This window comes from Channa argus, chromosome 6 (assembly GCF_033026475.1).
Source record: "Channa argus isolate prfri chromosome 6, Channa argus male v1.0, whole genome shotgun sequence".
NCBI lineage: Eukaryota > Metazoa > Chordata > Actinopteri > Anabantiformes > Channidae > Channa > Channa argus.
The window spans coordinates 24,457,864-24,602,042 of NC_090202.1; the positions used below are offsets into that span (position 1 = coordinate 24,457,864).

The following is a 144,179-nucleotide window of genomic DNA, read 5'->3' on the forward strand; positions in this document are numbered from 1 at the left end:
TGGTCCCATCTCTCGTGGTTGAGCCTTTACCCTTGTCTGAACCTGAGCGGGTGAGCCAGGTTACGCCGACTCTGTAATGGAGAGTCCAGGGAGCTGGAGGCAGAGCAAGCAAAAAGGTCTCCTCAAGCAAGCAGGTTTTAGGTCCACAGATCTCCATTCTATCATTAATTACACTTGAGGCAAATTCATTTGGATTTCTGCCCAGTGAGAGATAAGCTTTTACTGCAGACAAGGCAAGAGAGGAGGCTGAAAGGGAGCAGCGATAGTCTTGGCTCTGCAGTGCTTCTTTTATCACAGGAAGTTTGGTGGCCTGTAATGTCATGTGTGGAATTCAATCAGGCTGTACTTTACATAACGCATGGAGAAAGCTGCTCCAAGTGCAGAGCGGCCTGACAGGCCAATTAAAAGAGCAACATAGAATCAAAGAGTAACAGGGAATTACTTTGGTTTAAATTAATATGTTTTAGGTGCATTACAGCGTCAACGTCTATTAGTTTAGGAATAATTGCTTTGTTTAATATCGTTTACATCATAAGCAAAAAATACTGTGCATAAGATTTTATGTCTCCACCTTAACAGATGTGGGAATTTGATGTTGTTGTGGGGTTTTTTTTTTATGTAATCGAATAACTTTATCTTCACTGTGGAACAAAACAATTTAGCATTTTACTTTAGATTAGACGAAATGGTTAAGAAGTTTATCACAGAATAATGAAGCGGTCAGCTCCACCTGTCCATGTGTCAGTGAAGCCCAAGTTGCTCCTGGTGGTCAGTTCTGCATCTTGCACGGTAGCTGCTGTCATTGTTATGGGACTTCTTGGAAAAGTGCTGATGTGCCAATACTCAAACCAATGATTATTTGGAGCCCTAGCGCATTAGCATAAAATATTTCTTTCCTCAAAGCAAAAAAAATTAAAAACAACAAACATTTTTAAAAATATACATCACATTTATTTGTACTGACACCAAGAGTCCGTACAGTTGTCTTTGTCGCTTGATGTGTCTAGGCACTACAAATCAGTACCTGTGTCCTACGTCCATACATCCAACAGTCAACAAACTGTATCAGCAAGCATTGCTTAATCGCTACCAAAAACAGAGAGTTTGACATAGCTGAAACACACCACTGTTTTTTTTTCTTTTTTCTCTAAAGGTAACACAATGTACAAAAAGCAAGTCTGGAAATAGTAAGATTCTTGGTTCCATAAAAAACTTTTTTTTCTCCTCAATGTGTGAATAAGAAAACAATGCACTTATCTCTACTGAGCTTCTGCTGCATTGCTTGTTAGGCAGCCAAGGGGTAAATTGATGCAGATAAGTAATGAAAAGAAACAGACCGGCTGATCCCTGTATTACTACCACAGCAGCTTTCAAGGAATTGTTCACGCTCTGAAGAGCCCCAGAGCTGTAGGAGCCGTCTGGAAGTGGTTAGATGCCAGTCAACGAGAGGAACACATGATGTTTAAATAAATGATTAAAGAAATCTTTCCACGCAATATACACTACAGTACAACACTATTGTGATGTTGGAAAGAACTGTGCAAATCAAATGTCCGGTGCCTCGAAAGAAACAGAGAAACTAAAAAGAATGAACTCTGAAGAGCTGCATGTTAGCTGGCAGACTCAACCCCCTTTTTGCAGGCCTTGGGGCCCCTCGGGGTGGGTAAGGCCAAAGCAAGCAGGCAGTCAGAGGGAATAAGGGAGCGGAAGACTGTGGGCTCCCTCCGTGAAAATGAGCATGGCACTGAGGCCTCACCAGGAAGCTGAAGGCACCAGGAGAACCAGAAGCAGCAATGTCCATGCTAGGCTCTGCGGCGGGCAGTGCACTGAGCCCTGTTTGCTTTTTGCGCGAACACCTGGGAGAAGAGAAGAAGAGGGTGGAACAGTGAATACTGAAGAAAACAAAGATGCTAGAGAAAGTGCTTGTACTGCATTCATTTTTAATGCTAAATAATTCTATTGAGAATTTTAGCTGAATTGTTATCAAGGAGTCTGGAGCTGTCCATAAATAACCATAATATATTTTTTATTAAAGAAAAAAAACAAAACAAAACAAAAAAACAGGTCAGTGAAGGAAAATTGAGATGAGAAAAGAAAAACGAAAAAAGAAAAGCTGAGAAGCTGGTTGGTCACGTCACACACAGAACTGAAAACCTTGTGTCGTCCTGTTGCTTAGAAGTTAATTGGCTGTGCAAGAGTGGGAAGGTTTGTGTGGGCACGGTAATTAAAACAGTATTAGCCAAAGAAAGCTGGGCTTGCACAACAGCTGTGGGGTCTCAATTAGGTGCAAAACATAAGATGGCAACAAAGAAAAAAAAAAAAAACTGTCGGTGACTAGAAACTGAACTTCAGAAGTCAAGTAATGAAGTGTGGCTGTGAAAAGAGATGACTGACTGGCTCTGAGCTTACCAGAGGAGGTGACAACTCGAACTTGGGAGCTGACCGCTCCGTCTCCCCCTTCACTGAGGGCGCGCACCTCAATGATATATGTGCCTCCCTCTGGCAGTGAGAGCATGGTAGAAGGGTTAATGGTTCTCGTCACCTGGCTGTGGCCTCTCCCCTCCTGCTTCAGTAACACCTGCAGGAAATGTGGGCATAGCCTTAATGTTCACGCTGTACAGTGCCCATAGAAAGTAGAGCGGTCTGAGTTCACAAACATAAAAATAAAAAGGAGTATAAGACCCAGATTTCTACAAAGTAACCCAATGATTTTCAAATCTAACACAGAATATAAATATTGCATTAGTACTGGCATCCTTTAAAGTAACTCTCCTAAATCATCGCGGTGCAGTCAACTGATCAAAGGACTGTAGCGTAAACGCGATGGCATCTGGAAAGTTTCAGTTACTAGAGAATGTAGATCCTGCCTAAAAACTACACCATGAAGAATGAAGAACATGCAACAAGCAACTGGGCGAAAAAGACTGTTGAAAAGCTGAAATCAGGACTTGATATACAAGGACAAGGACAGGAATTATACCTTGGAATACGGGTAAATCCATTTTTAAGAAATGAAGAAACATGGCACCGGAATAAATGTGCCCAGAGCAGGAGGTCCTTAAAAAGTGAGTGACCGTAAAGGAAGGAGACGAGTGAGCAACGCCTCTGAATTGCAGTCTTTGTGGTGTCATTTTTAGCCGGGAATTTGTTTTACCCGTTCATGCACATTAAAAAAAAAAAAAAAGAAAAAAGTGTGTTTGCGCTCCTAATTTAAACATGTTCCCTGCAATCAGGTTTTCGAAGGGGGTGAATACTCTTCATAGGTCTTACATATACAATTCATAGTTGTAGAGTTTTCAAAACCCCATGGAATATTAGCATAAATATCATACATACAGAATCTACTCTACCAAAGCTGAGTTATGTGTCACACAACTTTGCACAGCGCGGAAACCTTGAGTGTAGCAATGGGCATTTACCATGTACCCGATTACATCCGATTCATTTTCCTTTGCCTTCACCGGGTCCCAGCTTAAAGACACGTTGTTACCCTCTTGAATCCACATGAGGTTGCTTGGAGGCTGAGCAGGAGCTAAGATGAAAATGCAACACACACACACACACACACGCCAATTCAAACAGACTTTTAAACTTTAAAGTTTCAAGCAACTAGGTCAATTTTAGAAGAGGATTTAGAGCAGACTTAGCAGGTAGCCTCTATTCCATATATAGTATTACATGATTAGTGTCAGTGCTGTACTCACGGGCTTTCCTGGTCTTGGCTGTGACAGTAGTGCTGGCAGGACCCTGGCCGATGCTGTTAAACCCTTTTACAGTGATGTGATACAGACTGTTGCCTTCCAGTCCTGTCAACACCATGGATGTTTCATTTTTCACCGTTCTTTGTTTTTTTCCTGACTCTTCCTGCTCCATGTCTGTCCAGAAGCTGACCTTTTCAGAGATATTAACAAATTAAAAAAGAAAATACTGTTCTCAAACCCAAGCCGTGCACAATGGTATGCATGTTTTTGGAAAATACAACACTAGTGTGCACAAAAACTGCAAAAACCTCATATCCTCTTGGCCTTCCGGGTTCAAGATTTGGTAGTTTCCAAGTGACCCTAATTTCGGATGACGACACACTGTAAGCTTTGACATCAGATGGTGCCTCCCTCGGCTCTGTGAAAAGCATAAAACAATCACGGAATGTCAAAGAAATTCTGCTCGTGTTTTTTAAAACCCAAGCAACTAAATACATCAACTCACCCCCTTCAGCTGAGTGGATGACGACCACTTTGCTGAACGGTCCATCTCCCTTATTGTTGTACACGCCAACCTTGACTTCAAAGGGGGTAAGAGGTGGGAACGTTTCGTCTCTATATTTGTAAGTAGTGGAATCCGCAGAAGTCACCATCTTCTCCTTCCAGCCCCTGCTTCCGTTGGCACGAAATGCAACAATATACCCAAAGCCCTCACCGTTCTGAAACTCCTCAGATACAGGCTGAAAATAGCAGAAAAAAAAAGAAAAAAAGAAACGACCGCTCGTGAGGACAAACCTGGTTTACCAGCACATACGCTTTGTAACAGAAGGTGGTATTTTGCAAATGTTTTTCATTTGAACGGCCTCTTCAGTGCAAGAAAGGATTTCGCCTGCAAAAACTGCAGGCAACTTTTTCCCCTCTGTGGTAGTCCAGTAATTTGCTACCTGTTTTCTGTACAGTAACCGTCTGCCAGCGTTGATATGATGCAGTCACTCTTTGAGTAACAGAAACAAATCATATCTGGCTCGGTTGTACCAATTATGTGGCCATTTATCTTTCCGTGTCTGACAGGAGCATTTAAAAAGGGACACAGGTTGTGTGTGCTACCTTCAATGTCTAATTGTGGTTTTCCTGAAATGGTGAAACTGGGAGCTGTCTTCCACAGCTGCTCTGTGCTTAATCAAATCAAATGCCAATTTATTAAGTGAGCTAGAATTTAATTAAAATTTGAGCTTCAGGGATTGACTCTTTGGCTAAATTTAATAAATGACAAACACCTGTACACCTGTTTCTGGCAACATGTCTGCTGCACGCTCTGTAATGTGTTGATTTGCATAGGATTCACAGGAATATCGTCCCCTGCAGGCATCACCCAAATTAGCCATCTAGTCTACAGAGGGGGGGAAACGCTGCTGGTGGATGAAGATGAAGTTCACATTTCATTCAACAACGACCAATCACCATGACTGCATAATTACAGGGATGATCAGCGAAAGTGTATTAGCTTCAATTAAAGTTATTACGAGAGCCGGCGGATGCCTTTTAACGAGACGGCGAGTATGGGTCTGTTAGAAACAGTGTGAACCCATTAGTAATCAAGTCTAAAAACACTTGCAGGACCGGAAAGTGAGACAGTCACAGATAAGTGTGGACACAGTGTGAGAGGGCTGATATAACTGAGGTGAGTCCTGCGGACGAAATTGCGAGGCCTGCTGGGCTCAGTGACGGTGACTGTGGGGGCATCACTAATAGCCCTCCCAATGGCTCCTTCAGAAAAAGCAGTCTCTCACCGTCGCCTCTAATGAGACGGCTGAATGAAGCTGCAGAGACTGTTTAGTCATTCATCCTGCCTAATAACCCTGCCCACCATGGCCGTCCAGGCTCTGACAACTCTCCACAGATGATTGCAGAGGCAGAACTGCCATGCGCTCACATGCCTCGACTGCCAAAAAGGGCGAACATTCTTGCTCCGTTTCCATTAATATCTATCTCCATTGATCACTGACGGAGTCTGGATTTATTTCCAAAGGCATTTAACGTGAAAATAGGGCAGAGCTGAAAGCGGCAACGGAGAACACTGCGTCCAACTGGCGTGCGTCCGCATCATCGTGTGGTATTTGAAAACGGATTTATTGACGGGAGGAAATGTTGCCCTCCACAACGGGCAGAGGAAACACACTTTTTAAAGAAGTACTTCAACTTGTCACGACTGCCGCACACTCGGTACTTCAGAAGGCAATCGGCCTCACTGAAAATGTCTCTGAACAAATGAGCGGACTAAATAATGTTCACACTCAGTGTTATGCTCACGCAGTTGCTGAAGAAAATTGTTCCAGCTATGGGGTCTCATCTAAGAAATAACTGGTTTCACTAACAATTGTTTTTTTTGTAATTGGCATGAATGGCTTGAAAGCTATCGGCATTTTACTGCATATCCACCCAAACTCCAATCATTGTTCTGGGTTACTTTAAGTATTCCTGGTTTGTACTCCCAGCACGGGGTCCTGTGTTTATTTATAAGGAAGTCATCGCTGTGTTACGCTAGCCAACTAAATGACACTCCTGAGTTATATATAGGAAATTGTTGACCACCATCCCATCTGGAGTGGACATTATCCCCCATAATGTGCCACTAAGGTGCGCTTCTCCTCGTGTGAAGGTTATCTTCCCAGTGGCAGTTGGGCTCCCATGCTTAATAACTACAAGAATAACTGTCAGTTGCCTTCACATCTGTTCACTGTTCCCCTGTTAATAAATCCTTCAACTGATCTCAATTGCAAATTCCCAGCTTTGCTCATATTAATTCTGTACATGCTGTGTCCCAGACCTGGCTGAAAGCCAAGCTATCCACTTGGAAACAGTCCACACTAATATCCTCTTTACTTGTTGAGTTTATTACATTTTCTATTGTCAAGATTGAGATTACAAACAGGTTTTCATAAACATCTGCGGCTTTATTGGGAACGGCTCTGAGATTCAAGGTTAATCATCATTGTGCGTCTCTGATGGGAGCAAATTTAAAATTCACTACATCTTAATCACTCGCCCGGCTGATGCAGCTCTGTGTAATACATGGCCCAGCTGGCCTTGAGCTTTGTCAGCGAATTCTGCTGCGGTGACCAAGTTGTGCCCTCAAACTTTGAGACCCATGATGGTTAAACGACTTCTAACGCAATCACAATAAAGTGGGAACTTGTTTAAAATGCAATGAGCTATAAAATAGAGCTCATTATTAATGATAAGGAGGGTTTGACCCCCTCTTCACAGCTAAGACTGGTCCCACATAAGCTCCATAAATCTGACAAGGGAGCCACAGAATTGTCTTGGTAACAAGTTGACAAACTCTAGTTGTGTTTATTTGAACCGCCTCTTCCTCTGGGGCCTGGTCAATTTTAATATTTTCATCTCATGCAGGTGCCTCAATTTCACAATAAATCCACTTCAAGCCTTGGTCTAATGGAAAAACGTCTGCCCCAGCGAACTGAAGCACTTTCCTCTTTAGTTTGTTCCTTCGCGGCAACAGGTGAAGCCAGCACACAACCTGCTAAAACCCTCTAACGCGGAGTTGAAATTCAGTAAAAGCAAGCCAGACAAAATTGCGCAGAAAAGTGCAGCAGATGGGTCCACCATGTGTCCCCTCAGAAATGGAAAAAGGTCACTCCGACCTCATGATGGGTGCTTCACCTGAGCCCTCTCACAACTCAAACCCTCTCTCCTAAAGTACAGAGAGCAGCGAGGCACCACAGCCCTTACCTTTGTGCTCCTGCACCAGATATAATGTGCCCATCTCTCGCCTTTTGCTACCAGAAGGGTCACGGCTTCCTGGAAGTTCTGTGCAACTTCTCCTGGGTTATTTTACTTTTGACTCCACAGCTGTAGTGCTAAGCAGTTTGTTTTGCTGAAAAAAAAAAAGGGATTCTACAAGCTATAGTGTCAGAGATTGTGTATTCTTAGCCAAATACTCGAACTGGTGATCAAGGAAGTGCCAACACACCTGTCAGGCTGAGAACAATCATTCAGCAGCATATTAAGACTTGCAAGGGACTGTCGACTGAAGCCAAATTCAATCACAGCACACTCCAACTACTTTAATTAGACTGAAGCTTGTATCAAACACCAAGCCTCAGAAAATGCAACAATTTAGAAAGTTTTATTTAGAATTTAGAGCCGTTTTCTTGTCCTTATAAATTTTATGGACTCTTACTGATATAAATACAAACACTTTTTTGACCCATGATGCTGAAATCCAAGTTTCATCTTTGCCCACACAAACATTCACCCATCCATTAGCTTAACTGCTTATTCTGTTGCTGGACAGATGCACTGTTCCCGAAAATGTGTCATTAGTCGTTTCTATTTTCAGTTTCAATGCAAATACTTGTCAAGAAATATGAATTGACAAATAATTTACCAGACTGTTTTTAATTGGGCTGCAAACCTACAAACGAAGCGATGACACTTGAGATCAACATTTCTGCTGACATTTAAGATTTCTGCCTCTGCCCATTAAAAATAAACCATCCGCTCACCTGTTGTTCTACAGGGTTCCCCTTCTCAAACACCTAGTCTGTGTTCATCAAAGTAAAGAAACATTTCAATAGGGCAAAAGTTGCCCGTGCTCGGATGATGCCGACCTCCTCTGCTACTCGTTTAGCAAATCCCTCAATAGGTCTTTCTTACCCAATTTTAAGAACATCTCAAGACCCTTTTCATCATTTTCTCACATGAGCTGCTGAAACATTCCTCTATGCTTTAATTAGATCCTACTTTGATGGTTTTGGGAATAGGATGGCAAGCAAACGCCGGTCCCCTGCCCACACTGAGTGAAACTGCAGCTACTCATCATATCTCACCTCAAGTGAATGCAACCGACTGTAAACTAATGCAATTATTTGTATATCTTAAAATCATTAGACCATTTCCTTGAAGCTTAGGAACCACGGGGGCTAGCATAGTTTCTCAACCATGCTTTATCCCCCTTAATAATGTCTGACAGGTATTCCCAGGCAACAAAAAGTGAAGGATTTTAATGAATGGCACATGCAGTAGCAACCTCTACATGATTATTAAGTCACATTCACATGCAGGATTTATTACTTAGTGACAGTTTGAATCCCAAGGGGCCGATGCTGAAGCTGTAGTACCAGTACACATGTTTAAAGTGAACTTTGTTTCAGTGAGCTTGTTTTCAGCCTTACAATAGGTAATAATATTCTCAGCCCCGGGTTCAGAAATGTTCTTAGCAGTGGGTAGGTTATGATAAATTCCCTTAACGTACAGATTTATTATCACATTTTTAATCACGGCGAAAAAAATACTTTCTCAAGCGAAATGATTAATATTTATGCCGTATAGGTTTCGTCTCATATTTAATCATGTAAAATATTCTTCAGTACTGCAGGCACTGCTTTGTTTCCGAGGCTCACAAGTAAGAAAGGTTAGGAAATATGGGCTTATCCAATCAAAATGTCATTTTTATTTTTTCTTAAACCATGAATCACATAATGAATGATTAGCTTTAATGGTTATTATGTTGTTGGAATTATATTTATTATTGCGATTAGAAGAATATCTCAACTTGTTCCGTCTTCAATTTGGCCCTAAGGACGTCAGCAGTGATACTACAGATTATAGTAAATCTGCTTTATGGTGGGATTATATATATTTTAGATTTTTGGGGATCAGTGCTCAGCTTTTCCACAAAATATTACTTAAAAAAAGAAAGAAAAAAAAACATTTCAGCCTCTACTATGTGACTTTATATTTTCTATAATAAAGATGAAGACATTTCCATTTTCTTGTTTGTCATTACCCAGTGATTATTTAAAAGTAGTTTATATCTGAGCATCTCATTGGAAAATCTGCAGCATATGCAGCCTTTAGCATTGCAAAATGTTGAGCTAATTGACTGTGCTGACTGAAATCATATTGATGTTTGCATTTTAATCAGGGTACAGATGATAAAGTTGCACATTGTTGCAAACTTTAACTAACAATTACAGTTGGAATTAGAATTTTACAGTAGCAGAAATAACGAATGACCTGTGGCAATTTCGGTCTCAGTTTATTTAGACAGCAAGAGAATGTTCTGTAAAATATCTTAAAGGCCTCTCAAGTACAGTATGCATTGTACTGTATCATTAGCACTTAACAGTCTGAATGTCGCTAGCATTCCTAGATACAAGGAAAGTTCAGTGATTATTTTTAGACATGAGTAGACTAAATAAAAGCTTCCACTGAACCCAGTTTATTCAGCGGAAATCGGACTTTGCTTAACTGAAACACCAGACCCACTGTGACATTTGTGTTTTTGCACATGCGTCGTCATGCTTGTGCTACAGAGGGAGTCTGGCGGAGCACCTACCTCCCACGAGATGACCAGTTCATGCCTGCGGCCATTCCCACCACTGACGTTGGCTGGTGCCACTGATGGGACTGTGTGAAACAGAAAAGGTTAACGCTGCATCACTGAGCCAACGTTACACACTCACTTCAGCATGTTTTTGAAAAAGTGAAGTAGAAAAATATAAAACTACAGAATACTTTAAGTCCCAATTCTCATTTTAACTACATAAATATGGTTTAAATTTAGATTAATGACCAAGTTTATCATAATGATTCAAGAACCATTTTGCACGTCGACAGGTCACAACCGCAAACAAAACACTTTTTAAATGATGCTTTTAAAACATGACAGAATTACTGCATATTGGTTTTTAACAGCATCGGGAACCGTTACAACTGTTTGTGATTGTTACATGCATAAACAAACCTGTCAATCAATCTGAGCGTAATAATGGGTTTTAATGCTGTGTTTAGAATTTTGAACTCTTTTGTCGACGTTCAGTTCACAGATCCGAACATTAAGGATGGATTACCACAAACTGTGCATGGATACAGTAATTAGTCTGGTAATTATTCTGAAGCGATGGGGCAGATTAAATAAGCCACTTTCGAGTGACCACTGACCATTGTAATTATTACATTTTATAGACGAGAAACGAGCAGCTAGTGAAGCGGCACACTCATTTCAGACTGTCCAAGAGAATTTTGTGCTTGCCATAAACAGTGTATTCTGCTGTGTCTTTGCCTCGGGGCATTAGAGGACTGGTGGCTTTAGCGGAGACACTGAAGTCGTTGAAATTCATGTAAGCAGCTTATTTTCAGCTTCTTGCACAATTAAAATTGCGTATATTGACAATGGGAATATAACATGGTCATGTAGTGGCGTGTGGGGGCACCAGCTAAGCTCTCTGGTGACAATAAATCATGAGCTGGAATTTGCACTTAGTTTATTATATAATAACTTCCTGGACTCTGGATGATTACTCGCATACAGTACAATACCTGCTTCTTTAGTCCTAACTGCTCTCGAAGGGGCGCTGGGATCTCCGGTGCCGATCGCATTGCTGGCCACCACCCTAAACTCATACTCCACCCAGGGGTTAAGCTCCACAGCAATGGCTGACTCCATGTCCCCTGTCACTGGGTCTGGATCTGCACACAGGTGTTTAACAGCGCTTAGATTTATACTGAGCAAGCCGAGCAGGAGTCTTAGACCTTTATACGCAAACCCTCTCCAAAGAGAAATGCAAAAGTAAATGATGCTTAACACACAATTCAAAGTTCTTTGCTGCTCAGGGAAATCATCTGATGTCAATCAAATAACCAAGCAAGCGTTTCACTGCTAAAGATCAATCTAAAGCAGACGAGAAGTGGTGACAGCCCAAACAAAGGGCTGGCAAAGAAGCACCAAGGTGATAAAATATGATTTCATTTATACTGAATCAAAACATGATTAATCTTGCAACAATATGTTTACACCTGTGTGTAAAGGCCGAGTTCTCACTTCCCTCATAGCCATTGTAAAATAACAGTATGCATCAATCTGTCCATCTGTCTGTGTGTTTATCTTCCTTTACACCAAGTGTTGGCAGTGCAACTTATGTCACAGAAGGAGTCGGATTTAAATCTGTTTTTTAGTGCATCTACAGAAATCCTGCAGATTAATGTAATTGCACTCTGCGAGTGAGAAAGTATTTTTAGCAGTATTACAAGCAGGTAACAGAATTAATTTTGTTTCCTTAGGGCTATCATAATCAACCTTTGTCAATATTGATTGTGCAACATCAAACAAACATTGACTGAAAGCATATCTTTGTCACAAATGAAGCAAGAGGTCCCTCCACAGCAACATTCGGTGAAGCAGTGGAGCTTACGTTCTTATCATCCATTGCAGCTCACAATGAGGACACTGTCAAGCAAGCTGCTCTTCAAACATGAGCTGATAATTCTGTTTGCGAGGAGTGGGAGCTAATAGCCCAGTCGCCTTTATGCTAATCTTAACAAGTTCAACACTGACAATACATCACAGAGTACTAATTGTGCTTTATCGAATTAAATGTGGTTGAACAGACATGATGTGAGAGGTGTGTATGCAAAATATGATTTATATATCTATGGGGATGGATCATTATCACACCTTAAACTCTGCTTTTATTATGACACGGCATATTAAGATGGATTACACACAATGCCTAGCAAGCCTTCATCCTTTAATTCTCAGAGATAATAATTGATAGTTTTTCTCTCAAGGTGCAGAATAAAAGAAGCTAATTCACTTTAAGCAGTGAACATGCATAAGTCTTTTACTTCACACCCAAAAGGTCAATTTCCAACTAACTGCTGATATGATACAGGATAAAATTTAAACCAGTGACATTTGATACCGACTCAAATGACTTTTCCCCTACGCTCCTCTGAACAACAGCCAAGTTCCGACTTTAAATTACATGAGAATTTCCAAACTTCCAAAATTGGCATGTAAGAAAAAACACTTGGTTAAGACACTTCATCTTTAAAGTTATGGATGAGGCCTCTAAGTCTGATTGCGCTAATACAGGAAGTAAATTACCACGAGATTTTTTAAATGTTGTCTCTTTAACATTAGCCCTCTCTAGTTGGGGTGATTCACCATGTCGGTGTGTGACTTTGGGCAGGATTAAGGCCTTTGTATATGGCGGCGCGTTAACCTTTTAGATTTAGAGGCGGTGATTTGCTCCTTATTGATTACCTGTTTTGACAGTTTGCCAGCCTAATGAAAAGGGGCTGCGGGCCTGTACATTGTAGGTGCTGATAGGGCTGTGGTTGTCCAGGCCACGAGTCCAAGACAGGGTGGCTGTTGTATCAGTGATCTCCTCCACTATCACCACTCCGGGGGGTCCAGGCGGACCTTGTTCGACAGAAGGTTACAGACAGATTAAATTACAGGCCTGAATGCATGGACCGCCAGTGCTTCAACAACATCAAGACAAAACACTCTCTGATGTTTTAATCAATTCTAAGCCGATCCATTATGCCACGTCTCCATCATGCACTGTCGCTATCACATACAATACTGGATACAACGACATTGACAAGCATGTGCTGCCACGTGCGAAAGGTGCACATACGACATCAATTCCCCGTTGTAATCTTTGCACAAATGAACGACAGACGAGAACACGGCACACTAAACAGAACCAGGATTCAAACTGACATAGATCTGCCACTAAGAATTTCATGCTGATTAAGGAATACGGAAGCTTTCTTTTTCAGGGTTTCGTAGGCAGTTTGCGAGTTTTGCTGAGCATGACTGTGTGGCAGACCTTCCTGTGTTGTAATACAGCTGAACATATGTTTACCTCAGTGTTCAGAAGTAAATGTAATCTGCAAGTGTTGCAAATGTCTAAGGACTCTAGGGGGAACAGCTGTAAATGAAAAGCTGGCAGCTGGTAGGCTCAATGAAAACCATCGTTCTGTGCCCCCAAAAAAGTGCCCATTAGAATGTTGCACTAAATGATGCATTTGCATTTTGAGAAGTAAAGATGCATTATTTTTTTTTTCATTTTTTATGTTTTGGTCACAGCAGGAACGTCGTCCTCAGCACCATCACAGCCTCTGTATTGCTGCTTAATATTAAATGACAATCATTAAATACCATAGTGATGGGGAATGGGGCCAAAGTCGCTGTCACAATATTATGTACAAACATTGTCTCATGTCTCTCTCTCTCCGTTTCTGTCTCTCTCTCTCTCAAAATCACATTAAATTACACCAACCCCATATCTACCCATTTTACATATGTTCACAGAATAATATTGCTCAACTACAGTTTATATAATCATTAAGCAAAACCAAGTTCAATTCAATTTGGTTGGATGGCTATTCATCAAATATTTTTTCCTGACATCTTAGAAAAACCTCTCCTCAGGTTATAGGGAATGGATAGTGTCTCACAGTCTAAATGAGGGAATCACAGCCTTACAAGAGATAAAAAATGAAATGGTCCTTGGATGATAATTGTTGCATTAGATTATCAGCAACATTCCAAAACTGCCACAGAATCTGATCGCCACACATTTCATCCAGTCTGTTTAACAGTGCATATTAAACGTGTTCATGCAGACAGACCGTCTGTCCAGCAGCACTCACAGTGACCATAAAAACATTAGGCAAGATGGTCAAAAGGGGGCAATAATGTGAAAATAGTCAATGCCTAATTGCCTTTACCAGGAGCAAATTTCTAATGAGTGATCTAATTAACCAGCTTCCCAGATCTGCGGCCCTGGTAACAAATTGGGGAATCATTTTTTTTGTAACTCCTCAACGTCTTTTCGCAGCATTTTGAGACAGAAGATTCTGCCTTAAGGCAATACTGATGTGTCCATATGTACATTGAGGCCATTCTGGCTTTTTGAATGATCACTCCCAGTCACCCCGAAACCGTCCCTCGTAGCATCCTGGACTACACTTTCTAAGAATAACCTGATATGAGAAAACATCAATTTTTCAGCAAGACACTACTGGTGCACCGACAAATACAAATCTTACCTCGCACAAGAAGTTCAGCCTCTGCAAATACCGTGTCGGCACTGGTCTGAGCCCGGCACCCATACTTCCCAGCATGCTTTAACAAAATGCTCCTGATCATCAGATCCACCGTTGATGACTGCTGCAATTGCAAAGGGGGAAAAAATAAAAAGGTTGGGTATTAAGCAAGCCTAAATGCACTTGACATGGAAAGGGCTGCTTGCTTTATGTCTTGTAGAGGCTCATGTGGCTTGAGAGATTTGTGTTTAATTCAGGTGCTTGCATGCTACATTCTTCAGCTGGCCGTATTTTTTCTATGTTAAAATGAGAAATGCCTAAGGCTAGTCTGGGAATAATTCAAGGTCTACAGGCAGCTGTTTAGCACAGAACCTGATTAAAATTACACACCATGCATCAGCCAGGAATCTGTTGTGCCCGTAAAGGATTGTCACTGCAAATACTTTTTTTCTCCAGAGCACGTGTAGTAGCAGAGAACACATTGGGATAGATGTGATTTTAACATCCACTGTTGATAAGGAAAAGGTGATATAAAGAGGACACTCTTGTCCTTTTTTAAAATGGTTTCCGTCTTAATGTTATGTCTCTGTTTGTTTTGTTTTTTTTAAAGTACATATCGATTTACATGCATATTAAATCCCACGTGGAAATTTCTGATCATCTGTTTACCTTAGACAAGTCCTATGAAACAGCTAATGTGGCATATCCCTAATCAAGGAGCACAATGCAGAATGAAGACTGCATTATTTTTATATTGTGCTAAGAACATAATTCCCAATACACCCACTACGGTTAAGCAGGGAAACAAAATGCAACTTGTAATGCATAAAAAAATAGAATAAAACGTTTTTGTTTTGAAAACTGTTGTTTGCAAAACAATAGGGTCACAATAATGGATTTGTGACCCTGTTTTAACAAAAGCCAGAATCTGAAGAGAAAGATGTTACATGTCAACAAATGCAATAACAGAATAAATCCCATTCATTATGTCACGATTGAATATTCTGTATTTTGTCTATTGTTTCCTTCCTATTTCACATTCTAAATTATTGCTGACCCTGATTAAACCATTATTAGCTTTCACAGTCAGTGTGAGTCAGTCTCTATTTGTTTTCATTTTCACTAAAGGATAGATTTTTAAAAATGCCATTCAAAACAACAGAGTTTAGTTTTATATTTATAATTGTGAATGTGCGATTCAATGCATGACACGTGGGAGTGTCTGACCTTAACTGGAACATTCTTACTACAGATAGATTCAAACATAACTACGTTTTTGATTGCTCTTACTCTTGCTCTTACTGTTTGGATGTATTCAAAGTGGCCGCCATCCTGCTGAAAGTTGATTGGCTTCTGGTTGAAGAACCACTGGAAAGCCACGTCCAGCGACGTGTCGTGTGTCGCCTTGCAGCTCAGCACCACGCTCTCCCCCACAGTCACCTCCACTCTTGCCGGGCTAAGCTCCACACGCATGGCCTCTGGAAGCACAAAGCTGCTACAATGTCACCTCAGGCTAACCCGAAACTAGTGTCAAGCACATGCATCTGACTGTGACATCACCGCTTGAGCAGTCATGAGAACCAAGCCCTAACTCACCTTTTCAAATAAATATCCTGCTTAGCTATAATATGGACTGTGTTCATCCCATCTACTGTATGACACAGAGGTCTCTGGATTGTTTAGTGTCTCTTTGTACTGTAATATGATTCTTGAATGTGAGATCCCTTGGTTCAAGGTTAAGCAAGCACAATAAATTTCCTGGCACCCGAGCAAAGGCGGGGGGAGGAAAATGACGTTGAGGACTGTTTACTGGTGGCCGACTCGGGCTAATTTGGCAGAAAATAAAGGCCCCCAGGGCATCACTTACCTTTTACCCACAGCATAGCAGTCAGTTCTGCTGAGCCCAACTGATTCTCTGCCCGGCACACATAGTTCCCCTCATCCGCTCGACTGGAGTTAACAATTCTCAGAGTGTTGTTCCGTAACAACATAATTCTGTGAGAAAAAAAAAAAAATCAATATGGGTATGAGAAAAAAAATTCATGTATGACTGGTTGGACTGCAAGTTCAAGCATAAGGTTATATGTTTGTGGTTGTATGTTGTTACAGGAATAGCAATATTCACATGGGGTGAGAAGAGAAAAGTTAAAACAAACTGCTCAAATCCACCAGAAATAAACATCCACTACAACTCCTGGCATGTACAATTATAAGTTATCGCCACAGGAGCTAAAGGTTTTATAGCAGGTTGTGCTAAAAAAAAAAAAAGGTTCATAGAACTGAGGGACGAGAGGTCGAGAGGTCGGCGCTTAAATGCGTTGCGAAACATTCAACAAAGAAACGTGTAAATGAATCCTTTCCAGTGAAGATCAATCAACAATCTAAATGTGTTAATGAATCTGTTTTGCAGATACCACTAAGTAGCCCTATCTTGAACAGGATTAAAACACTGATGCCATTAAAGATACAGATTAAGGTAACGGGGACTTTTCACAACAAGAAAAAAAGGTGACATCAAAGTACTGATGTGAAGAACAAAGAAACACAGCATCTCTTTCCATCTATGTGCGATGATGCACTATATCTAATTTCGTGTCTTTGAAAGAACATAATAGGCTGTTGAGTCGACTTAAGCACAGTATCATTTGAAATTCATTAAAGGAGAGTTTGAAAACCAAAGCTGCGGAGAAAATTACACAGCAAGATATTATTATGGTTTGTTCCTCTCCATCAATATTTCCCTGTGTCAAAAGTAAATGGTGGATGCATCGTATGCAGATTGTATCCACCTGACAAAACCTACAGTAAATATTGCCGCATTCATTGAATGTAAAGCAAAAGCTGCCAAGATGTGCATCAGTGAGCTGTCCTCCTGGGAAACACAAGTGTAACACAGAGAAAAAAAACAACACCACGTGTCCATTGAAAAGCAGCCCCTTATCCATCTGAAGGACACTAGCAATATGGAATTAACATTTCACTCTGACTTGTAAATAACAGCTGGAGAATTACAGTAAGGGCTTTGATATCATGTAGTGTAGGATGTAGCTGTTTCCAACAACATCCTAAGCAGGTGTGTGAGCATATGCCCACGGAGCTGGACTCATGTAAATGTATAGAATGTTGGAATATGTTGACGCACTGCCCTCCACTGAGTGTCCAGCCAAAACTAATTTGATTAAATTATAATAACATTAATCAAAACGGGGGCCAGCAGCACGGTGGTAGATCGGTTAGTGCTGCTGCCTCGTAGCTATGAGGTCCCCGGTTCAAATCCACCAGCCAGCTGCGTCCTTCTTGTGGGGAGTTTGAAAGTTTTCCCCGCACTTGTGCCGGTTTCCTCCCACAGTCCAAAGACATGCGTGTTAGGTTAAATTGCCCACAGGTGTGGATATTGGAGACCTGCTCAGGGTGTACCCCACCTCTCGCCCCAATGACAGCTGCCATAGGCTCCAGCCCTCCCCCCCCCTGCCACCCTGAACAGGATAAGTGGTTACAGGTGATGGTTGGATGATCAAGGTGGTCAAGATACAGTACAGGGGTGGGGAGGGGCATTTACATAGTAACGTTTATTAGAAAATCTATTTTATTCCAAAATCAAACAATCAAATGACTGGTAGAGGGGGGATATTCTTCGCTTTGAACTGAATTCATATTATTTGGCATCTATTTTTACAGCACTAAGCTGTTTCATTACGGGCAAGGTGATGGAAATTGGTGAAGAGGAACTCATGAAGGCATGACAAAATCTTGCCACACAGACATTTCAGGAGCAATCTGAAGCCAGGAGACATTTTTCAAATTAAGGAGGAAATTCACATCCGACAAGGACACTGAGGCAGAAAGGACAAGATAGGAAGTGTTGGGTATACAGAATATGCAAATCTGGGCAACCTTAGGAAATATAAAGAAAACAGAGGATCGCAGTAAACATGTATCATCTGGAAATGCAGATTATTTTCAACGTGAAAAAAATTTTTCGATGTGAAATTAAATAGAATGCTAAAAAGTGCTCAATATCAACATACTGTATAAAATCAGTGACCCAAACACTAATTCAAAACCTCTCAAAATGTTTAGAAAAAGAGAAACTGTGCCCCTACAGTGCTGTCTTAAAAATTTTAAAAAACAAAAAACTCTGTGTTTCACTCGAGTCTGCTACGTACTTTTGAACTAATGGGATTAATACCTTCTATTTAAGAGACAAAGGCCCTAAACATTAGCGGAAATCCATGTTAATTATAAACCTTCATTAAGTCAGCACAGCTGTCAATGCCAGATAAACGTGAAGCTCATTCGATTCCTCCCCTGTTCTTCCAAGAACAGACCGTCTCTCCATCTGTAAACTCTTTACTCTGCTATAGGTAAAGTGCAGAAAATCCTTTCAGGAGTCGTCACCCTGGCCCGGACCTGAAAGTGTACGGCTCCTCTTGTTTATTTCGACTTTTTGCCAGATAGGAATCACCCTTCCACAAGGTTGATCCCCGGCTAAGAAGTGACCCCATCCTACATGCAGTGTTATCCCGTTTATTAATTCACTACAGAACCGTTAGGCTGCAACTAAACTGCCTTGAAAACACACAAGATTAAGAAGGTTAAGAAGAAAATGAACCACATACTCTACATACAACACACTGTACAACGCCAGCACTTAGCAGTGAATGATAAAACACTCTGGGGGAGATTAAGTAACTGCTCTGCCAATATTTTTGTGAACAATTTTCTGCTCTCTTAAGACATGACTCTATCTGAAGTCAGATAAAAACTACATCAAGGTGTTCAAAAACATATGAATCTCCCTGTGGTATAGGACAACAACACTGAAAAATAGATTTTCAAGGGTTTGACAAATACCTCAAAGGCTTTATCAGATCTCGACTAGTCAGGGTCATTAATCACCATTTTAGGGCAACACGCACACTAACTTATCCCCATCCATCAGTTCCACTGAGCCAGCTCTTTCACAGAAAGCAGACAGCCCCAATTACCTATGAGGACCATTTTTCTTTTAATGGAAAATGAAATATTTTGCACATTTGCACCAACCTCCGAAATTACCATGTTAAACTAATTCCTGAATACACTGCTTCCATTCACCTGTTAGAGACGTGAAGGTTTGTTGCTGCCTGTTTGAAGGAGCGACACACTGAGGATCCGATTATCAACTGGCTGCCCTTGCTGCGAGGCTGTCGAACAGACTGCTGAATCTTGGCTGATAAACAAAGGTCCCATTCTCCCACTCAAAACTTAGGATGCTCAGCAGTGACTGATAATTTCAGTTGTGTCGCTCAGTTTGATTGATGGACCTTCACCCTGCTCAGCACCCTCTAGGTGCAACACAGAGACATTTCTCATAAAAGATGATGCATCAAACTGCATGCGAATTCCAAATGCAATTGTACAGTCTAAATTGTCAGCATCCCTGAGAAGGGGGTGGGGTTGAGGACGAGTCTCCGGAGCTTTTCCAGTACCTAAGGTGTTTCATTTTAGCAGTGACACTTAATTTCAGTTACAGTAATGAAACTGTGATTTGCTACAACAAGACATGTATACAGTTCCTCAAAGGCCTGAGGTGAGATGATAGCACTGGAATCTATGGCATGAAACTATGAAAAACAATACAGAGATACTGAGGGAGACAAACTTTTCATGACTTCATACATATTTTACAGGCCAATTAACTTTCTCTCATAATATTTAATTTTCTGAACTGTGCTGGGGAACAATCTGACACCATTTATGACAAAGAGCCCCAGTAAATCTGCCACAGTCTTCAAAGAAAATGTACATGATATATCCCAAACAATAAAAGCAAATGTAAACCTTGTTCAAAGTCTAAAATTTGGGGGATTTATTTTAAACGCTGAAAAATACCCACCAACAAATTGCTATGTCAGTTGCCCAATAAAGGTCTCAAGACAGATCAATGATACTTCATGGCAAAAATAGATCCTGTTTTTTTTGTTTTGTTTTGTTTTTTTAAGGACAGATTTCTTGCTTTAAAAAAAAAATTTAAAAAAAATTATATATATATCTATATACATATAGCCAGGGCCAGGAATCAAACCACTGACCCTGTGGTCCATGGACAACTGCCTTTCCCTACTGAGCTACAGCCGCCCCACCAAGTAATTATATCTGGGTACATCTGCGTATTTTATGTGCAAATATTCTTTCATTGGAACTGTGTCACAATGTGTAGCACAACTAGTTATTAAAAGGTTAAAAAAAGAAAATGGCTGGACCAAGTTTTGACGTGATGACCTTAGCATTTGGACCAAGGAACCTTTGTATAGCAAACACCTGTGTGGGTAAAGTGCCCTTGAGCAGATCACTGTATCCCTGTCAGCTTTAGTGCGTTTGCAAGCTGCATATAAATTATACTTACAAAATGAGATATCCAGTATTTAAAAACCTAATTGTACTTGAGATTGAAACATCACACTTCTTTGGAGCTACTGTACCTTTTATTTGGCTGTATCCTCCTGTCACCTCTCTTCCATGTTATCCGGGGCTTGGGTGATGCTCTGGGTTTGCATTCCAGCGATACATCTTTTCCAAGTGTGGCAATGACCCGTATGGGATTAGGAATAAACACGGGGGCAGATGCTGTGCATGACAGACACGAGAACATTTTAGTTCATTTTAGTGCAGTTAGGTCAACACACTGTACTGTAGGCAAATGTAGTAACCTTGCTAACTGTACTCTAAGCCTCCTACTGAAGAAAAAATTGTTTAATTTGTTTAGGAAACTTTCTGCCCACTAAAGATCAAAAAAAAAAAAAAACACCTTAATACCATTTTTATTACCTGTATGCTTGGTAAAATGTAATGTAATTATAGACATAATGATTCAGGCACTTCAGGCGTGACATTTGAGTGTAGTTATTATGTAAAAAAAATGCAAGAGAGTTTAGATTGATACATGCTGATTTTAAACACTGCATGATCAAACTACTAAGTTCTTTTAAAAAGAAGGGACTGGATTTTTGCTTTAGTGTGTATATTAAATAATGCACCCTACTTTGACTTTTCTTTGCTTATTCAGTATGCACCATGATCACATAAATATGCACTTAGTTGGTTTTTGCTAATTACTAAATATCTGTCATCAGAATAATAATAATAATGAAATTGCTGGATAATTTGCATTTTTATGGAAATTATTTTAAATTATTTTTAACTAGGCCTGCCCGAGTGAAGAGTAAATACATGATACAAACGCTGTTAACAATTACGGCTCGCCCAAGAGAGCAAATTAAGCAGTTCTACTCTAAATAAGGCTTTAGCCACTTAAGTCGATGTGGTACGGGTTTAGAATTGTATTACACATCAAGGCCATCTACAGGCTGCGAGGCTTTGTCAAGAGCGATTATTCAAATTCTGAATGATGTTTTATAGGTGACATTATACACAATGACAATTCAATCCCATCTGTAGCTGCAGGCTGACCCCTCTCCCTGTAACACTTGTGTCTTTGAGCCTGAGTAGTTGTCTGAATGGCAGAGGTCCCTCTAGACAGCAAAACAGGCAGAAAACAGAACAGTTGCTGTGTGTATTTGTTTTAATCAAAATAAGAGCAGGCCTGCAGCTGGTGGCAGCACTACCCTTATTGCTTCACCCGCTACCCTCCCAGAAGAGCTGGATCTGGGACAAGATCACAAGCACGAGGGCAGTCGCTGCCCCATGCAGCCTCCAGTGATCGCTCATCTGCAGGCTGTTGTTAGCCATGTAATCTGTCCTGATAGTGTTTGCTTGTGGACATCTCTACAGAGCACAGGTCACTGGGAAGAGACGCCTAGGGGGTATAGTTATGAAAACATTCATCACCAGCTCCCGAATATCATCACTGTAACGGTGACTCTAAGGAAGGGAACAGCACCTCTTCGTCAGTGCAGATAAAGCTTATTAAAATGTGAACCTTCGGACGCTTGGAGACAACACCGTGAATTTAAATCAGCTAAGCAGTGGTGGGCTCACACTCAATTTTAAGATTATGGTTTAGAGGAAAACCCATTAGCTAGTGCAAAAGGACCAAAAAAAAAACAAAAAACTTTGCAATATGATTTTCAAAATGCCAGAGATTCCCCTTCAAAAAAGGGCACGCCACGCAGACAGTAAATCAAACTGTCCCTCGAGGAAACACAAAAGGGGAATGGGTGTCACCAGATGTGTCCCAGTATAGAAGATGACAAGGAGAAAATAGTGCATCAACACAGAACAGTGGACAGGCATTCAGTATGACTGCTATGTTTAGAGCCTGAAGCCTTTGGGGCTGAAGAACTGTTTCCTTGGCTTTTTAATGTCCTTCATTTCCGAGTACATTGTATGCTGGTCTTGCAGGGACACATATACTATTAGTTGTACAACAATTATTGATAACCATAACTAAATATTAAATAATAATAGCAAAGCATGACTAACAAATAGCTGATAAGGTGAGGCCACGTCCGAAGTAACGCTCTGGTTTTTCTGAGTAATGAGCATTGTGATGTAGCCCGTGTTTTAATGACAAACGGTAGAACAGAATTAAGGAGCTAATGGAGTCATTTAACTCCATCAAAGAAACCACTAATGTCTTTCTTCAAGTGTTTGCTCCCATCAGTGTAAATCTATAAGTACAAGTCATTGCTTTCCATCTTTCTCAGAATAACTCAAGAATGACTTCAAGACTCCTCTCAACTTGATGCTCGCAGAAACCTCAGAGAATACAGCCGTAAGGGTCTTTCTTTTATTTGTGCCGTCCACTCCCTGGGTTAAATCAGGGGCCGTTGATTGGCAATCAGCATATCTCACAGTTCAGCGTCCCCCGCCTGCATTTCCATCTCTCTTACCCATCATCCGGTACCTTATTCAGATGCCAATACTTGGTCTGCAATTTCAGTCTTTGCAGCCCGTCAAAGAATAGGCTTGGGGGGGGGGGGGGGGGGGGGGGGGGGGGGGGGGGGGGGGGGGGGGGGGGGTACACATATAAGCAACCTTTTAATTAAAAAAAAAACGCATGAGTAACTACCTAAAATCTTCAATTCAGCATTAGAGTAGATGGCTCCATATTTATTTTCTGCAACACACTGGTACATTCCTGAGTCAGTCTGCTGCACTTTGTGATTGGTCAGTTCTCCATTCACTATTTCAACTCGACCCTGTAACAAAATGAAAAAAAAAAAAAAAAAAATACAAAAGTAAAAGGGCAAATCAGAGCTGCTATACATCATAATGCTGCAAATAGCAAGTGTAGTTGCATTGGAATAATTCATACGTTTCCTGGTACAGCCAGCAAAAGAAGAAGGTACTGTGTGGAAAGATAGGTACCTGGGAGGTCAAGGGCAAACCATTACGAAGCCAGCGATAGGTGGGCCGGGGTCTCCCTGTGGCTTTGCACTCCCATTGGAGTTTCTCTCCACTATCCATCTGAGTATCATTAATCATTCTGACCCACTGAGGAAGGGCTTGAAGATAAAAAAAAAATAATGATTTAAGAATGAGTAATATACCCTTGAAAGACCCATAAGGCACAAGTTACTTTACTTTCACACAGTATGTAATAGGACATCTTCCTTTTTAATTTATCTGGAATTGAAAGAAAACATATCTTTTCTAATGAGATGCCTAGAACTCCTCTCTAGGACCACAGTATTTGTAGACCAAAGTAGTTGTTTCCTATCATAGAAATGGCTGAGAGTTCATGATTTGGACTTGAATTAAATGAACTAGTTTCATGAAACAATATTCAGAGTTAAGGTCAGAAACTAAATGAATGAGTTCACAGTGTTTCCCTTGAGGTCTACAACCAGCATGTCTTTAGTCAAGCGTAACAAGAACCCGCAGTGAAACACATACTTAGTGACATAACCAAACCTTAAAAAAAAGATGAAGACACAATCTGGGATGGTGGAGACTGCTGTGCAAAAAGAGGAGGCATCCTCTCCTCCCCAAACATGGATCCCATTCATGTTTATCGTGGTTACAAGCTTTATTCTCCTTCCACTATATAGTGGAAGGAGAATAAAGCTTGTCCATGGAGCGTGGTAACATAGACAACTGCCTTTCCTGGGAGCACCATAAGTTCTTTTTTTTTTTTTTTTTTTAAATCCTCCTTGGTTGTTTTTATAAAGCTGCATCCATAGTTCCTGTTCAACTGCAAAACAACTCAACACTGTACTGCCTCTGTGTACAATCTTTCCATCTCATACTCTCCATCTACAGGCTTATACACTATGACTCTGCATTTATTAGCTCTTGTAAATGTACAGAATGCACTTTTTATTGCATCTGAATTATTTCGTCAGTGATATAATTAGTATTTTAAATCTCCTTTATTTGTGTTTTGTTGCTGCAACAGGCCTTCAGGCTCAAATACTTGTAAATGCTAATGGTGATAGGAGTAAATTTGTAAATAACAATTTCAAAAAATGAAGGAAAAATAAAAACAAGTAATTAACAAAAAATGTCATCCATTGTTGTCTATGATACACTCTGCCATTTTTTGTACAGTCTGTGCAGAAAGGAAGCAACATCACCACTAAGCTGCTTTCTTTCAGCTACATGCCAAACACGTCCTTTGCTATTCTTTGCATATGGCGCCTTCACTAGAATACCTTTTTTGCGTGGTTTGATTGAATGATTATGGTCAGAGAGGTCTTCCTCACAATAAAAGTTCAAACTAGCAGCTGACCTGTGTAAATTACGTTTAGCGTGAGGCTGCTACAAATTAGGCTCCCTATTCTCCTTGTGATGTCAACAGAATGGAGGCTGCCAAGAAGGGCAGAGCCTTGAAAGCGTGTCTTACCAAGGCTGAGGCAGTCCATTATCTGGTCTCTGGTCCCGTGCACACGACACAGACAGAGAGGAATGGGGGACATGTACCCTCGTGGATAAGTTTATGATCGTGGGCAAGGGCAGTAATTAAACAAGCTTACTAACACAGGTTAGAAAACTGAACAATGTCCTTGACCGTGGTCCATCCTGAACCTGATATGTTATCACTGCACATAATGAAAACGCAGATTTAATAGTTATTGATTTACATAACAATTGCCTTTTGTTTTTCTGGGTTGCTCTTTTGGGTATAAGACTACATTTGGTAAAACAAGCAATTACAGCATGTACCTGCATCAAAAGTGAGCTGAGAACATTCAAATGTCTGTAATATAAGCTTTGGCCCTAATTACTGCCTGTATGTTTAAATGAATGGGCTATTTCATTTGAAAATATCATCACAATCTGTTAACTGAGAATTATATTTTAAAAGCGACAAAAATAATCGCATATAGGTGCCCAAAGCCACGAATATGTAAAAACCACTGAAAAAAGAACCAAAGAACAAACATATGTTGTAAAGTTAAACTTGCACTAAGCAGACAAATAGCTGCCTGAAGCAACACACACCTGACAGTTAAATTATCCTGAGACACAAACTTCTCTCACCAACAGATCATTTGTTGAGGTGATGAACAGTTGTTCTTACCTGCCTGGAATCCTATCTTGACATACAACACATCAATACATGTGCACTACTTGTACTGCAAAATGTATGATGGCTGCACAAAAGTAAAATATTAAAAGGCAGCTGGACAAAGAAGAGGTTCTGACTCACTGTAGACCTGCAGATGTCCTTTGAAAGCAGTGCCCCCCCTTGGATTCTCAGCTTTACATTCATAAGTCCCTGAGTCCTCCAGCTGAATGTTGGGAATCTCCAACACTGCCTGGGACTTGCGAAGTCTTGCCTTCTTGGGGATGTTGCCATTTATCTTCCTCCATGTGATTGTTGGCACTGGACTGCAAACACAGAAGAGTAGAATCACAGTGCACAGGACGGAAAAGAAGGCAGTATTTACAGTATACGGCCTGGTCCAAGGAGGCACAAACCATAAACTGCTACATAATTTGTGCACGAGGACACTGAAGGCTCATTCTTAATGCTCCATGAATTTATTAATTAACGAAGCTACCTGAGTTTTGGACCATCAGAAAAAAAACAAAAAAACAGGCCATTTGTGATGTATTGGCAATGATTTTCTTCAACCTTTTCGTTACAAGATTAATTATAAAATATTTACTTATAAACATTATAATATATGTAATAATATTTTAAATATGCTAATTAATTATGACTCAATATAGGAAATGCACACAAACGAGCTTACAGATCCCCTAAATAAGTCAATTGCAATTATGTACTGACACGCCTTGATGTGTACCTAATAATCAATGACATGAATAGTTGACCTATTGATCATTTAAGACGACCCACCGATTACACACTGTGTTTCAGAGGAACAGGGACAATATTCAAAACGGCAAAGGGATTTTTATGATTAGTGTACGAGCAGTCTCCTCTATCCCTGTTTATTCATGGGTTGCTCTATAGATCTTTAAGACAGATGACTTGCACATGCAGCGAGAGAATGTCTTGCTATGCAGTCAGTATCAGTGGTGCTCTAGTATGACAACTAGATTTGACAGGTCTCTGAAAGATGGAAATGTGACACCATACAAACCTCCAGTGAACCCATCAATCATTTAACCAAGATGGAAATGTTACATCCCTGAGCTTTTTTATCTGCTATAAATTCACAAGGACACTGAAGTGCTCTCGGCTGCAACGGACTCAAATTAGAATTCAGAACATGTTTTGTATTAAATAAAGCTTTATTTCGCAGTGTCTTTTTTTTTCTATTTTTGGACTTTTTGTATCCCGTGTTTTGTAGACTATTGGTTTAAATATTGTCCTTAACTTTGTAAGTTGGAGCTGCTAACTCACTACCAAAATTAGTCCTGAGCAAAGGTTAAAAATATCTTAACATTAATTAATATTACACCTTAGACATAATCATACAACATATGATAATGTATAATACGCACACAGTCATCGATAGTCACAGTATTTATACTTTATAATTCAGGTCCAGTCAATGGAGAATTGAGTTATGTTAAGTTGTCAAAGTGATGTACACAAAATAAACCGAAAAATACTGCATAGTGTAATAGTTTGTTAAATATGAACACCACAGGCAAAATCTGGGGCCTGACATGGAAAAAAAAAAAAAAGTTTTGTGTCTCAGAGGCCCAAACATATTTGTTAACATTAATACATTATGTTAATACTTGGCAGTTACATTGCAATGCAGTGTGTTTCTCCAACCCTGAACACACACTAACAACAGACACAAAAATCCTATCAATACTCATTAATGGTATGTAGTTGCTAAGAAGCACTTCATACCGAGCACCTCATGCAGTATTATGAACGGAGAATTTTGCTAGAGACCTAAAATCTCAACAAGCTGGATATCAGAACAAATCTATAGAGACCTTGAGGAGCTAGAACATGAGAGTGAATCTTCCGTCCATAGCAGGATTCCTGTTTGGAGGCTGAATAATGAGCACCAAGCTTGTCATGTTCACAGGGCCGGGGGCGGGCAGAGGGAGAGGCTCACTCAGTTTAGCAACAAGAACCTCGGGACTGTCAATGTCTGTATGAGACTGTTGGCGTAAACTCCTGAACTCTGAAGCACAGGTCATTCTTTTTTCCCTTTCATCAAAGCGTTCGAACGGGCTATTTTATGTCCTCACATTGGGAATGTGTTGTACACTGGAATTTATGCAAGTTATTACAGTTTTCAATTTAAGAAAGTGCCCATAGGCATGCTCTGTAGATTACATCTTAATTAGAATTCCACACAATTGCTGTGCCCTCATCTGGACTTATGCCACAATAAAGGTTCCAAATTAAATCTAATATCTAAATACATAGTGGCAAAATAGTTTGCTTTAGATCATTAAGCTCCCGATATGATGCTACCATTTCGCTCATTTGCTGAGCTCTATATTTCTTGGTTGCTTTTAGGAAAATTTCACAGTATTTAAAAAAAAAAAGGGAAAAATGTACCTGCAACACATTTTAGCAGTTTGATCTGAGCAAAATAGCCATCTTTCAAAAGCATTAACCAAAGCACCAAGAGCATAAAATGTGTTGTCACTAAGAGGCACTTTCCGTTGCTGCTGGCAATCTGGTCCTTATGGTCCCGAGTAGCTCAATGAGAAAAGTAACTGCAAGGGTTTCAAGAGTTTGGGTCCCTATGAGGTCTCTGAAACTAAAAGTATATCAACTACTCTGAGGCAATTTGGATGAAAGGATCCATCACATGCCACATATTATATTTTAAGTGGAAATGAGTGGGAGAATGTGTCACCAATCAAATGTACAAGGCATTTTGAACTACAATGAACTTCAAGCTCCAATATCCCTTCAAATGAACGCTACTAATAGCACTGCTCTATTTGAGATTCTTATAAATCATAATACTGTCTCTGTATAAATGTGATCATACATCGAGTCGGTGACCAGAACAACCACAAACGTTTGATTTCATTATGCTATACGGCCAAACGGTTTTTAAATATCAACTGTTAGAAACTGCAAATGTTTTCTACAGGTTTTCCATTTACTGGAAGCCAGACAAACTGGCAAAGTAGTGGCTCCTATGATGACAGTGACCAGTGCCACATTTTGTTTTGAACTCAATGGGATATTTGGTTTGCAAATGCAGTGGCAGAAAGAACACACTAATTGCTTCTAAAGTAACTTCGGTCCAGGTCTATTGACAGGCTCTCGTGCTGTATCCATGAAAATGCTGCTACCGGTGAGCCTTGTTGTGCCACACGTAATTAGTTTGAATACAAGTCATGTTCGCCTAAAAGGGCTGATGCATCCTCTAGAAAAGTGCTAATGATGCCCTTTTACAAGCCAAAGTTGTACTTGATACAATTTATCTTTTTATGCATGCATATGTTTATGTATATGAGAAAAAAAAAATCTTCACAAATCAGCAGCACAGTGCTAATCCACAATAGTGAAAAGTTATCATCTGACAAAGAATCTACTTACTTAAAAATACAGGTTACAAACTCATAATAACCAGTCTTGGAGACATTGGTTAAAAATAGCATTGCAATGTGATTAGAATGCAAATTTCTTTTACGTTAAGAAGGACGGCGTTGTTATTGTTCTCTCTTTCGTATTTATTGTCTCATTGTTCTCTTTGCCCTTGACTGTGGCCCACAAAGTACTGTCACTGGCAAATATCACAACAGACAATTACATCAAGGAGCTTTGGCATTCACATACAAAGAGCTTTTCTGTCCCATCTTAGCTAGTGGTGCCATCATACATATTGATCAACAGGAGAACAAAACCCATTTTAACTCCATTTTCAGTGCTATATAAAGACTGGCATTTCTTAATAGGGTGCATTGATAAATCATTCATCTCTACGTAAAAGGGTAAGTCACTGGGATCACTGTCTGACTGAAAGCCATCGTGCACAAATTACTTCAATGAGGGAAGCACAGGGCAAGGACTCAAGCTGTTTGTCTGTTCTGCAAGCATCCAAAAAAAAAAAAGGAAAGGTAAAACAAAGGCATACGAGACTAATGCAGTCTCTATATATTTTGGAAAAAGATTTGAATTAGTTCCTCAGTAAAGTGCTCACTTGGCAATTAATAATTCATGCTGAATAACTATAAACACAACGGTGTAAAGATGATAAAATATTACTATTAAATATTAAAGTTGTGATTTACGATTAAAATTTTGCAAATAAAGGTGAGTTGCTTTTTGGTTTAGCCTATCTGCAGTTTAGTCATCAGAACTACTTTAAATTAAAAAGGCAATAGTTTCATAAAAGATGAAAGAAACATGAAAGCCACATTAGTAGCTGTGGAGAGTGGTTTGGATTATATTCTCTCTGGACAAAAGTGGGTTTTCCTTCTGGCAGACAACTATTACCAATTTCATCTTTTCATACACATAGCCTTGGCATGCTACATTTGTAAGAGACCCTGAAAGCACCCAGGAAACATAGATACATTAGGGCTCTCAATTATGAGAACACATGGCTCCCAAGGGCTGAATTCCCTATTCACTCTTCCCCCCATGCACCAACATGCCATCTAACAGCCCAGCTACGATGCTGCACTTCTCTACACTCACTTAACATCCTGCCTGAAGACAAGATATGCCTGGTTCCCATTCAGGTAATGGAATAATGTAATTTAAAGGAGAGAGAAAAACACAAAGAGTATCATGGAGAGCATCTCTCAGTAACTGAGCGCTGATAGGCTGCAGTTTATTGTTCCCGGTGATTAATATGATATTGCTGTAATAAACAACTACCTATATTTGTGCAATATGTTCTTGTTTACTTACTTGCCCAAAGCAAAGCACTCCAGCCTGACAGTGACTCCTCTGGCAGCCAGAACAGATGTAGGGAAATGCACTTCAATTTTGGGCTCATATTCACCCATGACACCTGGAAAATGTTAAGAAAGAGGAATTACAGACATTAGAAACGAGACGGCTGAAACGGCCACTTAACCCCTCCCCATCATCATCATCCTTTCTCGCAGTGTGCCGTTGGACTGGACATTGGGATTTAAAAATAATGGGGATGCCACCTTCCTCTTGCCCCAGAACATGTTTTACGAGTGCGTAAGCAGCAACTTAAGAAAAAAAAAAAAAAAAATGTAGCAGCAAATCTAACTTCCCTGAAGATGCTTGATGTTAAGCCGTCTGAAAACACACAGAGCGCATTAAATCACAGCGTACAGGTGTGGGGCTGCATATTATGCACACCATCTGGTGCATCTTTCAACTATCCACCTTCATTTTATTCACTGTTTATTAATAGGCCTACTGATCATTACATTTTTTTAACGCCACTAAAAACGGTGGACAGCACATACAGGACTGGCTGTGTTTAATACACGGTATTTTGCTTTTTAATACATTTGTATTGCTCGTACTGTATGGAGTCAAAGTCAAGTAGGAATTTAAGCGAAATTCTGCAGAGGAAAAGCTCCAAAGTCATGATGCCACAACAACAAGCCATTAAGACGATAAGAATAAACGTTCTCCATTGAAAACAAAGGAAAATGGGTGCAGTGTCCTCAAGAATTAGTAATCCAGTCTATAATTTGAAAAGAGGTTGCAAGAAAACGCAAGCGATAACATGCTATCAGTCCTGCTAAGTGCCACTATGACAAACCCCCTGAGTCATAGCCAGAGGACAAGTTTGCTGTGTTTATTCATCTATATGTTAAAGTGACCATTTATATCCATTTGACAAAACAATGTGTGCGATGACATTGAGCAAATTTCGAACAACAAAGAAAAACGCATTCACCCGGGATCAAATTACTGTTATCCATCGTGTTAAATGGGACTTTGCCACAAAAAACAAGTGTTCTACTTCTTCTAGAAGACTGTTAAATGCACACACCGCCACTGAATATGAACACCTCTGATGGACTCATTGCTAATCTCAGCACCTGCCTGAAATTAATAGAAAACATACCGGACCATATGCAGTGCTGCGCCAGGTGCACCTGCAATATACAAGATCTGAAAGACAAATGACCGGCGTGACATTTAAGAAACCATAATTACACCTCCTACGTGTTCCTGACACTTTTTACGTTATAAAATGAATGTCGCAAAGAAGGAGTGGGGGTTATTGAATTGTGGCCCACTATGTATGGAAAAGGAGTTTTATGGTATTTGTTCCAAAGGATTTTTCAATTTCAATCTCATTCTCAACATTTATAGCTCCAAAGCAGCCCTTCACATATAATGAATTTGCAATATTTCATTGGCTCATGCCATAGTATATTCAATACAATATTCAGCCTCTGTGCCTGACTTGATGGAATTGAAAGGAATAACGTCTGAAGGCATGGTGTGCTAAAACATTACCGACCTTCATTTGTAGTGTAGCTTTGTGTTTTATGTCCCAATTCCATTTACTAATCACATGAAAATTACATTTCTCTTTTCTGCTTTGTTCTCCCATGAACCAATTTTAAGGTATGATACCTTTCCTAAAATCTACTGAAATTCAGGCTAACGGCATTAAAACACTGTCCCTCTCAAGCACTAATGCAAGACAACGTGTGAAATTCAGAAAAAAAAAAGGTAGATAATATAAAAATAAAAAAACAGTTTCGTTAGGACGACTTTAGGATGTATATGAACGGAGTTGTTTTGATCTGTATGCCACTAAAAATATGTTGGTTAGTAAAAATCATGCTGACATCCAATATGACTGTGGGCCTATGGTCTTCAATAATAATAATAATAATGTGGAGATGACATGTGCCCACAAACATTAGGTTTCACTGATATTGATTGATAATAATACCGTCAGTATGGAGAGAGAGAAAATGTCTTATGGCAATAATAACACGAGTGCTGCAGAGCAGCTGAGAGCTTATCTGTAAGCAACAACAATAGTCCAATAAGTAATTTTGATAGCATACATTTGATGTATATTCTCCCATGTATAAATCATATTCTCACATGCAGAAGTCTTATTTATAGAATATATTATATTTAATGTGGGTCTTCATAACGCGCTATATTTTACTAACAACTCTAACTTTGTTGTCACTGTATGTAATGACTGACCTTTCGGCCAGTTAAATTAAAATACTTTTAAAAATTATCAACAATGTCAAAACTAAAAATAATGCTTTCTACTGAAACACAAAGATGGGCCATTTGACAATGATCTGCATTCAAGATAACTTGCATAAAAGAGCCACGTCTCACATACAGAATGTGTGCATGGCAAACCAGGATAAAGGGTGTGAAATCTTATCTAAGCCTTGTGTGCATCACTTGGCAAATGACCTAGCAGGTCATGTAAAATATCCGAATTTAATATTTCTAAAAGACATTTCCCAGTGGTGTTCCCTTTTATTATCAAAAATATGCCTTAAAATGTGCTCAGATCCAGAACCATGCCGCAGTCCTGTTCTGCACTTGTTTCTATTTACCGTACACCAAAGACATGAATCAAAGATATTTTTTTTTCTGAGATGAACTGTAAATCGGTTTGAAACTGTTTAAAAACAGTGCATTAGTGCAGAGTTCAGTGCTTAGCCTTGCTCTGCTCAAGGTGGATTGCCAATTCGCGATCAATGGCTTCCAGCAGGGTATAATGGAGCCCAGATGCTTGTTTTGATTAAGGGAGTCCGGGTTGGAGCTGACAGTGGTGAGCCGCACACAAATCCAGCCTGAACTGTCTACTGTGTAATAATCACTCACTTTTACGGAGACACAGATTGCAGTGTCTGATTGGTCAGACTCCAATGACTGAGGGTGCACACAGCATGGGAGCATTTGGGTGTCTGCTGTGAGGTGTGCCAAAGTAATTTTCAGCATTTTAGTCTCATATTCAGAATATAGAAGGTTGCTAAACATCATGAGATTTGCAGAGCAAGAGATGCCAAGACATTCTCTGGCATAATGGACCTACAGCTGTAGAGATTTAATTTGGCCGTGTTCTGTTGTAGGTAAGAGAGCCGTCCTTCAGAGCATGTATCATATCCACATATCACAATATGCATGTTGAAAATGTTATTTTTCTTGTGTCCCTCATTACTGAAAAAAATAACAATGCAATCTCTTGTTCCATGAAGCAGATTGACCAAATTCACTTCTGTCTGGGTTTTGCATCTTGGTAAATGACACACACAAACCATTTTAGCGTGGCTATGCATTATGTATGTCTCTGAGGACAATTTCATAGAAGGTTAACCAAATACAGAGTGAGAATCTTGCTGGAAGTGATGTAATCCCAAAGAGGCAAATTTGTGTCACAACATTTGGAACAAACCCGGTTCTGAGGCACCGAGGCCCTTTCACAGCCTCACTGGGGACATAATCTCCGTGGCTCTTTGAAACCTTGACAATGACAGGCACCTGTGTGAAGTGATGGACGTTTCTCCGTGTAGTCCGACGTAAAAAGCCCGTAGGTGAAATCCAAACCTGAATCCAACAAACAGCTTCACAGCACGGCTCCTGAGAGGCTTTTTTTAAAAGAGCGAAATCCCTTTCCACAGCAAGAGCCATTGATTCAGTTAATTTTATGCTGGAAAATGATTTCCCTGATGGCCAGTTTTACCAAAGCACACTACGAAGGAAGGCTCCCCACACTAATGTTAAAGCAACGCTCACTATCTATTTATGGTGTGTATGGAATTCATAATGCCCTCAACTGACATGAGGCTCAGTGGAAAGCAGAACACCGCCACACCTTTATTAACCTATCTGATTTGGAAGTTTTCGCCAAACGTAGCTTGATACAAGAAATGCACCATCAGAATATTAAATGTGCTTCAAGGTTTTCGTCTGTGCCAGAAGCCGTGTGCAAGGAAGCACTGTAACAAATCTTAAAAAATAAAAAAAATGAAATCTTAAAATGTGTATGTTGAGCTTATAGGAAAGCTTAGACTCTGTGACACATTCTCTGTGGTTTACCTAATGAGATCCATTAGATTTGTCTGACTAGGCCATTCATACCAATCGGGGCCTATCATGTGTTAGACTAGCTATAAACCTGAGAGGCTCACCATCAGTTTTCAGCGTTAGGGGTGTTGGGGGGCTCAGAACCCTTGCATTCGTCACTGTGTTTTTCACCAGACAGATGTAACTTCCCACATCGGAGGGTTGCACCTTTGAGATGTACAAGTTCCCTGTGTCCTGGGAGATGAACCGCCGACTGTCCTCAGCCACGAATGAGGGGAACTCATTAAACACCCAGCTGTAGATGATATCTGGAAAAGCAAAGGGAAACCAAGCAGATTTTTAAAAAAACTGTTCCCATTGTGACCTGATACTTAGGCATGTAGTATTTGTCTCTGTACCCCTATGCTTTAAAAAAAAAACATGGAGTGTTTCTGTGGATCTACATTTGTAATTATCATGAAAAAGCCCCTTTTTTCATAAAAACAGTGGGTTTCTTTAATGTGTGGTCTCAGGCTCTAATTGTTACCCTATTAGCTGAATTACTACAGTGTGTTTGTGCCAATGCACGTCAAACCTTGCCTAAGAAATGTTAGTCTGGTCTCACTGAATGAAAGGGTGAGGGGCTTCAGTGTGATCTGATCTGACAAGTTCACTATTGTTTTTCTTGATCTAGGTAGAGTTCGCCACATACTGTATTATCAGTGCCAAGCCGGATATAACGCTTCAACGTGTCGAAGAACACGCGCAACGTTCAAGCACCGATAATTCAGCACAGCATTAATGATGTGCAATGATGCCGCTGTTAATCTGCTCAATACCTAAAAAAAAACATAACCATTTTAAGAAGTAATGAATATAGGATTTTTACAGCTACAGATGCTCAGCTGGCTCATGAATATACAATGACTGTACGATGTGTAGAAAATAATACTGGGGGCGCTAAAGAGGATAAAATGACATTTAAGCAGGGCCTTACTGAGCATGGTATTTGCAGTGAGGTGATCTTAATTAATTGGTGTAAGGTAAACCTGCTGTACGATAACTTATTATTCTCAGGTGGACTGATTCCACTGTGCTTGGTTGCGTGTGGAGACCCACAAACTGACAAAAGCAGTGTTATCTCCACTGGTGTACAGTCCAAACACGACACTGCACAGTACATGACTTACTGCTCTTTGCGTGACTGTGTAGTGCCTAAAGTCCGGATCCCTGGCAGACTTGAGCATCTTCACAATGCATATTGATAAATAAAGAAAACTGTAATGACATAGTGGCTTAGAATAAAATTTGGAGCAAAAAAAGTCATTCCAGTGACCCTGAACAGGAATGTGTGGGTAATAAAGTGAACTGATGGAAGGAGCCACTGCCACTATGATGAACATAGTAGACTTTGACAGCATGCTGTTTGCTTTCTCCGTTGAGGATAGTTTGCATGGCAGGATCTATCACTGGTTTAAAACAAATGGACTGTGAGAGCCGGAGACAAAATTCATCTTCAATATTGCCAAACAATATGTTACTTCTCTTTGATTGTGCATCCTTAATCTGTCTGCTCAGGAGAAAAAAGACAACTATTTTCGTTACGCTATCAGAGTCCTCTAAATAATGACTAATAGCTTTTTGAAAAATGCCCACATCTGAAAAGACTCAATTTAAGACTGGATGTGAATTCAAAGTTAATGGCTTCAATAAGTCAGAAAATGATCAGACTGATTTGCAAAGTCAGCATGGTTCGTTTAATCTACTGAGAGGGCTACTTCATAAGGAGAAGGACAGATGTAACACAAGCCCCACACACTTTTAACTTAATCGACATATATTGGTTCTTTAAAATATAAATACAGCATAAATAAAAGTAATCCTCTCTACAAATGCCATGTGACGGATAGCAAACTTCCAACAGGTTTAACTCGAAGGTCATTATACTTTAGCCTCATAAAAGTAAAACTCTATTTACCAAAGACACATAAAAACTGATCACAAGTGCTCAAAGCCATGAAATGGAAAATAAAAAACTTTCCACATCTCAGTGATTCCCAATTATTTTCACTCATAAGACCCATCTAATTTAAGTGGCATTTTAATGTCTCTGAATCCTCCCACAACCTATTTAACCCAAACACTGCACTCCCTATACAATATGAATTCCAATTGTGACATGCTCTGAGTCACAAAAGTATTCATCACACTGGCAAATGTTAAGGCTGCGGCATTTAAAAAAAATATATATATAAATTTTTTTTTTTTTTTTTTTTTTTGTCATTGTCTTAGATCATTTTTCATTTCATGCCAGGAGCCTTAAAGAAATCACTCACATTGTGTATTTGAACATAAGCCGCAAACATTGCCATGCCATTTACCAATATGTAAGAAGAAAATATTATAAAAGTGATATCATTTATTCATGGTCTTGGAAAACGTTAGCTTTCTCATGTAGTATGGCTACTATAGGACAACTGCTTGTATAGATACACGAACCCTAATGCAAAATTTAAGCAGCAAAAGCTAACGTTTTCGTTTAGTTTTTGTTGAGGGACCTTGTAAAATACAAATATATTTATGTTTATAGTATTAACCAATCTAAACCTGCTGGCAGCAACTGCTTCAAAGTTGCAATTTTATTTATTACATTCATCATTGATTTATGATGATCACTGATTAATGACATTAATATTCAACCGACTTCAGTGATTATCCGTGGAAAGTGGCATTCGTGTCACTTTGTGGATCAAATCTTTGATGTCATTTTGTGTGGTTCATAAATGCTGATTTTGGAACATCTGTCACAAAAATTCACACAAAAGCCAGAATGCAAATTATTAAAATGACTCACTGAGGTGTTTGACCACACAATACTTTTTGCCATTTGATGATAATTTGTTGTAAAATCCAATTTGTTTTGATTAAGTAATTATAAACATATTTTGCGTGTGGGTCTTTGAGTGGACCTCAATGACAGAAACCTGGGTCAGTTTTACAGCTGATAGTAGCAAGACTGTAACAAACCTAAGGAGACAGGAAATCACCGTTTCCATTATGCTGATCTCACTCCATAAAATCATCTCCAGACTTCCATTCTAATTTGATGTCAGTCACCTTTTGTTAAGCGAAAACCCTTCGTTAGGCTGAGAAAATAAAATCATTCTTGAAGGGCGGTTTGACACGTTAAAAATGCCGAGTGGGTTCTATGCACCTCCAGTAACGTGAGAGCAACACCTGTGTGTCAATGAAGAACTTTCAGCATGAGAATTGTCTCAACTAGATTTAGTCCGTCAATCATCGAGCATCAATAGTCGTTCATTCAGTCTTTTTTTCCCTAATCCCTCCCACGGTCACTGGCTCTCTGGCTGCTATCTTGTCATGTAAAATGGCACCCAGAAATGGGATCGGTTGCTAAAGAACACTTGGCAAACATTCCCACGGGTGCAGTGCAGCAGTAATGACAGAACTGATGCAAACAGAAAGCCTGCGTGATTCATGGCTCACATAACGGCTTACATTAGAGGACAACTGCAGGAATGAATATGTAATATGTGCCATTAAAGGTGGTGTCTATGCTCTGCCTAAGTGAAATAATTGGCTGTGTAACATTTCTTTTTATTTCTAATGTTCCAGCAAATTTGATCTCACTGGATGTCAGCATAGTGTTACTTATCATACTCATCATTTGAACAGCGTGGATGGACGGATGAATGGAGGGACAGGAGAATAACCATCAAAATGCAATGCAATAAATAAATAAATCAAAGGGAGAATAATCTTTCACCTTGGCACGCTAATAACATTACTTGTTGTCACTGGAATCATGCCAAGTAGAGAGGAGTTTATGGACAATCCCAGAGGCGGCGAGGAGAAGAAAATATGCCAGAGACCGAAGATCCAAAGTCTTACCTGGTGAATGAGGAGGAGGAGTACACATGAGTACAACACCTTGGCCTTCACGCACAGAAACTGCACCTCTGGCCTTCCCACTGAAAGCGCCAAGATCTGCAACAACACATACAGTCCGACAAAAGAAGCTCAGTAAGACGCGATTGGAAGGTGCGACACTGTAAAGTTTATTTTGTAGTTGACGTAAAGAAAATTAAGACACTCGGCTTTAACTGTGGTCTGTAGCCTCTACAGCATAAAAACTTTAGATGGTAATCAACCTCTCTTTTTATTTGGTTGTTTTTGGCTGGAAGTAGTTGCATCTAAAAGTCCCTGAACTGCTGTCTTTTTGGAATCTAATGCTGCCTGTTTAACTTCTAGCTGGAGCAAAGCCAAAGTGTGGAAATCAGACGGCAAGCTGCTGACCCAGGGCTTGTTTCTGTGTCTCCAGCACTTTCGTTGCATCACTTTGCGGGGCAGTGTTTACTCTTAGTCATAATTATCCGACGCTCAGACTAAGAGTGACTTGTGAAACCAGCATTTCCTACAAATGTCTGGCACATTTAGTGATAATGGTCCATGGCCCTCATTTTAAAATGTAGCACACATTTGTATTTCTTTATTTTTCCAAACATTTGTGCGTCCTATTATCACGTCTCTCATCTACAAAGCAGTTGCATTTGTCGCCACACTAGAAGCTAAAGGACAAAAGGGAAATATGTACAAAGGAAAAGGTTAATTTGAACCATTCTAAGCAACAGACAGAAGAAATAGCCCAACCATTTCAAAAAGGCAAAAAAGAAATATTCCATGTGGTATTCTGCACCTTCTCAGTAGCATCAACCAGGAGAGTGGGCTGTCATAAGACCTGGACTTCACACTGTGGGCTGCTGGCTTGTTTCAATGCTGGACCCGGACATGCCTTTTTATTATCACAGTTGTGTTGGACTTCAGTCCTGGACGTACTCGATCTCATCATCTTGGCCCATTTGTTTTGTGTGACTGCTGTGGATTTATTTGTGTTAACAATGCCACCACCAGAGTGTAGAGAGGGAGAGCCACTGATTGTCACCATCTTTACTATTGATTCACGGCAGCCGCCCTGTTTTTTTTTTTTTCTTGGTCAATGTAGCTTCATTCTACCTCTGTCATGTTTTCTTCAAACATAAATCACGAGCTGTTGATGATCAATCTCCTGTACTGTAGCTACACAGAGTTTTCATCTAGTGATAAACAGGATTAGATATTAGAGGAATATAACAGAAAAAGGTAAACAACAAAACACAAAAACAGAAACATGTAATGTGTGAGGACTACTGATGAAGGTTTTTCCATTCTACAGATGCAGTATGACATTAAATACTGACGTTTCAGTGTTGTAATTCCACCAATCAGCATTAATACCACGGTTTGATGCTGTGGTGGACAGGTGACGTTCTCCAGCTACACTGCTGCAAACACAGCGAGTTGCGAAGTATGGTGCACGGCTGTAATCATGGTCAGCATTAAACGTTTCAATAATTAATTGTATTTTCACTTTGCTACTCTACCAGCTGCCACAGGAAACAGTTCAGTTCAACCTACAGTGTAGAATATCACAACAAAAGACCCAGTAATAGTACAGTTTTCTGTGGTAAAACACATTCAAGACACATGTGTTTATACATCTTGCGTTTACTGAGAAAAAAAAATTAAGAAATAAAATTAAAGAAGCACCGACATAAGCTCACGGTGTAGTTTGATTGCAAAATGAGATAGAAGCACCATCGCGATCACCGGTTAAAGTAGTAATACAGGTGTAATACAGATCTTTCACTTCGCTTTGCAAACTACCGTTATATAAGGAAATTAATATTAATGACTTTTTAATAATGTACGGCATGGTCATTACAGCATCCTCAAAAATTACAAGTCAACATATGTTCGTATAAATTTTTTACGGCCAGAAATGCAGTGATGAAACTTTCAGCAAAGGAGCAGGTGCTCAATGCTAATGACTTATTTCAAGATCAGTATGAATTCAATCAATGGGCATTAAACACTAATCATTTCAGATTTAAGGTATTTTGTGTGTGTGTGTGTGTGTCAGGGGGCGGAGGGGGGTGGCGGTCTTCAAAGCTGAAGTCGAAGCGCTCATTAATTTCATTACTACTGTACTGCTCAGAATGGCTCAATACCTGAGCCTCAGCCAGACTCATGTCTGTAGCGAGAGAAGAACTCTTTGGGGAGAAAGATCAGAGCCATCCTTTCTGCCTGCTGCCTTCGAAGTCACGGCTAAAAAAAAAAAAAATAACAAAAAAGCCCAAGTGTGAGTTCAGGAGCTCAGAATTTCTAAACAAAGAGGGAAGAAAAAAAAAAAAAAACATCCTACCGAAACCTCTTTGGAGCACAGTACACAACCAGTGGATAGAGAGCCTTGACTGAACCTTTCCTCGTGCACTCTGGTTAGTCTATTCTACCTCTCCCCTGATCCCTGCATGAAACAGGTGCCCTGAGCTGTGTTCAGTGTGCCAGCTTTACAGAGCAGCCTTTTGCATTAAAATGTATATGTATAGCGGAGGGCTGCACAGGCATGTTGTTCAGGTTAAAGCTGAAATCTCATCATCAAAAATTTAAATTCAATTCTCTTGAATGCCCACACAGAGACAGCATTTTAAAACTTTCAGTTGCATCTGAAATCCCGGACTTCTGCATGCATGTTGTGGTGAAGGCCCGCTGCCTTGTCCGATTTAGCATCAGTTTTCAAATCGGAGCGTAACATAACAAAAATGGAAACACGAAGAATTTACAGTTTTTCTGCTAGAAATTATAGGTATCATTTCTAAAAAAGCAAAATCCGGTTCCTCATCTAAAAACCGAAAAAGGTCAATGGAGGCAGCGGAGTCTATTTGATGTCTTCATGTACATTCAAGCTTTACCAACGCAGAACCGTCTGTAATTACAGTTTATGAGAAAAAGAACTGCTCATGTATATCCGCACAAGTGAAAGCAGCCTGCATCAGTGCATGAAAATGTGCAGTGCCAACACAAAAAGGGAAGGAAAAGTTGAGAGCTCCACACTGAGTGATAAATACCCGCCATTTGTAATGCTGAAACAGAGAGACAAGGTTCTGCATTCAAATGTGTGCTGTGGGGCTACAGGCTTTGTTTCTATGGCCGAGCTTCTGAAGGGTCACATTTTTTAAAAACTGCTAAATTAACGTAGAGGATATACTACATGTGCAGCATGAAGCTGCAGGAACGCTCGCATTAATGTGTCACCTCTTATGTAGCCATAGATAATAAACAAACAAATAAATAAATAAATACATTTGGTCATGCAATGAACGCTAGATAGGTTCTCTGAATACAGCTTAGAGAGGTTCAGCTCAGGAGGCAGAAAGCTCTCATGCCACTCAAATAAGGCAGCCTATTTTATTTACATGATAAAATAGCATATGATGTTCTACATTAGTCTATTAAAGTTTTTTCACAGATGTAACAATATGATCTTTTCCGTTTGTGTTCTTAAACTCCAGCGTGACTTTGCTTCACTAATTAATTCTCCCACTTGGACATTTCTGACCACGTCCTCAGATCTCATCACAACAACAGTTGGTGTGATGTGGGATTTGCTGCTGACTCAGTAGTACAACCCGAGATAGCCACACATGTTTGCTCAGCAAAGTAATATTTTTCGGTTGTGGCGTCGAATCTCCAGGCTACTGAAAATTTGCTGCCGCGCTGCAAGGAAATTGTGTGATTTGGCAAAAAGTGGAATAATAATGATATAATTTTATAGGCGATTATATGCTATTTTCGCTGTAATACCTTGAAGCTGGCACAGCCTGCCTGTGCTGCATCTTTCCACATTAGTCCCTGTTACGCCCCCAACAACAGGATACCAACCGGCCTGCCTGTTATTGAAATTAGAGATTCCAATTCTGGGCAAAGGTGGCTTGGGTAAAATGGATGTGTGGCACGCCATCATCCCAGCTGACAGACCTGCCAATCATCTAAACCTTAAGCATACCCTCTGCTAAAACCTCGCTATGCTTTAAGACTTAATTAAAAAATCTGCCTAAGCACACGAGAAGAATTACAGCTTACTACTGAGACTCCATCCTTTTCTCTTCATCAAATGAAACACACTGTAAAGAAGGTGCTGTGCAGAACACCACACTTACTACTTAGAACAAAAATTATGGCAAAAACCTTGCATATTACCACTGAGAATGTGATGGATAATACAGTGTCACAGCTTGAAGCTTCGACTAATAAATGAGTGCCTGGATGTTACATTGCTCATTTTCAGGAGAGTACGCCAGGAAAAAAAAAGAAAAAAAAAAAGGTTTGTGCTCATTTTTTTAACATACTGATTTGACGCTCAAGTGGAGAGAGGAGGAGGAAAAGATCTGGAGATGAGTTGAGAGGACAGAAGGGGGGTACATGTTGAGATGCAGCTTCTGTCCCTCAGAAACTAGCAGCACTATTTTGAAGTGTGTGCGTCTGTGCTTTACCATCTGGGCATTCCAGCTTGCCAATGCAGTCCGGCTTATACTTAATTTAGAACCAGTATTCCTTTGATTTCTGTCCTCTTCTTTGATCATATATGAAATTATAAAAAGCAGAAAAACAGAGTATAAGAGAAACCTGTGGTTGTGTTGGCCTTAGGAAAATATTTCTTTTATGTAGCTGAACTCCATCCCTTTATCCCGTCTACATAGTTTCCGGCTAATCTAACCATTTGTTTCCATAGCAATTCCTGTAACAACTGTAAGTCCCTGTAAAAATACATGAGACCAAGCACTAGACTTTCCAGCAACAGCTCGCTGACTGAGAATGCTAAGCTCCCAGTAGACATGCCAATAAGGATATTATGGTCATTGCTCCTGAGGAAACCGTAGAGAAAAACCAACAATGCATTTTCCTTTGAGGCAGAATGCCCCAAGTCTCGGTGTGTATACTGCCTTAGCCTGTGATGATGTTTTGGAGCTAGGCCAGGGGATTACTGGGGGAAGAAATGTGCTTTTTGCTCTCATTTACCATTGAGACATGGCATTTGAGGGCACATACACTGTAAGTAGTGCAACTCAACAGTATCGGATGAAGCCGGTGGGAACCCGACTGTACACACAACAGTGTTTATTTACCCTTGGAAACATGCAGGTTGATTTGAGGGAGAAGGAACATGAAGCTAATCATCTGCTGTGAGAGAGCTGCTCTCCACACACAACCTTTGTCTGACAGGATAAAACGGGCATTTTTAAATTTACTGACACAGGCATACTGTACAGAGCTACACGGTAGGGCAGACAGTGTATCACACCTATGTAAGCGGAGATGAATGGAAAAAAAAACAAAAAAAAAGTCTACTCACAGGCAAACTGTAATATTCCATCTCGACTTAGGACAGTCCCAAAGCTGTTCTGTGCTTTACACTGGTACTTCCCATAATCAGTAGTTTCACTTGCATTGGTAATAATTAGGTTTCCATCAATTAAGCTGTAGCGGTAATCTGCCTCTGCATCCACTTCCGTCCCATTGATGTACCAACTGAAAAACCGAAGGGGAAGGAAGGAGAGTTTTTGTTTGAATATATATTTGTGAGAAATGACAAGCTAATGAGCTGTAAAAGCATTACTGCAATTAAAAGACAGGCACATATACTGTGTGTCACACCTGTATGTGGGTGGTGGGTTCCCCCGTGCTTCACAGTGAATCACCACTTTCTTCTCATCCGAATCCAAAGGGAAAATAACATCATCTGGCTCTTGCATGAAAACAGGACCAAACTCTTCACTTTCTGTGGGAAAAAAAAAAAAAGAGAGAGAGATAAAGACAATGATGATTGCAATTATCACCACAGGAGAGCCACTCAGTTTTACCATCCAATTACATTTTCTATTATTCCCTAGTTTGGTTTGTGCAATTGCACAGTTTGTACCAACATCCTTTATATGAAACAAGAGAAATGGAAGATGTACACCTCCACAGTGAGATGGAATTATAAACAAAATAGACAATAAAATAACTAGCACTCATTCTGTAGCAGACAACATGCTTTTTGACAGGTAATAACATTATTTTGATACACCGAATGACTGATTGGGTTGTTCAGCACTGGGAAGGCATTCTCATTATCCCCAAAGTGAGACTCCAAATGTGTTATCGGTGACAAACCCTGCAAGCTGTTGTCCTTCTTAAGCAGATATACTGTTACAAATATATAATATAGAAGTGACCCTTTGTGATTATCTTCTTAGCCTAGTTGGATATGACTCATAAGAAAAAAAAATAACATTCACAAATGTCATTATGAGCCAATTACCTATATTTTACTCTTTTGAAATGATTGCTTGGACAACTAAGAGGTAAGATTTTCTTTATCATTTATCATCCATTCTCACACGCCAATACCCATCTTCTCCTTAGAAATGTTTGTTCTTGTTGTCAATAAAAGAAAAATGCTTTTATTTGTCAAGTTGCAACAGTGTTGCCTAGAACATGTATACAACAATGTTACAGCAACACAAGTATGCCAACCTTGTTCAGATGTTAACCAATCCTGGGTAGAAAATTCCTACAAGTAGCTCTTATTGTCAGCATCGATATAGTATTACTCAATTGCAATTGCACCGGTGGATTTGCTGGTATACAACTTGTGTAGCGCCCATTCACACTATGGTCATCTCATGGCACTTTACATAATAAAGTCTGGACAGATATGTAAAAGAAACCCAACAAATTGCCCCTTGAGCAAGTCCTAGGCAACAGTGGAGAACAAACAACCCCTTTAACGGAAGACACCTCCAGCAGAACCAGGCTCAGGGTGGGCGGCCATCTCCCTTGACCGGTTAGGGCGAGTGGGAAGTGGAGGGAGAAAAGCAAAGAGCAACAACAAGCAACAAGAACAAGTTGGGCCTGCAGTTCTGGTGCATGGATGGCAGAGGCTTCAGTCACAGAAACTGGCTTGTGTTCAACGGGCACAGTGACTAAAATGACATCTGCATTTAGATCAAGGGGAAAGCAGTTTTTAATTAGGCTGAGAAACTGTGGTCAACAGGGCATATTTCATAACCATGATAGTCGTACATTAGGACCATGCTTATTTAAAAGAAAAAAAAAAAAAGCAACTCTTTCACAGAACGTGATCTGTTGACAATTACATAGAGATGGAAGTTATTGTAGGACTGCAGTGCAAAAGTCCCTCAATAAAAAGCCAAATGCACATTTGAGAGTTCAGTGGCGCAAAAACCACAAATAGTAATAGTGATATGGTTCGGATGAGTCATCCTTCCCCATATTCTTGTCAAGTAGGCGAGTGCACGTGTGATGTCCACCAGGGGAAAGATACAGGCCTGAATGTTTGATACCTACAATGAGATGATCTGGTGGCTCTGTTCATAGGTGGGGGGTGTTTTGCTGGTATGGTTTCGATACGTTTGTACCCTTAGAGGGGGCTAATCAATCCATGTTGTGTCATTTTGAAGAATGGTCTTCTATTCCTCCAGTAGAGATCCCAACTTGTAGAATCAATGTCAAGTTGCCCGGAGAAAGTGTTTCTTCCATGGGTCCCGCACCATACGCATCAGACTCTTGCCCCATATACATCTTCAGCGGTGACCTCTTCCCCACCACCGCCTACAGTGATTAGACACTTTTATTTATTTTTTCCGCCCTTTGACTTATCCCGAGCAGATCATTAGTCCGCATGTTGACATCTTTCCTGATGCAGCCCTCCCCAATTTCTACTGGGGTTTGGATTGGGATGGGCTTTTGGGGGTTCAGAGTTTTGCCCAGGGAAACTTTGACGTGGCCGTGGACCTCCCACCCTATGGTCTGTTGGTGGCCAATCTACCAACTGAGCCTCTAACAGCGTCTAGACATTATTAGCGGAAATTCTTGTACTTTGTCGTGACAGGGTCTAATCGCCAAAACACTCTTCCACATTACTGTTTTGTGCACAATAGAACCATTCTGGTCTTCCCCTTCTGACTGTGCGTCTCCTGATTGAAATGTGGTTGTTGTCAGGCAGCCCAGCAATGTCACTGGTTAACATAAATAGTCTAATGAGGCAGAAGTTGTTTTTTTAGCCTCAATCCTTTTGGTCATAGTTCAAGCTTAAAGCATATTATCATCCGGTTTAGGCTTTGTTAGGTAATTAACCAGTAGGCACGCTGTGCATTAATCTGAGCAAACAACTGCAAATTACCGTATGTGCTGCAGCAGAAGCATCACAGCCTGCTTATATTATAGTACTGTGCAGGTAATCTGCACAACACCTAACTCATTAACAGCACTATGTCGTCATCAAGTAGATCATATTTGCTCGTGCAAATAGAGAAATGTTTGTGTGTGTCTGGAAGGCAGTGATACACATGATTCATTATCAGGAGTTGATGGCCACAAAAAGGTATTATATTAGGCAAATATTATATTATATTAGGCAAAAAAGCTACATTCTAACTGAGACAGTAGATGAACACAGAGACAGATCTTTATAAATCACTAAGATTAATTTCTTACCTGAACACACACACACAAACCTTAAAAAACAAAACAAAACAATCCTTCTAACTTTAGGATAATATTTGCAAAGCTCTGTTTAATACCTACATGGCTAAGCCTAAGGTTTGCTGTTGTTGAAGTGAGGTGCTCCTGTTAGCGTTATAAGGTAACTCTGCTCCACATATTGATGTATTATTCTGTTTGACAGCCACGGTTGCAATTCCCTTCTTATCCTTCAGAGCATTCCGCTCTCTGATCCGGGCCTTCTGTTAACACAAATGATGCACGTAGTGTAGACTTCGCAAGACCGCCAGATCATGTGTTCTCCGGAAGCAGTGCAGAATGTTGGCCCAGTAAACACATGCTCTTTGTGTCAACATGTGACAAATCATACTGTACACTTTGGATATCCATGCTGTGTGTTTACAACATTAAACTGCATGTTTAGCTGGCATTACATTTAGTCCATAAATAATACAATCCAATGCAACTCACCCAACTGGAGCACGTCTTGCTATTTAGGAATGAACTGATGACAAAACGGGAGTCATGGTTTTGTTCCTAGGCTATAATCTCGCTAACCCTTTGTCAGCAATTTACTGTTCCACAGGGAAATAAAAAGCTTTTGAAATAATAGCCTAATCAGGGGAGGAAAATGAATCAATATTAAGTTGCAAACCTTGCTGCGCATATAAAGCAAAGCAATTCAGCGCTTGTACTGTTGGTGTTAAGAAGTGAATTAAAGTAAGTCTCTACATTCATACACTGAACAATATCAGTAAGCTGCATCAGTCCCCATTTAGCTTGTGGAGAGAGTTATGATAAAATAATTTCTATTTAAAAAAAAAAATAAAAAATGTTTCCGCGAGCAGAGCTTCGTCTAATGAATGCGAGAAGTGGAGTTGGATAACATCAAACCGCAGCAGAGCATCAGGCCCGTGCGTTCTCTCACGGCTGATGGTCACCCACAATAGCTAGTCGCTGACTGAAGGGAATTATATGATTAAATATGATGACTTGAATGAACATTCCCAGTTTGTGTTAAATCCCCAATTAACTCAATTAATTAAAAAAGAGCTTCGATTCCGACTATGTTCATGGTGATGTATACAAACTCAAAGTTGTGATTTGGCACTCGCAAAAAAAAAAAGTGGGGTTGTGCCATTGTCCTTTCTGAGCTACAACCTATATATTGTATATTGTACTGCTGAGAGCCATAAATGTGCCATGTGTTCTGCGTGAGGTGAAACCAACCATCTGTTTTATTGACTTCAAAGTAGTAAATACACGGGCAAGTGAAGTACATCTTCATGATGGTCAGAGGTGCTCTTACATGGGGAAAAAATTCTTGACATATTTATTAGTTATTTTCATATCAGGACACCTAGTTACTGTAATTTAGCCTTTACTTAACCAGGTGGATCCTATTTAGGTTGGTAACAAAAGAGAGACCTGGACAAGATGGTGGCATTAAAAGGCCACGCACTGCAGTCAGGCTTTGAAGCTTCTCTATTCTTGATAGGAATAGAGAAGGTTATGGACAATATTCACATCTGAGAAACATTAAGCACAAAGACGGCTAGAAAATGAATCCAACTCCATAATTTTTACAATAGCCACGATTTCTAGACTGAGATTCCAAAAGACTGCTTGATTACTGGAACAGTGACCACTAAAGCATTAGAGAGTTGATTGAAAAAAATAGGTTTCAGTGCTTTGTGGCATATGGTTTGTGTGAGCGTGTGGGAAAAAATACAAACACATACTGTACACAAGTGAAAGAAGTTGTTAAGAATCACTCAACTTGAAGTGCCACGGCCATCTGTCAGTCACAGAGCCAAAAAAGCAATATCCCCACCAAAGGTGCATTACTTTTTTGGCATCCATTTTACCCGGGGAACAGCAATCCAGAGCAATGCTATAATGCCCTCGTCACCACTGACAACGGAGAAGCATTATTCTCACCTTGGTTCTAAAGATTGGAAGTCGTTTTATGGCTTCATAGTGATAATGCTGTCATAGAATAAAACAGAGAGATATGCAGACAAGGACAAAAAAAAAAAAAAAAGGAAATGGATAAAAGACCTGAAACAAACAGAGTCCGTCATTACTTTCTCCAAAACTACTCAAGTGACCCATGCAGATGCACGATAGCATGTTACCGTGCTGTGTTTGGCTTGTTAAATTTTCCCTTTTGACAGAGATACAGTATCAATCTTATCTATAGGTTCTATACGGTCAGGAACACAGAGAGAGCTAGGTATTGCCAGGATCCCACTTCAATTTCACAAAGGGCAAGACCCCGGTCACTGCAGACCGTGCCCAACAATGATGGATAGGTGAGATTCATTTCCCCATCAAATCTAAACAGGCAGGAGACCTGCACACACAAACAGAAAGCAGAGTGCACAGATAGCAGAGTGCATTCACACCAATCACGTTTGGAGGAGTTTATTCAAACTCAGGAATGTCTGGCCATTTAGATTGGTATATATATAAGGGGGTTGAAAAACAATTTAATCTAAACTCATGTAGCACCTCTGGTTCACACTACGACTAACCTAAAATTCAGCTCTCAGCCTTCCATGTGAATATTGGACAGTTGGTCAGAACTGAGAATGTGATTCAGGACAAATACCAGAAAAAGAAGATGTGACATTTGAGAACTAGCAATTACTCCTAACAAAATAATCAGGAGGCAAACCACTGTTTACGAATAATCACGTTCAGCTTCTCTGCCTGTTGTCTTAACTAATATAATAACAGCGTGCAAAGTGCACAAATATTCCCCCTTCTTGGACACAGTTGCAGATTCAATTTATGCAGGAAGACATGTTTCCAATTAATGAGCTATTTGTTATGCTGCTTCTCTATTATCTACAGTTTGGTTAGATGTGAACTTTAACAAAGCCAAACTTTTATATAGTTATGTTCAGACAAGAGCAAACAAACTGTGGGTTTGAATGCACCATTAGTTTTACCTTCACTTCGGTAATCCTCCTGAGAGCTGGGCTGACTCAGGGCTGACAGGGGGTGACTTGAGAAAGCAGGCCAGTCAGGAGTCACCAGTCCGCCACTGTGTTGCTGTCGAGGTCTGCTCCGCGAGTTGAACGCTGACGAAGAGCTGTCTGGTTTCATTCGTAATACTGCTGCATATGATATTGGGCGCGCTGCAACAGCTCTTGCAAAGTCTGGGAATAACAGAGAAACATCACAAAGAGTTACAACATATACAGCTGTGGCTTTGGGTGAAATTGGTTATAACTACTCGAAGGTGAAAAAATTAATATTTGACATTATCTTCCAATTTACTACACATAATTTGGAAAATACTTGATTGTTTAAAACATGTGAATGTTTGATTACGCACTCTACTGTTGTAACTATTTAAACCTATAGTATTACTACTGTATATGTACTCTCTTCCTCTCTGTAAAACTAATGAGCTCCAGTCAGTGTCCCACGGTCCAACACAAGCAATAATATGCAATAAAGTCGTTTTCTACGAGGCAGAACTCTAGTAGATGGGCAGAATACAGAGCTTTCGAGACACAGCTACAGCTAAGTTTGCAGAGAATACTAGTGCATGTTGAAATACTTGGACACAGTCTCTGCAGACAAATCCACATTTAGGCAACAACATGCACAATTGTAGTTTTGAGGGCTAAACATATTCTGTTTAAGCCTTAATATTCACTTACTGTGACAATAAATGACTAAATCACCACCAAGACGCCTGTTAGAAACAAGTTACGTTACCAATAAATACCATAACAGCTAAACCGGCCATCTCAATTATTAGAACGATGCCGTGAGACTTTCTGTTTCATCTTTTCTTCTGGAACATATGGCACAATGTTAGAGGACTTAGGATGCCTTCAGTAAAAACCAATCTTCCCACAAGGTAACACATATATACACACTACATACTTTGGAGATCACCGTCATCAAATTGTTACCAAACAAGAGAGAAACTGCTGCTTGTAAAGTGAAGGAGTCGACGGAGATTCAGAATCATATCCTCTCTGAAATGTAAACTACACTTGAAGCTGGTTTGGCTGTCACTAGTCATTTCTGTCATTTTATTATTCTACTGCTTATGTTCGAGGAATTGAACCCACTTTAAGTGGGGCAGTGTTCCAATCTGCTGTCTTTAATGATAATAAAACAACTCAAGATTACACACGGTAAGTTCCCACGTGACGGCTGACCATTAATTCATATTGTCCAAAGCAGCACTGATCAATGGTCTACAGAACCTGACGTACATGGTTGTACAGACACATTGCTTAAACTGAGGTGCAACACTATAGGCTTTAAACTGAGCCAGAGTCAGAGTTGTGTTGAGGGGAGCGGGGTGTTTTGCACTACATAATAATGTGCTATGAAAGAAGTGAACCACACTGAGAAATAATTTCGTGCCCTTGGGGACTTGTCAGCTGCAAAAAATACTGCAATCTACAATCGGAGAGTGGGCAATTACTGCATTACAGATTCTGAGGAGAAGCCAGATATGGAACTCCTTTTGAAATTAAAAGGTATTGTGAGTTTAAAAACTGATAAGCACAGGGTAGTTAAATCATTTATCTTACTGACAATCAACTCAAACGAGGCGTAAACTACATTTCTAATGCCGATGTCCGTTAGTTGGTTAAACAATCTTGCTGTCTTTCACCTATTCAGAGAATGTGGCTTTGACAGCAAGAAAAGTGTATTAACCTCAGTGAGCCAAAATGTAAAGCAGTGTGAAAAACAAATACACCCATGTCTCATTTTAGCTCCTCTAAGGGAACTCTATCTATCTAACTAGATCCAATGTCTCTTCATTTTGTCTACTGTTCTTCTTTTGGTTATGTTTTAATGATTTGTCAGGTTGGATTTTCCACATTGTAATTGCTGTCGTCACACACTGTAGCAATGCCTTGTAAAATCTTCCACTGTGTAAAAACTTTCTGTGCATTATAATGAAGGTCCACATTGTTTTTTTTTTGTATGTGTTGTGTTGTTCCATTCAGCCACTTTTGTCTCTTCTGCATATATTAATTTAGGTTTAATGATTTAAAGTAATTTAAGTATTTGGAAACGTCTCCTAGTTTTTTCACTAACAATTCACCAGTGATGTACAAGGGTCCTTCAGAGGAATTCGGACGGCTTACCAAGCATCGACTGCCGACTCACCTGTCGCCGGGGTGAAGTAAATGTTGCAGGGCTAACAAGGTTATTGACTGAGCATAATGAATGCCATGCAGCCAGATCAGGTTTAGTTTATCTGTTTTAAATGCATTGATACTGAAAAGTGAACACAGTCAACTTCCTTTAGATGAAAGCATTAGCCAAGTTCACGGTTTTAATTTACTCTAATCTTGCCAATACACATTGAAACGGTACAATTGTGAACTTTCTAACCTTTTAACCTTTCTGGAACTTGCAGACTTGCATGTACAATTTTGTATTTGATGGAGACCAGGCTGTCAACAGCATACTTTAGTTCGTTGCATACATGTATATTCGGCGTGACTTAAAGCAACCCAGCATCTTCTGATTTACAGCTGTGCTTTGACAGTTGCAGTGTGGCTGAAAAAAAAAAAAAAAAACCCAGTGTGTGATGACAAGAAAACAGCCTGTTATAAAATAAGTTGATCCTGTTAAAAGATGACAGCTGCACTGACTTAACTTAGTCTGTTCAAAATACTGTCAGAACAAATGGCTCATTTGGCCATACGTGCCATATCATGCCAATGCCAGCTGCCACAATATTGTCATGGTAATGAATGATAATGGGGAAAAAAAATGTGCTACTTTATTGACGATTGAGATTTATGACTGTTATTTTGAACGTTGCCATAAAGGGTATCGTAACAAATGGTTAAAGTAACAAAGCAGGTAACAAAGATTTAAATGAGGTGAAGCTACATTACAAATGCTTTGTAGTTAAATCCCAGCACCCGGACACAAAAGGAAAATCATAAGACACATGAGTGATTGCCAGACTTAAGCAAATCTGGAATTCAATAAGACCAGGGGCTCAAACAAAACCAGGGTGGGGATGCGAGTTTTTCTCCCTACAGCATTAAAGCAGCCAGTCACTGCTGATTCAGATCAGGCCGCAGCCATAAATAATCAGGTGTGGAAAGCACAAGACGCTAGCAGAGTAATCAAAGTGCTCGAGCCGCACTATAATGCTCTTTAGAATAAAGATGGCTTTAGGGCAAGGTTGTCACAATGCTGACACGCATAACTGTGCAGTCACAGTGTCAGAGAGGTGCTGACTCAATGGTCATTTTTTTTTTTCAAGCTATATTTGTACAGTTCTGCCTTTTCTATCGCAAAATACTGAGCTGTATTTCTAATACTCTTTCCATCCCCTATTTATATCAGTGGATGTGTAAGGTGTTATGTTGGACCATACTCAATGCAGTGTGGTGTACTAAAATAAACTGGCAAGCCGGTTGCAAATGTTGACTGCAAAGTTGTCTCCAGCCGTGGAAGTTTGGGATGGCTTTTCTTACTCGTTTCATGGAAATTCTGAAAATAAACGACATGAATATGCCGCATGTGTATGGTTTTGCCAGAGCGCACACTCAAAAGCACTTTAGTGTGCAACCAAAAGATGTCACCTTAATTCTTTTTAAAAAAATGTGGAATTGACAAGCCTATTCTTCTAGTAGATCTAGCAGATAAATGTCAAGGATTGTGCACGGTGCAAGAATATTCTGTCAATAAGATCTTAAACATTTCGCATATGTTGTGTGAAGTTTAGGTTAGAATAAAGGTGTCATTCCGTTTTCCCTGGAAAATAACATTCCAGACTGAGGCTAAATCCTGACAAATACATCGCAGGAAAAAAAAAAAGTCTCTTTTGTTTGTCTGAGCGCTGAAGGCGACAGGCACTTGCTCTTGTCAGTTGTCACCTTCATCTGATAAAAGCAATGACCCCAGCAGAACCCACCGATCCCTATCTTTCAGAGGTGCAAAATCAGAAACACTCATTGTTGTTGAATGGGCTGCACCTCCTGCATTTCAGAAGCTCTCGAGCAATAACGTCGGTGATCGTTTCGGGGTCTTAACACCACCTTCACGATAACATCAACAAAGCAGACAATGGCCATTTTATATGTGAACAATGAAGAATGAGACCAACATTCCTGTTACGTTGCCCTCAATAACAGTGTATGTTCGACTAACTGTTTACTTTCATGGAGCTATAGCCGTTGTGCAATTAAACATTTGATAGTTGAAGTTTTAATTGAGTGCAGCCAACTCAGGAAACTTAAGTGGCACAACATGCAAACAAGGAGGTAAAAGTGGAACTAAATTAAATGCTTCAAATAAAAAACAGAGACCTGGAGAAAAAAAAAAAAAACAATAGGCAGAAACTGAAAACCTCGTCTCCCTGTATTAGGTCACTGGGTCGGCACGGCACAGGAAGCAGTGTGATAGTCTTGGGCTTCTCGGCAGACTCTGGACTGCGGTATGAAAAATTAATTAGAATAACATACAGTAAGTAGGTTAGACCCTCATGTGGGCTCAAGTAGACAGACATGATTAGCCATAGCCTGTAAGATTAATGAAGACCTTCACAGGGAGATTATATTGACTGAAGCTGATTATGCTTGAGACCATTTATTCAGTGGAATATCATTACAGATTACAACAATCCATACATCATATGCAGCCTCACCTAACATCCTAGCACAGCGGACTACTTACTAAATCCAGTCTTTTACCTGATCCTTGGCATATTATAGCTATATTTCTTCAACCTTGCCAGAGTAACAACGAAACCACAGCAGTGCTGTAATATGTGTGAAGTCTGTAGGATGCTCCGTTTTCGGATATTCATTTTGGTTCGTTTAAAACCTTACTTGAGATACAACACAGTCCTGCAGAAACAAAAATCAAAGGTTGCGCGTGTGTGTATCTAAAATATTAAGCAAACCAAAGCAAAACTTTCCTAACTGGCTTCAGGCTATGATAGCAACACTCAATTTCACAAACGCTGGCATGAGCACCCAGGATCATTGTATGTACTTGCGTGCTTTGAAATGCCAATTTCAAAATCCCCGGGTACCGATTAGAACGTTGATCACTGCACACACCAATAGGGTTTGACTGCCAAGACTTGAATGTTGTGCCCAACTTCTCATGCTTACAACAATGACATTTGTTTTTCTCCATTTCTTGAGCTCAAGTTGTGAGTATAAGAAAAACTCTGTCACAACCCAGGTTCTCCTGCCAGTTGGAGGATGTCTATCAGTCCCTTATGGTGGGACCCAAAATAGATCCTCAACTTCTTGCTTTCAGAGCAGTTTAGCTTCAGTAAATATCCTGCAGGACTGGGACTAGGGATCATTGTTTCATGTTGGCACCGTCTAGCAGTGAATGCTGTAAGTCGTTTGGGTTGGATATTGGGACACTGGGAAATGCAGCTGACCTCCGTGGCTTGGAGGTAACTTTTAACAAAGCTCCAGATTTTACTGTTTATTTTTCAAGGAATGAAATCACAGAAATATATTCATTGCATGGTCCAGCCCTGTGTAGTGCATGCAAATTTCCATTCATTTCCCAGTATGCAACCATATTTCTAGTGCATGACTCTTTTGCCCTTCATGAAAATGACTTCTTGCATCACTTATACGGCACACTCGTACAGCACCTCACATCTACATTTCCCTGCATCTCACTTTTAATACTGAGATACCTCAGCGTTGGATGAGGAACAGCTGATTACCATTCCACACTTAACACTCCAAGCAACATTGTATTTCAATCAGAGGCGGACTGAGGGGAGGAAAAAAAAATGGCCCCAGACATCGTGCCAACCCGGCCCACTTTTAAACATTAGAGAAATCTAATTGTGCTTCCTTCGCTTCTTCTGCATGATTTAAATATCTATGGAATGAAAGGGGGGCTAGGCAGAGGAGACAGGTACGGTACAAAGGAAAATAAAATGGAACAGAGGCACTACTGTCTTCAAAGTGAGCATTTTCAGAATATTCTGAGAGAACAGTAGGTCAATAATCCATTGCACAAGCCATCATGTCAAAAGTATCATAATAGACAAAGACCACATCACACTCCTGGGAATGACTGCTCCTGGCTCCTGCTGCTGATAATATTGAAAAGCAGTTTGAAGTGTGGCTCTCTTACTAAAATACATATATCTGATAGTTGTGAGTGTTGAAAGCACACTCAGCTTTCACTGCTGCTTTGGCTAAAGTGCAGCACTATTTTTATAGATGTTCTTTGTTACCTATAGTCACACAACGTTGTTAAAGGTTATTGGTAAAACAAACACCTTTTCCTCAAAATCACAAGCCACAGACTGATGATTTAATACATTTAAAAAAAAAAAAAAAAAAACGTATACGCTTTTTATATCACAGTATAACAGTTGATACCCTGACGGCGGCAGCACTGCAAACACACTGTGTAACGCTAATTTGATAAATTTTATTTCAGTGCTCAGCTGCTATGGTTCATGGATGTATGATGACAGCAATCACAAGTTGCTTCAGGAGACCTAATAAAACTCCACTGAGAGTCATCTCTCTAAAATAACTGAACATGAATGAGCTCAGAATATTTCTCTCAAGGCCAAAGAACAGAGAAAGCAAACTAAAGTAAAGACCTGTCATTGCTTGTTATAAGACAAAAATGTGCCTGCAGACAAAACTGATGTATTGCACATATCTGCTTTTCTGGGTTTTATGTAATGTCCTGAATATTTCATTTGTATCCACTGTGTATCACATTCAACACAAATGCAGGATTATAGAGCAAGACATGGACACTCAAACTGTTTAAATGCATGATGTACAGTACTAATGTGCAGGTTACATATAGAGAGTCTGTGTACTTTCTGTATTACTGTTACCGTTTAAAAACAAAACCCCATAAACAGATAAAAACCAAGAATGATTTGCATCTCCTAACCTTAATAGCTGTAACTGCAAACCCTGATTTGGCTTATTCATTTATCATAGTGCTCCATTATTATGGAAAAACTATTGAGTCAAACCACAACAATGTTTCTCTTTTCCAAAAATGTGAGCTCCGCAGCTTAATAACAGCCATCACTTACACAGTCCCTGGAGAGAAGTTCCGGTGAGGCAAAGGTCACCGCATGCCGCGCAAACACAGTTCTGTTTGCACTGTTGTGCTAGATTGTGGTGCTTAGGTTACATATAACACCCTCCTGACTTTAGATTCGAGTTCTTGACATATTTACAATGTCTGGAACAGAGCGTGACATGCAAGAAGAGCTTGTCAGATTAGATGGATTCACAGGACCGTTCTTGTATGAGCTGATGTATTAAGAACAGAAAGGACAACAGAGATGTGCTGAGAAGGAGAAACGGTGTGGATCGACCCACTGTAAGTTACTGAGCACTGCAAATGGAACTAGTACATCAGACTGGTCGAGCAGCTTCAGTCAGTGCTCATGGAGGGACAGAAATGGTCTGTAGTCCCAATCTGTCACCTAAGGACGAAACATGTCACCATGTAATTGTTGTGTTTTTAATCATTTATTTTATTGCATTTTTGTTTTACTCAATCATCCACCAGATGTCTCCATCACATTTCCCTGTCCACAGTCCCTTGCTCACCTTTCTTTAGTTACAGTATTGAAATCGCTCAGTCACCTACCATCACACACCTGTTTCCACTTAGTTCGTGCATCTTTCAGTACCAGTGTGTTTTGCCTTAAGCCTGTTTTACATAGTTCCTTGTGGACTTTTTCCAGCTGACCTGATTCAGTTTGTCTCACCGGCCTGGCTTGTCTTGACTTTTTCCTTGGACTTCAATTAATCTTGTTGTACTTCTGGTTATCACATCCGTCCACCTGCCCATGAAGTGTGGGTACACTTGGTTCCTCTTCCCGGCTGGAGGTTTTGAACCACACGATTTGTAACATATTTATTGTTTGTCTCTTTGTGGGATTTATTAACATTAAATAAAATACAGAACATCACTATTCTTACGAATAAGAATAATGATGACCATGTATTTGATTTAAAAGCGCCTTTCGGCTATTAAAAAGGCCTTGTATATATTTTATTCAATTGTATTTTAAGTACCAAACAAACAGGACCGTCATTTTACATTCCAAGTCATGCCTATAGAGTGTGTTAATTTGCATCTGATAATTAAAACTTTTTTTTTTGCAAAGCTTCTTTCACTAAATTCCTTAATAATTCTTCATTTTAGAGAACACGGCCATTTGTGATCACTAAATGACGGAATATATATTTATATTTGCATGTAAAATAAACAGGAACAGATCTCCCTGTAGCCTTTCATTCTCCACAGTGTCATTCAGCAACATTGTGCCACACAGGAGGTTGATTTAATGAGCTTGTAAGTTTGTCTGAAACGTGGAATATTTTAATCCGTTGTGTTCTGAAGAACTTACATAATTTTCGCCTCTTATGGCTGAAACGGCAACTGGCACGGTCAGGTGTTCCTCTCCACTTGATTGTGTTGCAAATGTAAAGATGGGAAAAATCCAGCCCACAGTAAAGCCCGATAAAGCCTTTGAGAAGGAGCCAAATTATTTCTCTGAAGCAATTATTCAGCAAACCAGTAAGACAACAGGAGTCGATGTAGTAACAGAGAGCCAAGGTTCCTATAATGAACAAGCAGAGCAAATTCTGACAACTATTTGCACCAGAGGTAGCTAAGAACCAAACCCTGAGATCAAAAATCAATGGACAGTATTGACTCAACTGAAACAAATTAACTGCCTAAACTACTAAGTCCCTGTTTATAAACTTGATAAACTAGTACAAGTCTTGATAAAGGGAAAAAAAAACAGCAGCTTTTTATAATTGCTTATTTTCTATATGTAATGTCTCAAGCTACTTGCTAAGGTTACATTTAGTTTGAAATACATTCTTAATACAAATACACACTAAAGTACATTTAGTTTGCAGTGGAACTCTCTAATATGAATTACATACGACGATTGAGTGTTGAGGTTAGACAAAGGAACAGTTATGCAACAGTATGCAACAAAACCAGCGCTAAACTATTCACAGTGTGTTTTCAGCGCTTAACAATGTCAAGGTGCTCACAAGAACATAAATACTTCACAGTATTAAGAGCACTGTAATGTACTCGCCCAGTCCCTTAGTAGACCTTGTAGATTCTCTATCCTGTTTTCCCATTTCCCTCTTCATGAGGCTTGCGACAGCAGCACCTACTGTAGCAGCCATGGCCTTTGCTGTTATCTCACATAAAAACCTAAGACAGATGAGATATTTTCCTGAGAGATTTCTTAAGTGCCTGTGCCCGTCTGAAAAGCTTTCAGTGGGCAATGCACGCTGCAGTTTCACAACACCTGAATGTTTTCTCTGATTGTCTTTGTATCGTTTTAAATTATGCGTCGATATGATCGACTGTGATTGCGCATGATGTGGTCCGAAGCATTTCATCGTTTTCCCCCAAATCAAAATGCTGATTCTCCCATCTCTTTACCCTTGCAACCCCGTGAGGGTGGCAGCCCAGTATGTGACAAGCACATAATGCAGAAGCCTCCAGGTGAATTGTCATTACTGCCACTTACTAAAACATGCCAATATCCACTACACTACCTCTCAAGAAGCAAGACCAGTTTAATTGGTATAAATTTCAACGTTCAATGTTGATTGAGCCAGACAACTCTAGCAATTAAAGGACAAGATAGAGATGGAGCAATGCTGCTAAAGCAATCTTTCATTATTTAGGTTTCACCAGTGACTAGAGGTCTTCTACTGTTCTCCGGTTCCTGCTGAAACTGCTTTGCTATTATGTTTCTATTGCATTGTTGTTTTCTCCAGTGCCTTATTATCCTGTCTATGCCGATATGATTATAACCCAGCAGTGCAAGCTGCAACAGTGTAAAACAAATTAATCAAGTACAGTATATGAATAAAAATACCTCGAGTATTAACAGTGAATGTAAAACACCATATGGAGCACGACCAAAGAACAGATCGACTTCTTTGCCCACAAAACAGTTAATTATTAGCTTTTATAACGCCACTGCTATTTAAATGAATTAGATAAAGATAAATGTGCACAAAATGGCCTACAGAAAAAATGAAATCAACAACCATGATTGCCTTGCCTAGGAATAATACCTTTCAAAGCATTTCTTCAAAAAGCAGAAGTGTGACACGGTCAGATAAACCATAGAACTGGAGTTGTAATAAAAAATAAAAAACGCTCTACTTCATGAGGGTTTTTCTTTTAAATAAACATTAGAATGTATGTGGAGCACGCCCGCTGCTTGGCGTGAGCACAGGAAACCTGTCGCAAGCACAAACAACACGTTTGAAACTCTCCCTCATTAGGTATAGAAAGGTCACCTTGTTAACCCTTCTTGACATGTAGTGCTTATGGCAGTTTGCTTAAAAGCACAGTAGCCAACATATGTATAAAAAAAATAAAAAAACTCGCTCAAAATGTATTCAGTCTAACAGTCTAGTCCAGTGACAAGGCTCAGGGAAAAAAAAAACTGTTGTTTCCATTTAATAGTATGGTTTAACGAGCAGACAAGTGAGGTTAGTGCTGTGTGTCTGACTCCCAGAAACAAAGCTCAGAGAGAGCCACAGAGTGCATGAACCCTCCTCTGGTGGGTTGAAGAAACCATTAAAAGGGCAGAATCCATTAGACCAGCAAACACATGCTATAGACCAAAGAACACACTTAATCTGGAGCTTAAAATTGTGCACAAGTAAAGATGTGTGCCAGACAACAGAAAATCGAGCTTAGTGGATGGAGCAGAGCACTGCCATGTTGAGGTTAAGGTACACTCTTAAAGGAGAAAGACATAAAGGGGATGTTCATGAGGGGTTTAGCTTTTTTCTTATTAATTAGGTAGCAAACCATTTGTAAAGAAATATTTGTGAGGCCAATTAACCGTGCTATTCAAACATGTCAGGCAAATAGTTAGGGTTGTAAAACCACAGTAGAAATGTGGCCTTATCACTGTCTGATGCCTTTTTCTGTTCCCCTGCTGTTTACAGCCAGAAGAGACCTTTACTGAAAAGGTGTGGAAAAACCCTGTCAAATCTCTGAGACTCAAAACCAGAATAGAATGCTCAATGAGCCATGGCTTCTTCACTTTTTCTTAGATTTAAATGCAAAATTCATCATGGATTTCTCCTCTCCCTGGTGTGCAAAGACACAATCCCCCCTCTCACAATCATAAATGACGACTCTTGCAGCCATGTCACATGAGCAAATGCCATGTTATTACGGTAGATTTCAATGCTTCCTATACCATCGCTTTCATCAATGCATATAAATATTCTTCTGTAAATCAGTTTCTTAACGTTGTATCCAAATGCTACCTTCAAATTTTCTTACCTGAAAGGCCACTGATGACAGACAGGAGGAGAAATGGTTTCCATGGTGACCCCATACTTGTTGAAGAGGGTCCCTTCTGCAAGAATGTTAGCAGATCTGCTTCTTCATTAAAGCTGTGCCTACAAACAGAGACAAAAACACCAGTTGGTTGGAGGATGTACAGTAGTTACGGTTATTGCAGATGCACACAGTAGAACTTTACATTTTAAACCCGTCACTGTGCGGATTTTACTGAAAGACAACTTTACCTTGTGATTTATTTGTCATGACAACAATGATCTTCACACCATTCATGAGATGTACACATGGCACGATTACCCCCCACGTGACCACACCATAGGAAAATAGTAGAAGAAATGACACCTTTTCCTTTGCTCTCCCCTGTGCACTGCACATCTTTACAGCATTTTTTGTTACTTCTGCAGTAACTCGTGTGAAAAAAAAAAAAAGATTTCACAAGTCAACAGAGCCTGTGAATGTGTGGTTATGTGTAGAATATACTGTATGTGCTATTAAAATCCTGATCGTCTCGAAATATCCAACACGGGCAATGGTGATGCACAGTATGTCAGTTCATTTCGTTCCTTGGGTTCTCCACACGCTCAATCATAGCTCTTATAACCGCCCCGATTATAAAGCGGCTTCTAGTCTTGTCTAAAATAAAAGTCAAAGCGTTTTTCATAGAATCAATCGGAATCATGACATGCACCCGCAGCACTAACTAGGCTTCTGTGTTTAGGTTAAGCATTTTTCTAAAATTCCAAGCCGAGAAAAGTGGACGCTGTTGTCCATGTTGATATTTGAAGATTTTTCAGATGCGTTCCTGTCGAATATACCCACCTTTTCTAGTGCGCAGTTTACAGAGCGTCAAAGTGAAGCATGCTTGAAGCCTAAGGACTAAACTAAAAAAAAAAATTTAAAAACAAATGCTAATTGTCTTCACTACACTATTTTCTATATGAGGACACTATTGAATATGTAATCATGCTCATAGCACACAGACAGACTGTCTCCAACCCACTGAGTGTGTAGTTTTCTTTCATGACAGAGTTACAGTATTCCAATTGTTGCTTTGCTCACCTGTGTTCCAACTTGCACACTAAAGTATCAGAGTACTGGGTAAACTTTTTTTTCACCCCCCAAGCGATGACCGTCAGTAGGAGGAAATAATACACAGGAGATTCACCTATGCCAAACAGATCGAAGCCGCCTCCGTGTACTGTCCATACACTAACAGCAGCAGTTATTGTTAGCTCAGTGACAAGGGCTTATCTCTTACTCACTTAACGCACAATGGGTCCAGACAGTACTCAGTCTTCTTCACATTCCGCACACATTATTGCATTGCAGGTATAATTCTAAATTAATAAAAATGCCATAACGCTGCCATGGCCATGCTGCTCTGCAGGGATATTAGTCTAATGATGAGCGGTGCAGTGCCAGGTGTTCTCCAGTGCTTGGAGCTCTGCCCAAAAGGCTCAATATTTGTGTCATCATGGTCGCAAGAATTCTTTAAATGTTGCTAAGCAAACTCAAATCGGGAGGATATATGTCTCATATTGTTCAAGTGCGGCTTCCGCTCTACCACTGAACTCTGATGGATGTGGTGCTGCTGAGTTGGTCTTTCAGCAGGCTAAGGGTCTTTGGCCACCTCGCAGATTAAGGCCCCTTGTTTAGTATATCAGCTCAGCCTAACACGTAACCCTGTGAAGAGTCCTGATGGGTCAGAGCTTCTTCTTTTTTTTTTACAACTACTGAGGCAACTGCTTTTCGGAGGAAACTCAGCTTTAAAAGTGGGTTTACGAAAATGGTTTTACATTACACTTTATTCCTATAAATTTAAAAAGCACTAATGTAGGTTTAGCAATAGAACATGACCGCTAATACCTGATACCAGGGACATCAATAACAAACACTGGAGAAAATCTATAAAAAGCTGCACCTCCCCTTATGGATGCATTTCTATTTGCAAACAATGCTAATGGGATACACTGCTGGTGATGTGCAGACTTACTATATAAAAGATATACTGTTCTTAAAATCCTCCCTCTGTGCCATTCATCTCTGCAGAAAAAGAAGCACTTCTACCGATGTCTGATATTTTCAGACTCTCCGTCAACATGTTTGAATGCACACTCTCTCTTGTTTAATGTCTCCGTCTCTCTCTCTTCCTCTCTCATCCCACTAACAGGCTCTCTCATCTTCATTTAAGTTGCCTCTGTCATTTAGATCATTAATGCAGTGGCACAGACAGCTCTGAGGGTTGAGGGAAGCATGTCCAGACCCAGCAGGAGTTGTGTCACATTTATCATTTATGCCTCCTTGTCTTTGCCTCAGCTCATTTGCTCCCTATCCTCCTACAATGCACAATCAGTAATTCTTGTGGGTTTAACAATTAGTGACTCTGCAATTACACTATCTTTTATTTGGAGACGGAAACACAGGAAACAAAGACAGAGAGAGAGTCAGACAGACAGAAAAGAAATGCTTAATTTACCTTACTTTCGCTGTCTTTGCATCTTGTTCATCATACAGCATGTAATGTGCAACTCTACTGCGTAATTTCTGCCTTTTTTCAGCCATATTTTCTAACATAATACAAACGCGTATGGTCATAATACATGGAATAATATTTACACGGACCTAATATTTGTACAACTTGGTCACAGTCCTCTTTAACTTCAGCAGGATGCAACTCCTTTGACAGTGCTAAACACAAGTCAGTGTCTCGATGTCTCTGATACACAGCTGATAAACCAGTCGAGCAGTTATCGTCACAAAGAATGACCACTGGATGGGGTGACAGCAAAATAAAGTGTGGTGGAATCGCACGTCAGCTGCAAAGCATCAGTCATCATTAGAGCGGATGTTGAGACATGAATATTAATATAATACACGCTCTTGAATATTTCAAGAGCGTGTATCATCACGGAAATACTACCTCAGTAACAAGTGAATTATAGTTATTGGGTTGTGAACCTCTCTTCTCTACTGTCAAGTTAAGAACAGGGGTCCCTTGCGTGTATCAAGTAAAGTGGGTCTGCACTCAGACAACCCAGAGTTCACCCCACTTGACTGCTCAATGTTTCACAAAACTCTGCTAGACATGTCATTTATGGACTCTGCTTTCACTTTCCATTCAACCATAAATTGTATTTTGGAGAAGAAATTGGGTGACTTGTTTTCAATTCACAAGAGACAAACCTACAATGATCATATTCCAAGTTTTAGAGTATAACGGCATAAGGGGGCCTGGTGGCTCAGTGGTAGAGCACTGGGAAGGCCGCGGGTGGGAATCCCACCTCATCCGATGTGACACATCGTAAAAACTCTTGCCAAATTACTAAACAATTGAAAGCACTACTTCACACTAACTTTTCCAGGTACATGCTTTATACATTGGGAACACATGAACATGGTTTCCCAGGCATCAACTGATTATTACACAATTCATAAGAGAAGATACATACACTCCAATGTAATTCTAATTTTCTAGTAAACAATTTGACTCTATTATGCATTTTTACGGACACATCGAAACAGATCTAGGCATTTAAGATTTCGCTTCTTCAACAAGGTGTGTTTGCGACACCGTCATGGAGCCATTGTGGTAAAACCCTGTATCAGGCTCAAAATCAAACACGTTTTCCTTTCTGCCACCAGGTGTCGCAAAGTCACTCCCTCTTTCCAACTCAGTGGCAGTGGAAAAACCCGCAGGTTATAAATTGTCTGACCATATTTCAAGTCCCCCAGAAAGTACATCAGATAAATATCTACAGCAAACGATTTTCAATTACTACTTGTTAACAACAGTATCCTGACGCCAAATCCATTTTAATCTATTGCTAAACACCCAAAATAAAAAGATATATATCTCATCAGCCATTTCAGTTCAGCTGTAATAAAACACAATTTTACTGACCCCAGAAAGGGGCAGAACTAAGGTTTAACACCTGTGTAGCCTACTGCGCTAACCCCTTTCTTAATGCCACTTCGTACATGAATAATTGAATAAGGCATTAAATCAATTATATTGTGATTGACTGAATAAAACACTTTCCAGCCAATAAAACAAAATATATAGTTCAAGTAGGAGCTTCACAGTCTGTATAACATTTTGCAACATTTTTAGGATGTGGCATTACAGAAACAGTCCGGTTGGTGTAAACTAAAGGTTTCAGTGATCCCACCAAAGGTGAAAACACTGCACCAATGTTCAACTAGAGGAAAAATGCAATGCAATATTATCTTAAGCAGCACCTGACATCACGCTTGGGGAGGTTATAGTGGGAAAGGTGGTCTCATGGCTCTGACACACTAGCATCTCTCACCTTAGCAACTTCTCTCATAGCAATTTTGCACCATAATGAAAAATTCTTTGAACAATCCTTTTCCAGACAATTCGAGCAAGACTACTGAACAGGTAAAGGGAAGCTAAAATGAGGACAGAAAGAGGTGACTGGGCCACTTGTCAAAGACAAGAACAGGTCTGCAGAAGATGGACTATGATTTAGATGATTCACTATGAGTCAGTCTGTTAACCATGGAGAATTTAATCGAGTGCCAGCATTTCACACCACATATTAATAACTTCTTAGACAAAACCTAAATCTGTTAAGTTACTTTTTATTTCCTAGACACTGAAAATGTTCTCAGATCTTACAGAAACTTGTGAGGAGTCGATTTGTTGGCTGAAAGAAAAAGAAGATTAAGCAAAAAAATTTATTCAAGGATGGAAGCACTGTGAAGAAAGGAGAAATCGGCTAAATGTTTCACAACACATATGTAATAATTGGGTGTGTTTCGTATACTTTCTGTTCTGTCACTTATTCCCTCTTTCCATCTCTCCCATGCAGACCCTGATGGTGAGCGCTCTCAATATAAATGGTGGGAGGGACATGTAGGAGACACTTAGTGGCAGATGTTTTTGGACAGAAGTGTCCAGATGTTCTTTTTCTCCTGTAAAAAGAAACTGGTGTTATTAATAAGGTAGAGTCGGGCATGTGGTGCGATGGTTGGCCCCGTTTTAACCATGGCTATAACCCCTGTGCAGAAGTGACTGTGCTTTCCTCTCCACAGCTCTCAGTGGATATGTTATCTAGTACACAGATAGTGCAGAGGATGCAACACATCAGGGCTCAGCTGTGAGAAGTGTTTTTCTCCTTTGTAAATACTGAATCCATGGAATTGGTGTTTAGGAAAGTGAACAATTTCCTTGCACAGGTTGACAACAATGAATGTGTAGTTTTAAACTGCACTATAGATTTTACTTCCTGAAGAGAGCATACTGACTGGGATAGATCTCAATGACACATGGAGGGCTGAATCATGCACTAGGATGGGCCCCCATGGGTACATGTGCATGATTGTGAAAAATGTTCATTGGGTAACATATTATTAAGAATGACATACAGAATTAAAAATAATTGCCCCATATTTTTTTTTAAGTAGAACAACGTGTAACTGAGTGCTGGCCGGGGCCCTGTAGAGGCCCCCTATTGATCGTAGGGTCAGTGGTGTGCACCCCATACTCCCACAGGCTACATGATGAAGTTTCCCTAGGCAAGACACTCCATAACTGATAATGGAGCTGAATGACATTATTTAGACGTTTGCAAATATGTGAATGGCGGATTAGTGGAAAATTGGTTATATTTGTGTCACTTTGGGTTTCATTAACAAGGACTGAGCAAATGTTGTGCACCTCTAATGCAAATGTAAGAGTGTTCTCAAGTCATTCTGCAAGTCCTGCTTATTAACGGCCGTCAACCCAGATGAGTTTCAAAGCGAGTGTGGGGCATCGTAAACACCCTATATTAAGGAGTCAGGCCAGGTCTTGAATAGATTTACATCAAAGTGCCAGTAACTAGCTGGCTTCAGAAGCAAGCTTTGTGAGTGCAGGCAGGTGACGGTTTGACAAACTCGACTCATGCAGGACTCTGATACACGTAGGTCAATTTAAGGCGTGGACTAGACTGCACCTACTATCATACATTTCTAGTCTCTGACAGTCTGGAAGCCGCACACACCTAATGACGGAGTAAGATGACTGGAAGTTGTGGAGAAAGACACGCAACCGACATTCTCGCATGTTCTAGCAAAAACAATCACGGCAGCAACTGGGAACTTTGAATTTCTAACTATAAAATTGTTCTTAAAAGAACGAATGACCAAAAAGGCAGCAAAATTCCAAAGCAAAGCTGAGGACAATAATGCTGTAGAACAATGCTAACTGTAGGTAAAGCTGTTGTTACTGTAGGTCTGCCTCAGTGGTGATGCGATCAGTCGCCAGTACCGGTCATAAATATTAAACCGTTTTGAAAAAGTCTTTGGGAGATTGATCGGCAGAGACTGAGTCTTTCAACAAGACTCGAGTGTTTACACTGCACACACTGAATTACTGTCTCTGCCAACTCTCAGCGTGGACTGAGCCAGACTGGCACGGACCAGGATCGACCGAGTCCGAGCAGTCGTCACAAATAAAATCCCATTCTTAATTGGTTACACAGCGCCCACCTTTGTGAAACTCATTTCACCAGAGGATTCTCGACCAAACGCTCAAGCAGGTGAGTGCTGGGATTAATCTTCTAAAGGGGCTTTGTTAACTCACTATGACAGTACTCTTGTCCAAGTTGTTTCTGAAATCATTACATATTATGTCATCAATTTGCCTCACTTGATACCACAAGTCCTGTGATGTAAATATTGCGGATGCTCACATCGCAAGGACGATGTTGAAACAAGATACTGTTCAGCCCTAGTACATACAGCCCAGTCTATCACAATATTCCATTTCCACCATGTTGCGATGCCACACACACTTGCATCCTATGTGTAGGTAAATTTTCTGTTTCCTTGCCAAAGAGATTTATAGGTGCAGACATTGTCTCAAATAAGTGGTGGACATACAAATGTGTGTGTAAAAACCTGTGTGGAAGCTGAAGTGAGCTTAACATTTTAGATGACCACAGCATTACCAGATATGTCAGCACCGATATTTTGTGTGTTAAGTCGTCAGGTTGTTACGATTTATTACACAACCAGGGTTGTTTCCTGATGTATGCAAAAAAAAAATAAAAAATGTCATGGATTTAGCTTTTCTATTTTTTTACCTACAAGGTTGAGTCATAATGGCAAGCTGAGGCCCCAGTGGCAAACAATATACCCAGATCCTGATTGTAATTATTGTTTTGTCTAACATTGCCACCAATTCAAATTAGCATACAGCAGTGCAGTAATTTCCAAAAGTTTCTGAAGCCTTTAGAATTTGCTCTACTTCTGCATAAATATGAACCAAATGTGATCAGAGGGCCCCTCTTGCAGTGGCTTCAAAAACAAGCGACATGAGCATAAGACCTTTTCCTATCTGTGACACGTGGTTGGTAGCAGCATCATGTTGCGGCCTGCTTTGCTGCCCCTGGACCGAGACAGCTGGTAATCATCGATTGAGCTGGGACTTCTTATTCTCGGAGATATCTTGGAAGCACGTGTTACTTTTTTGCACTGTAAATGTGTATTTGTGGATGTCCTGCTCTAGGCCTCATTCCAACCAACAAATGACAGCTTACTGGTCTCTACGATACCCATCTCTGATGCGATTGTTAAGCGATTTGTGGATATTGTGACATGCAATGCACACACACATCTAGTTCACTGAAATTAATACTAAAATAATGTGCATGAATATCATAATGCCCAGTAAAAATTTACAACAGCGCATTTACTTTGGCTCGATTTATCCTAGAACAAACCAGATGGAGTACACGTCAGTGTTGTGAGTTGCTGTAGTGCAGACACAGTAAAAAGGAGTTCACTTGAAGAGCCACCCGCGAGCATACCTTCGATTTGACCCACTTCAAATGCCTAATTTTACAGTGACACTTGAATCCGGGCAATGCTGTGTCTCTCCATCTCCTTTCCCTCACTCCACTTCTTCTGTAAATGTTAAGGCAATTGTTTAGGTCATCCCGTACAAACCCTTGAAGTAACTGCCGACTCCAACCCTGGTTAGACATGCTCTTCTTCCAAGACTGTAAAATGACTTTTTTAGAATGTTTGGTTAAAAAAAAAGTCCAAAGTAAACATTGCTTAGAGACATTTTAGTTTTTTCCCCCTTATACAGGCTACTAAGCTCTTAACAAGCACTTGCTCACTGGAGGTTTTAATCCAAGTGCAACAGATGAAGTAAAAACATGATACTACAAGGATTATTTTCTCAGTGCACTTTAACACCTTTGACCAAAACAAGCCCTTTGTTAACAGGATATTGTTTCCAAGCCATAGCAAAGAACTAATAAGAGGAACCCGGTGCAGGAAAAGGATCATTCCAAAATGTTTGGGAAGTGGATTGTTAAAGGGATGTCCCATAATAGTCAGACCTTGAGCTAAGACAGTAGATTACTTAACTTCCACTGACCACCCCCTCTTCTTCAGCAAATACCCCTGAACACGCCGTTGATGAAGGCACATTACATTAGTGCCAATGCAACTAGAGTAACCAGCAGTAAAACTTCACTTACACCGAGAAACTAGTGCACCAAGTAGCTGCAAGAGCATGAAATACTGATACAACATCTTTACCACATAAAAAAAAGACACTAAAAACAGAACCATAGCTATAGTGGGGGACTTTTTGCATAGAGACAGGTAGTGTATGGTTTGTCCCACTATCCACCCCCTCAGTTGGTCAAGTTCCCACTTCTTTACTTGTCACTCATCCTGACGAGCTGTCTGCTCAGAAACGCCATGAAGCCTGAGGGTGACGCAAGAAGCATCTACAGTATAAAAACATGAAATGCTGTAGTAGAAGGAGGCAGCAAATGAAGCCAATCTGGAAGCAAAGTCAATGTTCTCCGTCTTTTAGTCTGACTAGACTGCACACTTACACATTCTTAGATTTCTACCACGGATCACAGCGCTGTGGCCGACACTGTCCTTGACTGTTTTCATATCAGAAACATGCCGCTGAGAAAGTGGAATGGAACCAAAATCAAATCTAATTTAAGAATAACAGAGGGTGTGAAATTAAAACGCTGCATAATTTATTCATTCAAAAATGTTACAAATTGTGACTTTATGGCAGTACTTCATAGATTAAAAAGATTTTGTACACCCCCCCCCCAACCCACCCATCATCTCACCATTCTGTCTGGTGTCCAAATTATCAATTAAATATCTTACAATCTCCCTGTCAACTGCATTCATTATTATTTCATTAAACCCACAGCATTCCAATGTCACTGCCTGCAGCTATTAAAACATCCCAGCATCACTCTAAACTGCACTGGGACCAGAAAAATCTGAGTGAGTCCTGCATTACTGCATCCAATACAGTGTATACACTAAATTTAAAGAGCTAAATTCTAAAATTGTAACTTCAACTGCTCAAATATGACGTGTTGTTATAAAATTAAGCCAAACTAATAAATGCTGAAGTATCACTATGGGTAAACACCTGTCAGCACATAAAGTGGTTAGAATCAGCCCCAATTTTACAAACAGTACTCTGACCCTTACTTATGATGACTGTACATATTTTGCCATAATTACCATAATAAGTATTGTTTTAAAGTATGTTGTTTTCTTAGTACTCAGAGTAACTTGTACTTTAGGCAAAAATGTAGATAATCTGCTTAGAACTTTTACTTGAGTAAAAGATTTGAAGTGATGAGGTGAAAAATATGTTGTAGGCCTTACTGCAACTAGGTCCCTCCAGAAATTCACTGTGTTGCAATTGCACAAATTAATTTCAATGATTTCCCTATAAACAGGCAACATTAAAAAAGGGATCACCGGAACGACTGTGTTTTCCTAAATTACTTGGTTTGTGTACTTCTCCCACCTGTGCGCACAGCATATCATATTTTGCGGCGTAAAGCGCTGCGTAGAATTGCCATGTTTAATTCTAATGATAAAGTAACATTTGTACCATCTAACACTGCATAAAATATTATGTTACGAAGACAAGAAATATTCTCCATGTATTTTATTTGTTCACCATTTAAACACGCAAACTGACACAATGATGTCATCTTGAGAACTATCCTGGAGCAACTATACACACACTGAATAATGACAGAACTCGTGGGACAATGTGACAGTGGCCCTGATGAGTTCACTGGGACTGAATCACATCTGAAAGCCCCACATACAATAAAACACATTTTGATTTTTAAAATGAAATTCCTCTGAGCCCACATCACTATTCATTAATTCAGTGTCACTAGACCAGATGCAGAAAGGTCACATCATGACATCATGGTACAAGTCTTTACAGCTTAAGGATGCAGTGTTTTTGTACCACTTTACACACAATTTTACACTAAACCTGCAATGAAAGTATACTGGAAAAATTAAAATATTATCTTTCAGAGTAAACACATTGATATCAGTTCAAAATAAACAGCAGTGTTATCCCTAGGATCTTCTACAGCAGTTGTGCTGTTGTGTGCAATTTTTACTTTTTTATTTTTATTTTTTTTAACAGTTAATACAGTATATAATTTAGTCAATGCAGTCCATGTTTCATAAGAATTTTAAATATCCTACACATCTGGAGTATATGATACCTATGCTTTATATTAGTTTTGTAATCATTTGAGGTCTATGGGGATTTATCAATAGGCCATTTGGATTATGGGGCCATGGATTACTGGGAACCTGTTTAGATGTTTGTCCTTCTCATGCACCTCTTCTTGCCACTACAGCTGACACCAATTAACCTTGTAATAAAACATTTTCATACAGGTCATTAAAACACTAAAAACTATTTAAGACCTATTAAATCACATCGAAAGACAACTGACCCTTTTCATTTGTATTAGTGAATATTTTAAGGCTTTTTTAAGGAGCTGTGGCCACCTTGTAACGTTATCTGATATAGTACATACTTTTGTGGAATCCTAAGTGGGATTGAAATTGTACTAAATAATCAGTGATGCAATGCTTCGTCTAACAGGGGTATCAGGAATGTTCCTGATCAATGTTTATAGTCTTTTGATTATGCTTACAAGTATGCAAGCTATGTTTGCAACAGCAGTAACTACCAGCCTTCCTAACAGAGCCGGCATACGAATATGAAGCATTTTAATTACTGATAAAGTTGCGTGATTCCCATTTAGATGGGAAAAAAGGTCTTACCCCTTCTAACTACAGTGTTTTCACTCCAGCTTCAGGGATGATGTCAGTTAAAATAGGACCAGTGATGGTTATCTGCATGGGTAATGAAGATCTAACACACTATTTAGTGTTTGGTCTTTAGGAAATATGTGACGCAATAAGCATCAATGCCACGTCCTTCAGCCTCAGTGAGCTGTTATCGATTGGTGCATTCGTGTGTCTGCTCACTGTTAGTGTTCATGCTTAACTGTCCATTCAGCTGGCAAGCATGTCTACAAGTTTGTGCCAACTCATGCCCCAAAACCTCTGAAACAGCAGCCAAAGTGCAAGCCGAATAATTGCTGCTACTGTCTGTAACGCAATTAAGGGTATTTTTGGCAGCTGTGCGATAAATCATCACAGCAAAAAACAACAACAACAACAACAACAAAAAATAAGCTCAGGACTTCAGCTCTAAAAAGGAGTGTGTACAAATGTGTATTAGTACAAATCCACCAACATCTCCCACACAGAGACAGGAGAGACAACTTTGTTCTGCCCACGCTTCACTGGTACACATTCACAGTGGATAGATTGTGTCGATATAAAAATGTGATTGTCACACAAAGCAGGAGGAGTTTCCAGGGATGAGGGCATACTTTCTAACTCTGGCCTCATACCTTACATTTAACTGGCTGTTACAGTTGAGGTAAATGATGTGTGAATGCTCAGAAATATCCCATTCGTTATCTGATGACTTGATCTGTCTCCATCTCCTTTGTTACGAGTGACATCCCAGAAACTACTGACCTGATTTTGCCAAAAAAAAAAAAGGTTGAGTAATGCTTCTTGCAGTTTCAAAATTACAACCATTTGCCTAAGGGGCCCTACAGAAAATAAGTAAAATCATAATTTAATTCTTGGTTGATGTACAATAATTAATTTCTGCGGAGATGTAATCCATCATGAGAAATTTCCCCATACTGTCGCAGCCAAATGGGTTTGTCTGAATTTTAGAAACAAAGTGAATATTAAACATTATTACTGGGTGACAGCATTTTGTTTTGTCATCAAAGCAACTCCACACTAAGATAATTTAGTCTCAGTAATATTCAGCGAAACATATCAATCTGAGGACTAAGAGCATTCATTACATAACAGGTGTAACTTGAGAACTGAGCTCCCATGATCAACACATTTTCAATAGCTTGAAAAAAAGTCGTATAATTAGTACAGTGTGTTAAAGCAGCTCAGATAAAGCGTTTCTGTACAGTACCCAACCCTGTCTTCAGTGGGTCTCCCCACGCACAATTATCTCTTCTGTATGTTTTGTTCATCCTTTCTACCACCTAGCATAGCTGTCTCAAGTCTCCTGCTGCCACATTTCACCCCTCAATGGTTTTAATTGTCCTGATGACCTCAATCAAAAGACAATTACCAAAGGGAAGAGCAGCACAGGCAATTACAGTCTTCACCATGAGCCAGAGCGCACCAGAATGAAGTTAGCACCTTTCACAGTGGTACAATTACGTGTGCAGCTTGTGATGGCTGTCGTGATGAAGAAGTGAGGATGACGTATGTACCTGAAATGCTTATGCGTCCTTAGAGAAGACCCTGACACTTCAAAGCCAATGAGCAAGGTGATACAGCTTGAAATGACACGCATACATATAAAGACGACGTGTGGAGCTGACATGAGATGGAAAATTGGTTAAAAGAGACTGCAAGCCAGTCTTTTTAACTCTACAATTACTGTCCTATTCTGTAACTGAAACTTACATTTTGAATGCTCTGGAACTCGCTCGCAGGCTAATTATTATTGATTGTTCTGATTGCCAGTGCATCCAAACTGAGGCATATCCCATGAACCAATATCCCTATGAAATGCATTGCCGGCTGTTGTTAAAATCCATCATTGTTCCAAGAATCAGTGATGCACACTGGGGCTGGTGAAATGACAGTCGTTTCCTGGACCCAGGGAGGAGTAAGCCACTAAAGTGTTTATCATCTGTGCAGTTGCTGAGGGATCATGGGAAGGGCAAACTGCTATTTTGTGTATTCATTGCAAGATGGGCAAATCCATGTTGGTAAAAGAAAAAAAAAAAAAAAAAAAGCAATGTAGATGCTGAGTAATATATGCGAGGTTGTGGAAAGATAAAGTTAATGCAATGACATTTATTGTGATATCATGATGCATGGTATTACAATGTTGTCTAAAATCAAACAGCCCAGAACTGCATCCCTGCTGACTTAGGCATATTTTAAAATGTCAGACTTAAATGTCACCTGTCTTGTCATATCACAAGTACAGTACAGTCATCTCTGCCATCTGCTTATTGACGATCATTAAGTTATTAGTAATAAGCCAAAACAAACTACATCCTAACAAAGAAATAGTTAATCTCTTGATACTGTATGATAAAGAACTAGGGCACTGAGGCAGGCACTGGTGTTACCTTTCTATCGTACCATGCTCATCTCAAAATGCAATATTAAGTTAGACAGTTTAGACTCCAGCGCACCCAGTTTTAATGTCCATTTATATCTTCGAAACACATTTTTACATTGCAATGACCTTGATATGAAATGTGATATTTACAAAAGCAAGTAAAATGGATCTAGTCGTTATTTCTACTCAATATTTAGACTCCTGAGTCTCATCGATAAGCCCGAGAAGAAGAGTTCCTTTCAAACTGACTGGGTCACGCTGGTGTACCCAGCCCAGTGCTTACTCTGTCCAACGGAGGGGTTCATGTGGATTTATAAATGAATATGGCTGAATGCCTGACATGATTTGATGGAATTTAATATAGTCATTTTTTTTTTTTCCATAGAATATCCTAAATATGTGCTTTATACCATGTCAAGCTTTAAAGGGCTATGGTGAGTAATCACCGGGTCAATCTGAACATGTGGCCTTGGCTAGGTATTTAACTTACCCTACAAACCGCCTGCCCTCTCCAACTCAGCTTCACCTCAGGAACACCTTCAGATCCCTGTCCTTCTTCTGCAGCTTCTCTTTGTTCATGCCGTTACTACAACTACCAACAAACAGCTCTAAGAGAAATAGGTGCACAATTTGATTTATTGTTTTGTCTCACAGTGGAACATAAGTGGAATTATCTGACAATTTACTGCTGTGGCCATGAACTACAAACCCATCCCTCCATTCACTCTCACCTCATTTTTAGATGTGCATGACCAGTATTAATTCAGACTAACAAACTATAAAGCAACAACGTGAAACTAAATAGTTCGAATAAGGTTATGTAAAATCACTTTACAACTTTTAATAACTAAGTATGTCTTTAGTTATTTGATTCTTTTTTTTTGACAGGTTACTAGTTTCGATTAGCACAGTCGCTGCTCCATAACCATAGCAGGAGTGGGTGGTGGGCTGATAGAATATGATGGTTCTGAAGTAGGGATGTAATGTTAGGAAGAAATAAAAAAATGGTGAACCTGTAATTTGTGGAGGAGAAAGAGAGGGAACCCAGTTTTAGCAGAGTGTCAAAATTGTGAATTGTGGTGGTAGCAATTTGTCATGAATATTATCCAACCATGTGAAATTTCCGCAGCATTGCTCGTTCATTTAGCAGTGGCAGAGCACCGCTGGTGAATGGATATATAGGGGAAACACTAACATAGACCCAGCTTGCAGAAAGCACTGCAGACATCAACCATTATTTTTGTCCTTTGGCCAAATTATACAATTAAAGTTAATTAGCCACACTTAAACAAAAGTCATCTGGAATGGTATTTTAATTAATTGAGACGTTGCATGACATTAAAGTGCAAACTTTCTGAATAATTAACCACATCAGTGCTTAAAAATGCTATATGGTCTTTAGTCACAATGGATGCCAAATGAAAGTGGCACTAGAGGAAAAGTCATACTAGTGATTAGCATTTATTTTCACAAAAGGAGCTTGACAGAAGCAAAGGGTGGACATGAGAGGGTAACTCCTGCCCTATCATGGCTCTAAAAGAGGTCATAAAAACTGTGTTGCCCTATAAAGAAGTCTTTACTCACATAATCACACTGCGATCAGGTGCATGTGGCACGATGTCTCCAGTAGGAGAAATGTTTCATACATGTGGAGATGATGTCAATCGTCTATCCATCCAGCCACGTATTACTGATTCTAAGCCTATTTTAAAAATATTGATTCATCTGTGTTATTTCTGTGCGGTTGCTACAACAGGTTGCTCTTATTGATAAAATTCCCACAGTGCCAGCGGAGGGACTTACTTTTAGACACAGTTTGTTCGAAGTGTAAAAAAAAAAACAAGAGCTTTTGTTCCTTTCTTCCTACCTGTGCATGTTGTGCCTTGCATCAAATTACAAAGACTGGCAAAGCTAATTTGAACAACAGGAAACTGTTGGAGAGCTGGTCACTTTAAATGAGCATGTACTGTATTTGATGAATTTTTACAGCAGACATTCAGGGATCCCCATCCGCAACCTAATTTTACTATTTTCACCACCATGCCAGTATGTTTTTTAAGTATTATGTATAAGATTGAAGACAGAAAAGGCCTAAAAACTTGTGTTGGGTCTGATGTCATGGAAGGGAATATAAAGCTTTATCCAAAAGAACAAATGTGTCACAGGTGTTGAATTGGTAAAAAGATTAGATAAACAAGAGTGAGCAAGCAATGAGCATAAGTCCATCTGAAGTGACACTGCAGACAGGAAATTGTTTATGTAGAGTGGCAAGTGCCCCCCGATACCCTCAGTGCTGAGAATGATGTGTGTTTACCTTCAGCAACAGCCTTATTACCAACATCTGAGCCTATCAAGGAGGCAATTTTAGTTCAGTTGATTGGGTCAAATGAGCAGCTAGAGATTTGATTGGATCCATTTTTTCTATGATCCAAATCTAGTTGTTGGTTTTGAGCAATACTATGATATGTTACATTACCTGTGTTTAAATTAACCCACTTTATTCAACTAAAGGAGCTCAGCCAACGAGGTCTTACCAATTACCAAAATAAGAATAGGAGAGTTGCTCAGCTGCTTGTCTCTCAAAGAACTGTCATTACATTTGATAGCAGTAGGTGAAACATTTTTTATCTAATTGAGAGATGCATGTTAATGCTTTCCACTTCCATTTTATTTTCCAAATACAAATACTGTCTGTGCATGTTCACACACTTGATTTAAGTCAAAGATGCTCCCTTGGGAGGATGCACCACTCACTCTTCTATTGTTTGTCGTTTATGACTGTCTGTCATGTCTTAGAGTGGTGACTATTTCCCCAAGGGATCTTAAACATGTGGTCTTTACTAGATTCATGAGCATAAACAGAGGGCTCATCTTCTGTTTAGCTTTGTGTTTTAAAACCAAAGTAGTGTATCATGTTAAGACTCGCTTCACTGCAATAACACTGTTGTAAGCTGAAAATGTTTTAAACATATTCACGCTGCTTATTGGACATAGTATCGCACCATTCTTTTGCTTCCATCGAGTAAATGCCAATATTTTTGTGTTTATTGTTGATCTAACTGGTCAAATCTGGTAAAATAAGAACCACTGATGCAAGTGGTGTCCAACTGTAGTCAAGGCTCTAAAGATCATTCATATCCCAGGAGTTTTAAAAAAAACATTCCCATAAGAGCACACATCCATATCACATCGCAAATTCAACACACGTAGCAAAACAAACTAAATTCTGAACACATCTGCAGGGCCAAGACATACAGTACTAAAATACATGGCATCGGCATCAATGCTTTTTCCAATTAGGTTCCACCATTATGTAATTGACAGACCTGCTTGCGTTGGAGAAAGTTTTGGAGTAGCGCCTTGTGTTTGCTCGTCTACATGTGCGTGGCCAAAAACGTACTTGACCTTTGGTTTGGATATCTGACGCCATCAGAAATCTCAGTGGTCCTTAAAATAAAAATCCAAAACATTTACAGTAGCTTAATATAAACTCGGATCGCAAAGGGTATATTGAATTAATGTCTGGCTGTATGCATGGCCTTGAGTGGAAAAACCTGATGGCTAGATGCTCACTGATGTAGACTTAAGTACTGTACCTTTCCTCAAACCTCCAATCACACTATAAATTTCATAATTTCAGCAATGGCAAGGCTATTTGGCCTTCACTACATACATTTCCAGAGGGCACAACAGCCAAAGGATGGTGGAACGGGCAGATAATTTGACATTCTCTTTGTAGCCTAACAAAAGGAGAAAGGATGTCTAATGGTAATTACTCACAGCAGAGGATCTCTAATGGATATAATAATATTACTCTTCTCAATTTTCTGGCACAACCAGCATCACTTCTAGCACCATGAAAAGTGAAAATGAATGTATAATCCCAACAACCACTGACGTAGGAGAGACATGTGATGTTTTCAGTTTTTTAAATTTCTTCTCATGCAGCGGTTCAGATAATACATTTTTTGTAGTTTTGTAAACTTTTGTAGATGTCCAATCAATGCTCAAATCAACTTCACAGCCTACAAAATGTTCTGAAAAGATGCCATAAAAACTCATAACTGTGTGTGGATGGATAAATTCCCCTTTTACAAGACATCTTCAAAAGATGTTGCCAAAATATTCATTTGGAACCTTGTGTGGATGTGTCTACATTTTAAATTCGAAAGAAATCTTAAAAAGGCGTTTGCATTTGTTTGGGTCATCTAAATTTGACATTTACAAGAGATCTACAAAGACAAAGGAAACATGAGATGTGACTTCAGTTGGTTCAGTTGGCTTCTCTACATTTGTGAGAAAAGATCAAAACACAGATGTTTTGATAAGACTGCTTTTGGATGCGTTTGGACTTTAGATACAGGTTCAGTATTTTAACAACGGGCAAGGACCTGTTTGTGCAAGTAATCCAATGTCATAATACATATTTTATTGAACATGACAGTTTCATTATTTATTCATTGTTTATTATTTATTTTGCCAATTCCCAAGTAAAATAAATGAATTAATTTGGCAGATTCGCCATTTCAAAGTGTTTCAAATGCTTGAAAATGCTTCATGCTGATTCAGTGGTTCAGAAAGCTTTGGTTTCATCACTACTACCAAATACCACATTTTTTATTATTTATATTATTGATTGGAAGAAGCAGAAAACGTGTTAGGAAAACAAGTGTGTGCAGAAACAAGCAAAGACGGCTGGAGACAGCTGTAGTAAATGGCCGACCCACTGTGATGTTAGTATGCTGTTAATAGAAATGTTACACTTTTAAATTGCAGTGTTACTTCCTGCACCTGCTTCAGTAAATGCCAGGCTCTTTCCAGAGTCCACACGAATACACATCTATGTCATTCAGCATCAGGTGCTACATTATATTCAGAGTAGGTATTTTGGGGGGGAAAAACATCTGCTGTAAAAAAAAAGAAAAAAAAAAGGACATAACGCTGACACTGCACTGACTCTAATATGTAACACAAACCATTCAGTCCAATAATTTCAACTTATACCATCGATGTAGTCGTCAATATGCTAATGGGACAGTTTTTTTTAGATTCATATGAAAAGAGACTAATTTAGAACAAAGAAACTGCTCAAAACCGTGAATACTCTTAATTAGCTAGTTCAGCTGAAACTGCTTACACAGCAGTCTTAAACAAAACCATATCATATTAAATGTCAATTATTTATGTACGTACTCAGCTTAACATTGCCAGTTGATAATATCGTGTCACCGCAAAAGAGACAAGCATTAATTGGCCACAGATAACGCGATGGCCTGATGGCAGACTTTCGTCTCAGTGCACCGGGTGGCAATGCTTCATAAAGTTAACAAAAACCCTTTATGAATATCCAGTTTCATTCCAAGCAGGGCAGACAGGTCATGCAGCGTGGTGAATTTATTGCATCTTAAATGGCTTGTTGGGCCACATCTGTCCATGCTCAATAAAAAGATAAGCTTTGTACATTTGTAGATTATACAATGCGGCCTAACATGAATTACATTTCCAAAGCGCTTGATATCTGTAAATGAAATACATTTACAGTATGACACCCCAAGGTAAGTCTACCTTGGGCCAAAATCCCTAAAAACATTTATAATATAACATATAAACATAAGAATATTTGATCTTAAAACATGTCAAAATATTGCTTTTGTACAAGCAGTGATTAGCATATAGTAAGTTACCCATCACCTAATGGTGCGTATCTCTACCTCTCAAAGATTTTGAGAGGTAGAGGCGTTTTGATACATGGTCTAAAACTCAATACAAAAAAAAGATACAGCTCATTTTTTAACAATACAATATCGTACAGAACAATTCAAGATTGAATTATTCACAAACAGAATTACAAAGGAACTTGCAAAGAATCTTTCAGTCTGACACCTTTTTCTTCCCATCTTTGGTACGAAACTGCAGCTTTCAATTAATGCCACTGTATCTCTGTCACTCAAATCTATTTTCCAACACGCATCAATTAATCTTCACACTCATACCACCAACCCAGAATATTGCTGTTATCTTCTTTTGGTTGACCAAGTTCAGATTTTTTTGGATGAAGACATCTTTCAAATGTTGCATGTAAAAAAAAAAAAAAAAAAAAAAAAAAAGACAATTTGAATCCAAACAAACATGAATATAAAAAGGTGTGTGGAGCATCAAATAGAACATTTACATACATAGGAAATATTTCAAGCATCTAAATTACATCTGTGCACACTGTACATAGTTTAGAAAAATCAGAGGGTTGGCCTTGCTGCAGATACGCACACAACAATTTTGAGCACCTGAAGATCAGCACTTCAATTTGTCCCTATTCACAGGAAACGACAGAACACACGGTCTGTGTGCAACATAACTACGCTTTAAATGAGCTCTGCTTAAAATTGAGATTTAATGAGTATGTGATATGGCACAAAGGTTGACTGTCTCGGGGCTCATTGTTTGATCTCTACAGCTCAGGTCACTACAGTTAACGCACCCACTTGTGCATCAATGTTTGCAAAAAAAAAAAAGCACCAACGGCCACTTAAAATGAATCAAAGGTTTCAATGACCCCCCATAGTCTGATTCCCACCACCACACTTTGCATAATAAGATAAAACATCCCAAACATTGGGTTTTCCCATCTTTGCTTTGGCCAACATGTCTCACTCCCAATCAGTCATCCTGTTTGCAAACTTCACATATCTTCAAACATGTAGACTTGTCCGGCGTTTTGACACTTCAACTTTAGCAGATTCTCGTATTAGCTGACAGTAATCATTGTTCTTGTTGGTTAAACTGTCAAACAGCCGGTCACCTCTAAGTACTGTTAATACAATGCAGTACTTTAACTAATCACAGGCCAAAAAAAAAAGATCCTTTATGAGGTCACGCCACTGAACATTAAGGGTGGACTAATGTTCAGTGAAGGAACTGATCCCCCATCAGCTAGACCCAGCACTTTTGAGTAAGGACCTTTATGATTTAAAACAAATCAAATATTGGAAAATAAAGTCTGTTAAAGTCAGTAGTAGGTGTTGATGTGTAAAAAGATATTTAATCAAGATTAGGATGTTTTTTGTTGTTGTACTACCAAAGTCCACACACTCCAAACTCTACACGCCTACATTTAGATTTACTATTTTTACTGAGAATCTTAGAAAGTCTTAAATCAAAATAAAGAAATTTAGTACTGGATTCGGGTTGTAAAAATAACTGATAATATTTTTTAGGTATCCCAGTGCCTCTAAAAATAAATAAGCATATAAGCTGTTTTGTGATGTCCCTATTTATAGTTATGCAAGCATTGAATTTATTATAAAATTACTACTAGACTATACTAGAGGTACTACTAGAGTATTATTTACAACAGTACACAGTGCTTCCTAAATCTAGCCTTTTAATTTTGCTGCCAAAGTGGACCTGACTGATCCATTTATCTTTTCATTCTTACATTCCCCAAAACCCCTTAGGAGGGTCCGATATCAACCCACCACACTGCCACAAAATCCTGTGGGAAGCACTGTATACATCATAAAATGCTCCAGAGATTTCAGAGATGTATTTTTGAAGGACAGCCTAGAAGTTCCTCCAACAAAAAACGCAATGGGACTTCTTCTCCTTTGGCTTTCGAATTATTGCATGATCTATACCATGTGGTTAACAGATGCTTATGATAGTTTTTTTGGCCTAAATACAATTGCAAAAAGCAAGAAGCTATTGTTGGGCTATAAAATAACCACATGACTAATGCGTCACTTCAACGGCTCCGTTATTAAACTTTCAACTTGTAATTTGATGTGCTGCTTTTACCTCTCGGTAAGTTTTGCCTTACCAAGGTGACAGTGTGCCACACACAGTACATTTCAAACTATCTGCTAACAGTTACAAGGTGCATCTCTCCAGTATGTTACAAAATCTTAAATATAGGCCAGCTGAATAAGATATGACCGTATCATTAGTGTACAGTGGAGTTACTGTATATACAGTACTATCAATGATCACTCCTTTCTCGCTCACATACTGAAGGCAAAGAGAAAAAGGAAGCACATCCATGTGCAAATGTACCTTTTGAAAATCTTGCTTTAGATGGTGCAATCTCTGTGAATTAGCAAAGATGTTTTTAATCCTGATTAAAATTCATGGGTTTCATTTATGATGGTATCTGACTAAATGCAGACAATTAAAAGCCGTTAGAGGCAAAATGGAGTGGTGGGTTGGGAGGAGGAAACCGCACCAACTACTAGATTTGTGGTGAAGTAAAGGTCATATTTAACATAGCATTAATGTGACCTGATTCCCCCTGCTCCAATCAAGGGACACTGGTTGCTATGGTAACTATAGTATGACCCATAAAACTGAAGCTGCTAGTAAAGATGCTTTTAGAGAAGCCTTTGATCATTCTCTTAATTATTTTCCTCACAGTAATAGAAGGTTGTTGTGACAGAAACATTTGTACGTATGTAGTGTACACTGGGGCACAACAGCAACATTTCTGTATCACATGCTGATTGCCAGTGGAATTCTGTCCAGTACTGCGCTTGTGGCAAAGATATATAGATTTAATTAATTCTCAGTTTATTTGAATGCAGTCTCCACTTTCTAGCTCAATGGGTGATCAAGTGCCTTCATCTCTTTTATGTACAGTACAGCGATGCTGCTTGCTGGTTAACATTTGCAACTGATGTGGGGATTTTGATTTTATGAATTCCTTTCATCCATGATCCTTAAGTGTAATGAACAAATTATACTGTAAACTGTAAATATGAAAACATGATCCGCGCAAGTCTTTTTCCTTTGTAATACAAAACAATCCGTTTTTACCTATTTAAAATGCATTAGACCAAAAATGTGATATTGAGAACATTAGACAAAAACACCAAATATAATCAAGGGGAGTTTAAAAGATTTAGCCCAAGTCTTGTTCTGGCTGTTTTTTTAGAACACAGCAGCTCATGAGGATTTGGCTAATGTGACTTTAAATTGACAATCAAAACAGTACTGTGTGTAGCCAAAGGATCTAGTCTTTGGGTGGGCATTCATAAAGGGGAGACATTTTACCCCAGAAACATAATTTGAACTTTAACTCACCGTGAGAGTTCAGGCACATCAACAAAAAGGATCTCAATATGATTTCACTCTCCGTGTCTTAAATATGTTTGGGCTACTGCTGCGCAGAGGAGCATCCTCTGTAAAGACAAATTAGAGAGAAACACTGACTTGATGGTCTGACATTTTCAGGGAAATTCTGTTTGCCCTGTAATGTACCATAAATTGCATTGCAATATTTAATACAGTGCCTTTATTTTCATCTGGTTACTTGAAAAGAATATGTGGATATCAGAAGTGAGACAGACTATACATTGTCTTTACCAGTCTAATCCTCAGTCAACACTTAATTGTGCACATCTGTACCCTGAAACCCCCCAAAGAGTTTCACTAACAAAATGCAAACCTGTGCTATTCATGCACATCAGAATATACATTTCATTTAGCTGGTAAGTCATGACAAGTTCTAAGGGTCATTACATTTATCCCTGCTTACATTTCTGCATGCAATAGCCACTGAAAGCACTCTGACAGATAAACACGCAGATTATGTGACTCTCTGCATATTTTTTATTATCTATTATCCTTATGTTGAGAGACAAAAATCAATGTTGTTCATAATTTTCTAGCAGGCAGTGAATCTATTGATCTACTTATGCCTGGGTGAAATCGGTGAAACATCCTCTACTTGCAATCAAATGATGTAGGCTGACGCGTGATCGTCCAAACCCTTGTTTTACTTTCATATCACACTGATATCACCTGAAACTAACAGCCAGCTGTATGGTCAGTAACCCTGAGTCAATAATCTACACAATATAACAATTTGCCATGAAAAAAAAATTGTTTTAGATCCTTGTAATAACACATTATGCTCAACTCTGAGCAAACAGAAAGAGGAATATGACCTTTTTAGCCATTTAAGATCATTCCACAAAGTCGTCCTTTGTAACCCAACTAATTAAACGAACTAGTTCCAGCAAATACTTGTGCCTCTTCCACACCACCGTACTTTTCTGTTTAGCAGCTGATTAATGACAAGCCTCTAGTTGTTTACCAATTAAAAGTTGCTTATCAAAGGCTCAGATAAGAATTAAGCTGAATAATTTCATACTACTGTTAGGTCAATGTTTGGAGCGCTTCCTAACAGCCTTTTCCTCAAATGGTTCCTGTTGTTTTATTAATGTCGGGCTGCATTTCCATTTTTCAATTTACACATGTGCACATAACATTGTTCTGTCACCCCTTGCTGCCCCAGCCACCATTACAATAAATAACTATTACATTTACTGAGCTACCACGCTACTGGAAATTAGACAATCCAGTAGCCTCCAACCCAATCTTCAGTTTGTTTACCTTTGCATTTTCTTTCAAAAAGTTAATACGTTTGAAAGACGTTGCAAGGGAAACTGAACTTTGATTTGTGAATTAAAAATGTCAACATGCATTATATTGCAATTACGTCAGAGAAATTCAGAACAAACGACCACAGGGCTTTGTCTCATTTGAACATTAATTGTCGCTTGCATGCTAAATCACTGCTAAAGCCCTTCTGTCGCAAAGTTACAGCAAGGTGACAGCTGATTTTAAAGAAACTGGGTAAAACCAAACATCAGCATTCATCGCCCAATAGTAGCTTTGAGTAAAAACCTCACAGTGGAACTTTCTTTCATTTATTACACTTAAAATGCATCAGTGCTTCCGTTTTATCCCCATGCCTAATGAAGCTTCACATCATCCTAATAACTGGAGGACATTTTACCAGTATTACATCCCACCTTCATTAATGCATACACTCTGTATACTGATGTATTCGTGTAGAATACGATGCTGTCTTCTGCTGAATACTTCCAGTTCACGTTCAAGTTGGTCGGGCACCTTATGCCAAGATTTGTTTCGTCAGAAAGTCACTGGTGAAAAACAGCACATCAAGCACATCACATCAGTCATTATCCATTCATCTGAGGACTGCAATGCCACAGCATAACAGACAGATATTGAGGAAATTACATTACATTTACCTCACTTGGGTTGAATAAATCTAGTGTTTGTCACATGAGAATGAACAGAGAGGTACCACACAAGCACGGCTTGTTAGTAGTATTCTGACAGATACCTCCATACACATTTCATCTCTCGGGAGAAAGCAGGCATGAGAGTGGAACGTAGGAACTCATCATGAGCCTGCAGGACGCATGGCTTAGCACTGTAAGAAGGGTGACCCTAAAACACTCCCCCCTGTGCTCTGAGGGTAGAGCATTGCAGCCTGCTTTACAAAAATGCCCACTGGGTTGCAAGAGACATCACTGTGTAGCCTCGCCATGAGTTAGAGGGCACTAGGAAGGCCTTGACTAAAAAATATCTGAGAACTGTTGAATAGCATTTTGACCTCAGGGGTTACTTTTATGGATTCATTTTTGTTTTTCATTCTGAAAGAGCTGACATTACAGTCTAAATGGCATGCATGGTGTATAAACAGTCTGTCACAAAACAAAATGTAACTCCGGGTGCTTCCACTCTTACAATCCCACTTATATAACAGGGTTTGCATTGATGGGTTTTTTTTTTTCCCCTGACATAGTTTGTCTAGATGCTGAGAAGTAAATTCACATTAATGAGCTAGCATGAGGATTGATAACTAACGGGGACCACAGACAGTTTCATTAAGGTTAAAGAAAAATATAAAAAAAATTAAGCACTTCTACATAATTAGGAATAATAACAAATGCTCCACAAATTTATTAATTCATCTCTCCAGATGTCTTTGATTTCTGTCAACATTCTCCACATCTTTGAAGGTTTGGCACATTGAGATCCAGCTGAAGTAAAGAAAGAGGAGTTAAAAAAAAAATAAATAAAAAAGGCTTGGGCTCTAGTGAATTTTAAACAGGGTAAAAAAATTGCCTCTAAACAATTCTTTAGGGGATCAATGCCCTGTCTAAGGTAATGCGAAGGAGAAATAAACACTGAGACTGCACGGCAAACGCTCTCTCGCACTGTTCAGACTAAAAAGATTTAAAAGATGTCTACTGGACAAAGATTAGCTCATGTACTCGTTCATGTAAAGTCTAATCACAAATCTTGCATGTGCCCTTATTATCCAATTTACTGTCTTCTACTGTACCAGTCATTAATGCAAAAATAATCAAATCACAAGATAAATATTGTTTGACTTTCCTGAACCTGAAGGTCAAAGGTACAAAGTAATTTCAGCTAATCTTTCATTTGTATTATCAGCCCGATGCAGATATAGCCTTAGACCCCGTATTTGGCTGTGTTTGACTCCTCTGAAACCACATAGCCCGTGATTACACCTTCATCTTACTAATCTGTCTGGAGCATGAGATTGTTAGACATTTGGAAGATAAAAAATCAAAGAGTGTTGTGCTTCATCATGGCCCTGGTAGATAAGGCCCTTTACTGTCACATAAAATCAGGAGCTGCCTACTATAAAACACTCCATCCTCAGGCTATTCCCCACCGTCCCCATCATCACTACTCTCTCCATACCATCTCCACAAATACTTGATGTTCACTTCACTGACAAACTATTTCCTAAGACAAATCAAACCTCCCACTACCTATTTCCACGCAAGCAATGTGATTTCTTCTAATCCTTTGAGTAAAGTGTGCTGCTGCTGCACAAATTTAAATACTACAGTGAAAAGGTGCGCTGTGTCAGTCCAGCGACTTTTTTAAATGTTTGAAATAGGGAGCAAATATTGTAATGATGTGACGTGATGTTTGTCGCAAACAGGCTGCGTTCTGGTCCTTTCAAACAATATTCTCATTGCCAACCACTATTTAAAAAGCATTGCCTTGTTCAATGCATGCAATAAACAACGTTTACCATTTTCACAACCGCCCATTTAAACAGTAGCACAGAGGACGCCTGCAGGTATGTGCAGATGACTTGCTCAAAGTTAACACAATGAGGACAGCACAAAGACAAACAGATAAAGGGACTACATAATTAACCAACCTGAGGCTGTGGGACACATTAGCTAACCAAAACAAGTGATTTCAGCCATTTAGATCAGCCGCTAACTAACAAAGGAATACCAAGCTAGAAAAATCAGGAGAGAGAGGCCACACACCAATGCTGTCATGTTGCTCATCTTAATTAAATGACTGCTTAACACTGTGCATGTACACATTTGTCATGGTGCAAGGATTTGTTGTACAATCAGACAGCTGCATCAAAAGAGCAAGATCAGAGCACTACCAAAATGTGAAACGAACACATTAGGTTGCAGCAGTTTTCCATAGGAGAGATAGAACACTAATCAAATTAAGGGTACTTGTTTAGTAGCGGACGCGTGCTTTAGTGAGACAACATCGGCGTGTCTGTTTGACTCACTGGACATCAAATTCAAGTCATTCAGAACGGTGACAAGTGGAATAGGGTGCTGAAAGACAGTGTTTCTAACGCACATGCTTCTAAGCAATTACATGAATTAAGTTGTCAGATGCGTCCTGAGGGAAGTTTGTCTTCCAGGCTCTGCAAGACCAGTGGGCCTGCCTTACAAACAAAGTGCTGGATAGGAAGGCAGCCAAGGAGGAGTGTGCTACTGTCACGATTACCAACATTTCTTTAATCTGAGAAATGCATGTCATTTCAAATCTTACCAGGGAAACGCGCCCTGGACCTGGATTGTTAGTCACTGTTGTGTTTTGAGAACAAAATTACACCCTTGTATTCCCTGGGCTCTGAAAAACACGTTGTTTACCGATTTCAGGATGCACAGCAATTTCCCAGCACTTCCTAGCTTCACTTTTGACACTGTGTAAGAAAAGCTACCAAAGCTCCATATACTGAACTATACGGTGCGATAGCACATCACTGTCTTTGAATATGTTTGCTCACATCATATATACACACAAAAAAACAAAACAAACAGAAAACACTCTTCATTCTGAGTACCTGTGATTTGCAAGACATTTTTGTCCATTTTCACTTTATTTTATTTTATCTTGGATTAGCCAGTGAAAAACTAAACTCCCTTGGGTGCATTGTCTTGGTGAGACAGTTTCTATCACTAGCCTCTCTTGTCAAAGCTGATATGTTTTTTTTTTTATTTTTTTAAATGTCTCTAGGGCTTAGCTTCATCAAAGTTGTCATTTTCAATTAGCTATACCCTAAACAAAAGTCTGTTGGCCCGTGTCAATAATCATTTCATTTAAGAGGCGAGGACAGCGGTAACTTCAAGACACATTCCATTTCCATCAGGGTTAGCCCATTTGCTAATTAGCATTTCATCTCGCACCTGCCCTCAAGTGGATAGACAAACATCTAAAGCATGTATTGCAAGCGCATTTACATCTTATAAGGATGGCGGTAACCTCTAATTTGTGCCAACAGAAACAGGCACAGCTGTTCCTTCCTTCCGTCTATCTATTCCCCTGACACACAGGTGAAGCTCCTTTTGATTAGGACTGTGTCTGGCAACTTTGACTATACGCCTCTTGGTGAGACGAGCCATTTTAGATGATCTCAGGAAATTAAACTAAGTGGTGGCGCGGCCTGATATGACAATCATTCAAGCAATCATTAGGCCTTATGAAATATATATATATAGTTTTTTTTATTATTAATATTATGGGACATTATAGCCCATTTGAAATCACGAGCATGCCTTCAAGTTAGGCTCCCATCATTAGGTCTTAATGGACATTGTAAAACACTAACAGGAACCCATGGTCGCATAAGGTTACGATGCAGATCATATTATAATTTCACTGATTTACAGTCTTACAGGTGACATCCACTTTAGAATTGAACACTGAATTCAAACAGCCTCAAATTCACTCATTACATTTAAAAACGGTCCCTGCCTGTACTGGGAAACTGCTAGTTGAACGGAAATAAGTCCAGAGGGCATCCAGGGTAGGTATACAAACAGCCGGATGATTTCGCTGAATCGCAAGAATTTCTTTACGTCGAAGCCCAATTGAATATTGATTGCAGTTATATACAGTACAATACAGTATATTGGAGTAACAGTTGGAGATATATGTGCTGACCTCACAGTCTGTCCAAGAATGTGACTGACATTGCACTTTTTGCCACCTTCTCTGTTAATAACCCACTTTTACTTAAAAACACAAACATCCACACACTCGCACCATATGGTATGTAACTCAACTTGCGTCACATGTAAATTCTGAGCATCATAAAGGTTTTAGCAGCAGTTTTAAAGTATTATGATATTTGAACATGAGGCAGTTTGTGTATTTTTAGAAGGGGAAGCTAGTCCATGGCTCACGGCTTCAATATTCCAGAATTCCGATTATTATTAGTAACCTGCTTTAAAATAGCGGGCAGCTGCATCTAGCGTGTCCTTTTGGACCTGCATTAACAATAAAGAAAAGCCCCAGCAGCAGAAGGATTTACTGACAGCAGACGTACGTTTAAAGACTGTCTTTTTCTCTTACAGACTTCAGTCCATCTGCCACCACCGTTAATTGCTGTCACTGAAGAGAAAGTCACGCAAACTAACGAAACCATTGGAAATAATATTCCTAATTGAGTAATGGCTTCACATGTAACATGCTCTCTGCGCATCCTCCAAACACCAGGCAAATCGATAGGATCGAACAAGAGTCGGTGAGTGGTAAAGCCACAATACACCCCCTGTCACCAGCGGAGTCAGATGACAGTATTATATACCAAACATTCAACGGCAGCAAAGCTGCAAAATTAGACTGTGGGAAATTTGAATATCTCTGATTAGATCATTCCTCCGGGTCTACTTGTGTGGTAAGTGGTGTGTTGGAAGCCTCCTGCTCTGCTAACCTGAAGATGCACTGCTAAAAACAAAAGGAGCTGCCTCCACCTTTCAAAGGAGGGCTCTCTCCCTTTGCTAAATATTTTCACACGTCCCTTTGAGCTCCCATCAAACCCACTTCAGTGTCCAAAGTGTCTCTCCTTCCCAGGCTGTTGAGGACTCAGTGTGGGACACATTTGGAAATTTCATGTCATCCAACTTGTAGCATAATCGTGAGCTTAGGTGTCTCATTAGGACTCTTTGTTGTGCGTTTGCGCATCTTGACACACACACGGTTAATTCTGACTCTATTCTGGCTGAACTTAATAAAACAAGTGGGACAAATAACTCAACCTGAAGCACAGGAGGTTGTCAATCCAAACCACATGAGCACACCTTAAATTTCTAACTAAATTACACCTTTCAACACGCTTGAGATGCTTTTAAAGCATTTTCTCGTGAATATGATCTAAGCGTTGTCAGCAGAACTTGTCTCTCTCTGTGTGTCTCTCTCAACACCCTGCATTTCAGTCCCAGGGCTGCAGCTCCGGTACGAGCTGAACAAAAACAAATGAAAACACCAAAGTACAATAGTTTTTACTCACGGAAACACGAAACGCTCTTTCCTCGTCTCACTTTTTCCCCCCTTTTCGCTGCCAGATGATCCGGCTGTGGTGACCGCCGCGGTGTGTCTTGCCAACCCGACCCAAACGGCGGAATGGCAGCGGTGTTTCGAAAATCCAGTGAAGTCCGGATCCACGTCTCTTCCGCTCTATCTGGTTAGCGAGCGTAAGCAGTACATCCTCAATTAAAACATTGAAATCATAGATGTCTTTCTTTCGGCGTTCAGCTCTTCCACCCTCAACTGGCAAACATTGTCTTCCTGTTTCAGGGAGCTTTCTGCGGGTGATGTGCCTCGAGGTGGACGGAGCTTTTTGGTCTGGTCTCCTCACAGCCAGCCTCCACCGCTGCAGCCGGCTCTGCAGCTCAGCATCCCGTCTCACTGGTGCCGAGGAAAAAAAAAGAAAACGGTGGCCCTCAGTTAGTTATAAGGAGTGGCATCGTCTCAGTTTCTCCCATTGTGTAACGTTGTAGTTATCCTGTTTCCCATGAAAAAAGCTGATTTCATTATAAGAGTATGATAAAAGTTGCACGCAAAAAAAGTGGCATGCGTGTGTATATAGATAGATACATAGATGGAGAGATAGAGACTAGTTCTAAAATACTGTATATAAGCATATTAGAACGGGTCTACTTAGATAACGAAATATATTTTAACACACTGGTTTGAAATTTTAAAAAAGGGTAAGAAATATTAAAAAAGGGGTTTAAGAAATTTAATGCCAAAAATATCCCTTTAATGCGAAAAATATTCTCCTTTCAAGTTATGCACATTGACACAGGTCATGTCTAACTAGCCACCTGGTTACCTGGTTAAACGTGTGCATCCACCACTTTGATCCCAATTGTCCCAAATCTGAAGCCCCTTTGATTTATACAGGGCAGTTGGCTTTGTTAGCATTTCCAGAAATCGAATCGTAAAAGCGACTATTCGACATTCCTGAAGCATTTGTTGGGAAATTAGCATTTTTAGCATTAGCATTTCCTAAAGATAACGAGCTAGCGGCCTGAGTTGCAACGCCACGTTTAACAACAGCACATAGCAGATTAGTACTCAGTTTGTCAATTTAAGACAACTGGGTCCTTTTGAAAGGTCCTTAAGAGAAAAATGCATTGAAGACGTTTAGAGACTCTGATTTAAGAACCCTGATCTAGCTAAAAGTTATATATTAACAATCATTTTCTTAAGTGGTATGTGAGGCAATCAACAATATTTTTAAACCCAGACAAAACATTTTTGAAATAAACTGCTTAATCTTTAACAGTATTGTCTGCCAGGGTTAATTATTAATGAGAAATGATGTTTAGTGTGTTTGGCTAACTGTTAGCCCTTAGCCTTGCTAACGTAGCACATACATTCCCCATACACAGCTTGCTCCTGTTTTTAAAAAAAGGCTTCACAGTTACATAAGGAATATAAGACAGATTTTCAAAATTTACCTTGTACTAAGCCATTTTTTCTTAACGACAATAACTCGGTTTTAACTCGTGGCTGAGCAAAAAAAAAGTATCGTGATTACAAATTTGTCATATTGATGTACTGTATAGTAACATGATGACGTCATGCTGCGGTTCGACTTGAAAATCGAACATGACTTCGAACAACAATCTCGGGGGAAGGCTGGGCTTTTACTTTGAAAGAGCTCATTCCAAACACAGCATCCTCTGTCATTTGCAAGTGTTTGGTGAAACGTGACACATGTACCTGCAAATCAATCACTTTTGCAAGTTGTGTTGGAAACGGTGGAAACACCTCAAATGTGTTCCTCCACCTCTGTCACGTGATGCCTGTCTTTGCATGTTGCCACAAAAAAATGCTCTGCCTGGATGCAGACGATGAGCAACTTCCATTTATCTGCAAACAAAGACAATTCAGTGCTTTGAATGATAAAACAATTTAGCTGATAATTCTTTCAGTATTTTTTGGAGCTACTTTTGCCAAGCAAGTCATTCAGTTCTGAACTATGTGTGACGATGACATTTCTCCAATCACTGTGTCCTGTGAAATTATCTTTATAATTTAGCTGTTTAACACAAAGTGACTTACATTTGTCTGAGGGTGACAGATAGCGGTTTAAAGCCTTGTCCAAGGACTTTCTGACAGGACAAGTGTCTATTGATGGTCACATTGGATGTAAATTCATGCAGGCTTCGCTAATCAATAAGCCACTTTACTCCCTCATTGAGCTTCAGAACTATAATGAGAGAGTTCCTTGATGGAAATGTCTGTAGCTTAAGACACTTTTACCAGTTTTGCTGTGCTTTTGCATTGGTAGCCGCAGCAGCTGAGGGGGGCTCTTCAAAGCGCTCGACATTCATTTAAAACTGTAAAAAATAAATAAATGAATCAATTGTACATAAATAAAAAGTACCAAATACAAAAAATAGTGAATAAAAGAAAAGCAATGCTTTTTTTTTAAGAATCTGTTGGATCAGTTATTTGTAGTCTGTTGTACAGTATATTATACTTTAATTGTGCTGCACATTCTTATGTCTTTGCATTGTTTGGACTTTTATAATGGCCCTACATGTCTTGCAGCACCACCCCTGGCGTCTTAACTGAACATTAACGGCACTGGACTGCAGAGTATAGATTAGTTCCTTCTTTTTCACATATCGGTTACATAGCTCATATTGCCACCCTCTGCTTTGAGTGTTTGACTGACAATATGGACCTAACAGCCTATCTCTATCCCCCATCATTAATTAAACAGTACCCATGACTGAGTGCTCTTCCTATTGCACAATTGATCCATTCCAGTGCTTGTAGCTCTTATCAGCTCTTAGATGCCATCTTTTAAAAAGACGTATTTTAAGGATCCTTTTTACAGCTTTGCTTGTTGGCACTGATATCATTTGGAGAGCTTTGCTTATAGCATATGCTATAAAATATATTTCAGAGGACAGGCTTATTATTTTTCATGTCTGTTATCTAAGCTCGTAAATTTCGGCTGGGCCTCCCAATACTGAATAGTGTTTTAGATTCAGAGGATGATGAGTATTCGATTTGTTCCGTACTTTAAACTGCTCAGTATTATTGTTTCAACACAGTGAATTTAAACTGTATTATTATTTTTAATGCAGTGGCATCCATTCTGCAGAGAAGTCATGAATAAAAAAAGCACAACCAGTCAAAACACTAATAACCAACATGAACACAGTCATCTCCGTCTCAAATAATATGCTTTGAAACTACAATAATATTTTAAGGCTGCGCACATCAATGCAAAAATCTTTGCATACGGATCCGATTCAGTAGGCGGATTTCTTCACGGCATTTGATTAATCTTGCTCATCCATCTACCCAAATTGCAAATGCGATAAGGAAGGTGTAATTAAACTAAGGGTAAACCAGAAACATGCCCCCTAAAGCCACACACAAAACACAGAGATACAACAGGAACAAGATGGTGGGCCAGTGCACCCACCACGCTGAGGACCCTAATGCATTCTTTCTGTTTTGTACTGTGAAGCCAGAATTCTACTTCTGCAATCTGCACATACCCAAAGATATGAAAGTTATGTTCAGACATGTTTGCTTCTATTAGACTTGTGCAACAGGTGTACCTGCCCACAAGGGGTCAGTGTTAGTGACGATGTAGAACAAACAGGAAGATAAAAGTAAATTTACTCCTGCATAAACAAATTACCGCAGTTTTGAGTGGAGAGGAGTTAGGTTTACATTTTCTTATCTTGTCTGTTAACCGTTACTCTAGCTGCTCCTGTCTTTTCCTCTGTTTCTTAATTTTCTTTGTTGGTTTTTATTTTTCTTCTTTTGATCGCACTCCTGCCTCCCGACTACATGACATTAACCAGTCAGCTCACTGACGCACATCTTCGTACTATGCGTTGTACACATCTGGGCTTGTGCGACCTACAGTTACCCATAACCCCCTTATCTGCTTAGGGCCATGTAGACGTTTATGTGTATCTACACAGAGCCATAATTTAGCCTTTTTGAAAAGTTCGGCATGAGAAAGTTGGTCTTTATGATTTTTGAACTTTATTGTTATTGTCATGGTTTATATGTGTTGTTATCCCTTGCTTGACATGGGTTTTCTTTCTTCTCTTGCACATCTACTGTTGGACTTTCTAACACATCATTTTCATATCAACCATAATTACAGCTCAGGACGTTGGTAAATAGCCACAACCTTCACTGTTATAATTTAGTAAGTCTACCCTTAGTGCTCAACAAAACCTGACACAGGAAATGACAGCTTGCTGTTGGCGGGAAGAAGACAGCAGTCACATATAATTAGAGAGGTGGTACTTTGCAGGAACAGAAAGATTAGAGATTAGGGCCTGGCAGCAAATAGCAAGTGCTGACGAGTTATATGGCAGGAAGCGAGATGTTTTGAACTTTTAAGTCAAACTTTAGTAACGGTGGTCAAATCTGTGAATGGCTGGCAGAATGTTAAAATAAGATTGAAGATGTGAAATTGGCTGAATGATTGATTTGTATCATGTAGTTTAAATTGAATGTGGAAACATAATTTATGCGGTTAAAATTTGTATCAAATATTGTAATACACTTCATGGCTGTGTCTTATAGGAATCAGCGGCATGACTGGAACATGGCTTGTTCAATAATATCCCTTGGAAAGACCCAATCTCTATGTAATCTCCTGCAAGTGCAAGTACAGTATCTGACATCTGTGGCTTGCAAGGTGGTGTGTGGTGTCGCAGCTGACTGAATCCTAATTTCCCAAGAAAAGGGTAAAGGGGTGGGCAATAAGCTTTGGAGCTAACACAGCACTATCCACAAATAAAACATCTTAATTTATCTTCATTACCCACTCTGAGAGCTCTATTGTGCTACTTCACCACAGCTGAGACCGCTGGACTTTTCATTCAAACACACAGACACGAGGGCCCTACACCATTAAGCCAACACATAAAAGCCACCTGCCTAATATTGTGTCTTGGGTGCACTCGGCCTTGCCACCGGTTGTCCTTCCTTACAGTGACTTTTGGAGATACCCTGACCTGGCTTGGACGATCGTAACTTGGGCCTTGTCAGCCGGATTCTTTCGCTTTTGCTGAGTCTCCTTCTAAGGTGCCACTGCGATGACAAATCAGTGTTCACTAGTCTCAGCACTGGATCTGATCCGGGTATATTTGTGTGCAGCTATATCAAATGTACCCTCTGTTTATATTGTATATAATGGTTTCGCTGATAAAATATGGAACTGTTGTTCCTCAGTTGAAAATAGATTATTTATTATTTACATATGTTGTACTGTATTTATGTTCTATAATTTACAGACAATCTGCACGTGCATGCATGTTTTATTTGCTGTGTAAGTGTTTCATCTACAGCATCTCTTCAAAGTCTCCTTTTGTATAAATGTCAGGAAAGCATAAAGGTATACAAGTACAGATGGTGAGATACATTAACATAAAATTTAAGCAATTTATATTTATTGCTTAGCAGATGCTGACTTGATAGAGGTGGTAAATTATAATTTGGTTGGTAGACTGATTCTTTTCATTATTGGTAGCACCACATTTGCTGGGTGGAGCCTTTATACATGCAAGTGGCTACATAAAGTCACACGGAGGGATGAAAGATTTAAAGTCTGGTTAACGCAAGTAAAACAATCACAGAACACAGAACGGAAACCAGAGTGCACTTTGTATTCATTAAAATTCAAACCTCTGAGGGAGTTGGAGAAACTTTACTGCAACTTAGAAACTTGTATGGACCCAAAGCTTGGACATTTTGAACTTTGTGCGGCACAACCAGTATGTCTAAAAAAAGCTTTGCTGCAGCACCAGCGAGCGTGGATACATTTTTTGCACAATAGAATATTGGAGCAGGGCTACTCATTGTTGACCTTGGGAACAAATAATCTTACCATAAGATTCAGTAGAAAGTATCTGCTTCATAATTTCACCAGCCCAACGCTGCTCACAGCATCGATAGTGGGAAGGGTCAAAGGTCACTGTCCACTGAATGTTAACATTCAGCACTAGATACGCCATGGTGACACGATAACAAGTAGTAAGTAAAAGTAATACAGAAGGACCAAGCTATACTTAAAGTACCTAATGTAAAATGATGTGTTTTGCAGAATGGCTCCTTTACAGTACACTGTATTATATGTATTAATGTACATATTACTTTAAGGTTGTGGCTGAAGACGGGTTAATTTTAACTACTTGTTTGGCTGTTGATAATTTTGTGAATGAAATTAAATTCGGTGGCTACAAAGTAAATTAAACATTCAAATAAAATTAGTGGAGAAAAGATATAATATAACATAAAGGGCCATTACTCACACTTTTATTTGAACATACATCTCATGGAGGATGAGGGTCAGCGTGGCCACTCTGAGTAGTCTACAGCTACATAGCCACATGCACAGCGAAGTGTGATTCACTGTGTGCAGAGGTGGCCAAAGTTCACAAGCTCAGTATTCAAGAAAAAGTGCAGGTATAGGCCTAAAGAATTATAGGAAGTAGCAGTTTATAGCCATAACTCAAGTAAAAGTAGGCAGCAGATTATCTACATTTTATTTAAAGCACGTCAAAAGCAAGTAAAAGTTCTCTAATATATTAATTAAAAAAAATACCGATTATGTTAATTATGGCCAAAAATGTACAGCAATTATTAAAAATAAGGGTCAAAGGTCACTGTTGGTAAAAGTGGATTTTATTACCTGCGCTGACAGGTGGTTAACACATAATGATGACACAACAGCATTTATTAGTTCAGAATATTTTTTTATCAAAAACATAATGCTATTTTCCACCATTGTTTGGTTTCATCTGTCCAGGATGACAAATCAGGGATGAGTTGATTAGATTTGGAGGTCAAGGTGACCTCAAGGTGTGTGAACTCAAGTCCTTCCCATTCTTGGGACCCTGATATCACAGGGAAACCTTCATGGCCTCGAGAGAATTTTCTTACATCTGCCACAAATGGCCACCTGGACTGATGGACGAAGGGATTTGAACATGAGTGTGAATAATTGTGCATGTTAATGCATCTGCTTGTACAACTGTGAGGCGGTAATTGCAGATGTGGACCGGTAAAACAAAATGACAACTAATAAATCATAATAATTTACTCTTAAATAACCATTTGTCAGAACAGTGGTTAAAATCAGCTCCATTGCTGTTTTTGCTCCACGCCAACTCTCAATAGTGACATAGATCTTTGTACCTCTTCAAGCTTTCTCGCAGTTGACATTATAAATGCAATAAAGAGTGAATAAATATTCTCTCTTTATAAAAGCCGAGGTTTAACGGGTGTGAAGCCTGCAATATTTGGTACTGCTACTAACTGAAGGCTCAATTTGTGAACAGAAGAAATGACATGCTTGTTGATTTTATTTTATAATTAAATTCTCAGTTCTCTCCTTGAACCTGTACATTATTTAAACATGTGTGTCTGTCTGCAGAAACCTTGTTCATGAGGCACATGTAAACGTACGCTATCAAAGTACTTTTTTGGTTTGTTATTTCGAGAGTACTTGTACTCAAAGCAGATTGTAGAGCATGTATTTGGATTTCATTTCCCTAAGCATTGAGTTGTGTACTGTACTTCTTAATCCTATAATTGCTCTGTATCATCTGTCAGTTTTTTACTTTGGCCACTGCATGTAGCTGTTTCATAAATGCAGAATAAAAAAGATGAGAATTACAGGAGTTTCATGCTCTATAATGTTTCATATAGGGTCACACTCCACTCTAACAGCTCCAGCCTCTCGCTCTCTTCACTGTAGTGATTGTCGGAGTCATCCAGCTGCCTCAGCGAACGGTAGATCCACCTGCAGAGAGAGCGAGATTGTCTGCTGTCTCCCTGCAGAAATACAGAATGCATTTGTCAGTGCTTGTGCCAGCAGATCGCTTGTCTCTCAGATCGCCCCCATCAGAATCATCTAGTGCAGATAGTCGCTCTGGTGCTGTCTGCACTGCTCAAATAACACACACCGACTCCATTCAGCTGTGATTGGAAATAACAATCATAATTACCACGGCGTAATCATATCCCTCAGCAATGACTGTCACCAGAGAAATACCATTACTCTGGTGTCATAACAAATCAGCTGATTTCAAGAGCAGGAGCCAGAAGAAGAAGAGGGAGGGAGAGGTTGGACTTGGATAATTGGAACGCTTCACTATTATGTATCATGTAATTTTATGCACTTCTCAAAAAGCTGTGTCACAATCCCTTCGCTTGGCTCTGAAATCGAGTTTACAGTGCCAAAGTAGGTGGGAAGATATTTGTTTTGGGTCCTTGTCTCCACCCCAGAGGATTTCGTACCTCCAGCATTCACCCGTACTTTGCCCTGTCAGTTTAGACAAAGATAACACAGAATAACGGAGCGAAGCGGAGGGAGAAGGGGGCTAGTCCAGCTACCGTTCGCCCTCTGTCTGGGATTTTTGTGGGACGATTCCTCATCTCCCATGTGGCGGCCCATTTGTCCTGCAGTAATTCATTACCCGTTCATTCAGTGGTGACAACACCTCAATTCCTTAGGGCTCTGCCGTCTCCCGGGGCCCCACTAACCCTAGAATAATAAGGACAGCCATCAGGAAACATATTTGCTCACCTATTACCTCAATAACTATGCAATGATTGATTCCTTGTTGGATTATCCATGTGTCACAGCGCAGCCAAGAGCCTCTTTAATGAGAGAAGTATTTCTCACTCCACCTGTGACTGCATTCCCAACCGCCAATGATAAACCAAGCATTTAGGCAGACACTCACAGAGCTGAGTATATCAGTCAAGTTGTCTGAGTTCTGTTTTCGAGAGCTGAAGCCAAAGCTCAAGTGGTTCTGGAGAGCTTGAACAATGTAAATTGTGTCCCTACAGATAAAAAGACGAGTTCCACTTGGTCAGAAATGAGAAAACTGACCAATTTGTCCTTGGGGTAAAGAGACACACGCTCCTTTTTGCTGCTCTTCAATGAGTGTATTCAGTCCTGCTGTAATTTTACCCTAAAGGACACACATTCCGTTAAAAGAAAAAAAACAAAAAAAAATAGAGGAGCCGTAATATTTTTATTATGTAAGATCGATAATAGTAGCACAGCAGCCCAAACCCAAGGACACAGTGATATTTAACTGGGTTGCAGCACAGTTGTAACTCAATTGATGGGGCCACCTCAGGAGTTGCACCGCAACCACCCACTGCACGCTGCACCAACCTATGGTATCACTTCAGAGGCCGGCAGCTGTGCCTGACAGCTGGACACATGTTGTCGTCCTTTCCCTGCAGGAGGCTCAGGAAAAGCTTTCTGTACCCTAGAGAATCCATCCTCGATCATATATGATATCCCCCCATTCCATAGCTGGGAAAATAGAAATTGCATCGTCACTTCGTGTTGAGTTCACTTTTAAGGTGTGTAAGCGATGGCTTTCATCTAGAGTTGCTTCCAGTAATTGCAACAGTGGAATAAGCTGCTGCTCACCTATGCAAAAATAATTATTTTAGGTTTTGAAAGTGTGCGAGCATTAGGAAATCACGGAGGCGGACAGTGAGCTGAAATTTCCATCTGATACTTCCACAGTATCTATCAAGCTATCTGCTGTTATCGTGGGTTATTTGTGGTCTACAAGGCCTTATTGGTATTGGTATATGAATTTTCCTTCCCTCCAGCCGCTCTGTTTCACACACTGAAACTAGACACACACACACACACACACACACACACACACACACGTCTTTCACTCTTAGGATCATGGGTCTGGGATCTATTCCAGCTCAGCTAAAATTGATTAATAGTGGCTTTAATTCCCCAGAATGCTGACTGCACACTCGGCAACTGTATGTCTTGAAACATGCTCCTTCCAGTCTCATCATCAAGATGTGTGTTTTGGAGAAGTTAATGAATAAGTCATTAGGAGGTGACTATGATTGATGTGTTAAAAACAAACAGGCTACCATCGGCTGCTGCCGCTATCAGTGTGGAGGCCAGATAAACTGCAGGTGAACCAACTGCAGAATGGCCCAGACGGTGCATCCATTCCACCAAATGCTCATTGTCTTCCCGGGGACGAGCTGTTCATCGGCGGTTTGCTCTTTAAACATGCTTTTTCTTCGTGCAGCTTACGGGATCTCTCACCGGATGCAGCAGCAAACCTCGGCATCCCAGCGCAGACAGTTGACGTTTTGCTTTGCAGAAAGTCAAATACCCCGGTGGTTAGACGGCTTTCTCTGAATGGCAGAAAAACCTAATCTGAGAATTACGGTACTTTCATTAGTCAGGCGTAACTTGAAAAGGCTGAAGAGCGTACAAGCAGGGTTTCCACCTGTATATTTATTTACTGAAACCTTCGCTTGGACAAGTCTATGAGGTTTATTTTTTGGAGCTCTTCAGCTCAGTGTCATAATCGGAGATCTGTTTCAGGATCTGGTCAACTGGCAAACCATGTACTACTACAGCTAGCTAACTGCAGAGGGGAGAAGAACAGCGACACATTTTGATGCAGGATACAGTCGCTGTGCATGTATGAAGATGTTATATTTTCAGTGTGACTCTGCATGATTTGCTATTGCATTTGTCTCTTCAAAAGACACTTTGGTGATTTAAAATACCCACTAGACAGTAGGGAATCTGAAAACTAGTATTGCAAACTCAACATTCTGCCCTCCCCAGGCTACAATACAGCAGCGAAAGGTAATAAGCCGCTCTAAAGACAAGAATTCATGCAGAGACAAGCTGCTGAAATAGCTCTAAGTTGCATTACCACCGACTCTTCAGCAAAACAATTTCAAATGAGTAACTGCTGTGTAAAACATAAACTCATAAAATACGACCCGTGCTTTTAAAGCGCCACATAAAAAGGATTCAGAAACCTTGTGAGGGATTGCTCTGCAGTTATTGTCGAAGATTGTGGTAATATCTTATGGATAATGTAGGCTAAACATAAGGACTTTAAAGGTTGCTAGTTGAAATCCCCAAACAAATTACAAACTGAAACCTTATCAAGGCAATGTGGTCGCACTGGGCAGCTTCCAGATGTAAGAGTTGGTGGAGCTGGTTTGGTTTGAAATAATGATCGTATGTTTAGGAGGGAGCGGTTTATTTAACACTCGCACACACACACACACAGAGTGAATTCTCGTTTCGTTAGAATCAGTAACGGGATGTTAAAACCCATTGTTTGAATCTTGAACTTGAATCATGAATATCAATAACAGTTTATTCAACAATTTTATAATATGCACCCTTGTATTACACCCCTGTGTGAATAAAAACAAAATATGACAATAAGACAAATTGCAAGACATAAAATATTTAGCTTTGAAGAAAAAGTTAAATAAACTCACATCTGCTCACAAAACCCAAAACATATGGATATGCAAATATTTTAGAATTTTATTAGCTGGACAAAAGACGTCTCCTTTCTGTAAAGAAAATGCCCATTATATGTGGAAGTGCGCTAGAAGTTTCAGGTTCCATTTGACTCTTTTGTAACTTGCTTACTGGGCTGTAAGTGGTCAGACATACACGTCTTAAACTCAGAATTAACACGAGGACAGATCTAGGTGAGGCTTATGGCCTAAGGGGTCTCAGACCCTTAACATTCTTTGAAAGGAGTGGAATCCTAAAAATGTGACGCCAAGCCTATGGCTTTTTTAAGCAAATGAAATGTTCGTACAATCTTTTTTCATCTGAAGCTCCTCTCCAGTCAGTCCGTGGCCAAGCTTTCTCTGCTGATCAGTATCATCACTTCCACATTACTGCACATTCAACTCGCTGCGGACTGTTTAATTACTGTACTTGTCTGAGGGGCAGAATCATCGCTCTGCAACTCAGTGGAGATCCAGGGTGACTTTCAGCTTTCTGCAGAGAGTAAAGAGGACACCATCAGCTGCTGAGCGGCTGTATCACGCACATCATCATATTGTTGCTAAATACAACATTCCTCTGCTGGAGATACTGTCATCGCTTTAAGGTGTTTGTAAGAGGGTCAAATGAGATTTTCAGAAGCTCAGCCACGTGGGCTAAACGGGTGTTAATTTACTTATAGTGCTGGCGTCTCCTCAGTAAACATCCACAGATGCCCGACGCAGCTAATTAATGGCCTTTAATTGTAAGAAAAACCTTATTGTGTCAATCACTTATTTATAACAGGAGTAAAGCACAACAAAACAACACGATGATGATGTTAGAATTTTAACAAATTCTATTATAAAATAATAGAACGCACAGCCTGTATGTGAACCTGCGGCCATTAAAACAGGTGTTAAATATTTCAGAATGTAGCCGAAACTACTTTCTACCTGATGCAGTTCGAGGTTGGTTCCAGTGAAGCAGAAAACTTAACTGTTAACTGTTGCAACTGTCTGATTCTACAGGACTCCGATAGACGAGACGATATCTTACTTATGCCCTTTAACATGTTGTTGCTTAGCTTCCTTCTCTTTTAGCCCAACAAGCCATCTTTACTGTTCTCCTCCTGCTATGGAAACCTTCTTTATGGGCTCAAAGAGAATTATTCACAGTCTCCTCAGGGCTCTGACAAGGTCACAGGCTTTCTGTCTCCCCTCTCTCCTGGCTTCTGTTCTGAACCATAATTGATTGGGTTAAGCAGCAAGAGAGGGAAGGTCACGCCTGCAGCGGGTGATCTGGAGCACTCAACAGCACGCGTGGCCACAGACACATGCTCTCCATCACCTGGAGACAACTGCGGCACGGACAGGATGATCCACATCTTTGATATGAATCTGCTCACAACAAGATTGATTCATTAAGCTACAAGATGCCGCACAAATTTGACATGCTCCAAACTGTTGGATCAGATATCGATGGCAAAGTGGGACCTAGTCCTTAATCCCTTGGTAATGAAGATTTTCTAGTTTTAAAATGCAAACATATTCACTTTGGCACCCGGAGCCTGGGTGAGTGGAGCATCTGGTCACACATTAGTGCACAGAGAAAATCTTGAAGTAAATTCTAACGAGAACATTGTTCCTGGAAAGAGATGGAATAAAAATGATGCTCTGCACAATTTGTGCAGCCGGGTGTCTGGGATTCAGCTTGGCTTCATTAGTCAGGGTAGAATTGCTCTTGAAGAACATAAAAGTCACTGACTAAGGAGGCAGGCAGCATGTGTGTACAGTAAAATCTAAAGGGAAGCTCTGGATGCTTTTTCCTTTTTCTTTTTTTTTTAAAGCTGGAATCAGTCAGCCAACACAGCAAATCCAAAAGCAGCAGCTGCTAGCCCACACTGATACCACTCAGACTGAACTATCACAAACTGACAATATTTACAGTGTTAGAGCAACGCAAGCACAAAATGGAGACTTCAATCTTCAAATGGAAAACGCATCTTTTTCCCTAGAAAGGATCTGTTTGACATGTTTATGTCTGTTTCTCGGGACGTTGATGTTGGAATTGTGGAACATTTTGGGATATATATTAGGATTTGGTTCAACATATTCTGAATAAAACCTTTTTTTTTTATTAAGCATTTGCTTGGTCCTGTAAAGAAAATGCATTTCACCCCCATCCAGGTGACTTTTCTATTCACGGAGCTGATGATAACAACACCACCTTGTTAAAAAAGGTAAATAAAGTATGAAAGAGGTCTCAGCCCGCTAGCTGCTTGACATTCCTCTGTTATCCCTCTGAATAGTCAAGAGGACTAAAGCCGTGGTATTTTCTGTGATGCAACAGACATTTAGTCCCTGACTTTAATCCCAAGCAGGTTTTCAAATGTGTTGGTGTCTGACAAGTCAACGGCAGCTACAAATTGCAAATTGAAACTCAACAGAAGATTGATTGATTTGGACACATTCTGATTTTCCTACAAAGCAAACAATTTAAGGGTCACTTCATGCAAATTACAAAAACAAAAAAAAATCTAAATAAAAATTATTTCTTGCTTCCAGCAATATGCTGGCATGAAAATACTTCTAGTTTTTTGCCCCCAAGTGTTGTCTCTGTCATTTGTGCCTCCATCCATTTAGGGTGCAAGGAATTTTATTTGCAGGACTCACGGAAATAAAAGATATAATTAAGACAGCGACCAAAATGTCTGCATGGCCAGATAGTGCTTGGTGATTAATATACATAATTTTGTCAGAAGGGATGGGGAGGGAACACCCCACTGAATCGCAAGCAACTAACAATTTTGTATCATTTAAATTTTTAATTGTCTGTTCATACAAATGCAGCTGCTGTTTTTAATTTACTGGCCAGGGATCATTGCAACCCACAGTCAGGATATGGGAAATACAGTATGAACAGCTGCATGTGAATGAGCAGCAGGGCTCTGTTATCCCTATGCAGAATGCGGCTTGGAGAGAGGCAGTCCAGAGCCATGATGAGTCCATCCCTCGCGAATAAATTGGGGTTGACTTTGTGAGGGGCCTTGGAGGAAAGGAAAGGGAATAGAATGAGAATGTGCTGCTGCTATGCTGCAGGATAATATTCATGGGAGATGAGAGGCAATGGTAATGTTAGGTAAGGGAGGTGGTGACGCTCCATGAAACCTTCGTGAGGGTGAAAGGCAGATGACCCCAGGCGGTGGAATCGCCGTGACTATAGGGGAATCTTTTTCTATCGGGGACGTTGCTTCGTGTGACCATTTTGTCTTTTTAAAATATGAAACAGACAATGAAAAGCAGTCAAAAATAGCATGTAGCCCAGTGTTATAGCATTCATGGATAATGTTTTTTTTTTTTTTCTTTTGATAGCATGTCACCAAAGGCTGTGCTTCTTTTTTTCTTATTAAAGGGCAAAGCCTGATTTGAATATTCATAAACAGCTCATTGTGGTAACCTCTGTTTAAACGCATTTTTAATGAATACAGCAGTAAAAACGCAATAAAAGTGTAGGACTTTCTGAAGGAGGTCATTAAAATTTGAGGGGAATAAAAAACTCTTTTAGAGGAACAGCACTGCGAATGTAGCATTGGGAGTTGAGCAATTAAATTATCGAGACCTCCTGCAGAGAGAAATGGTGCTAATTAGCATCCGCCTGCCTCGGCATGATGAGATGAACCAGTATCACACAGGTGCAATTGTCACTTTTGTTTTGTTGACTAATGAACGAGGTGACTGGCAATGGTGATTCCGTTCCCTGTGTTTAGTTTGTCCCCGATTTCCCCAGCTTCACTTCCTGTCTCCAGCTTTTATTTTGTAGATAGAATAGATTTAAGTGCACAGGAGTTTAGTTTTCAGAAGTTTCTTTTAATATTGGGAGTGAGTTTGCTGAGCCGACTTCGGAAGCTCGTTCCAACATCGTGGGATCATTGCGCCGAAGAGTTTTGCTTGGCGTCTTCCGTGCGGTGCTGGTCCCTGTTCGTTTTCCTTAGTTATAAAGTTGCAAATCAGTTGACCTTCCCTGTCCACCACATTTAGGTAAATGTCCTGTTTTACTGTGTTTACTTAGTTGTTACCTTTACTGCCTTAGTACGGCGGCTCTGAGAGCTCAAAGTACTTCAGTTTGAGAAAACGCGTGCAAATAGACAAAACGCAAGCAAAATTACAAGAACAACTCATGAATTTAGAAAAAAAGCCACAACACAATCTAAATGTCTGTCATAGCAATGTTTCCAGGGGACATTTAGGTTTGTAAATATTTTTGCTTTGAGCCTTCATGGCCACCGTACCCTCCAATCAAATCCCGTAACATTTAACCCCCCTCGTGCCGTCTCCTTACTCCTTACCGAATACTAAACCCGTGACTCTGACACTTGTTACGTCCTTTATTGAGATCCGTAAAGCTAAGGCAGATCTGCTCTCTGCACAGCCACAAGTGCAAACATCAGGCTCCTGTGTAATTTCTCATAGCTGCACTTTCAATTGGCGTAAAAATCCCATTAATTATGCCTATCAAAGACAAACATTAACTTAAGCAGAGCAGATGACAAATAGAGCATTCGGCTAATGAATTGAGAGATAAAAAGCTGTGTGATGGGCTATGACAGGAGGTACTGGTCTGCACCTATCTGCTGCTGCCATATTTCAGAGCCTCGTGTATTGTGAGTAATCCTGTCACAGTGTGTCTCTGGGTGTAGGAGTGTGACGGTAAAGCGGGGAAGAAAGGGGGCTGTTGGGGTCTGAGTGGAGCACACAGCTTGTTAGACAGACGTGAGGGTGAGTGGCCGGCCGCACAGCGAGGAAGAGAAGCTCCCTACCAGGAAGTGATGGCAGCCTGCACAGGGACAGCGTGATGAATGAGGCAGGACAGTAACAGGAGGCCATAAATCAATAGCTCCCCTCTCCTCCACTCTCTGAAGGTGGATACTCCCATACATATCTACTTGTCCTGTCTTATTTTAAAGATGATGGAGGAACGGCCTGAGCTAACACAGTGATATCCTAGAACTTCACTTCTGGGCAGCTGTTAGACACGCAGCTGCCTAAACAGCTCTTCCTATATAATATCAGCAATTCCCCAAAAGCGAACTAAACAAATGAAGTCACCCTCAAGGGGGTCTTATAGGACTGAGTGCTCTACCACTAAATGCATTGGTCTGACTCCATGAATGATTTATCAAATGTAGCTCATTTTAGTGCTATTGTGTCTCCTGAGCCAAGACTGAGAGCATTAAGCCCCATCCCCAGCCAACGTTCCGCTTCACAATTGCATCTTTGGAATAAATACGTTGTCTGCAGCACCTTTTGTGACTGCCATTATTCGTGGGACATGATGCACATATTTATTTGGGAACGCTAACTATGGAAATGACTGGCTTTGTTTATGATGCTGAGTAGCTATACGAAAACCCTTCTCGTGTAGCTTTTAAATAATTGGCGCAGCGACCATGAGAGTTTAATATGCGGCAATTTAAGAAAACTCACACGAATTGACACAACACAAGCAAATTAAGAAAACGCCAATTTGACAAGACCTGTGCAAAATAAAAACATTGCAAATAGAGATACACAACCAAATACTAAAAACATTTGCACTGCATTTATCACAAGATTCTGCCAAAACAAACAAACAAACAAAAAAAAAAAAAAAACACGCTGCAAATACAGATAATACAACAAATTACAGCTGAAAATAGAGAAAACTCAACCTGGAGTCAACTGTTTGCAGACAACTGCAATGTTTTCAGGGGCAAACTAAAATGCAACGGACACTATTGGCTGTTGCTCTGGTGACCTCTTGAGCTACAGAAGTCGAGTGATGTTAGAAAAGGCCGACATGTAAGTTTCCTCGTTGTTTTAACTTTCTTATGGCAGATTTTGTTGTGTCTATATTCGCCCATAGACACATTTTCATCATCGCTTTTGTAATTTGCACAACATGCACAAATCGGGGGTAACATTATGACCACCTGTGCAATCCAATACAGCTGCTCTGCCACGAATTCTACTTTGAGAAGGCTATAATTGCTCCGTTTTTAGGTTGAAACTGTCAGAAAGGTGATAAATGATCATTCTACTATCTTTTTATTATTGAGGTCAAAGTGGGTAGTGGAGTCGTACTGGAGTACATTCTATGAAGAGCTGGTTTTAAGGTTTTGGCCGTCCTATTTAAAATCAATGAGGTGGGCAAAACATCAGAACCCGCCCTTCATAGAATGCACTCCAGTACTGTGTTGGGTTGCATTAAATTGCACGGGTGGTCATAATGTTGTGCCTGATCAGCGTACTGTATGTTGCAGTGTGTTAAGCCCTCTGGTCCACCAGAAAAAAAATACATTCAAAATATCCTTGTAATATCACTTGTCTGCCTGCCTGTATATGAAGCATTTCATGGATATTGTGTTGGAGGAAGTCAAAAGAAATCACATTGTCTTTGTGCTGCGGTTTACAGGCCTCAACATCAAATGTTCACAGCAGGACTCTGTTTATGTATTTAATCTTTTTTATTCTTCACTCAATGGAAACCACACTCTTACATACCAAACATGACCCGTGCGTTTTTTTTTCCCAATCAGCTTCACTTATTAGCTAATATTATACATAGTCAACTTAAACCAACTCTGATTTCCAAATATTTTGTTATTTCATAGGAAAATTTCTATTTTTACCTGCATTTGGGCTCGGATGGAAAAAGGCAACTTTTTTTTTCGATATGTAGCCCTTGATGTGATTCATATCTCTGGATATTCAACTGCTGCATCGTTTGTTATAATGTCTCTCTGTTTTCATTTCTGTTAAACTACACTAATATTGTGTTACTCTTACACACGTGTGTCACATTTCAGTCTGTGCATGTGAGGCTGTTTCAGACCTTAACAGCGTTTACATGGTATCAACAAAACCTGACCTAACTAAAGTTTGCTGCTTATGTAGTTATTAATATGTAAATTAAAGAAAAGAATTGTGTTTTGTCGAAATCCACAGGGTTTCTAAACAATTGTGCTCAAAAGAAATGTTTGAATTACCATCATTATTTGAACTATTTAAAACTCTGGTTTCTTTAAATGATCACACTTATGAACACATAACTTATGTTATTAAAATATTAAGGTGTTCCCTCTAATGTGTCTGTGTGTGTGTGTGTGTGTGTGTGTGTGTGTGTGTGTGTGTGTGTGTGTGTGTGTGAGGGGGGGTTGCAGGGTTGTAGGTGACCAAGGGGCACCAATCCCTGGAGCTGTCAAGTTTTAAATACTAAATGATGAGGATGATTAATGAAACCAGCATAATATATAAATAAAACCCAGTGCATTTTGTGCATGAGGGGGCTGCTCATCCCCCAAACCGCTGCTGTAGCCGGCAACTTAATGTTAGCTTCTTACAAAGCAGCGTCTTTTGACCACAATAACAGAATAAATACCTAAGAAAAAGAATTAGTTTGTCCTCAAGTATCTTTGCAGAGGAAGTCTTTATTTTACCTCTATATATAAAAAAAAAAAGTTACTTTGATGTATCAACATTACATCACAATACAAGGCGTAAAGATACAGTAAACACACAGTGATATTAACATTTCCTCTAGATGATCCTGCAGCAAAGCTTGAATTCTGTCCAAACAGAGCCGTGACTGTCATATCAGCACGTTCACCTACATGTGCAGCAGGAATGTGAGTCTAAAGATGGGCATTTTTTGACTGACCTCCTTTAGTGATGGATATCGGGCTGTGTGAAAATAGAAAACTAATCACATGCAATTATTCAACGGATTCCCTTTGTGTGTGTGTGTTGCTGACTGTGACCCACATCTCCTCCCATTAAAGAAAATCCCTGAAAATCATTCAGCAGTCCTGCACATCTCCGATACACCTATTTTAAATCTCTTTCTTAGGTGACACTGGCTGCAAACACACTAAAGCTCAATTGGCCGCACCAGTCTTGTCCACAGAGCAGACAGCTGGTTTGGTGCCTCCTCCATTATTGACTTGTGTGTATCACGACCTCCCGTGAGTATCGAGCAAACAGAGTGGCCTGCTGAGAGCTGTCTCTCATCATCCCCTGGCTCTTTGCTCTTCTTGACAGCATCTACCGGCAAATATTTACCTTGAGATAAGTTTCACATTAGCAGAAGATCTGAAACGGCACGGCCAGCGTCTTCATTCAGGAGCTGCAATTGAACTGAAAATAGCCACACGATCAACAAGTGCTCATATGTGACTTTATTGCTCCGTTGTGTTGCCTTTGCATGTTCGCTCCTCCTGCGAATATGTTTTTCTCAAGTGTAAGTTAATAGGAAAAATGACAGCGTGTGCAGACTGTGTAACGTGGTCTGTCAATAATGTGGGATGAGTTCTTGTTTTCTTCTCCCAGCGTAGGTTTTTAAGCTGCCTAAGAAAATTGCCCGAGCAGAACTATTTTTACTACACCTGTCGGGAGGAACGAAATCACGTTGCAAACTTCAGTCCAGCTCTCAGTGGAGAATCATCGCACTCGAAGCTCGAAAGGGACAAAAATAAAAGTCTGAGCCGGCGCCGAAGGAGAGAGTCGATGGAGCGGGAAGAAAACATACCCGAGGTTCAAAATGTTAATGAAGCCCAAGGTTGTTCAGGGAAGGGAAGTTTAAGTTCTGACAAGGCTTAATAACTTATTAATATGAATTTGACATGAAAAATAACTCGACACAAACCGCTCCTCAGTGGAATAAGCAGGCCCTTAAAACAGCAAAGACTTGACAGTAAATTGATAAATTATAAACACACAGACAGCCAAATTCAATCTCCCATCCATTTATATTTGGATAACAAAGCACTTTGAAAGTCCTCAAAAAAAAAACAACAACCCACAATTCACACACAGAAGTGGCCTTTTTTTTTTTTTTTTTGGAGTGCTAAAAGCATGCGTTCACTGTTTGTAGCCCGCGGAGTTTTTATCTGACATATCAATATGAAGATTACGCTCGGAAAAGGGAGAAAGGCAAAGAAGAGCAGCACAGCAAGAGGCCTACTTGGGGTTCGCGGCAATCAATATACGTATCAGTGGGCTCCTTCCAAATGCTGACTGACATCAAAGAGGACGACTGCAGGGGGGTGGGGGGGGGCCTCCAGTCTCACGCAATGCAAATTGTGCAGTGAAGAGAGCTGGAAATCAAACTGAGATGTGTGAAGAACCGAGAGCATTGTTGTACAAATGCTCCACATTACGTCCACGTTGTTTATGTGTCTCCAAAAGCAAAATCTGTTCACGTTGTTTACCGCATTCTAATATTTTTCTCCTCACCAATATCTGCTAATATGTGAGATTAGAAAAGCCAAAATAAAACCAATTCCAATTCCAATCTGTATATGGTCTAATAACCTGTATTTACTCGAACACTCTTCTCTGTGATCAGGAAAACTGATAAACCTTCAGATGCCCGAGATAAATTTTTCATTCTCTAAACATTGCAGAGCTAACAGATTATGTTGGCTGTTTCTGCAATAACTCTCAGACTAAAAAGCTTTTTCCTCCGAAGGAGGACCAACAAACCAATGTTCAGTCTTAAAGCCTTAAAGCTTTTTGGTGAGTGTACCCCGATTAACATTACTGGAGCCGAAAGAGCATAAATTGTCTGCAGTTATTGACCAAGAGCTAACAGCCTCCCGGTGTACAGAAGTAAGTGGACAGCACTGTTAGCTTAAGCTCAGTGCACATCAACTTTTAAAATGAGTTTGCTCAAAAACTCTTGACAACCTGTGAAGCACAACAACTGAGTGCGTTTACATGCACTTATGTAGCCAGGTTACAGTCGACTGGTTTCTGGAATCAGGGCAGGGGAATAAGGAAATCTACAGTCGGTTTGTCATTTCTCTGCTATGTATTCACTTCATCAGGTTTCTCCAACTGAGCATGCGTGTGACAAAAGCTGAGTGAATGATTGACAGGAGGAGGGTCAACAGGGCCATGCCGCCGCCGAAAGATTTGATTAAAACAAAGTCTACGCAAGTCGCTTTCGCCCAGCGTCTTTTTTAAATTCAGACTGCTGTGGATCAGCTGCATATGCGTCTTTCCTCCCAGGAGGGAGGAGACAGAACCATGTCAAACGTCAGAAGGCAGCGATCCTGGGTTAGTCGTCTTTTATAATGTTACAAACTTTAGTAGAAAGATACATTAGCTATTTTTAAAGTGTTTTAAAGCTCGACCCTGGAGAACAGCGTGGCAAATACATATTTCATCCCTTTACCGTAGATGTATTGCATTTGACTCGGTTTATCGTGTTACACAAAGTTACCAGTAGTCAGGCTGCATTTAAAGATGAGAAGCGTATTATGAATATAAACTGCTAAATACTTGATGCCCTGCGCAAAGCTTCCATCCACTTGACATGTTACGACTTTAATAAAGCCTGGCTTAAACAGGAGGTCAGCAACATATCAAATTCTAAACTAAGCCAAAGTAATCACTTATTTTATAACAAAATAGTAGAAAGAAAAAAAAAAACCTACCCGAGGGGGCGAATGAGCTGACTGAACAAACAGACTAATAAGAATGTGACTCAGCCTGTTAAGAGCTTCCAAATACTGAGGAAAAATAAAACGAAAAGAGAACAGAGACTTTACATAACCAAACAAAGCCATCAAAAAAAAAAAAACTGTTCTGAATTCTTAAGTGGATTTTTTATTTTTATTTCGTTTTTTTTTTTGCTTTGTGTGTCTTCTGTAACCATCCAAAACACCACACACAGACTGTGGGTAGAGCAGGCAGCGAAACACTTTGGTATCATCTCTACAGGAGGCTTGTGTGTATTGTCAGAGTTCCCACAATAAAATGTCACTCGGAGTTTGGTCAAGAGGAACTGTTGCTCCCTGAAGACGCTAGAATGTTACATTGTGTATGTTTGATTTTATGAAGACGTGTCCAGCTGCTCCTCCTTTACTTTATCGTCACATGTCCTGGAATGGTGGAGGACTGATCATCACGACCAAAACGTTTTGTTTTGGACAAAAGGAAATAACTCAGATTAAACATGTGGTTCAATGCTTTATTTCGTATGAGGTTTGTGTGCTGTAAATGAAATATTCCCAATTCACGTTCTGATGCTGAGATGCTGAGTTCCACAGTCGTGCTATATTACACGCTGACTTATTGGGACGTTAAGCCTCAATCTGGGTTATTAGTTACACCTGAAATGTCTGTCAAAGGTTCAGTGATTTCTTCCACTAGCTTTTGAAAAAAAATAAAATAAAATCCTTTTCTCAGTGTATTGCACTGCTGCATTCCATGGCCAGTGCTGTATGTGTCTGCAATAAGGGGCACACAGGTTTGTTTGTACCAATGTGATGGATGTGATATCCTGTGTTATTAAAATTGATGCTGTTTTGTTGGCCGTTATTGATTTATACACATGCATTTGTTCACTTAATTGCAATAAGAAGATAGTGGGAGTCCGGTGTGATTAATTACGTTCTAAAAACGGACCTACAGCGTCGGGGAGTCTAAACACACTTTGAACCAAAGAGCCACTTTGATGTTGCACTATTGAGCACAAGCTGTGAAAATATTTTAAAAGTCCATTAAAATGTGCATAGTAATCATAGCGGCTGCCTAATGTCCTAGCACGTCAGTGAGTTCCGAATGATTGTAAAACATTTTTAATTTCAGAACGCTTTATCGGATTTAACCCAAAAACAATGCGTCATATTTGTTATATTATCTAATAGCTAAAAAATGTGGACTGAATGAGAGGAGATGAAAAGGTAGAAGGTTGGCCGTGTATATAAAACCCGTGGACGCTCACAATACTCACTGATTATAGCAACAACAACAACAACAACAAAAAGAAATGTAATTTTGTCTCTGTTGGACTGTTCTGTCCTCCTAAAACTGAGCTTTTCCAAAACAACACTTGGAACAAAAATAGAAATAGTGTCCTGTTCTTTCTTTGCTTGTTTTTTTTTCTTCTCTTTTTTCTTCATTATATATATTTGGGGCCTGCTCGTCTGTCTTCTCTGCTGGAAGAATCGCCCATTCTGATGTTTAAGTGCAGAAACTATACAATCCGGTTTCATGCACGTTCTTTAATCCCAATTTTGCCATCCGAGTTAAACCAGATCAACAGCTGGGAAAAAATATCCACCGATCAAACATAACTTTATGACCACATGTGCTTTTCTGCTTTTACAGTGTTTCTCAGCTGTTAGGTTGGAACTATCGGAAATTCTTCGCTCCGTTTATTAGTGAGGTCGAAGTGAGTAGTGGAGTCGTACCCGAGCGCATTGCAAGAGGAGGCGCTTCTAATGTTTTGGACACTTAGAATCAGCATTATGTTCATGACAGCAATTATGCCAGTGTATTGCTAATTGTTGGTAATTGGCTCGTTGGCAGGAGCGAATCCCAACCCAACACATTCCCTGTCTGCGTCTAAAAGCCACCCATAATAACAGATCAACACATTCTATACAACATAGATTTAATCCAGGACTGTCACATTCGGCTTTGCCGGCCCCTTTTTTCCTACAGCAGCCCCCCTGTGTGCTCAGACCAAAATATGCAAATACTATATAGTACACTAAATGCATTTTATAAATGACCTGTCTTGGGCATTCAGTGATCCATGGAGCTGAAGCCACAGTTATTAAATAAATCTTACAGCTTTCACATCTTTCCAGCTCACTGTCTAAAGCTGGACATGGGGGGTGGCTGAAGAGTTGAAAGACCCAGCAGCAGAGAGCTGCAGGCCTGTGTGGGTGATAGCTTTGACACCTGTGCACACATTGTCTTCTCTTTTGTTGGATAGCGGAGGCGTAGAGTCCTCGCAGAAGAAAGCCTTACACGAGCAGCCTTTCTAGCTGTCTTTTTGGCAACACAGGTAAGTCTCACCTCCCGTCCTCACTGCACCAATCCACTGGGCTGCTCACTGTAATGCATATGATATCATATGATGCCTATACAAAGTTGATTTCAAATAGGTTGAAACCTGCATTGTTTCTCTCCACGTTCACTCGCAGGAGGTCACCTTCCTCCTCGCAATTTCTGCCATATTGTTGCATTTCTTGGCACATAGCTGCCACGTGTAGGTAAGTGGACTGAAGTGAGAACGTTGGTGTGATTGTGAGCAGAACAAAACCACAGGCACCCGCAGATGAATTCTTCCAAACCCGTCTGTATGGTATTTTTAACACATCATTCCCAGAACTAGGGCCGGGGCCAGCGAGGACACTCATTGGCCCCCCCTGGTGCCACCCTCTGCCGGCGTCAGAAGGTGGTAGGTACCTGCTACACTCAAAATGAGGAGACCTGAACATTTGTTTTTTCAAATACATCATTTCCAATGAATACAAATTAAATAATATGTAATTACAATGTACATTTAAGGTAATTTATTTATCACATCTTTTGGGAGTTTTTTGCAGCTGCAACCACGCACATTATTCCTGCAAGCGATAGCTTTTTAGCTACCCCAAGGCATTATTGTTAAATGTTTATGACTAAAACTACATATCTTCTTACACTGAACAAACACTTACCAAACACATTATTAGTAGCATATAGTTGTTCGGCTTGGTTGCATTAATCTGCTGTTGTATTTGTTCAGCTGAATAGATTTGTTCTTCACTATGCCGTGTCTACCATATCCTTATCTCCATTTACTGGACACTAATGATTGTAGACCATAACACTGCGCATGTTTGCATATGCACAGCTGAGAGTTCTTGTCCAGGAGTGTGTTCATACGCCTCGTGTCATAAAGAGCTACAGGTACTGCAGTCCAAAACCAAACCCATGGAAAACCCCAGAGAGCCCTGACCTTGAAAAGGGCCCCGGCAATGTCAGTGAAACAACTGCTTCACATCAGTCATTTGTGACGCTGATCCAAGTGTCACACAGAGCCAATAAAAGATAGTAAATTAAAAATCTGCTGCTCCCAGGAGGTTAAAAGTAGTAGGTGAAAAAAAAAAAAAAAGTCTCATACAGCAAAGAGGACGGTTATATTTAGTGGACCATGATCATCTACCTAGTCAAAATGTTATCATCTGATTTTCCTGTACTTTGGCGTGATGAGGACCAAACTGGATTGGCACAACATTGCGCATTATGTTTTTTTTTTACCTTGTTATTGCTGAAGAAAACTCATGTGTCCATTGTGTTTTGTGGGAGACTGTCCACCTGTTAAAAACAGCTAGGTAAGCTGTTTGTACAAGAAGGTAAAAATAACCAACATAAATTTCTTATATTGATATTGAGGCTACAGGTAGCCTTTGGCATTGCTATTGGACGGGGTCGGGTTTTTTGATCGTAATGCACGGAAAGCTCTGAGCACCAATCAACGACGCGAACGGGCACCCTACCTACAGCATTTTATGCAAAAGGACTGGACAAAGCGGCGCTTTTTCGGTGCATCCAAGATGAGAATGGGCCGGGACAAATGACCTGAGTGCACATTAGCGTTGGAAGACGTGTTGCTTTCCTAGTTAAAAACATAAGGTTCTCTTTTAGGTGCTAAAGCTGCGACTATTCTAATCTAACTGTAACACTAGACTGCAACATTTATCAAATAACGTTCTAATTATGGTTCTTAAACACTATATGAAATTTTAAAATGTGCTCATTTTTATTTAAATTGAAAGAAACAACAAAGACTATGAAGTAGCTGTACTAAGGTTGAAGGAAGAGTGAACTAAATCCCCCCCCAAATGTTTTTTTCATAAAGCCTACGTTTCTGTGAGGAGGCCTATGAATAAATGTATACTAAACAACAGCTGCATGTCGCGTTCACTGCAATGGGGAAGCACATTGTCCCGAAATGTTTGGACCATGCATGTCATTTCCTCCTCCCCATTGGACTTCAGGTTGAAATACCCTTCAAAGTCTTCACTCCAGCTCTTTTCATTAGTCCGTAGTGGATTGCTCACCTGACGTCTCAATCAAAACCGAGATACTGTAGAAAGAAGAGTAGAATTGACGCGCGGGGGCACGTCAGCAAATCCCCGCTTAACCAGCGATCACTCATGACAACATTACAGCTTTTTTAAACCACTGACGCTAAGTGTAGCTTGAAATTGCTGTCTTTCCCCGACCCAGTGGAACAAATGTTTGAAAGTCAGCAACCGTGAAAGCAGACGCAGACATATTATACAGTAATGACTGACAGGCTTCGTGATGTATTGTTATGTCCACATTTGAACAAAATCGGAGGACGGATCCACATTCATTCCCCACATAATGATCTGTTGATGTCTGGTGATTATATTACCAGTGACCTTTTCCCCTTTGCTTTGATTGTGTGAAATATGATCATCAACAACAACAAAAACGGTTGGACTGTGGGTGAAGGGACAAGTCATGTTTTAGTGAAGATCCAGCATTTTTCAATAACTGTTGTAACAAGTAAGGGCTTTTTTTTTTTTTTTTAAGTCTGCTATATTTTCCAAAGACCAAAATTACATTTAAACAATTCCAAATTTTTTCAATGAAAGCAACATAAGATAGACAGGTGAGTGAAACACCTGTTTTTGACACAGCAGCGAAACCAATATAATGATTTACAAATTGCTTCATTTTCTTTCTTTAAAAAAAAAAACAGTTATGAACACATAGAATAATTTAGTCCCTAATCAACATTTAACATTTTCTGGCAACTAGCTATTAGCACATTTTAGATAGCAGTTAGCACGATGCTAACACAACACTGGAAAACCCATAGACATGCTACAGCGAGTCGCGCTGTTACGTACAGGTTGCAAATGAACCGAACAGCGTTGTGTTAACATCATAAGTGCTAATATAATAACAAGTCATACTTAAAGACATATCTCCTTTAGAGAAATAAAACAAAGTTATCAGGGAAAAAAACCAACCTGTAGCTTCTGAACTAATTTCTGGAACTTCCTGGTACAGGTCAAACTACGGTAAGTCAGAAGGGGCAAACCACCCCAGCAGGGTTTCATTCCGATTTTTTTCTTTGGGTTAGCCACACTGGGGTACATGCTTCAAATATGGGGGCACTTTTGGAAAACGAATTTAAAGGTTTTCAACTCAAATATGAAGCCATTTTGGAAATGATAACTTATACATATTTACAGACTAATATAGTGTTTTTAGAAAATATTTGTTCATTGTCAGAATTGTCAAATACATACTCCAAATAATTATAAATATAATGACATTTAACAGTTTGTACAAATCCAACCTTTGCAGAGATAAAGTGCCCGATTGCAACTTCTGTTGTGACAAAGTAAATGAAACCAGCTTAAATGTCCACAATAATAAAATTGTATCTATATATATCCGTAGTGATTTATTCAGCTTCACATTTCGTCGCTTCTCCTTGTGCTGAAAGCTCTACCTTGGGTACCTACCACCTTGTCATTCTGGCAGGGGGTGGCAGCCAAGGCCACCGCTCTGGGTCCGTCCCCGTCTTTCAGCAACATGGCACACATCCTAGCGAGCCCAAAAGAAACTTTTCCCAGTGACGGTGAGGCACTCAGAGTGGTGTTACAGTGAAGCGGTGACATCACTAATATCTCCCTGGTGTGTGCTGTTCAGATGTGATATGATAATAAAGTGAAGATAATAAAGCATAAAGTGTACTGCCTTTCTACTTTGATTCACGTTTACTTAATGGTGGTAGTCTTATTGATATTTTGTAGCCTCTTCATGCCCGGCCGAATAAATTTAACACCATCATAATGAGCAAAGCAGAATTGAGATTTATCGACTGATTGCACATGCTTGTAATTGCCGTGAAAATAAAAAGCACGTAATTGGTTTGGTTTAAATACTAAAGTCTAGACATGTGTCCTTCAACGAGTTCTTTAAAGCCCACGGGACTTTCAAGAGCACTGGAAGAGCATATGCTGCCCACAGCATGTATAATGACCCCCATCAAAGCCATCAATAACCATAATGGTCACCCAGACATTTATGTTACAGTAACTGGGATGAAGAATGAGGCATTTAAGTCTCAGAGCTTTGTACACATAATTTTGTTATCAAATACCAAATGATAGCAGAGGACAACAGTAATGATCTTTTTCAAATAACAGCAATTTAGTCAAAAAACATTTAATGAGTAAAGCTAAAGACAAATTTACTTGCAGCATGCATCTCCTCAGATTTCTAAACCTTCCTACTCTGGGCTTTCCAACTCGATATCCACAATCTAACCTGATTGGAAAGGTCGGAGTCAAATAACAATAAAAGATTAGTTTTAAATCATGTAGTATTTCTAACTCTAAACATTTCTAATATTTAAATACCATAGTCAAGTACAAGTAGAGTGCTATACTCTGTTACAAGGTTTTATTCAAAACAACTTGTTATATATTCCATATTTATTAAACTCACACACAGGAAAAAGAGCATTGAAATTGTTGTGCTATTTCTACATATTATTAGTATTTTGTATATTATTATTATTCCTAATTAATTAAATTCACCTGCATACAATTCATAATATCAAAGATGAATTTGTTTTTTTATTGCATTTGGTTAATTGATATGGAAAATTGAGTATTGCAATGAACCATAAGTATTGATAAACTTGTGAAAATGTACATTTTCATTGATTAAGACTTTTAAAGCTCTGCAAAATTAAACGCAGCATTGAAAAATGTGATGAATAAGTAAAAAGAGTTTTATCAGTCCAATGTCAAACTATTTTCAAAAGATTTAATATAGTTAAAAACCTTTTCTTTTTACTTTCTGCAGTTAAATATTCAAAAATCATACAAACAGAAAAACAAATAGAAAATAGACTAAAATACAAAAAATAATAGAACTGCTCACTGGGAGGTAAAAACTTTATTTTAAAAACGTGAATCTATTTGCTTTCTCTCTTGCTCGTGTGAATATAGAAGCAACGTCTCTGCTCCAGCTTGCTGCTCTGTTTACCATGTAAGTGCTGTCAACCTCTGGCCAAGGTGTTTTAAATGAGCCCTTGATTGGATAAGTGGAACACGGAGCACCTACTCTATTGAGACGCAGCAAACAGCAAAGAAACACGACCAGCCTACAATCAGAGCCACGCAATCCAAGCAACGAGATTCTTGATGATAAATGTCTTGAACAGGGGGCTTTGTCAGGATTTAGGATTTCTGAGTCTCTCAGATACAAATAAATACATAAGTGCCTCAGTATGGGCATCTGGGACCAGTGTTGTAAACAGTCCTCTTATGTCTCTTCCATGGGCTTTCTCCACGCTGGGGAGGGGGCTTCATGCTGTGGCTGAGACGAGAAGATGTCATTCAAGAACCGGATGCACGTCAGCGGATCTGAACATACTGAATATTTAATTTATGTGGGTGCAGCGAAAACACTCCTGTACATGGAAGCTCTTCACACTCAAGTGATAACTTGATAACTTTAAGTTAGGGACAACCAAATACAGCAAAAGTGCCTTTCAGATTGCTCCTACAGTAAAACAACGGCGACAAATTGCCCTCTAGGGTCAATACAGTAGAGCCAATGCAATAATATGATCTCTAAGGTGCCCCCCCCCCCCAATAGAGCAGACATGATACAGCGCTGTAACAAATCATGCATCATTGCCAGTGTTTAAATATATTTGACCCCTTTCAGGTGAGTCCTTCTTAGACTCCTTCTGCTCTATTATGGGCATAAGATGGTGGAACTTAAAGACCAAACCAGAACACAAACAAAAAGCCCAAAACAAATTGCACGCATGTTCTAAATTAAGGCTCTGCTGTCAGAATTTAAATTGGAACTTGTAAGAAACAACTAATGTGTTTCTAAGGAGTAATTAGTTCTTGGCCATTTTCTGAGCAGCCTCTTGTCCACCATTAGTTCATTTTCCTTTTTGTCCAGAGTCTTACAGTATCTTTCTTTTTAATTGTTGAACAATTGTGTTGAACATCAACATAAACCTAATTAACAATCAACACAAAAAGTGATTTTAGTATCTATCATGGCACAATGCACACGCACACACACACACACACACACACACACACACACACACAGTTATAACAACCACGTGTAGCCTTGTAAAATAGCCTTTAGGATACAGACATTTAAATTGAGTCGGAAATTTAGCTGTAGCTGTCTAAAGCTGAAACATGTAAATGTTACATTTCCATTTTCGTTTGCCAATAAACACAACTGACAATTTGACTGCCGTCTAACTTTTGTCCGGCCAACAAAAAATATGTTTGTGTTCACATTATCTGGCTTCTCAACAACACATGTATAATACCAAAAACTTGGCAGATGCTCCATCATATATACAGTATGCTGTAGTTTAAATGTGCAGAGAGCTTTAGGGGACATAAGCAGATCTGAATGTGGAGCATGACATGGCTCCCCAACTCTGACTAGGAGTCAAAGGAGTCGGTAATGGTGAGCGCACACAGCTCAAAGCACAGTGCTGTGCCGACGTTCGGCCATGGAGCATCCGGCCCGGCCAAGCAAAGAGAGAGATGCATGAAGTAGACCAGGGAAACAGGGCTTCCTATTAATTGTGCTCTCATGCCTAAATCTTCAGTTCCAGTAGGTGTTTGGGGTGCTCATGAGGACACCACTGGGTTTTCCTGTGTGCAGCCCCGTCCTGAGCACTGTGGAAAGCCTGTGGCAGAGAAACTGACTGTGACCCACAGTGACAACAGTGGCTCAACATACAGTAGATGAGACTCCCAAACGTGCCTTTCTGTCCTCCTTTAGAGGTTAAGGAGAGAGGATTGTCCTTTAGGTCCTCGCTTCACTTTACTTTTCACTTTGCAATTGTTCCTATAAAAGAATTTTAGCTTGGAAACCGACTGAGTGTATTTTCGGACACCAGAGGTTATTCATCCTTCGCTCGCATGTGCGACGAGACAAACAGCAAACACAGTGCAAACAAAGACAATCTGCATGTGTGGTGGTAAACTTGGACCACGATGGTTTATGAGCGTTTCATCGTTATGTACTACAAGCATTTGTCGTAGTCAACAGATGAGCTTTAATTTGTATCATTTGTTATTTTGGTTGCAATTACATTTTTTTCTAGTTCTATAAATGTGTTGTTTTAAAGACTAATTTGTAATTTTTTTGGTTGAACACCCTGAACGTGTGTCTCTCTTTTGTCATTAGCTGTGTGCAATGTTCCTTACCTGTACAAGGTAGATTACTTGGAAATATTCTGTAGCCTGGATTCAATGTTGTGGTTCTTGCAGATTCGCACCGTTCATTTGACAAATGATCATAGCTCAAAACCCATCATACACCTTCGACATTTATATTGTATGAATCGGTACAATTATGTGAACATTTTGATAATGATGTGCTAAAATACACGGTTTGCAATATTCAATTTGACTATTGATATTAATCTCTGTGATGTTTTGATATGAAAAACATAAAAATTTTGTTGCAGAAATTAATAAAATCCGATCATGCCATAATGATCAAAGTTACCCTAAACTGGCAGATCAACCAGCTGGTTGACTTGCATATCTACTTCCTGATTGGGTAATCTGACAAATAAAACCGGAAATATTGCTAAATGAAGAGGCGGCAACTCAATTTTTCTAATACATCATTCTTTGCAAATGTGTGGAAGTTAAAGGGTTAATGCTTTTAAACCTCCCACTGATTTTCCTATAATAAAATACGTCTCTGCTTCCATCATTAGGAGTTCAAATGATGCCACCCGGGAGGAGCTCTGGAAAAGCAGGTTGACCATGATTACAAACTCCATAGTCTAGAGCAACAAGACGACACAATATGAACTGAAGATTCCTCCATGTGACACCTGGAGGCATTTTGCAGCTAGAAGTAGAGAGATATTTTTATATAGGGAAGTTTAATGGCATTTGTGTACATGTATTACTCAAACTAGAACCAGAATGAGCTCAATATCAGTGAAGGCAACAAAATGTTCCGGCTATGGAGTTTGCCCTACTGCAACTAATAGCTCCAAGTTCTAATTTTCTTATTTATTAATGCCACGTCTTTGCTCGTACTGCATGAATAGGTATAAATTGGTTAGTTTTACCGCGGCTGAGTTACCACTATCTGATCCAACAGTTTCTGTGACACTCAACGGTCTAAGTAAGGCTCAAAATAGTCTCTCCTACAAATCCTTTCCTGTTGTGGCTGGACAGCGACTTAATGTAATGTTACCACTCCATTTAATAAGTCCTGCATCAACTTTGGGATTTGGTTGATTTTCCCAGGTATGACTCAGGTAAGCAGACTCCACTGGCAGAAAAATAGAAGATTTGCAGAGCCAATGAGCCGAAAAGCAGCGAGTCTTCTGTCAAGTTTAGGAAAATGTTGCAGGTTGAGGTTCAGGTAGAAATGCTGCAAAAATCTCAGGGTGTTCAGTGTGAACTCTTGCATCATGACCGCTCTAATGAACACTGCACCAATGTTTGTATTATGAGGATTTTTAAGATCACGCTGCATATTGTTGTTTTATGTTGCACTGGCATTGTTGTCACGCTGCTTAATTCTGTAAAATGGAAAGGGCATCATTATTATTATTATTATTCAATATTGTTTCCCCTTTCAAAATCCTATTATCCAATTAATTATCCCCTGGGTGACCTAGATGACTGCTAATCTCCACAGACATATATCCAATTAATTGTTTTCTTGCGTTAAATCTTTTGTAGGTAAAGTAGCAGGCATCAGTGGTGCACACTGAAAAATGTCTTGAATCTCAGCTTCTAAATTTAGTCGCGAGGCTTTGGATCAGGCTGCTACTGTCCAGTGGAACATGAATGATCACTTAGCAGAAGACGGTTTAACCTCATTTGGCATTTGGCCTGAACACACATTTAATGCAATGAAACTGAATCCTTTGAAGATGCGTGTGCTTACTGTTCTGCATGTGTTTGTTGCATCTTTGTGTGGATCACTTAGCCTCAGTAAGTGTGTGCGCATGCATTTCATTCTGAAGCTGCAGTCTAGCCTTGGGTCTGGCTGGGGTGTGTGCCAGCAACATCTGCAGGGGTCTCGTGAGAGCGTTGCACGGAGAAGCCGCTGAAAATACCTGATCAGTGTGATTGATGTCTGTGAGCTTCGTGCGCACGCTAACACGCACACCTGCCTCCTGCGCCCCACTTATTGAATCCATGAATCAATTTAATGAGTGGAAGACGGGGTCAGGACTTCAATAAACACCGTACCAAGCTTTCAAATTTTACGTCTGCCCAATGAATGATACTGTATGTTCAACAAATGCCCATTACAAAACACTTCCACTGTAAATTGGAAATGCTTTCTGAAGCAATCACCATATACAGTGCGTGCTGTTGATTGCGCAGGTTTTAGCCTGAGCATAAACATTCCCAACGTGCACCCCGACTGCAAATAAGCTCAGCGTAAGAGCGAGGTGCTATAATTTAACTGTGTGCCTGTGTGTGTCTGAGTGTGTGAGGCCGGGTGAAGGAGTGAGACTTGAGAAAGAGAGTCAGACATCTTCCATTGGTAATCAATACTGCAGCAGTGACCTGAGCATTTGCTCTGTGATTCATCCCATTTAGAGCTCCAGGGTTGGCTGTCTGACAGAGACAACTCCATGATTTCCCTCCAGATTTACTCGTGGTAAATCAACCTGCTTTACGTGGCCAATTTCTACACGTCTATATCTACATAGGCCCCTGCGCCTAACGCCATCATCCAGCCCCCTGCAGTAAATCCACACAAAGCTTTTCTGAAAGTCACTGCGCGGCTTCCTTGTAAAAAAAAAAAAAGAGGTGGACATCATATGCTCCGAACTGGCGCATCTTTTTCAGCAACTCCTATTTGCATGAGAGGCCTCGTGCTTCATCTTTCAGCACAATTTCATGCTAAAACAATCACTGTCAACCTCCTGATCCTCACATGCTGGGATTATAAACTTTGTTTCCCCTCCACTGATTCAACCGCTAACGCCATTCCAGTTATGAGGTCATCTGAAGTGCTGAGGACGCGGCAGAAAGAACGAACGGTTGCTATTTAGATGTCGGTGGCAGCCGCATCCCATACATTTTTCTTCATCCGCTGGGGATGCGGCGGCTAATGGAGCATGAGAGAGGCAGTTCCCCTGGAGTTGTGTGGCTGAGTCACACCCCTGTTTAGAGGAGGGAGAGTTGCAGGGAGTAGTGTTTGTGAGACTAAGACCAAGAGGGCATGCTGTGAGGGTCTAGGTCAACTGAGGGGTAAACATCAGTGGTCATAATTGGAGAACGGCACAGCAGGGATTTTCAAACATATCCAATTTATGTGGCTCAGCAGAGAATTTCCTGACTGTGGGCTTTTTGAGTTGAAAAGAAGTAATTGTCTGTACGCCCGAGGTCTTCTCAGTTTTTTTTTTTATTAGAATTTGCTGAACATCCCATGATACATAGCCAGCATATATTTTATAGGTCAAGATTCCATTGATTAAAGCAACGGCTGAAGCACAAAACACACAGGCTCAGAAGAATTTGCTCAGATCAAGATGCTGAGTACGTTTTAATGTTGTACAGAACACGAGTGGGTTACAGACTTGTTTGGCAGCAAGCGCGCTGTGCTGTTTTTGTCTATCAATTTTTCTTCTAATTTAGTGGCGCTCCAGTGGAGCTATTAGTCCTGTTTTCATAATTAGTTGGAATCAATATCATTAATCATCTATTACAGGTGTTTAAGAAACTCCTCCTCAGTTTGGTCCTTTGTTGCTGCTTTCCTCCTTTTGCATTTCACAAAATGACTCAGAAAGGCCTGTAAGTTGCTGTGTAAACATTAAATCAGAAAATTCACTTGTTTAAGACATAGCATTGGTTTTTTCCAGTAATGTGTTGTCCAAGAAGAGCCGAGGATGCGACTCCAAACGCAGAAACTTTACAGTATAATGCAACATAATGCATTACAGCACGCACAACACAGCCAGAGCACAGAATGGTACAAAAATACATCTCTGATACGATAACATCAAAGCGTGTACTGTACTTAATATGTGAATATACAGTCTCACACACACACACACACACACACACACACGCACGGCGCCCTACTTAACCAGTTGGGAAAGTACAAGGTTAGCGGTGGGAGTGACATCCTGTGGCTCTACTGAGGTCCCTTATCGGTGTCTGCTTCTTATCACTCAGCTCCACAACAGCAGAAACACACAGAGACTATTTTAGCTGCACCACCTGAGAAAAAAAAAAATCTTTATCAATGTCTGAGACATATACACACACATTTATGTACACAGTTTTACATGCAGCACTATGGTGAAGTAGCAACCCCGTCCCTGGATCTTTGGACTTTCTGACGATGAAAGTTGACTGGTTGTCCCTCTCAGGCAACCCTGTCTCTATTCAATCAAACTGCAAACACAATTACATTTTCTAGAAGAATCTAATCACAAACAGAGGAACAGAATGAAAATATAGTGATATGTAAAGTAAAAGGCAACATTGCGAATGCATTGACAATAAGTTGCACTGCCAGCCCATTGACGCCATTACATTTGGTTCAAAAACGTAATCACGTTTGCAGTTTGTTGGTGTAGGAGCATCGTTTTTAGAAGACAAGCATCCTGCCAGGAGCCGGACTGACGGTCCTCTCGGTGCGTGAAATGTTGGCTCAGATTCGCAAACCGCTAACAGAAAAAGGCTAAAGGGCTTCTGTTTCTAATGATAAAAAAAAAAAACGTAAACCTTAATAAAGCAGTACTACAATGACATTTTACCTGCTCTTACACTAAATCAAACATTGCCAAGACCTCTGAACTGCATTCTGGGATACCTGCGTAACCCCAGGTCCACACAAGTCAGCTACCAAAGCATCCTCAGCAGAACGGCCGGAGCACTTCTGATCATTTGATCTGTACCGAGCATGTTGTTCTGTTGTCTCTGTTTCCTATCTGTTTCTACTGTTTGCTTTTTATTTTTTTCCATTTCCATTATGCTCCTCATTGTAACCATGACAACCAATGTCCTCCGACCTTAACAAAGTACGTGGTCATTTTGATCAAAACCATCATTTTTGCACGAACCTAATCAACTTGTTTGTGAGCGTAAATCAAAACAAACCGTTCCGTAACCTGTAATTGCGGGTTTATTGTTGTAACCATGACGATGGACAGCTGGTACACATGCTGCCATTGGTCACAGGCTCCCGTGAGTCATATAAGAGGGTAACAATAAACAACCTGTACAGTTGTTTAAGTTGGACGTTTTTTTGTTCCGATAGCCAACATGCTCAGCAAGCAGAACTTCGATAGAGTACAAACCCCAGACTAAAGTTTTTGATCAATCTATAGCTGCTTAGTCCTATAACAGTAACTCTAATATGATGCACTGACCTTTATTGACCTATTTGGTTAAAACTGACCAAATGTCCTGTTCATGGATAATAACTGTACTGTGCAGGGTAACTGAGCATTAATTTGAAACCTCTGTGACACTGTTGCTCATAAAGTGGCAAAAGTACAATTATTAGTTTGGATTTACTGCACATGTACATTTATATTTAAGTGTTAAGGGTAGGCACTTGTTCAGAGAGGGCAGAAGTACACACAATCAATATTCAAGTTACAGTGCATGAACTTGCCTAAGAAAGTGCCACTTCAAGTAGTTTCCTCAAGTTGAAGTATTAACTTCATGCTCTGTAAAGTACTCAAAAAAAAAAAAAAAGCTTTAATAACATAAATGTGCAAGTCTAACCCAGTGTGGTTCGACAAACTCTTGGATGTGAATATTACCACAAAGAAAATACCTGGTAATTAATAATAAAAAATAAAAAAAATAGGTTGAAGGTCTACTGTTATAGAGACTTGGTGTGGAACAAAAACAGCAGCTGGTAGTGTTACAGTTCAATGAGCTGACAGATGCTCAATCCACAGTGCTACATCGTCATCACTTTTTCATAACGTGTATTATTATAACGTTTATTGAGTTAAAAGTACAACATTTCCCTGTAAACGCTAGGTGAATAAAATAAAAGTAGCATAAAATGGAAATACTCCAGCAAAGTACAAGTGCCTCAGGACAAAGGTACAGTACTTGAGTAAATGTACTTAGTTACTTGCCACCGTGAGTGGACTTGAACTTGATTAGTAGGTTCCTCAATCAGAAAATGACACATGACTTCACGTGACAATATCTGGGTGTTTATGACCACATGTTGTCTATCTTAACTAGATAAACCCCATGTCAGATGTGCTATACTATGCCAAACAGGCTAAGTAGGAATTGTTCCACGGACGTGTAATGAGAAGACAGATAGAACCTTTAGTTGAGTTTGTGGGGGGGAAAAAAAATTCTAAAACCTCAAGGCTCATGTTTTCCTCCATCTTTCTGTCCGATTGCCAACACAGCGTTACGCTCTTCTGACAAGGTCGAAGCCACACTTCATACGTGTAACACCGTATTAAGTGTTCCCATTCACAACCAGGCAGCTCCAGGTGGACATGATGTGTTGGTGTTGTAGAGGACAGGGGTCAGCGTGGGCACTCGTGTGTTATGACACCTACAGTAATAATCATGGCGAGCATAAAGTTGTGTCCCGTGCTGACCCCTGACCATTTGCCCTCCCGGTGGTGTTCAGGTTGTGGCTGCCCAGTGAACACCAACCATGAGGTGAGAGTGGCCCCATATCTGTGTTTTCTGCATGTGAGACACATGGAAAGAGCGACGCTGGGTCTGAACATTGCACATATAAAAGTTGCTGCAGGGACACCACAGAACTGATAAATGGCTTCAGTGCACTTTACTATTTAACTTGACTACAACAAACCGTTTTACTACTTTCATGAATTTTATATGATCTGTCATTTATTACGACTTTATATTGGGCATGAAATTGCTTGGTGTTGAATTCTTCCCCTACACTGTGTCCTCCTTCTCCTTCTTATTAGACCCCGATGAAAACAAGTGGAGAGAAATGTCTCATTTTACAACTTTGGAGATTTTGTCATTCTTCAGCATATTCCTCATTAATGATGCAAAATGACACAAAGTACCCTGCCCGGGGGGGGGGGGGAACCTACACAGACTTTATTACAAGGTACTTTTAATTAGTCTTTGTAATTAAAAGCAGAATATTGGGTGCAGAATGGCTGGAAGCTAAATTGATATGCCCATAAACATTTGCGTGTTCGTTGGTCAGGGTTAGCAAACCATCTCAATTTGACTCAGTCGGGTCCAACAAGAGGCTGGAGACTTAAACTGCAGAGGGGTTTTAAAGAAAACGTATGTGACCCACTCTTAATTAACTGGGAAGGGAGGAAGGAGGTTGTATAATGAGAAAGTGAAAACTAGGTGTGAAGTTGGGCCTTCTACTTTTTTTCCCTCCTATTTGCGGCTGAGCATATGCTACACTGTGTTGTCGAAAGGGGGCCTGAGTGTAATGCTCAGCCAAAGGCACATGCTATTAAAAGGATCCTACAGCTCTGGGATAATAACCAATGTCAGGTTAAAGATACTCCAGTGCCTTAAGATGATAGAGATAGTTTATAGTTTTAATGAGCTGAATCACCACTAGCACAGAGACACATTAACTGGGGAACCTAGTGGACCACTTGGTTGCTATATTTACCTCAGTTTTGGGCAGTTGGAGGAGACAAAAACAGAGCTAAAATAAACTGGAACAATAATAAACCTAGGTTCTTCAAATAGATATTTAATAATATGTCATATGTATTTGATATCCTGCTGTCTCCTAGTGGCCAGGTTATTGTAGTTTAACACAAATGTTTTTTTCACTTGATGTAATATCTGATACCAACTCACCCAGTAGTAATAAACAGTACTGAAATAAAACAATGAACAAAAACATTATAGTCAGTCTCAAAGGTTCAACGTAGACTTGCAAGTAACTATGGGTCCACCTATGAAAAACGGCGTCAAAAAAGCATCCTGCTTTGCATTTGAAGCGTTTGATGTCCATGTAATCAGAAATTAATGCAACGTTGGGCAGTATCAAAAAATCTCAACTAGTAATGTGGAAGGTTTGCGAAAAAAAAACTGTCCACTTCTACCTCAATCTACCTAGTAGCCACTTTTTATGTTTCTGTTGCCATTTTCTCTGCTGTGATTTCATAGCCAAAGCATGAACTCGTTCTCAGTCCAAACTGGACTCACCTTTGAGTTACTACAGTTTTTATTTTCATCACACATTTCCATAGTTGTCCACAGCTTATTTATAGGCCTCTGCTGGGCTGAGCTCTGTAAAAAAAAAAAAAAAAAAAAAGAACACAGCACCAACACAGTTTCGTGGGTCACTGGAAAAATCAGCATTCGCTGATTTCCCTCTGTGTTGTTGCCCAACGGTTTGGGTTTATTAATATGTTTCGCCAGATAATAAACTCGATGGAATAGCTAAAATGGGGGCAATCTTAATGAGGAATGGCAGTAAGAGGGAAATCTCAGAAAACTGGGTGAGATTTATAGGAAGCTCTGCACGTAAGCATGAACTGTAAGTGGTGTGTTGGTGGAAACAGGAAAATCTTTAATATAAAACTTGAAATCAGTGATGCTTTTATTAGGCCTGCTGTGTGCTGACAGCTTTTGAATGCCTTGAATATTAATCAGTTTTACATTTTTTTTTTCCCCCCCCGCTGCCATCTAAAGCTGTCCGGTCACATTTCAGAACATTAAATTAGAGTTAAATGACATGAAGCTTGCATGAATCATTAACCCGTAGCCTCCGAATTGTTCAAATCTGCTCTACAAAAAATGGACAGGCTGTAATTATCCTCTTTTGGAGCTGCCAGGTTGCATAAAAGTTCATTCAAGTGTGTGTTGAAATTAATTTTCTTAAGTCAGACTTTTATGTTGTGTTAAACATCTTGATACTTTACAATCTGTTAATGCAACTCAAAAACCCTGTTGACTACAAAATGACTACTCATTTTCCATATACACATCAGACACTTTTGCTCATTATTTATCACACATCCCATCCAAATACAGAATGTCAATTTCAACATTTCCAATAAATATATATAAGCAAAATACCCATAATTTGTAGTGCCAAAAACAATTTAGAACAAGCTTAACTCCTTGAAAAAGTATCAGCCAATGAAACGTTCAGGCTGTGATCATTTTGTCCTTTGTTTGTGTGTGAAATGGACTAAAGAGTTTTGAGAAATACTTTTATTTCCTTTCTGAACAGGAGTTAGACGAGAAGATTTATTCCACCGTCTGTCGATTGTTATGCCAGTGGACGGAGCTAAACAATGGTTATAAAACCCACCTGTCCCGCTGTCTCGAAAGCTCGTTAATTAACGTTTTATATCGTGTCCATTCAAATTTAAAGTGTAACAATAACTGTTCATTGTCCTGTGGAGGTTGTGTGCACGTCTGTAACTTCCAGGAGTCTCCCCTGATTTTTGGCTACTGCTACAGTCAGGGCTAAAACCAAAATACAGGTCCTGTGTGTACTGCACTAATAAGAATAAGGAAATGTGTTAATTTGGGAGTTTTTGATGTGCTGGTTGGTGGACTTTTGTACCGTTAGTGAGATTTAAGAATGGTGTCCTTTACTTTTGAAAAGTAACTAAGTACACTTACTAAGTACATTTACTACAGTACTGCACTGAATTACAGTTGTGAGGCATTTAAGAAGGAAGTTATAATAATATGGCTTTATTGCGCCATGATGTGAAAGTCACACACTACCAAGCAGCATTCAAAGTAATTTTTAATTACTTAATTTTTTTTAAATTATTAGATTCCAAACATATGATCCTTAAAACAGTGTGTATGTTGGTTCAAATAATCCAATGATGTCATATTCATTAATGATGGAGCCTTTCTAAATAATAACTCATTATAGTGAAGCCATTAATTGTACTTGTAACAGAGTTTTTGTACTCTGTTGTAATAGTACTTTTACTGAAGTAAAACATTTCACTACTTCTTACCACTATCTTCTAATCTAACACACCACCATAAAAGCAGTGGACTGTTCCTTTAAAAATTTAAAGTCCACACATCCCGTTTGCGATCGCAGTGACAATACGAAATAAAGTATTAAATATAATTACAGACATCCTTAAAATATAACGATATCCTCCAAATGACACGTTTACTCTGTGACACTGCAGTCGGTTGAAGGCTAATCGCCAACGGCAGTGTGGTGAGTTTACTGTTCGTGGCCTTCTCCTTCTTAATCCCCTTTGCTGAAGATCGGCAACAATAATGTGCATAAATAAAGTTTAACTAACTAATTAATTTATTAGTCGTACACATGCTTTTAAAACCCCCTTTTGACTGTCTAACCTGAACAATAGAACTCTCCGGTCACAGCTGTGGTGTTGTTGTATAGCAACAAGCCACTGAAATAGAACAGTTTTTTCCCACATTAAAGTCTCCCTCTCTCTCTCACTCTCTCTCTCCGTCTCTTGATGAAATGTATGCTGATTGCAGAGCCTATAGAGAGTGAAGCAGCTGCCTCTGATAAGCTGTTTGTTGTAATCTTTGCCAGGTGAAAAAAAAAAAAAAAGAAGTTGCTCGAAAGACTTCCAGCTGCAGACTGCGAATCCAGCACTCAGAAAATAGGTGTCAGAAGGTGTTTTGTGGGTAATGTGGGGAAGTTAAAAGAATGATAGTTCAGCCAGCCTTAATGTAAATTAGTGTAATCACTTAAAGACTCGTTAGATTGGATCAATGCCCCATTATGTTGCACAACCCAATGTTTCTGCGGGATGGAAGACATGGCACGAATGACAAGGATGTTGAAGAAAATCTGATTCGAAATCAGATCCACACGTCGTTGGAATCGACAAGAAGCTAAGGTTTTTGTTGGAATATGAAAAGTTGTGGTTTCTTTTACAATGCCACTGCATGGTGACTTAATTAGTCAGCTATTACACAAATGGGACAAGGCATTTAAAAATAATGTCTATGCTCTAAACAAGTAATTGAATAACACATGCTTCAAGGCTGTACATTTCAGTTACAACTTAAAAACAATCAATTGCAAAAATGGGAGATTAATTCAAATGAACTCATCCATTTTCAAAACATCATAAACATTTTATTTCCGATCTTACAATTTAACCTTAAAAAAAACAAACAAAATCCAGCTAAGCCAAGAAATACAATTCCTCTGTCTCGACAAACATCTGCTGGAGTTTTTCAAAGTGTGTGACTGACATCTAGTGGACGACTGTGATTATGAAATATAGTCAATAGTGTCACACCACCTATGTAAAATTTTGGTTTTTGGCAATGATTCATTTAAAATGTCTCCTGAAATTAAAGTAAAGAGACACATTAATTAAAAATCCTTTTTTTTTTTTTTTGTTAGTCATCAATTTCAAAAGTTACTTTTATTTTGAAAGGAAATGCAAACACATACTGTCTAATTACCGGAAATGGGAAAGTTTCGACAGTGTGTACAGGCTTGTGCAATACACTAACCGTTTTTCAAACATTTAGTTGGAGCTGTTGATCTGCTACTGTCGCCACCCTCACACCATGAATCAGTGGTGTCGGCTGTAACTTGACCTTGATTCCTAATGGCTGTGTGACAATGGTGCCCCGTCCCCACAAGGCCTGTCTGCCCCTCTGTTGGGCCTATTTATAATGTCCCAGACACAGTGCACAGGTTATTCAGAGGTGTCAGCAAACACAAGGTGACAGGAACAGAGGAACAAAGGGGTGAGAAGTTTTTACCGCTATTGTTGCTGCTGTTAGTAGCTGTAGCTGTTTTACTTCCTAAAACGGGGATTTCTCTTTGTTTTCAGAAAGTAAAATAATAATTTTAAGTACATTTGTTTAGGAAAAACCTCGCAAAACAGATTGGAAAGAGCAATTGAAATCTGCATGTTCTTTATCTGAAGGTGAAGGGCAGAAAGATGCCAGTGGGTCACCATGAGCACTGTGACGAGTGTCACAACATCCACTGCCGAGTCCCGGTGCAGGTCTCCGTCTCATGCATGGTCATCAAATGTCGAAAAAACTGCGGCGCCACCCTCCACATGTGCAAGCAAGAGGAGCACCAGCATCTCTGTCCAAATGAGACTGTGCCCTGCCTCAATGCCAGCTACGGCTGTCCTCTCACCATGCAACGACACAGGCTGGCTAAGCACCTGGAGGCCTGTCCTGCCAGTGTGGTGTGCTGCTCTCAGGAGTGGAATCGCTGGCCTGTGTCGGAAACAGAGCGGAACTTCTACGGAAATATTTCAGAAAACCTTCATACTGAGCCTCAGCTGGATGTTGCCATGGCGCTCAGGGACCAAGAGCGGCTGTTTCGATCCATCAAAATGAATCACATTTTTCCTGAGCTGGTGATGGAGGATCCCCCTCCTCAGGATGTGGCTTCTGGGCTCGAGTGTCCTGCGGAGGAAGCAGCACTTTCTTTGGTTTGTGGCCAGTATGCAGAAAATGGCTGCACACGGATGGTGAATGAAGAACTGAGTCAAGAGGAGCGGGATGCCCTGGCAACAAGCCGGGATGTGGGGAGCATTGGAAACTACAGCTCCTGGGAGAAAATATTTGCAAAAGAGATGGAAGGGTGTAAGCAAACTGTGAAAAACCTGAATAAAAAGGAGGAAAGGGGACAGGAAAAAGAGGGTCAGGTTTCATTCGGCTGTCAGGGTGAGAAAAGAGAGAACACAGCTGCTGCTGCTGCTGCTGCTCCGGCCGTGGATGGTGTGACTGGCCTTGCACCATGGCAAGATGGGGTCCTTGAGAGGTTAGGCAAAGAGGTCAACATTGGAGAATATAACATGTACTTGGTGCACAACGGGACCATGTTGATTAATTTTGGCCAACTCGCTGCCTGCACTCCGAGAGAAAAGGATTTCGTTTACGGGAACCTCGAGCCCATCGAGGTTCAAACCGTCCGCTCCTTTAATGTTCCCACCAGCTATCGAGCAAAGAGAAGCCACCTGAAGGATCCTGCGCGCAAAACCAAGACCACGCACCAGTGTGTTGACACTGCGGATTTGGGCGTGTCAACTGAGGATCTTCCAAAGAGTGACGAGGTTAGTGCCACTCTCCTGTGCACCCTGGAAAAGGAGATGAAAGGACATTTCATCTCAGAGAGCGCGGGGATAGATGGTCTTTATGTAAATATGGGAACGCAAACATACGACTTTGCCTCTGCCCCCTTTAAAACATCTGCATCTCTTGCCGATGTCATAGCGGACAAGCCTCGTGGCCTTTATGTCCACGTAGAAGCAGAACCTGTCACCAGAAGACACAACAAAACAAGCTCAGCCTTCAGCTACATGTGTGGCCACTTCTTTCGCCGTGATGAATACAGCTCTCACTCCAGGAATGTCCACTCTGACATCCAGGCCTCTCTAAGTGGGTGGCTACAGCAACGCTGCCCCTTAGCGTACCTCGGCTGCACATTCGCCCAGACCAGGCTTCATCCCGCGGGTCAACGAGCTACAATAAAATTCTGCCAAAATGTCAGCTCCTTTGTCCTCCAGCCACTAGTCCCGTCATCCCTCTGCAAAGACAGGACGCCCAGCCCTCAGAGAAACGGTTTGCATGGGCTGGACCTCTTGGCCGGGCTGCCCCTCGAGATCCTTCAGCGCATTGCTGCTTACCTTGACAGTTTCGCATTGTCTCAGCTGTCGCAGGTATCCCATCTCATGAGAGACGTGTGTGCCACATTGTTGCAGGACAGAGGGATGGTGTCCCTCAAGTGGGAGAAAAAGACATATTCCCATGGGGGAAGCTCCTGGAGATGTCGAAAGAAAGTAGGTATTCTTCAGATTTCGTTTGCCATAAAATTGAATGTATGATTTTGGACTAATTTCTAATCGTGTATCTCTGCATTGCAGAAGAACATTACAACATTTTATTTATTTACTTTCCATCTTTTGTCATGCTCTTGATCTTATAAAGGTGAAGGGAAAGGAAACACAAAGCCAGACGTCTAAACTAGTCCCCCTTTCCTTATCTGGCACCATACTGTTGACTGTCACTGGAAAATTTCAGTCATTCACGCAGCCTGACAGCTGCTGGATTGTAAACACTTTCCAGACTCTCAACAACATCACAAACTGAATCACTGCCGCGTTGGCAACAGTTAATGGGTTCCCTCTGAAGCCCTCACCGGAGATTTGCTGCTTCTGTCTGTGTTCCTATCAGAAGCCAGCTGTGTGTGGGGTCAGACAACTGGAGGACAGATGGAAAATGAAAATAGTGTCTTCTCCTATTTTGACTTTGACCCTATAGGAAAAACCCATGCTAAAGTCACAAAGTCATCATTTTTAAACATTATTTGCATCACGATCCAGATCTGAAACAGCCAGGGTGCCTTTATTTGACAGTAGAGAGATATGGGAGACAAAAGAGAGAAGGGGGTCACATGCAACACTCAAACCAGTGATTTGTCTACATCCGACAACTAAACTAGACCCTGTGGCTTAGACCACAAGGCCGCAGGGACGCCTCGCGGTCTGAGCCTGACAGACACCCCCAGCTGACTGGAATTTTAAGAGCTGCATAAAAGCTTCCAATTACATTAATTCAAAAAGTTATTTAGACAGTTTGTTTTCCCATCTGCACGTGAAGTAACAGAATCCTTCATTGCAGCTGCAAAAGGGCAGTTTAAGTCAAATGTTATATCTAGATGGGTTCATAAAATAAAAACTAAGCTCTTGCAGCCCCACGCAAATATTTGGTGCACAAAACATAGACTGTAGACATTATATCCAACCGCAAAACAATGTTCAAATATGGCGGAAAACACAACTTGCCCTGCAGTTAATAGAAGATAAATACAGTGTACATACAAACGTGTGTATTTTTACCTTGACCTTTTCGGTACCGCGGTGATCATGGGACAAATAGCATGCCAGTGATATCAGTGATGTGGAATGGCCTGAGGCTTATGCTGCCAGTACACACAGAGCTACCATAACAAGTCAGATATGTGATTATTCATGGAAAGACAAGGTATTGATAAGACTGTGTGTGTGTGTGACAGCTGGGTATTTGCTCCGCAGTGCAGGGCATGATATGAATACATTTGTAATGGTTGGATACGGAAATAACATCTTGCCCTCATGTGGGATTAAAAAAAAAAAAAAAAAAAAACAGGTCTAGACACACATTATAGCTGCAGGTCTGTTGATGGATGCTACGACAGCAGCTTCTCACACCTACGTCAGCATCTTCTGTGTTTTGCAGGTTTGGGAGTTCAGCTCAGTGTTTTCCTCTGTGGACAGATGGACTTTTAGCAGTGCGCCTTCCATGTCACATCACCTGAAAACATGTGCCTTCTACCAGAGAGAGGAACGCACTGAGCCAGTGCTTTTAGCTGGCCTGGGAGAGGTCAGAGACAACGCTGGGGTAAAGCAAAGCATCAAGAAATAATGCTCAGGCGACGGACCCACAAAACAAGCCATCGGTATGCAACAACAAATCTGTAAAGTGGAACGTGACTCCGCACATACAACTATTGTACAGAAAGAGAAGCGAGTTCTGAGAAAAACTGTGTGCTGAAACCTTGCAAACAGGTATTGTCTCTTATGTGACTCACTCATCGTATGTTTTCACCCTGCAAAAATGCTTCGAGCTTGATGGCTTTTACGTTTAATGGGAGAATAAAATTCAAACGACCCCAATGTGATGACCAACTGTTTTAATAAAAGCAAGGCCAGGCAGTTCTCAGGCTAGTGTTGGTGTCCCACCTTATTGTAGCACTGCGGTGAATAGTGGTGAATAGTTGTAGAAGTAAGTGTTAGCAGACTGACTTGACATGAGTGACATCTACTGGATAAAAGCTGAAGTACCTCGTATTTAGTCACATCACACACTATGAGACAAGTTTGAAATTTGAACGTTGAGCATGATATCACGTGTCGTACATATATGAGTAAAACTATGATCTATGCATGTGTGTCACTGGCATTACTGTTTAATAAATTTGACTTACAGCCGAGCTAATTTATTACGTGGAATAAACAGCAGCAAAGGCAAATACTGTTCTTTTATTAATCGCAGAGTTTATCACAGAAAATGTCTTCAAAGTTACAAATGGTTTACAAGTGGATCTTAGACACCTCAGGGCTGCGAAGCTTGTTGATCACCTCTGACAGCATTTTGTTGCAAAGGGCTGCATATGGATTTAGAATCACAGCCTGCTGTCGAGCAAATTCACTTCCAAGTGCAGCTGCTTTCTCAAAGTCTGCTCTGGCTTCATCATCCCGGCCTGCTAATCTACGTAAGAGACCTCTCTGCGCCAGTGCCTGGCAGGCGGTTCGTCCACTGCCCCCGCTCAGAGAGATGGCTCGGTCCAGGTCCTCCAGGGCTCCTGAGAGGAGACGAGAGCAATGTGAGGTGCACACATGTCTGGAAAGTGGATTTTCAATTTGTAGCGTCTCATAGGCTGCTCCAGCTGGACTTCAATAATCCTAAACCTGATGTTCCAAAAAGTACAGCAGCCCCCAAAACACATTAGAAACACAGGAGTTTTTTCAAATACGTACAATAGCAAACTGCTTTTCCAAAACTCGACTGCTCATTTTACACCGTCTTGCATGCAGCGAGACTCACATGAAATGATGGTAATGGTATGGTAATATGGTAATATGTATAAATTACTCGGCGCCTGATATATCATTCAGCTCATGTTGATTTTCTACAGATCCGAACAGAAACTTCTGCACAGTAATGTGTATGAAACCCTGCCTCCGATGTCACACACAGCAGGTAAGAGAATGTACAGCAACAGTGTTGACAAAGAGCATCAGACAGACAAAGCTCTGACATTGTGTCATGCTGACCTCAGACTCAGCATCTTATATGTCGACACGCTGCGCGGTGTGGATGGAGAAAGGTTCTCTTTGAATTTGTGGCATGTACCTGCTGTGTTCCCCTGCAGCCGCAGGGCCTGTGCCCGGTTGTTATGGGCTGAGGCTCGATGAGGCAGGATGTGGATAGCCTGGCTGAACAGTTGAAGTGCAGCTCGCAAATCCCCAGCCTCTGCTGCCGAAACACCCCGCGCCTCCAACTCCTTCACTTGCTTCAGCAACTCTGAGTCAAAGCCACTGTCTGGCAGGGGAAGATAAACAGGCTAGAAAAAGCACTCACACTCCATTGACAGGTACTGTGGCGTGGAAAACACAGAAATGTCACCCGGAACTCAACTTGGATTAAAATGTCATGTTTCTCAGGTATGGAACGCATTCAAATAAATTCAATATGCTATGAAATGATAAACATAAAGAAGCCAATGACATAATATGTAACAGGCGCATCAAGACAGCTCACTCTCACCGTCATCAATTAATTGTTCCTCTTGGTTCAGACCAGGGATGTCTCCAAAGGGGGTGGTGGGGTTGAAAATAGCCTGGAGTACGGCTCTGTCGTGTGCTGAAGCCATCTTACAGTGTGTAAATGACAAAAAAAAGCAAATTCACGACACCTAAGTTACAGTTGAAATAACTCCCCCCCCGACACTTAACTTCTGCCATTTCCAACAGCCAATCAAAGCAGGGGGCGGAAGAAGAGGTGGACTTTGAGCACATCTGTGTTTAGTTACCTCAACAATGTGGACCAGGGATAAACTGCACTCTGCAGAGTTAGAACAAAAAGGACACAGACGGGAAAAACGCTCTCACACATGTTTAAATGGAATTAAAAACTTTTGGTTCGCTGTCCAAACCTCATAGGGTTTGTAGGAGATTTAGATGCTAACAAATACAGTGGCAGCAGTATTCAAAAGCTTGAGGTACCGTTACAAAAAGCATCCAGTTCTGGTACAAGTGAGTCGCGGCTTCACAGGTTTATTAAGTACATAATTACTAAGAGAAAATTGTATGTGATGTACTGGCAGCACTCATTATGAAAAGTGCCCCCTCTCTTCTTCCTGTTGGAATGTAGTGTGTCCTGGCAATGCAGACTAGCATAAGTAAGTGGTTACTCATCATTGTACTGTTTGGCAGTTTAATCAGTGAAATGCGTCAGAATGTCTTCTGGCATTTTGTTGTTAAATGTCCACATTTGCTTAAACAATTACTGTAAGAGCTCCTGCAAGTCCACAGTCCACCCACACAGGAATCTTTGATCTCTTTCGACTAATCAGAGCTCTTCTTATGTCCAATCTGCCCTTTAGTGACATGTCTCTTACCAACCTGCTGATTTCATTGTTACTAATTTCCACAAAGGTAATGTTAACATTGCCAGATTGATTAGCAGCCAATGGAACGTAGGCAGATGTTCTACGCTGACTGTAAGTCCTGAGAATAGCGGTGAGGTCAGCGGTCGGTGGCACGGGTCCACCAGTTGTTGGTAGCCTGGGTCAGGTGTATACAGGCAATGGGAAGCTGGAAGATACCACCTCACATGGGGACGGAGAGGGGTAAGACAAAGTAGGTTGGTATCTTCAAGCTTCTAAATGTCGGAACAAACCTGATCCAGGTGATCGGCAGCGGGTTGTTACGGGTTAGTGGGAAAACAAGCAGCGCTGGGGTGTTTGAGGACCAGAGCTGACTATAGGATTTTTTCCCCCTAAACATTAGGTAAAAGCTAGTAAGACCTAGAATGTCGTTTGAAAACCCTCACGTACGTTCTCGTTAGTTTGAAAACCAACCTTTTTAATTTGTTTTCGCGGAACCGTGGCCTGCTCTTGTACAAGCAATGTGCCGGCCGCCATCTTGAAATGCGTTGTATTGTTAAAAAATTTGATCCCACAGTGAACTGTATTTAATGTGTTTAGGGAGCACGCTCCGAAACGATACAGCACACTGCTAACAGCGGGACACTTAGGGGGAACTGAGGAGCCCCCGGTCTCTCTGGTGGGTTGGTATTTCAAACGTTTTTTTTAAACACCACCTTTGCATGCGTTGCCTCGCTGCAGTAGAACAGGGTGGGTGCGTGTGCAGGAAGTGGAGTAGACCTGCAGTTATGTCTTTGGCTCTGTGGCTAAAAACAGTTGTCATTTTAGTTAAAGCTACTTAACCAAATATGATTTTGCAAATAAAGCATTTCATATTGACAAACTACATCAATTAAAATATGAATACTCTTGAATGCATTTTGAGTATTAGGTATTTTCATTTCAGTACTTTCACATGGAATATGGGATTTTACAGTATTTAGATGAATGTTACTTAAGTGAAGTATAGAAACACCTTAACATGTTGGTCCGACGGATCAGAAACATAGAAAACATAATGAGAAGCTGGAGAAACATGGCTGGCAGCAGCTTGATGCAGGCAGAGACGGTGGGACTTTGCATAGAGACTGTTTTTAGGATGATAATCAGCATCAGCGTGTCAGTATTTCTTTACATCCTTAACAATGTGGGAAGATTACAAAGTGTTAATTATTTCAAAACACAGCCGACAGATGCGTGGGACACCGGCAATGGAAGAAAATGTCTTCTTCTCTCACTGACTCGTTGCTTTGCCGCTTCCCGAGCAATTAAACTTCACCATGAGAATTCCCCATGTTCTCACCATCATCAGGTTTGATAAAGTGCTTTGTACACTGCTGACTTCAGAATATAATAACTTTAAAAAAAAATGGATTCTGTTGCAGGAGACAACCAGATGAAACAACACTGCCTGACACCTGCCTTCTCCTGTCACTGCTGGCCTGGATGTGGAAGCACTTTGATAAGGAGGTAAAAAGGAGGTAAAAAAAAAGTGATTAGGGGCCTTAAATACGTAGATGTTGCATTGATTAATCACAAGCCAGAACAGTTGGATGCTAATGGTGTAAGATGGGGATTCAATCTCTGTTGAAAGCAACTGTATTTTGACAGCATGCCCAGTGCTATGGTGCAAAATACAGTGTCTCATCACGATGCACAGAAGTTCAGTGCTCGTCAACCACATATGCATTTGCCACTGTAGAGCAGGCTGTTGTGTACTTTTTGTGTGAATTTATGGGGGAGATGAAAGATGACAATAAAAAAAGATTATAGCATGCAACAAATAGTTAGGTTTTACTGATTAAACGCGGCAACATAAACATATTCAGAGGTAGAAATGGACAAAAAGATGGCAGATAATAGTGATACAAAAACAGGTCAGGTTGATCAAAACAGTGTAATCGAACATAGAAACACTGACTTGTCATATTTCTTATTGTCCTACAAAGTAACTCCAGAAATATTTAAGTGAGTCACTGAGATGGAAATGGTTCCAGCTCAAAGCCTTTTCAGTTGTTTCCAATTACTGGCTGCAGTGATCTGGAACAAGAGAGCTCATGGAGGTACGGAAGCTTTTGGGACTGAGACAGATCTGATGTTGAACTATAGCAGGACCAGTTCTTAAACAAACAACAAAAAAAAAAGTTTGGCAAAGTTGGTTTGGCACTGGTATGTAGTTTATTAAAACGCCACGGTTGGTGTCGCAACATTCAGTTTACAAATGATTTCATTCATTGGTATTTTGCTTACAGAATTCAGGGATTTATTGATCTTTGCTCATTTTCAGGCTGTATTTTATATCCTGCAGTAAAGTTAAAGATGGTAACAAAAAAATGCATGTAGCTATTCACTCTGCAATGTACATACATTCTTTGTGATGCCAACCACAGGTAACTGGTGTGTTATATACATCGTTAATAAGTCTCATACACGTGTTACGTGAATCCATTATGTGCTGATACATCTGTGATACCAAGACACAATGAGATGTAAGGGATGAGAAATGCTTTTGATGCGGTGAGCGGTTCATTTTCTGTAATTAGAGTTAAGTGAGACAGCAGCCTGTCTGATCAAAGATTGTCCTGATAAAAGCTGCAATATATGTATAGAGAAGCATACAGCAAGTGGAAATTTCACCAGGCAGCGAAATAATTGGAGGGAAATGATGTCTCCTTTCTCAGATTGTCTCGCCCAAGTTCACACAGCTTTAGAAGATGTAAAACTAAAATAACTGTAAATACTCTCAGAATTATTAATGAGCAACAACATGACTGAAAATACGTTATATCACAGTTATCGATTCATTTTCTCTTAACTAAAGGACTAGTTAATTCAACACTACAGTCTTTGGCTTGTGAAAATGAAGAGCACCTGTAAACACCTGGCCTCATGCCCAAACCATAGGTTAAACGTCTTCTTCCAGTTTGGTCGTGACCTTGGAGTGTGACGTGAGTTTGTATGTGATTGAACAAAACGAAGAAGTTCACATCTGTGGTGCAACAATATTACTCTTGCAGCTTAGGAGCGTACCTTTAAAAATGTCATTCCCTTCGCACGATGCGTTTTCATGCAGCAATATATGGCAATTTAACATTTTAGAGCCTCATCTTTAAAGACATTTAAAAGCCTTAATGGCACCTGCTTCAGTAATGCTGAAGGTTTTACTGTAAGTATCTCGTTTCTACAGCTGTGCTGTGGCAATTGTCTACTCAAAGATGTAATTTAGCTTTGAGAAGATCTAGAAAGATCACAACAAGTAAAAAAAAAAAAAGGGTGCTTAAAAACCTTAAAGACAGAGTGTGGTTATCAGTATGGATGA

The 144,179-nt window shown here is 40.1% G+C and overlaps 3 protein-coding genes across 10 annotated transcripts; 1 reads left to right on the forward strand and 2 right to left on the reverse strand.

The window, feature by feature from the left end:
- Positions 1-845: 845 nt before the first annotated feature.
- cntn5 (contactin 5) lies at positions 846-92,093 on the reverse strand. 5 transcript variants are annotated; one of them, XM_067508443.1, is made up of 26 exons: positions 91,545-92,092; positions 85,951-86,082; positions 84,215-84,312; positions 61,597-61,715; positions 50,223-50,432; positions 44,413-44,536; positions 44,111-44,286; positions 38,773-38,868; positions 34,986-35,189; positions 30,781-30,883; positions 26,167-26,348; positions 23,883-24,019; positions 23,584-23,713; positions 21,035-21,179; positions 16,438-16,565; positions 15,861-16,048; positions 14,574-14,694; positions 12,775-12,933; positions 11,049-11,198; positions 10,066-10,136; positions 4,207-4,441; positions 4,010-4,119; positions 3,705-3,891; positions 3,420-3,532; positions 2,410-2,578; positions 848-1,856 (listed from the first exon to the last, which is right to left on the reverse strand). In XM_067508443.1, the coding sequence occupies exons 4-26, from the start codon at positions 61,649-61,651 to the stop codon at positions 1,753-1,755; spliced, it is 3,297 nt and encodes a 1,098-aa protein (XP_067364544.1). In that variant the 5' UTR covers positions 61,652-61,715; positions 84,215-84,312; positions 85,951-86,082; positions 91,545-92,092; the 3' UTR covers positions 848-1,752. The 5 variants fall into 5 exon arrangements, with proteins under 5 accessions (XP_067364548.1, XP_067364547.1, XP_067364544.1 ...); XM_067508444.1 differs by lacking the exon at positions 85,951-86,082; XM_067508447.1 differs by lacking the exons at positions 84,215-84,312; positions 85,951-86,082 and having other exon boundaries at positions 846-1,856; positions 91,545-91,711.
- Positions 92,094-134,330: 42,237 nt separating this feature from the next.
- LOC137129399 (F-box only protein 40) lies at positions 134,331-138,667 on the forward strand. 4 transcript variants are annotated; one of them, XM_067508496.1, is made up of 3 exons: positions 134,331-134,397; positions 134,580-136,451; positions 137,871-138,667. In XM_067508496.1, the coding sequence occupies exons 2-3, from the start codon at positions 134,595-134,597 to the stop codon at positions 137,937-137,939; spliced, it is 1,926 nt and encodes a 641-aa protein (XP_067364597.1). In that variant the 5' UTR covers positions 134,331-134,397; positions 134,580-134,594; the 3' UTR covers positions 137,940-138,667. The 4 variants fall into 4 exon arrangements, with proteins under 4 accessions (XP_067364597.1, XP_067364594.1, XP_067364596.1 ...); XM_067508493.1 differs by having other exon boundaries at positions 137,890-138,667; XM_067508495.1 differs by lacking the exon at positions 137,871-138,667 and adding an exon at positions 136,600-137,841.
- A 10-nt stretch (positions 138,668-138,677) lies between these two features.
- Positions 138,678-140,144, reverse strand: ttc36 (tetratricopeptide repeat domain 36). Its single transcript, XM_067508498.1, has 3 exons — positions 139,981-140,144; positions 139,567-139,755; positions 138,678-139,015 (listed from the first exon to the last, which is right to left on the reverse strand). Exons 1-3 carry the CDS (start codon positions 140,084-140,086, stop codon positions 138,744-138,746), a joined length of 567 nt encoding a protein of 188 aa, XP_067364599.1. The 5' UTR covers positions 140,087-140,144; the 3' UTR covers positions 138,678-138,743.
- Positions 140,145-144,179: the final 4,035 nt, after the last annotated feature.

Excerpts from the sequence above, each read along its gene's own strand:
- ttc36 (XM_067508498.1), bottom strand. The coding sequence starts at position 140,086 with ATGGCTTCAGCACACGACAGAGCCGTACTCCAGGCTATTTTCAACCCC. Across the intron at positions 139,756-139,980 it reads GGAACAATTAATTGATGACG|ACAGTGGCTTTGACTCAGAG; the intron begins GTGAGAGTGAGC and ends TTCCCCTGCCAG. Across the intron at positions 139,016-139,566 it reads GCTGCAGGGGAACACAGCAG|GAGCCCTGGAGGACCTGGAC; the intron begins GTACATGCCACA and ends GTCTCCTCTCAG.
- cntn5 (XM_067508447.1), bottom strand. The coding sequence starts at position 61,651 with ATGGGGTCACCATGGAAACCATTTCTCCTCCTGTCTGTCATCAGTGGC. Across the intron at positions 14,695-15,860 it reads TCCAAACAGTAAGAGCAAGA|CAGTCATCAACGGTGGATCT; the intron begins GTAAGAGCAATC and ends TTGCAATTGCAG. Across the intron at positions 2,579-3,419 it reads CGGATGTAATCGGGTACATG|GTGTTACTGAAGCAGGAGGG; the intron begins GTAAATGCCCAT and ends CATTTCCTGCAG.
- LOC137129399 (XM_067508493.1), top strand. The coding sequence starts at position 134,595 with ATGCCAGTGGGTCACCATGAGCACTGTGACGAGTGTCACAACATCCAC. Across the intron at positions 136,452-137,889 it reads CCTGGAGATGTCGAAAGAAA|GTTTGGGAGTTCAGCTCAGT; the intron begins GTAGGTATTCTT and ends TGTGTTTTGCAG.